The 144179-nt window shown below is 46.6% G+C and overlaps 1 protein-coding gene and 1 long non-coding RNA gene across 3 annotated transcripts in view; both read right to left on the bottom strand.

The window, feature by feature from the left end:
* Window positions 1-540: 540 nt before the first annotated feature.
* Window positions 541-114234, bottom strand: ca10a (carbonic anhydrase Xa). 2 transcript variants are annotated; one of them, XM_069929898.1, is made up of 10 exons: window positions 113824-114234; window positions 106611-106703; window positions 70194-70268; window positions 40346-40488; window positions 15163-15348; window positions 6958-7053; window positions 5767-5839; window positions 3908-4062; window positions 2134-2308; window positions 541-1536 (listed from the first exon to the last, which is right to left on the bottom strand). In XM_069929898.1, the coding sequence occupies exons 1-10, from the start codon at window positions 113882-113884 to the stop codon at window positions 1514-1516; spliced, it is 1080 nt and encodes a 359-aa protein (XP_069785999.1). In that variant the 5' UTR covers window positions 113885-114234; the 3' UTR covers window positions 541-1513. The 2 variants fall into 2 exon arrangements, with proteins under 2 accessions (XP_069785999.1, XP_069786000.1); XM_069929899.1 differs by lacking the exon at window positions 106611-106703.
* Window positions 114235-139091: 24857 nt separating this feature from the next.
* The window catches only part of LOC138756617 (uncharacterized), a 15041-nt gene continuing 9953 nt past the window's right edge, over window positions 139092-144179 (bottom strand). Inside the window, exon 3 of the long non-coding RNA XR_011353194.1 lies at window positions 139092-139308. This is a non-coding gene — a long non-coding RNA (uncharacterized lncRNA). The remainder of the gene's footprint in view (window positions 139309-144179) is intronic.

Here is a 144179-nt window from a genome sequence, read left to right on the forward strand (position 1 = left end):
GTGGGGGCTGACCCTCTCTGGGGGACAGGTCCCACACAATGACCCTCACTAGGGGATGGATCCCACCCATTGAACCTCACTGGGGTGGTCCCTCAGTAAATGCAGAGGCTTTAGAGAATAGGAAAGAACCATTTCCAGGCAGATGGAATATAATACGGAAAAATGCGGGAGCTTTTACTAGGAATGGGAGTGGTCTTATTACATTAACAATGTGAGCAAGGCCAGTATGGGAACAGCTGCTAGGCAGAGGCTCCAATAGCTCAGTGGTAAGAGCACTGGTCTTATAAGCCAGGGGTTGTGAGTTTGTTCCTCACTGGGGCGTCATTTCTGCCAGGGGCACTGGACAAAGTGGTGTCTCTGCCTTCCTTACGGTAGACAAAGTTACATTCTAAATGTAGTATTAGGTGACAATAATGGAACCTTTACTTTTAGTTTGGATAGAATGGTCACCATGACCCTGTAGGGGATTCAGTGTGAGGATTATTAAGGCAAGGGCTCAGTGCCCCAAACCTTGGAACAAACACCCGTGGACAGCCCTGGTTAATTTTCCAAACACATTTATTGACCTCTTTGACATGAAAACCAAACACAGTGTATGAACATTGTAAACAATTAACACAAAAGGCATCAGCTGGGTGGTAGCAGAGTGAGTTGATGGAATCCCACCAGTTCCTTTCCCCCATGGCACTCTCCTCATGCCAACATATTTACAAGGTTCACTGCCTGCGTGTTCTGACCCTTGCTGGGCTGTAGACACCGGTTGGACAACTCGTGGGGTGAGGGGTGGTAACGGTTCCTTCTCCTCCAGCCTCACCCCACCACCCCTCCCCCTCTGAGCTCCCTGGGACCCCCCACCCCCAATCCTTCCTTCCCTCCCCCGGATCAGGGTCAGGAAACCATGCTTGATGAAATAATGGAAATGAAGAGTATTCAGCTAGAACCCAGGTGCACAACTTGGAACATATAGACTGTTAAGATTTTCTCCCCCCTCCCTCCCCCCAGCTGATGTTAACCGTCGAGGTCTTGGGAAGAAGTCCATGTACGTATGTACAAAGGTGGCTAGTATCTCTGCTTGCAGCAGATGTTGCTGCCTTGAAACTTGGAGATGAACATCTCAGGTCTTCGGCCTGAAGTGTTAGCTCTGCCTCTGTCTCTCCATGCTCGCTGTTCGCCTCCGATATTCTCCGACTTGCGTTTCAAATTTATAGATTTTATTCTTCAATCTTCTTTCCCACCCACCCCACTTCAAAACTGTATCAAAACCCACGCTTGCTCATTAAATGATTTATTTTGTTACCCCGACTCTAGAATGAATAATTGTAAGTCTAGTTGTATTTTCCATCCACCTTGGAAGTTGGGTCTCAAGATGTCTGTTCATGTATCAAAAGTGTGTCTCTCCAAGGTCATTGTAAAACTGAACCCCAGTGGAAGGGGACTGTTGTCCCTCATGATGTAGATTCACGGCCAACTCTCTCACAAGGGCTAGGTTCGGGTAAACACTGTGATGGCTATTTTACTTTAGCAGCCATTCGTTAACTATGGGAGAGAAGGGGAGAGGGAGAAGCAGAGATTACACAAGGTATCATTCACTACATACTCCACACTGAACACCGAAGGGTTCTGCAGTTGAAGAAACGCACAGGCAGTGGGCTGTAGGCGACTCGAGGCGAGGAACCCTTGCGGGCTGCTGGCGACTGTGGCTGAGGGATCCACACCAGGCCGTGAATTGCTGGAGACCGGCTGAGGGGATACCACGTATCGGATCTAGGACACGAAAGGGTGCCAAGGGCAGTGAAGGGTTCTTTATCGTGTCAGACGTTTGGATCTGGAGCTCGGGCTGCTGATGGTTTGGACTGTGTGGCTGCAGGCCCAAAAAAGGTGGGGGGTGGGTGTGTGAAGGTTAACTTTTAAAGGGATTGATTATTACACGATTATGTATGGTATCTCACACTAAGCGGGTGATCTCCAAGTGACTAGGAGAACATCTCCTGACCTGCTTGTGGATTGGGAGAGGTGAGTGAGGTTCTGGGAAGGCAGGACCAGTGATGGGGGGATGTGGGAGAGAGCAGGGGTCCGGGGGGTGGGAGTGGCGATGGACTGGGTGGGGGGACGGTGAGGAGGTCAGGTCCTCACCTCGGTATTGCAGTTTCTGTGCTCGGTTGTTTGGACAGTCCTTCCCCTGCAGGCTGAAGTTAATGTTGGTGCGAATGCAGCGATTGTGCAGGGGCTGCACTGGTCTGAAGTTATCACTCATGCTCAGGAAAATCTGCGACGGCTGGTTTTGACTTAACAACCTCAACGAATGCATCTGCAACAGAGAGGGAGAGATCCCCTCACTGGGATGGTCCCAAACACGGACCCTCACTGGGGTACAGGTCTCACACACTGACCCTCACTGGGACAGTCCCCACACACTGATCCTCTCTGGGGAATGGGTCCCACACACTGACCCTCACTGGGACAGTCCCCACACACTGATCCTCTCTGAGGAATGGGTCCCACACACTGACCCTCACTGGGATAGTCCTACACATGGACCCTCACTGGAACAGTCCCACAGACACACCAACCCTCACTGGAGGACAGGTCTGCACAGTGACCCTCACTAGGGGATGGGTCCAGTGCACTGACCCTCATTGGGGGATGGGTCTCTCACACATTGACCCTCACTGGGGGACGGGTCCCACACACACGGACCCTCACTGGGGTACAGGTCTCACACACTGACCCTCACTGGGGTACAGGTCTCACACACTGACCCTCACTGGGACAGTCCCACAGACACACCAACCTTCACTGAAGGACAGGTCTGCACATTGACCCTCACTGGAGGATGGGACCCACACACTGACCCTCACTGGTATGGTCCCACAGACACACCAACTCTCACTGGAGGACAGGTCTGCACAGTGACCCTCACTAGGGGATGGGTCCCGTGCACTGACCCTCATTGGGGGATGGGTCCCTCATACATTGACCCTCACTGGGGGACGGGACCCACACACACGGACCCTCACTGGGGTACAGGTCTCACACACTGACCCTCACTGGGACAGTCCCACAGACACACCAACCCTCACTGGAGGACAGGTCTGCACATTGACCCTCACTGGGGGATGGGTCCCACACACTGACCCTCACTGGGACAGTCCCACAGATACACCAACCCTCACTGGAGGACAGGTCTGCACATTGACCCTCACTGGGGGATGGTGGATGGGTCCCTCACACACTGACCTTCACTGGTATGGTCCCACAGACACACCAACTCTCACTGGAGGGCAGGTCTGCTCATTGACCCTCACTGGGGGATGGGTCCCATGCACTGTCCCTCACTGGTGGATGGGTCTCTCACACATTGACCCTCACTGGGATGGTCCCACACAAAATGACCCTCACTGGGGGACGGGTCCCACACACATGGACCCTCACTGAGGTACAGGTCTCACACACTGACCCTCACTGGGGGATGGGTCCCACACACGGACCCTCACAGGGACGGTCCCACAGACACATCAACCCTCACTGGAGGACAGGTTTGCACATTGACCCTCACTTGGGGATGGGTCCCATGCACTGTCCCTCACTGGTGGACCGGTCCCTCACACACTGACCCTCACTGGGGGACAGGTTCTACTTATACTGACCCTCACTTGGACAGTCCCATACACTGACCCTCACTGGGGAACAGGATTCCACATATTGACACTTACTGGGACAGTTCCACACAGGTTGACTCTCACTGGGGGAAGGGTCAAGAGTTGGGGTCTTCAGTTGGGGCAGGAGTCAGGGTTGGGATCTGAGTGTCTCGTAGTGCTTGAGTGTTGGGGTCAGGTGTCAGGGTCAAAGTCGTGGGCAATATTTGAGTATCTTGCGGTGTCAACACCCCAGGGACAAGGGCTCTTACCTGCATCCGTGTGATGTAGATGGGCTTGTTCATTATTACCCAGGTCACCGTCTCATAACAGGGTGGCACGGTCATCGAGCCCTCGTAGGTTATGAAGCTCGGGGTCTCCGGATAAATCCCCTCGATGCTTAACCCTTGCAGCAAGTAGGCATCGTCTAGAGACAGAATCACAGAAATGTACAGCACAGAACAGACTCTTTGGCCCACCTCTACATTCCCATCCTGAACCCATCTACTACTGCCCACATTGGACCTGTATCCCACTGCTCCCTTCCCTCTCCAAACCTAGGCTCAAACGTAATTGTTTCCACTTCTTCTGCAGCTTCTCCAGGTATTCACCACCCTCTGTATGAAAAATCCCCTCCTCCATATCTTCCTGAAACCTCTCATTTTAAACCAGTGCGCTCTGCTTCTATCTTCTACCGAATGAAAGTTATCAATGTCCCTCATAACGTTCCAAACCTCCACAAGGTCACTTCTCAGCCTCGGACACTCCCATTATCATTGAACCCCTCTCTTCCAGGCAACATCCTGGTGAATCTCTTCTGCACTCTCTCTCTCGCTTCCACATCCTTCCTGCAGTGTGGTACCAGAACACAATGCTCCAAGTGGGGTTGAAGAAGAACAGAAGGTTTTTGGGATGAAAGAGAGAATGGGTCGATTGTTCTGAAGTGTGTTTACAACATTGTGGACTGAAGGATGGGGAGGGGATGATTGGGGGTAGAGGAAGTTTGGGGAGAGGGTGTGAAGAGGGGCTGAGGAGGGAATGGAGGGGAGGGGCTAGAGGAAGGGTCTTGAAGGTGAGAGGGTGGAGGGGAGAAGGAAGCCAGGATGAAGGGGAAGGAGGGAGGGGATGGCCAGAGAGGGGATAGAGAGGGAGGAGGGAGGGCTGGTGAGGAAATGGGTGGAGGGGAGGAGGGATGGAAGAGAGGGGAAGAGGAGGATTTGGTGGGGGAATGGGTGGAGGGAAGGAGGGGCTGGTGGGTGGAGGGGGTTTTAGGAAGGCAGAGCTACCTATGGAATGGGGCAGGACAGTGGGGGCCCCTGTAACTGATGGGCCAAAGGGTCTTGGTATACACAGATACTCTCACAGCTGGAAACTCAGGGTGACCCTCCCTAAACAGGGATGGACTGTGGGGGTGGGGGACTCAATAGGAGCTGGGAGCTGTGTGTGAGGGGGTTATGGGTGAGCTCAGGGCTGGGCCTTGGGCCTGGACCCAGGTTGGAACCTTTAGCTGTTTGTCTGGGGATGAGGCAGGGGCAGTGAGCCTCAGCCTGCTCTTCCATTGACCTCTCACCTCCTGCTCCATTCCAGCCTTTAACATCTCCATCTCTCCATCCCTCCTGTCTCCTCCCATCATTTTTGGCTTCAAAACACCATCTGGCTCTCCCCCAGCTATCTTCTCCCCCTCTTACACTCCCTCCCTCTATCACTCTCTCCCTCCGTCTCTCTCCATTTCTACCTCATTCTCTCTTTTTCCTCCCTCCCTCTTTCTTTCATCCTTCTTTCTCCCTCTCTCTTTCTCTCCCCCAGTATCCCTCTTTTACTTGTCTCATCACCCCCTCTCTCTCTCCGCTTTTTCCTCTGTCCCAATCTATCACTCTCCCTCTCTATCTCACTCCCCCTCTCTCTGGCTCTCTCTCTAATTCTAACTCTCCCTCTCTCTCTCTCGCTTCCTCTCTCCTCCCCCCACTCTCTCTCTCTCCCTCTCCACTTCCCATGATCCATGGATTTGTACGGAGCACACCACATCACATTGAGGACCCATCCCACACCCTGATTAGAAGCCTGTGCAGAGGGAGTGGATGGACTCGGAGGGGTGTTGGGCTGCATTTTCAGCTCATGTTGAGTCACCTACTTTTGTAGGTGATCCGCGTGATGGTGTCCCTGTTCAGCATCCTGTTGAGGAAGGGGTTGGCCGTGTCCGAGACCTGTCAGGCAGAGGGAATATTCACATTGTTACCCCCCTCACAGATATCCCTCACCTTGCCGATCCCCTCACTGACACATCCCCTCCCCTCACCAAACCCTCCCCCACAGACACATTCCCTCACTCTCAATGACCCCTCTCACAGACCTCACTCACCAAACCCCTCCCTCCCCTCACCGAAGCCCTCTCACAGACACCCCTCCAACACCCCACCCCTCCCCCTCACTGACCACTCTCAGACATCCCTCCCCTCCCCCTCGCCAAACCGCCCCACAGACACCCCTCCCTTCCCCTTCCCCAACCCCCCCACAGACATCCCTTGCCCTCACTGACCCCCCCACTGCGTCCCTCGGACTCTCCTCCTCAACTCCCCTCCTTCCCTCGGTCCCTACCCCTTATTGACCACCCCCGCTACATCCCTCGGACCCTCCTCCTCCACCCCCAGTGACCTTTGGTCCCTACCCTTTATTGACCCCCTGCTACGTCCCTAGGGCCCTCCCCCTCAACCTCCCCTCATTGTACCTTGGACCCTCCTCCTTGCCCACCCCCTCTCCATCCCTTGGAGACCCTCCTCACAAAGCCTAGCCCCTGAGACTATCTCCCTCACAGATACCCCTCCTTTCCTTCACAGACAACCCTCAGTCAGAGGAATGGGGGAGCAGGGACATGGGAGGTTGGGGGGGAAGGAGGGAGGCGTGAGACCGAGTGGAGGGACTGGACATCTCAGAGAGGGTGAAGGGACACGGGGGGGGGGGAGATCGGATACCGGGGAGTGACCACCATGCGTTGGGGGAGGGAGATCGGACACTGAGGAGAGTGACCATGGGTTGGGGAGGATGATTGGATACTAGGGAGAGTGACCATGGGTGGGGGGGGGAAGAGATCGAGATCGAACACTGCGGAGAGTGTCCGTGGGTGGGGGGGGGGGGAAGGAAACTAGATACTGAGGGGAGTGATTATGGGTGGGGGGGGAGATTAGACAACAGGGGCTGGAGTGATTGTGGGTGGGGAGGTGAGATCAGACAACGGGGGGAGGGTGAGGGAAGAGGGACTGGACATCCAGGGGTTGGGGTGTGGGGACACACCTGTCCCACAGTCGGACCCAGTGCATCAACGGACCTTTATAAATATGGCAACCACCACCAGACCGTTGGGGCTCTTGGATGCCTCACTGATGTTGGTGTACAGCTCGTGGTTGTAGTGTACCAACTGAACCTGCAGCAAGGGAGATGGCGAGTTAACCGACCGGCATTGATACAGAACATAGAACTTCCCGCACAGTACAGGCCCTTCAGCCTATGATGTTATCCAACTCCACAGCAATCTAACCCTTCCCTCCCTCACGACCATGACCCTCTATTGTTCTTGTACCTATGTGTCTATCTCAGAGATGTTTGAATGTCCCTTCTGTTCCAGGCAATGCATTCCGACTGCCCTCTACACTAAAAGACTTACCTCTGACATCTCCCCTAAACTTTCCTCCCCTCACCTCTGGTATTTGCTATTATTGCCCTGGAGAAAAAGGTGCTGGTTCTCTACCCTATCTAAGCCCCTCGTAATCTCATACACCTCTATTAGGTCAACCTCTCATCATTCGTCACTGTAGAAAGAAGCCCTGGCTGACTCACCTTTTTTCATAAAGCATTTCTCCAATCTCCTCTGTACCCTCTCTAAAGCATCTAAATCCTTCCTGTGATGAGGCATCCAGAAATGAACACAATACTCAGTGTGGTCTAACCACTGTTTAAGAGAGCAGCAACATTACTTCATGGTTCTTGAACTCAATCCCTTGACTAATGAAGGCCAGCACACTATACACCTTCTTAACTACTCCATCAACTTGCATGGCAACCTTGAGAGATCTGTGGACCTGGGGCCCAAGATCTCTCTCTTCCTCCACACAGTTTAGAACCCTGCCATTAACCACATACTCGACCTTCCAAAATGCATCTCCTCACACATATCCAGATTGAACTCCATCTGCCACTTTTCCACCCCACTCTGCATCCTGCCTATATCCTAATGCAATCTACTACAGGCTTCAACACGATCTACAACTCCTCCAATCTTAGTGTCATCTGGAAATGAACGGACAGGTCATTTCTACCGATAACAAAGAGCAGGAGGTCCCAGAACGGATCCCTGTGGAAAGCCACCAGTCTCTGGACTCCAGGCAGAATAGGCTCCACCTAATATCTGCGGGCAGCCCAATTCCAAATCCTGAATTGATCTAGAGCACCGTGCTTCCCTCGACACCCATCCCATTTTCTCCACCAACACGGTGCCATTGGGAACCTCCTTGACTTTTCCAGATACTTCCAGTCCCTTTCTTGTTCTTTAAATTTAAATTTAGACATACAGCACGGTAACATGCCCTTTCGGCCCACGAGTCCGTGCTGCTCAATCTATACCGAACTGACCTACAATCCTGGTGCATTTTGAAGGGTGGGAGGAAACCAGAGCCCCTGGGGAAAACCCATGCAGATACGGGGGGGGAACGTACCAACTCCTGACAAGACAACGCGGGATTTGAACCTGATTCTGATCAGAGTTGCGGTAACCACTACGCTATCCGTGCCACCAGTTTTCTTGGAAAACTAATAATTTCAAGCAGCAAAGGTATCAAAAGCAGCGATGAAGCTCCTCAATAGTGAGAAAAAGGTGAAAAGACTCAGACATTCGCAGAACAGGCTTTTTTCTTCTCTAAAGGTCTTCTTAAACATTAACGAGACACCTATTAAAGAGCAAGGAATGGCCTGGCTCATTAGTCCAGGAGAGAGTGACAGGCTGAACTTTTGAACAGAGGAGGATGAGTGAACGATGTCCAAATGACATTTTTAAGTGAGGCTGTAGGGGAATGGTGGGGTTGGTTTGTTAACCGTGGCTGGTCTAGTATCAGTAAACAGCCACCCCCACCCCCACACCAGGAAGGCACACCAGAGCATGAGAAGGCGGGGGTTGGCAGAGTGTCACGGGAGTGTAGATTGTCCCTGGTTAACACAATGCTCTTACAGCACCAGCGATCGGTGTTCAAATCCGGCACCGTCAGTAAATACATTCTCCCCGCATTCTCCAGTTTCCTCCCACCCTCCAAAACTTACTGGGGGCTGTAAGTTAATTGGGTGTAATTGAATGGCATAGGTTTCATGGGCAGGTATCATGAAAATTACAAAAATAAAACATGAGTAACACCTGATGTCAACACCTCCTGGCCTTTCTTTGACCATTTTAACCCCTCAGGCACTATGTCCATTATTCGATCCAGATCTCAGCCCATTCACACATCTGTCTCCTCTACTAATTTAAAATTTTAACGTTAAATTTTTAAAATTTAAATGTAGACATGCAGCACGGTAACAGTGGTGTTCAGTTGACCATTTCGGCTCACGAGTCCATACCGCCCAATTTACACCCAATTGACCTACACCCCTGGTACGTTTTGAACGGTGGGAGGAAACTGGAGCCCCAGGGGAAAATCCACGCAGACATGGGAAAAATGTACAAACTCCACAGTGGGCACAGTTTTCGAACCCTGATCCCAATTGCTGGCGCTGTAGCAGTGTTGTGCTAACCGCTACATTAACTGTAATCTGTCTCTATACAAGTGAATCAGAAAGAAACTGCAGATGCAAGACATTTGAAATAGTAAGAGAACTTGCTGGAAGCCTTCACTTCTTCAGCGTGAAAGGAATGTTGTTCCTCTCTCCGCAGGCACCGCCTGATCAGCTGAGACTTTACAGCATTCGCTGTCTCCATTTCTCTATCGGAAGGGATGAGAGTGAGTGGGAGGCGTCCGTGGAGGGGAGGGGGTGTGTGGTGGAGGGAGGTGTGTGGGTGTGGGGTTGAGAGGTGCAGAGGTGACTGAGTTAGAAGGGGATGTGTGAGGGGGAGGGGATTGCTGTGGGAGGGGGTGTGTGGGTGGAAGATTTGTGGAGGGGAGAGGGAGGTTGTTGGTGTGTGAGGGACGGGGGGTGTGATGGTTTGAGTGGCATTCAGTTGACCTGGCCAGCCTCCTGTTCTGGTGCACACACCCCCCTCAGTGTGACCCCCCCCTCAGTATGACCCTAGCCCTCTCTTAACCCAGTCCCTCGCTGCTGGAACCCCCCCCCCTGCCCCCACCCCGGTGGTCCCCAGCCTGTCATTGGGAACATCCGACAGATACCTGCTGACTGCCTGATGGAGTGATCCCACACCACCCCCACAAGCATGCTCCATTACAAGATCGCGGCCAACTCCTTTCCTTCTGCCACCATGGACTCTGGTGTCAGCCATTGAATTCCAATCACTGTGTGAAAACACTCAGCTCATCCCTCTGTCTCAGAGCCAATCATGTTCAGCTGCACTTCTGGGACACATCCACCAGCCCTGTGGCTGGGAACTGCTGCTCAAATTTAAAACACCCACATGCTCTGTTTCCCCCTAGGTGCTGAAGTCAGGGAAACACAACGAGAAAGGGGGATGAATGGAGGACAGAAAAATCAATGTTTCCGTTGCACACAGTGGTGCACCCTGACAGGATGCTCTCGTGGCTGCCCCTGTGGAGGTCGGTCAGAGACATTGGGGTTGCTCAGCAGGAATGTTGAATGGCCTGTGACACCTGATGAGGCTCTAGACAGATGACCCCAAAGGAGGAGGTTGGCAGATGCCTTTGCAGGTCTGGAGATTAACTCTCAAATCTGCCTTCATCTTTATTTGGACCTTCGTCATAGTTCAGAACATCTTCAGAAAATATAAGAGCAGGGAGGTGATGTTGAGGCTTTATAAGGCACTGGTGAGACCTCACGGAGTATTGAGAGTAGTTTTAGGTTCCTCAATTAAGAAAGAATGTGCTGACTTTGGAGAGGGTTCAAAGGAGGTTCGCTGGGATGATTCTGGGAATTAAAGGATGATCATATGAGGGGAGTTTGATGGATTTTGACCTGTATGGAACTTAGGAGAATGAGGGGGGTGGGGGAGAGATTCTCATTGAAACATTTCAAATGTTGAAAGGCGTGGACAGAGTAGATGTGGAAAGGTTGTTCCCCATGGTGGGAGAGTCTAGGACAAGAATTTAGGGCGTCTGCTTAGAACAGAAATGTAGGGCAATTTCTTCAGACAGAGGGTGATTAATCTGTGGAATTTGTTGCCACAGTCGGTTGTGGAGGCCAGGTCATTAAGGCAGAGACTGAGAGGTTCTTGATTAACCAGGGCATCAAAGGTTATGGGGAGAAGGCCGGGCAGTTGGGCTGTGTGGGGAAATGGACCAGCTCATGATTAAATGCAGGGCAGACTCGATGGGCTGAATGGCCTATTTTGCTCCAGTGCCTCACGGTCATTTGGAAATGTGAAACACAGCGAGGTCTCAAGCACATACCTCACTGACAGCTTAATTGGTTCCCTGCTGATACTAAGCTCTGGGCCTGCCGTGATGCAAATGGCAATCTATTTTTCTGAACATGTCAGATGTTTAAAGGTTGTCTTGACATCAGTGTTGTGTGTTGCAGTCAACAATGCGTGATAATACTGCATCGCTGATTGCTCGTGAGCTGAGTGAGTGAATGTGTGTGTGAATTGCCGGAGAGGCTGGCAATTCTCCCTGGAGGGTGAGGGCTGACCTTAGAGGTGCATAAATGAGGGGTGTACATAAGATCCTGTAACCGTGCTGTACATCTAATTTAAAATGTTGAATTTAACTGCCCCTGAGAAGATGGGGAGGATGGGGGGTGGGGTCAGCTACCTCTTTGAAGAGCCACAGCCCTGGAGAAGGGGATCGCACTGAGCTGTGCAGGATTTAGAGCCAATGAAGAACCAAGTCAGGATGTTGTGTGGTGCGGAGGGGAACCTGCAGGCATTGGTGCTCCCCTTGTCTTCTGAGGGAGAGATAGCTGGTGTGAAAGGCGCTTGTAGCTTGAGCCCATGGGTGGGGAGGTGTTTTTCGGGAAAGACAGCCAAAGATGTGGGGATGTATCTTAGCCAGAACCAGTGCTTCAGGAAATACCAGTAAGCTGACACCCTCAGTGCCGTACAACCAGCCCTTGGCAGGAGAGGCAAACCAACAGAAGCTCGGCATCACTTGCCGAGTTGCATTTCGACAGATTTTCATAACAAGTGCAACCCAGTTCTTGACATTTCTTGAAGCTATCAGTAACTAATGAAAACACAGCTGAAGTATGCAGATGAATTAGCTCCTGTTCTGTCTACACTTCTCACTACCTAGAGAAAAGCAGCCCTAACAAGGTAAAGGACTCAAAATAAGGGCACCACAGTTAGCACAACACCTTTACAGCACCTGCGACCTGGGCTGGAATCCGACGCTCTCTGATGGAGTGAGGATGGTGACTAATGTTCACGTTCACCAACTCTAAGGATAATTTCTATTGGTTTCAATGAAAATGAAACACTTCTAGAATGAGTGGACACTTCACTGCACAAGACTTATTGTGAAGGCTAAGATTACCCCGCCACCCCCCCCATCACCTCATGATGCGAAAGACTCCATTTCACTAAATAGAGTGGAGGAAATGCACATGATGTTAAGAACTTCAGTTCCAAATATCCAGTGAAACTCTAGACACCAGCGTTCGAATCTGGTGCTGTCTGTCAGGAGTTTGTACGTTCTCCCCATGACTGCGTGTCTTTCCTCCGGTGTCCTCCCACCCTCCAAAACATACTGGATAAGTCGGTTATGTGGGGTATTTGGGTGGCTTGGGATCATGCTGTCTGTCAAAATTAAAATTAAAAAAAACCCATCTCGATGAAGGTTTCTGGCCTGAAACGCCAACCCGTTTGTTGGCTTCCACTGATGCTGGTTGACCTGCTGAGTTCCTCCAGCAGAGTGGGTTAATTTGCCTCAGATCCCAGCAGCTGCAGGCTCTCCTGTGTCTCCTGTTGAAAGACCCATCCCACCCAAGCCATAGTCTCTTCCTCCCCTTTCCTGTTTGTAAGATCGTTCACAGGTGTGAGATCACGCACCACCAGACTCAAAAGCAGGTTCTTTCCTGCTGTTATCAGACTCCTGAACGAACCTTGCATCAGTAAAGTAACACAGCCTTTGCTCCATCCCATCTGATCTCTCTCTGTAATTCTGCACAGCGTTTCATTTGCTGGACTATGCATGGGTTGACTTGCTGAATAGCATGCCAAAGGAACTTTTATTCACTGACCCTTGGTATGCAAGGCATTGAATATGAACTAGATTGTTTTGAGAAAGATGGAGCAGCGGCTGTCAGGGGCAGTGACAGAACATGTCTGCACAGGCACAACTCTCCGGTGCATTGACATACAGCACAGTAACAGGCCCTTCTGGCTCATGAGCTTGTGCTGTCCAAATACCCCAATTAACCTACAACCCCCATACGTTTTGGAGGGTGAGGGGAAACCAGAGCACCCAGGGAAAGCCCATGTAGACATGGAAAGATCGTACAAACTCCTTACAGACAGCGCAGGATTCGAAGTCGAACAGTGTTGTGCCAACCACCAGGCTCACTGTGCCACCCTGAATGCCAAATGTGATGCTCAAATTAAACTGCAAAAGAAGATAGAATGTTTGTAACATAACATGGCTATTATGCATTATTGTAGCCATTCTCAGCCTTTTTTAGAATCTGGCCCCCATGGGACTCTGCTCAAAGTTTATGGGCCCCCTTCCCTGTGAAGCAGTCAAGTTTAGTTGGTTTCTTCCAAAGTCCTCTCCTACCAACTACATAAAAAACATAAAAAATATTTTATGGTTTCAGTCCATGGTCCCCTTAAATGTGCTGTAGCCACCCCGCCCCCCCAAAACCGTACGGCCACTGTTGTGAATGGCTGTGTTATAGTACATTTACACAGAAATATAAGGAATGATAAATGATTATCAGGAATGTTTAATATTGAGTGAGATAAATATTTCAAGTTGATTGTTTGCTGCTTCAAGTGGAATGTTTGGGGCTGGTTAGTGAGCACAGACTTGATGGGCTGAAGAGCCTTTGTCTGTAGTTTAACTGTTGCTAGCAAACACATGGTTCTCCAGGGCCGCCAGGTGTCATCGGAGAGAGGGGATCGTCCTCTGACGAGGAGAGTGAATGAAACCCCTGCCAGTCATGAGAACGATTGCAGGTAACTTTGAGACATCAGGAGCCCAGCTTAAAATCAAATTGGTTCTGTGACTGAACGCTGACTGTGTGATCCAAGGCTCTGCATGCTCTAAATATTTGATTATGACTTGAAATTGTTGTGGTGGATCGTGGAGCTGAGGGACTAAATTGTGGTGTGTGTGTGTGTGTGTGTGTGTGTGTGTGCGTGTGTGTGTGTGTGTGTGTGTGTGTGTGTGTGTGTGTGTGTGTGTGTGTGTGTGTGTGTGTGTGTGTGTGTGTGTGTGCGTGCGCGTGCGCGCGCATACACTACAGTAACTCATTTTGCCCCACGAGCCTGTGGAGGCCATTATACCCAATTAAATTACAGGTATGCAATCCTTCATCTGGGCATCTAAAATCTGGTAAGCTCCAATATCCGGCAAGTGGGGAAAGAACAGCAGTGTGAGTCGGGTGGGCGAGTGGGGGGAGACCGGCAGCGTGAGTCGGGTGAGACCAGCAGCGTGACTCGGATGGGAGAGGGGGAGAGAACAGCAGCGTGAGTCAGGTAGGAGAGAGGGGGTGACTGGCAGGGCGAGTCGGGCGGGCGAGTTGGAGGTGGGGGAGATGGCAGCACAATTCGCGTGGACTTAAATCTGGCTTTCCGAAATCCAGAAAAATCTGAAATTCGGAACACACTGTCCCCTAAGGTTCCAGATAAAGGATTGTGTACCTGTACAACCCCTGTTATGTCTCAAACGGTGGGAGGAAACCAGAGCCCCCAGAGGAAACCCACACAAACATGGGGAGAACGTACAAATTCCTTACAGACAGTGCTGGACTAGAACCCCAGTCCCAACTGGTGCTGTAACAGCGTGGCTAACAAGTACACCAACTGTGCCACGAATAAAGATACTGATGTGGATCGGATTCTAACCCACATGTGCAGAACACAATGGATTAACAGCCCATTCCCTTAACCACTCGGCCACCTGTGCAGGCCAAGTCACCAGAGGAGATGGTGTTAATGGGCAATCTTCCCACAGTGTCCATAGAATTTTGTGATTTACTTCCCAAACCATTGCATCCCATGTCAGCCAGGAGCGGGTTCAAGGGTTGGATCCAGTGACGATGAAATGCCAGTGATATAAAACCAGGAAGGATGGTGTAGGGCATGGAATGGAATCAAACCCACCACCCCTGCTTTCCTCGGTGGGAAAGGTAAGAGCCTGATGTGGGCTGCAGGGCCTGTTCCCCCCATGACCCCCACCACCCCACCCGCTCAGTGACTCACCTCCCCTGAGAAGGCCTGTCCGTTCAGGAGGTGCTCTGAGCCTTGCCGATCTTCACTGCCGAAGTGCAGTCGGATCTCCTCCAGGCGGTAGCTGTAGGTCAAGGGTCCCCCGGAGACGTTGACCAGATGCTCCTTGTCCAGTCTGAGGGAGACATGGCGGCCAGTGTTGTACATAGTCCCACTAATCTAGTGTCAAACACAAAGAAAGCATCAGCACGGGCGAGTTGGTGGTCACTCTGAGGGTTGGCTCGGGGCAGAGGGAGAGAAGCTCCCTCCACACCTTCCCATCACACACTCCCAGGGTAAGACAGAGTGAAGCTCCCTCCAGTCCGTCCCATCGCACAACTCCCAGGGCCAGAGACTCCCTCCACACCTTCCCATCACACAAATCCCGGGGCCAGACACAGAATGAAGCTCCCTCCACACGGTCCCATCACACATTTTTAGGGTCAGACATAGAGTGAAGCTCCCTCCAAACGGCACAGTTACGACTATATTTTTAGTCCAACTATGCACATTACATCATGTCAAATTAAAATATTATCATCTATGTCCACAATACCGTCAAGCCCTCGGGGAGCCCACTGTTCCCGGAAACCCTCCAAGGTACCTGTAAGCACTGAGTGGTCCTTCTCTAAGGATACTTGGGCATGCAGGTACCATCGGAAGAGGGGAAGCAATCAGCCTGAGTTGAACCTTCGACTGCCCGCTGCATGGACCCATGGATGGCCATCTTGGCCAGGCCCAGAACCAGATCGATGAGGACATCCCTCAGCTGACCATCCTCTCTCTGTACTTGGTTCCCAAATATCAGAAGCGTAGGGTTGAAATGCAGCCAAACCTTTAGGAGCAAACGCCCTCAAATATGGGAATAGGAGTTGCAACCTCACGCACTCCATATATATGTGAAACACAGTCTCATCCAAGCCACAGAAAAGTCAGGCAACTGGTGTCTGTGAATCAACTCAAAAACTAATTACAAATTACAGCTTCATGTCACCCGCTCCACCCCCAAGTCCCTGATGTAAAGGGAGAAGACTCCCCTATGTAAGGACCTCCATGGGGACCATACTCATTCACGAGGGGTAGGACAGACCGCCATGGCATATCTGGCCAATAGACAAGGATGAGGAAGGGGATGGTGTGTAGGAGCAGTCAGTATATATCCCGCCTTCCCGCATCCCGGAAAGACACAAAGGGCATCTCCTCGCAACGACTCATGCGGTGTGGGACTGGTTCCTGAAAGATAAATCGGGGCCTGGGCCTGATGAGTAATTCCAGCCTTTTGGGGGTGAGCATGGTCGGGACAACTCCACGCCCTTGAGCCTCTACAACACCCTGAGGAACAGGTTGGGCATTGGTCTCCTCCACCTCCAGAACATTGTCCTCTTCTAACACAGGAGCATCCTGTCTGAAGGCAACCATTCTCCATACTTGGAACAGGTCTCGGTAAAACATGGGGAGCTCACACATGTCAACATGGCCTCCTGGAGGCTGATTGTGCTTCACCAGTACGTGCCATCGCGCAGGCTGCCCAGTGTACAGGAGTCTTTGTAGGGTCTGAAGGCGGAAAGTCGCCACCTTAGTGCACATACACACCAGGAACTGACCACCTTCCTCAATGGGAAGACTCAGGACCACGGCAGAGACCCAATGTTTCTTGTTACCCCAGAAAAAGTCTATCAGCTTCCTCTGGATCCTCATGATAAAGATAGGGTGTGGCATCACAGTGACCAACCGGTACCAGAACATGGACGTGACCAGTTGGTTGATAAACAGGATAGGAAAGTGTTCTGAGCAGACCAGACTAGTGTCCCAGCCAGGTAATGTTTATCAGCTCCAGTTCACTGGCCAGGTCTTCTCAGTAGGACTCAGGTGGACTCCGAGGTAGAGGACATGCGTGGTGGTGCTCCATGTAAAAGATCTCATCTCCTCCGGCAGGGAGTCCACCCTCCATGGACCTACCAAAAGGCCTGAACGTTTCCCTCAGTTGATTTGAGCGGAGGAAGCAGCCAAGAAAACCTTCTGGCAGTGTTGCATCCACCGTAGGTCAACAGCGTCTGTGACTATCAGGAGCACGTCATCGGTGTAGGCCGAGAGAACCACCCGCATGTCCGGCTCACGCAGAACCAAATCCATCGGCCCCCTCCAAAGGAGACAGGAATGGCTTTACGCAGATGAAATACAGCAGGCTGGACATGGGGCAGCCCTGTTGTACCCCTCTCCTGAAACTAAAGGGAGCTGTCAAAGATCCATTGATTTTCTTAGAATATATTATTTAAAAAAATTTCCATACATGTAATTTCTAAACGTTTAAATAAAACAGTGATGATTAAGTTTAAAACATTATAATGGTTACATGATGGTTTGTACCCTCCCTCCCTATATGATCTCTCCTGCACAGAAACTATAAAAAAAATATAAATGAGACATATAGTTAAATGAAGTATCGAAAAGGAAGAGAAAATTGTTTCCTGGTTTGGTCAAAGGATCTGTTCGCACACTGGGATCCCAAAGTATTTGTTTGGTTGTTTTAGGGAAGAAAATAACACAGGTGTCAGGAGGCTGGAAGTAAATTTTTACATATTTACCCCTAAACTTTGAATATACTGGCTCCAAATTTGCAAAATGGGTCACGTATTTATTTCTTAAATTGTATGTAATTTTCTCCAAAGAAGTACAACACTATTTCTGCATGCCATCTCTCCACACCCTAAATGTGCGTCTGATTTCTAAGTCACTGCAAAACCCTTCGTTGCCACTACTAAAGCTATTTTGACAAATTTCGTTTGGCACATTGATAATTTAAACTTAGGTCTTGTTCCTTCAATATTTCCCAATAAAAATAAGTCTGGATTTTGTGGAAATACGGTACCTGTACTTTGCTCTAAAATATGTTCTAAATCCACACAAAAAGGCCTCGCTTTAGAACATGACCACGTAGAGTGTAAAAAAGTTCCCACCCCTTCACCACATCTAAAATATTTATCTGATGTCTGATTTCATTCTATTTAATTTTGTGGCATTAAATATAATTGATGCAGGTAATTTTATTGAACTAATCTATACCTTACATTTATAATGTTTGCATGCAATCTTGACAAAAATCTGACCATCATTTCTCATCATTTGTGATATTTAGATCTACCTCCCAGTTCTGTCTAGATTTACAGACTCTCTGTTTAATAGGACCTGTTTATAATAAAAGGTACATCGCCGAAGTAAATTTCTTAGCATTACCTCTCCCGATAAGGGTTTCCAGCTCATTACAAACCAGTAAAAACTTTTCCGGCAAATATCTTCTCAGTTGAAGAGAACAAAAGAGTATTCCAGGATATTCCATATTTATTCCTTAATTGTTGAAATGACATCAATTGACCTTGTTTATAACAATCTTCAATATTTTTAATGCCTTTGTGAAACAAAATATATAAAAATAGATTATCTTTAGTGAAAGGTTATGAGATTATTTTGAATCAAAGGTGTTTTGGTGATTTACTTCCTTTTGTTCTAATTTCGTTATTTATCTTATTCCAGAAAGTAATCAAATGTTTCAATAAAGGTGCTTCTTTCATGCCCGTTATTAACCTTGAATCCATTAGTATATAAATTCCTCTGCTAATTTCTCTCCTATTTTATCCAACTTTATTTTGACCTATGCCAGATCCATTGATCTTGTTGGTGCACTCTGCAGAAGTGTACAACAATCGAACCTTAGCCACAACATGGTGTTCGGGACTGAAGGCTTAAAAGCTCAAACCGAACCCTGTCAAACATCTTCTCCTGGTCAAAGGGAGAGAAAGGCGGCTGATAGGCCAGTCCTCTGGGTCAGGTGGACAAGGTCCCAGACCAGATGGATGTTGTCCTGGATAGACTGACCTGGGACCATGTTGGACTGGTCGGGGTGGATCTTTTGGGCCAGCACTGAATTTGAGCGGTTGGCTATTGCCCAGGGAAATACTTTGTAATCAGTACAGAGAAAAGAGACCGGTGCCAGTTCTTCAATAGATGGTGATCATCCTTCTTTGGCAGCATGACAACACTGCGTCATGAGAGGGGCATCTCCCCTGTCGCCAAGCTCTCCCCTAAGATCTGTGAATAGTAACTCCCCAAGATGTCCCAAAACTCCCTGAGGAACTCCACCATGAGCCCAATCAGCTTCGGAGACCTGCCTCTTTGGAGTCGGTGAAGGGCCCCCTACTGGTCAGATCCATTGAGAACTGGGCTCCATATAAGGATCAAACCAAGTATTGGATTTTCTCCAGGTCTGTGAGAGATGAACTGTCATCAGTGAACAACTCCTCGAGCTGCTGACGGACACCCTGCCACTTCTCCAGGGAGTAGAAGGGCGAGGCATAGTCCAAATCCTGGAGGATTTGGACCCCTGACCTCACGTATGCACCCCGAGACCTCTCAAGCTGAAGACCCCCCAGTGCTTCCTTCTTCTCCAGATACCAGGACCATAGGAGCTGGTTCTCAGCAGATCTGCTGAGTCGAGCCTCCAGGTCAAGCAACTCCCCCTCAATCTCACAATCTCTGAATTCTGGCTCTTAGTCGTACTTTTGGTGTACCTTTGGCAGAAAGATCAGATGTGGGCCATCCCACCAGAGCCTCAAGGAGTGAAAAATCCTCTGTTTCCTTCTCCAAGTGGCCCAGAACTCCCAGAAAGAGTCCCAGAAGTGATCATCCTCCTTCAGCTGGTTATTAAAATGCCTCCCTCGTGCACAGTGGATTGAGATCCACCCACACCAGGTGGTGGTCCAATCATGACATTGGCTTCAAGGAAGCTGCCATGACACTGGAAAGGTAGGCCTTTGAGATGTATAAGGCAGTTGATGTGTGAGGGACCTCCTGCACACCTCCAGGTGAGGGCATTGGAGTCAGGGTGGAAGGTCCACCAGGCATCTGCTAAGTGAAAGGAACTGATAAGCTCCCTCAACTTGTTCACTGATGCCTGGTCACGCTGTAACCCCGAGTGATCCTCTTTTTCAAGGGTACAGTTAAAATCCCCTCTAAGGATAACACATTCTCTCAAGTCCAATGAATCCAACAGAATTAGCATCTGATGACACAGGTGTGCCTGCTGTACGCCAGTCCTGGAGCTGTACATGTTAATAAAGTGGAACGGCACAACAGGCGCATGGCGAGGAAAATCAGGCATCCAGGAACATGGTTCTGGACCTTCAGAATCTCCGGCTGGAAGTTAGGGGGGAATAAAATGGCCACTCCATTGGAATTGGTGCTGAGGTGACTCACATAAACACCCCTGCGTCTCCTGCCATAGGAACTGGGGGATGGGGAGGGGAATCAGTGCTAGTGATGGAACTCACTTTCTGGAGCTTGGGGCAGATGCCCGCAGACGGTCCACCATCCAGTATATCCGGTACACCTTCCCCTTGTATTGGACCTGGAATCACCCCTCAGACTCATCCTCCTTTGTCAGCAACACAAACGCTTGATGTCGGAAGTAGTAAACCTGCCTTAGTTCAGGTTCCTGAAAGCTGAACAGGAGTGGGGAGATATCTGACTGTACCACCCCCAGAAGACACAAATGGGGTAGAAGGAGATCATTAGGAATAGTGGGCAGGATGTTGGACAGAATCACCCGCTGCTCAGCGTACTCAAAAGGGTCCACCTGCAGAACCATTCCACCCACCTCAACCCCATTACTGATGGCCTGGGCCGACCACCTTCGCAGTTGCCACTATGGCTGAGGGGCCAACAACCCTCACCAGTGCCTTGATGAAGTTTCGGCTTTGATAGTCGGGGGCAAGTCGATCTTCACTGCATGTCCAAGAGGATTCGGGGTCCCAGGGGCCGCCGAAGCTGCTGCTGGAGCGTAATATCTATTTGAAGCAGTGCAAAATCCAAGATGAGACAGAGAATGTTCTGTGTTGAAGGGAAGTCCTCCGACTGCTGTGCGAGCTCGCTCCCTGACAATCTTCCCGAAGGTTAGGCTGAGGCTTTCAGGCCTTTGAAATACCTTCGTTAACCAACCACTAAGGTTAACAAACAAAGGAACAGGCAGGGGAGTTGCTAACTTGGAGATGTTAATGAGCAAGTTAGGCAAAAAGCTGGTAGGCTGCTAGCCAATTACTCGATCAGTCTTGTTGAAAAAGCAGGGTTAAGCTCCCAAAGGAGTAAACTCTTCTTCATGAAAAGTCCATTAGAGCACCCCACAACATTAACACAAATCCTCCTTCAGTCTTCGAGACTTTTGCAACAGGAGTGATTCTTTATCTTCCAAATTCCTTCCCAGTGATGCAGACCATGACTTTGCTCTGTGTCTGATACTGGGAGTGTGTGAGGGGACGGTGTAGAGGGAGGTACCCTCTGTGTTGGACCCCGGAAGTGTGTGATGGGTTGGTGTGAAGGGAGCCTCTCTCTGTGTCTGACCCTGTGAGTGTGTGATGGGTCGGTATGGAGGGAGCTTCATTCTGTGTTGGACCTGGGGAGTGTGTGATGGGTCGGTGTGAAGGGAGCTTCTCTCTGTGTCTGACCCTGTGAGTGTGTGATGGGTCGGTATGGAGGGAGCTTCATTCTGTGTTGGACCTGGGGAGTGTGTGATGGGTCAGTGTGAAGGGAGCTTCTCTCTGTGTCTGACCCTGAGTGTGTGATGGGTCGGTATGGAGGGAGCTTCATTCTGTGTTGGACCTGGGGAGTGTGTGATGGGTCGGTGTGAAGGGAGCTTCTCTCTGTGTCTGACCCTGTGAGTGTGTGATGGGATGGTGTGGATGGAGATCACTCTGTGTCGGATCCTGGGAGTGTGTGATGGGACGATGTAAAAGAAACTTCACTCCTTGTTGGATTCCAGGAGTGTGTGAGGGGTAGGTGTGAAGGGAGCTTCTCTCCATCTGCCCTGAGCCAAGCTGTCATCCTTTGCTGAGATGGATTCAGCCTCTCTCCCAGAGGAATCACTTCTCTACTGAATAAACCCAACGTTTTCATCATTGAAATTCCAAAACAATTCAGCTTGAAAGAGACTAAATCAAATGAGAAGGGAGTCAGATCACTGGGAGACTGATCGCAGCTGCCAGCTTCTGCTGCAATTTAATCATTTAGTGAGTGAAGCTGCTTCGGTGCAGGCTGCTGGTAGATTTTGTGGAATATTATCTGGAAGGAGGTGGGCAGAAACTCCTCCTGCTGCCTCTCATCTGCCCAGCTTAAAATCGAATTGGTTCTGTGACTGAATGCTGACTGTATGATCCAAGGCTCTGCATGCTCTAAATATTTGATTATGACCTGAAATTGCTGTGGCCGATCGTGGCACTGAGGGATGTGTGTTTGTGCATGTGTGCACACATGCGCAATCATGAGTTCGTGTACGTGTGTTTTCATTTGTGTGTGTACGTGTGTGCATGTATATGTGAGTGTGTGTGGGTGTGTGTGTTTATGTTTTTGTGTATGTGGGTGTAGGGGTTTGTGTGTGTGTACATGCATGAATGCATTTGTGTGTGTGCGTGTGTGTGTGTGTGTGTGTGCGAGAGTATGGGTATGCATGCGAGTGTGTGCATATGCAGGTGTTTGCACGTGGATGTAGGGGTGTGTGGTGGAGGAGGTCAGGAGGGAGCTCGTGGGCAGCTGTGCCCTCCTTGCTGCCTGAGAAAGTTCCCAATCCTGAGACCCTGCCACCAGGCTCCTGTCGGAAGCACTGAAGCACCTAATCCCCAGCCCACTCCACCTCAGCTCCTCCACTGCTGAAACTCTCTACCTCTGCTTTCTTGTCTCGCTTCTGCCTTGAGGCAGAAGGTTCAGAAGCATGAGGTCCGCATTGCTTCTATCAGGTTCTTGAATCTCCTTGCACTACCCCAACCTGAATGATAAACTAGTCCGGGGCAACCAACAATCAGTCTGCACCACCAAAACATCACTCTTTTACATGTACTGTGAATATTTATATATCTATACTTTTATATTTAGCATCTGTTTATCTAACGTTGCCTGATGTGGTAATTTAATGTATGTGATTGGTGTATCTTACCTACCCGTGTAGGTGCGAAACGTATGAATGTTGGTGTGTCTGTACATTTGAATATGACAATAAACTCTCACTGACGTGAAGGTTGCTCTTTGCCTCATTCCTTTCAACTGACACCCCAAACCACTATCAAAAAGGATCCTCCCCATGTGTAACCCCTGTGTTCTCCCCATAACGATAACCCGTGTTCTCTACCCATGACTATAACCCCTTGTGTTCTCTCCCCACATAACGATAACCCTGTGTTCTCACCCCATGACTATAACCCCTTGTGTTCTCTCTCCACATAATGATAACCCTGTGTTCTCACCCCAGAAATAGAATCTCCAGAGTATCTCCCCACAACTATACCCCCACTTTGAGGCCTTATAGTAAGACAGTCTAACAGAAGGTGCCTTTCCATGAGATGGGAACGAGATGACCTTCCCTGGGTGGGATCCTTGGCAATCTGACTCCTGTGACAGTGTGCCATTGCCCCCATGCTGCACTGGACCCTGAGCTGGGAGAACTACCTCAGGGTGCAGGCTGGGACCAGGCCTCCATCTACTGGCCTCCTACCAGAGCTCAGAGTGGGGTCTCTGGCCCAGCCCAGTGGTATGACCTTGCTGGGGTGTGGGGACAAGCACCCAGTGACACAGGTTCTGGACGAGAGATGCGAGGGTCTGCAGATGGCAAAGTGGAGATGCTCTGCAGCACCCAGCTGGTGGAGAGTGGTCATCAGGCTGGGCTATGGAGACACAGAAAGAGTGGGGGAACTTAGCAGTTTGCCAGCATCCAGAGAAGGTTAAGATATATTACAGTCGTTTTGGGCCTGAGCCCTTCTTCATGGTATGAGCAGAGAGAAGGAAGGCACCTGAGTTAAAAGTCTGGGGGGGGGGGGTGAGAGAGGGTGGAAGGGAAGAAAGGGCTGTCTCCTTTCCTGTAGCTCTGCATTCACAGAGCTACCTTCTCCTCAGTTCTCACCTTTCCCCTCATGTCCTCTTATCTCTAACCAATGACCACCTTTTATCTGTTGGTCTGTGCTCCTTCCCCGCCATTTCATTCAAGCCCCTGCCTTTTTTTGTTGCGCATACTTTGAAGGAGGGCTCAGGCTCGAAACATTGGTAATATATCTTTACCTCCAATGGACCTGCTGAGTTCCTCCAACATTTCTGTGTTCTGAATACAATCACAGGGTCTGCAGACGTTCGTGTTTCATTGGACTATGGGCAAGTGCAGGGAAGAAGAACTAACTCGATTGCTCTGCTAGGAGCTAGCACATGATCGATGGGCGATGAGCCTGCCCTGTACCATGGTAAAAACAAAAGACTGCCAGCACCAGCAATGCAGAGAAGTAACAAAGTGCATTTCCGACAGAGGACCTTCCAGCTGGAATGTTCGCCCCAGTGCCTCTCTCCTCAGGTGTCGCCTGACTTACTGTGTGTTTCCGGCCTCTCCTCATTTTTAATTTCAGGTTTCCGGTATCTGCGGGCTACAGAGTGTTACACTCCCTCCACACCCCACCATTCCTCCCTCTTTGGGACTGACCGACTCTCTGTGCTTGCTAGAGTGGAGTGGGATCTCGCCAGATTTTCCAACGCACGGTGCCAAAGTGGGAGAGGTGAGTAATATTCGGAAACGATGCCCACTCATGGTCTACAACAGGGGTGGCCAAACTACTGTGGGGCCACTGTGGCCCGTTGCCCTTATTTAAGTGGCCCAGGGTGAATTTAAAAATAAAATGGAATAAGGCCCATTGGAGCATTGTCTCTAACAATAATTGAACTGTATATACCGTGACACTTCTTGGTTTCAACACTTGCTGTTCCTGCCATTTTGAACAACTACTAGACCGACTTACGAAATGTTACTCATCGTTGAAAATGTTTATCTGAGTTAAAAAAAACCAGACATTTACCTCAGTTGATTAAACACAACGGAGCTGAAAAGACGGAAATATCAAAGAAATGCTGAAAATTTCAGACATGGCGGGAAAATGAATACTTTTTAACAGAAGTCAAGGGGAAGTACGTTTGCTTGATTTGCAAGGAATTTGTTAACTTTACTAGCTTATCTACACATTTACACATTACATCATAATTATTAAGTGGACACTTGGGCCATGACCTGTATTCACTGAGAGTTATGGAGGAATGTTGGAGATGGCTTTGTCCCTTTCTTGATCTTTTCTCCTGTTATTTTCTACCTAGCTTTTTGACTGAAAGTTTTATTGTATTCATTTAAAATAAATTTGAGAGCAGCAGCTACAGAAATGTCCACTGTAATATGTGAGCACATCAATAAACTACTGTAACATCTGCAGTTAAACTGATTGGGAGTGCTGTGGAGTTATTTTGAGAGAAAATGAATTTTCGATGACACAATGTTTTTCTGCTCTAAAAACACAGTTTTTCTTGGAGTGTTTCACTTGACTTTGTGAACAAAGATCCACAAAGGATCATTGACTTGGGGAACTTCTTCGAGCCTGCACAATGGATTTTTTTTAGGTGGAGTGCAGTGTGTGCAATACTGGTCGCATCCTTTACACCTGGGGTTTATCTGCCACAGCCTAGCTTGCTGGGATGGTGACAGCCAGGTCCTTGGGTCATTGGTGTTACTTCAGAGTGTCCTTCTCCTATATGGATGGCCTGATGAACCTAATAAGTTTGATCTTCCCGGGTTTGAAATCAGAGTTTTCCTTCTCTTGGGTTGGCTGCCAACCAAGTCTAACAAGCCCAGCCGACCCATCCAGTTGTACCACCAGACACACAGTTGCACCATGACGTAGCAAGCTCAGTGAAAATGGGGGACACCGCAGAAGCTGCAGTAATATAGGAGAGGCCACTTGCAGGGACCTCCTGCCTTGAAAGCCAAATGGCAGCCATGTGGTAATCACAACACCAAGAAAGGAGAGGCAACATTTTACTCGTGCATTTTCACTGGGTGAGTGGGACATCGGGCCCGGAGCTCACCCGCACCCTTCCTGGAGTGTAACTGTTTGAAAATTGCTGGGCTTAATATTGTCTGGCCCGCGACTCCTTGTATTTTTCTGTATGTGGACCACAACCAAAGCAGTTTGGCCATCCCAGACTCAATCTTGCTTAGACTGAGCTGGCCTGCGGACGGACCATTGGGCCCAATTTGTGAGCCGGAGGGCTGTGGGCCAGTGGCTGCATGTTGGGGATGTGCAGTCTATCGAAGTACGCAGGAGGCTTCACTAGAAACTTTCTCAGCAAATGCCTGAATGCAGAAATATCTCAATACACTCCCCTGGCTGATGCATTGTGGAAATTTCTAATAAAGAGACAGGAAAGACATTCATTTTGCTTTCATTCACGATGGTGGCAGGGTAAATATTTAATTAAACATAAAGGTTACAGAGACCAAGCAGAGAGTTAAAAATAGATGAATAGTTCTTGGAGTCGCTTCTCACTTTCAATAGTCTTGGTGACTTTTCCCAGTATCCTTGCCTATTCTTTCACCAAAGAACCACAGAGCACGACAGCGCAGAAACAGGCCCTTTGGCCCATCAAGTCTTTGCTGAACTATGATTCTGTCTGCTCCCATTGACCTATGTCCAGACAATATCACCCCATACCCCTCCCATCCATGTACCCTCTAAATCTTTCTTAAATGTCAAAATGAGGCCTCATTCACCACTTCAGCAGGCAGCTCGTTCCACACTCCCCCCACTCTCTGTGTGAAGAAGGTCTTCCTTAATGTTCCATTTAATCATTTTCCCTTTCACCCTTAAACCATGTCCTCCAGTTCTTGTCTCACCCAGCCTCAGTGGAAAAAGTCTGTTTGCATTTACTCTATCTATTCCCCTCATATTCTGTATCCCTCCATCAAATCTCCCCCCATTCTCCGATGTTCCAGTGAATAATGTCCGAACCTGTTTCACCTTGCTCTGTAAATTAGTTCCTCATCTCACTTCATTAGATCAGAGCAGGGGGCTGATGAGAGATGGGAGGTCACAACCACTTTTCGCCTCTTCCCTTCCTACAATCCAGTGACACAAAGTCCCTGCAGGTGAGGCAGGGGTTCACCTGCACCCCTTCCAAGCTAACGTTTGCAATGTGGTTACCTCAACGCGGGAGAAACCAAACCCAGATGTAAAAAAACAGAAATGCTGGAGGAACTCAGCAGGTCTCACAGCGTCCATAGGAGGTTAAGATATATATAACCGACGTTTTGGGCCTGAGCCCTTCTTCAAGGTATGAGCAGAAAGCAAGCAGGCATCTAAATTAAAATGCTGGGGGAGAAGGGAAGAAAAGGCTGTCCCCTCTCCTGTAGCTCTGCATTCACAGAGGCACCCCCTCCCCCTATAAATTCTCACCTTTCCTGTCCAGTCTTCTTTTTCACGTCCAATCATCCCATTTTGTCTGTTCTCCTCCTTTTGTTCTTTCTTCCCTTCTTCCCCAGCCTTTTAATTCAGGCACCTGTCTGCTTCCTACTCATTCCTCGAAGAAGGGCTCAGGCCTGAAATATCGATCACATACCTTAACCTCCTATGGACACCAGTATCTCTGTGTTTACTAAACCCTGATTGGGTGATTGCTTTGGTGGGCCTTTCCCTCTGCTCAGTCCATAGTTGGGGGGGGGGGGGGGCGGTGGGATGGGGAACAATCAGATATCTGGTGTCTGTAAGACTTTAATTCTCCATCCCATTCCCATGCTGATCTCATCCTCTCATAGATATTGCCTGTGTCATCTCCGGTCCCACTTTTCTGCCACTTCAAATGAATCCTTTCCTTGTTCTGATGCTCCATCACCTGAAACGTTGACGCTGTGTCTCTCCCCACAGATGCTGTCTGTCCTGCTAATTTTTTTCTAACATTTTCTGCTCTTATTACAGATTTGCAGGTTTTTATTTACTTTGATGGTGATGTGCACAGTGAAAAGCCTTGTTTTATATGTCATCCAGGCAAATCAACCCATATTTAAGAAAATGTGTCCTTGAATCTGGACGTCAGTGTTTTTAAAACTCAGGCACCTTCTACAGGCCCCACACGAGCTGTGGATGACTTGTGGTTTGGACCCAACCGAGCTACGGGCTCATGGGAACCAGTCATCGGAGCAGGGATTACAGTGAGCACTGAGGGCACGAAAGAGTCCCAAAGGGCCTTGGGCACTGATGTCTTCCTGATGGTGTCAGAGGTTTGGATTGGGAGCTCGGGTTGCCGATGAATCGAATGGGGGTCTGTGCAGGAGCGCTTGAAGCAAATCCACAGTGACTCTGAGGGGACTCTCTTTTGCTTCCCTTTATCTTGTACCGTAATGGGCACCAGGCAACATGAATGGTGACTCTTTTCCTTATGGCAGGCAGGAGGCAATTTTGTGGTGATGTTATATGTTCTGTACAATTACATGACAATAAAACAATCTTGAATCTTGATGAGAGGAGGAGAAGGGAGTGTGACTGGGGTGTGATGGGTCCTTAATAGGTTAGCAGTTTTTCATTTCCTGTACAATTGTAGCAAGATATTTTTGCTTTGCTCAAAGCCTCTCGCAGTGGAGGCCATTGTCTGCTGTCAGCAGCGATGTACAAGGACACCATTTGTACATCCCTGTTTTCCAATCTATCACCATTTCAATAATACCATCTTTGTGCTTTTTAAAAAAAAACCAGGCAAAGCGTCACTCTTATTCATTTATCCTATGCACTGTGTCTAAATTGAACCCTCTCTGTATTCTTTCTAGAACTGGGAAACAGAGCCTTAAGGTTTGGAGGATTTAAGAATTTAAGAATTTTATGGATTTAATTTTAAATTTAAATTTAGACATACAGCACGGTAACAAGCCCTTTTGGCCCACGAGCCCGTGCTGTCCAAATATCCTAATTAACTCTCAACCCCAGTAAGTTTTGAAGGGTGAGAGGAAACTGGAGCAAACAGAGGAAACCCACGCAGACAGGGGGAGAATGTACAAACTCCTTTCAGACAGCACTGGACTCGAAGCTGGGTTGCTGGAGCTGCAATGGTGTTAAGCTAACCGCTACACTAACCGTGCTGTCTACCCAATAAGGAGTGAAAAGGAATTCAATCCACTGGGATTTGATCCAAAGGAAGTGAATGGGAAGGTGGGATTTTCCCAACAGGAATGAAGGGAAGGGAGATTGGCTGAAATTGGTTCATTACAATGGATGCACAGGATTCTGCCAAATGAGAATTAGGGGGAAGGACCAGGATGGAATAGACAGAGCTGTTGTTGTCTATTTGACTGTGAGTTTCCATCAGAGATAAAGCTGTAATTTCAATAATTCCTGTCAAACCAAATTCGTGAGAGAATAAATCTGTTTGCTGATCCATGGGGAGCCTAGATTGCTATCATTTTCTCCAAAGGAGATTAGTTTGAATTCAGGTCAGGACCCACTTAATGACTGGGTTTGCTTTGCTGAGTTTCCACCACAGGATATCTGAAGGTGTTTTTGGTATGAGTGGACTTCTCTGCGTAGGTCAGCCACTGGTGCACTGAAGCCTGTCTGTGCACAGGAAGATCTCACAAGCTTCCTTTTGATAGAAATGTCCTTCAGGCTGCTGGAGATGAATCGTTTCCCCCCCCCCCCCTTCCTTCTTTTAGAAGGGGTGGGAGTCATGTCCCAGCTGAGGGGAGGTGAGCCACACTGATCTTGTTCTCTCAGCAGCAGGAGGACGAGAACATAGAACACGACAGCACAGTACAGGCCCTTCGGCCCTCGATGTTGTGCTGACCCATTTATTCCTAACAAAAAACACTAAACTTTTCCTACCTCGTAACCCTCTATTTTTCTTTCATCCATGTGCCTGTCTAATAGTTCCTGAAAAGATCCCATTGCCCCTGCCTCCATCACTATTGCCAGAAGCCCAATTCATGCACCCACCACTCTTGGTGTGAAAATGTTCCTCTTACATCCCCCCCATCCTTGTACCTACTCCCCAATCACCTTAAAATTCTGCCCCCTCACATTAATCATTTCAGCCCTGGGAAAAGCCCTCTGGCCATCCACACGATCAACGCCTCTCAATGACTTGTACGCCTCTGTTTAAAAGGCCCCCCAACTCTTCCTCCGCTACGTCAATAAATAATACGTCCCTTATCATGTTTCCTCCTAATTTTTCAGCCTCCACCAAGGCATTCCAGGCTCCAACTCTCGGTGTAAAAAAAACATACCCCTGACATCTCCCCGAAACCTTCCTCCCTCCTCTGCACAGATGAGCTCTGGTGTTTGCTACTTCCGCCCTGAGAAAAAGGCGCTGGCTGTTCATCTTATCTGAGCCTCCCCGAATCTTGTGGACCTCATGTGCAGAGTGTTCACAATTATGAGGTCCATAGATGGAATGGAAAGTGAGGCGTTGTTCCTGATGGCTAAGCTATTTAAGGAGGTGGGTGAAGGGGAGGAGAAAGAGGGTTTGAGGGGGTCAGAGGATGAAATTTTAAGTTGCTTGGGAGTAAGTACGGGAGGATGCAAGAGGTAAGTTTTCTCAGAGAGGTGGGTGCATGGGAGGCGCTAACAGCAACGGGGCTGGAGGTACAGACAACGAGATCTTTTAATAGTTTATTAGATAGGTACATGGAACTGAGAAAAACGGAGGGCTATGCGATAAGGAAATTCTAGGCAGCTGTTAGAGTAGGTCATTACTTCGGTACAAAACTGTGGGCCTGTACAGTGCTGTAGATGTTCCACGTTATTGTTATCTGCAGGATTGTGCTGTGTTCCCTACGCTATGCTGGAGACTGCTCCACAGAATGTCCCGCATTGGCCGTGAGATGATGGGACAAATGGAGTTGATGCTGGGCCGTGTGTCAGTCTGTCTGGAGGCAGTGAATGGGTGACAGACTCAGAAACTGCACTGGGCTTGATGGAAGATTATGGAGGCTGAGTTGACACATCTCCATTACCATAGCACCAGCTAATTGCACACGTTGAATGTCCCTATCTGTCTGTGACACCCAGGCAATTTATTGGCTGTGTGCACAGAATTGCATCTCTCATTTTAACAGGTTGGCTAACAAAAGATGCAAGGCTTGGCTTCTCACACAACTCGCACTCTGATTCATCTCTCACAACTGATCGGATGGTTATAACCACCTTACATTACCTGCTGAAGTTCTCATTGCCGAGACAAAGGCCAGAGTGATATTCAGGTGGTGACTGAAGTGCACACACACACACAAACATACACACACACATACATGCACAAACACACATAGATGCATACACACACATAAACACACACATGTTCACATGCAGATACATACTCACACAGACACACACACATACATGTATGCACACATGCTCACACACATCACTCACACACATACAGATGTACACACACATCTAATGGACATTCTCCCCCATCACCCACTCTCCTTACAGACTCTCTTCTCCATCACTCACTTTCCACACAGACATTGTCTCCCATCACTGACTCTATGGATACAGTTTACAAATACACCACAGACTGTATAGATCATATACACTTCACAAATTATATAGAAATCATATATACCCAATACACCATACTGGCCATGTACTCTTCCCATAATCAAAAAATATACTATGTAAACAGACCACATTGTATGAACCTCATAAACCACACAAGGTGTTGTGGCATAAAACAGTGGCTAGACTATCGAAAGCACTTGTTTAAACCATCCTACACTGTACAGTGTGAATGAAATGTGTACAGTAAATACATTGTGGCACTGTGTGTACTATTTATTCCACGCAGAGCATGTGCACCATGTATATGAGATCTGCCATGAATATATCTACACAGGACATACTTCTCACCAAAACAATTGGTATGCTGGAGTCAGCACCTTGAGGCACCCCTCAGTTCTCCCCCTCCCTCAGTACTGGCCCTCCCACAGTGACCCCTCAGCACTGTCCCTCTCTCAGTACTGCCCCTCCCACAGTGACCCCCCTCAGTACTGTCCCTCCCAGTCACCCCCCTCAGTTCTGCCCCTCACACAGTGCCCCCAGTACTGCCACAGTGACTCCTCCCCTCAATACTGCCCCTCCCACAGATCCCTCAGTTCTGCCCCTCCCACAATAATCCCCTCAGTATTTCCCCTCACAGTGATCCCCCTCAGTACTGCCCGTATCACAATGACCCTCCCCTCAGTAATGTCTCTCCCAGTTACCCCCTCAGAACTGCCCCTCCCACAGTGACCTCTCCCTCTCAATATTCCCCTCCCACAGTGACCCTCCCCTCAGTACTGTCCCTCCCACAGTTCCACTCAGTACTGTCCCTCCCAGTTACCCCCTCAGTACTGTCCCTCCCACAGTGACCTCTCCCCTCGATATTTCCCCTCCCAGTGACCCCCCCTCAGTACTTCTCCTCCCCCCTCAGTGACCCTCCCCTCAGTATTGACCCTCCCACAGTGACCCTCCCCTCAGTACTGCCCCTCCCACAGTGATCCCCCTCAGTACAGTCATGTAACCATGTTGCACTGTTGGTGTGTGAACAGATCAATATGGTGAAAATGCTTTGACTTTCATAATAATTTCTCTTCAGAGCTCTGCTTTCTATCCATTTTTCCCTGGGGTCTGCCTCTGGACGCTGTCTGAAACAATCTCATTTACGGATCCCCACCCACCAAGATGTGCAGGTTGGTGGGTCAATTGCTGCTGTCATCTGCCTCCAGTGTGTGAGTGGATTCTGGGGGCTGAGTTGATGGGAATGTGGGGGTGGGGGAGGATGGTTATGGGAATAATTAGTGTGCCGGCACAGACTCGATAGGCCAAATGGCCTCCTTTAAAAAATATATTTATTTTAATTTACATTTTTAAATTTTACACATATAGCACATAACAGGCTATTTCGGCTCACAAGCCAGTGCTGTCCACTTACACCCAATTAACCTATAACCCCCGTTACATTTCGAACGGTGGGAGGAAACCGGAGCCCCTGGGGAAAACCCACCCTCAAGGGGAAGAAAGTACAAACTCCTTACAGATGGTGTGGGATTTGAACCCAGTCACTGGTGCTGTGACAGCGTTGTGCTAAGCTAACCGAGCCGTCTGAAAAATACCTGGAAAGGGGCTGATGGCTCCTTGATTTGTAGGGACCTTTGTCTAGTGAATGATCGAGAAGAAGGAATTGTGTGGAGTGAGGTTTGATTTATATCTTTCAATGATCGTTTTCCCCCTCCACCCTCTGTCACAATAGATCAGTTGTGAGTAAAGAGCTCTAGCCCAGCCATTCTTAACCATTTGTTTTGGCTGTGGCTTCCTTTAGGACTCTGCTCAAAGTTTATGGGCCCCCTCCTCTGTGATTTGCCAGGTTGGTTTCTCGGGCCCTCCTGGAATGAGCTTCCAGAGGAGGCAGGAACAGAGAGAAGTCTGGTCAGGTATGAGCAGGGTATCACGGGAGAGGGAATTAATGCAGACAGGTGGGGTTAGTGCAGACAGGCACGATGGTCAGTCAAGACACGATGGCCTGTATCGATGCTGCACAGCAAGATGACTTTATGATCCCTGGTTCTCCTGTAAGAGGCAACAAACCTCTCCAAACCCAACCTGGAAGGACAAGAACAACCAGTGTTACAGGAGCCGAGGCTCTGTTTGGGTGAGGTGCCGATGGCTGGGGCAGCTCCTCGGAACGCTGGCCAGAGTGGAGCTGATGCAGACCATTTGCTTTGGGTGGGGGGGGGGTGGTGGGGGTGGGTGGTGTGGGGCGGGAGCAGGGAACTGGTGAGCTGGGATGTATAAGGATACCACCCACGTCCTGCTGGATGTGTGGCAGGCAGACTCTGTCCATGGTGGTCTGGCCAGCTGGGGAGAGATCCACTGGCAAGGCTGACAGAAGGTGGTACAATGCACAAGAAGCTTCATCAATTATTTAGCTTATAAATAATAAATAAGAATGATAAAGCCTTCTTGTGTTCAACACTTCAATCTGTGTTACAGCTGTACATGATGCCTGCCCTTGAAATCATGGGTCAGGCCAGAGACAGTGAAGAACAGTCACAGATTTAAGAGGCCCTTCTGCCCAACTTCTCAATGCCAGCCAAGAGGGCTACCTTATGCCTGCATTTTGCCCAAGTTCTTCAAAACCTTCACTATCCAGCTGCCTTTGGAGTTAAACAGGAATGTCTGCAGATGCTAGGGTTGAGTGGAGTACACCAATGTGCTGGAGAAACTCAGCAGGTCATGCAGCATCCATAGGAACTTGTACCTGATGAAGGGCCCAGGCCTGAAACACTGGTAACCCTTTACTTCCTGTGGATGCTGTGGCAACAAATTCCATAGATTTGCCACCTTCTGGCATATGCATCTCTGTTCTAAGCAGATGCCCTTCAATCTTGTCCTGGACATTAGTTCTCAACCTTTCTTTTTCCACTTACATACCCTCTTAATCTTATGCCATAGGTGCTCTGTGGTTAGTAAAGGATTACTTAAGGGGTTGTGAGTGGAAAGAAAGATGTTAAGAACCATTGTCCTAGACTCTCCCACCACAGGAAACAACCTTTCTACATCTACTCTGTCCATGCCTTTCAACATTCAAACGTTTCAATGAGATACCCCCATTATTCTCTTAAATTCCAACGAATATAAGCCAAGATCTGTCAAAACGCTCCTCATCTGATAACCTCTTCACTCCCGGAATCATCTTAGTGAACCTCCTCCAAACCCTCTCCAATGTCAGCACATCTTTTCCTAAACGAGGAGCCCAAAAACTGCTCACATTTGATATCCATGTCCCTGCCCTATGTTTTTACAACACTGTAATTACCCCTGCCTCGACCACTCCCCCGGCAGCTTGTTCCACACATCCTGTGTGGAAAAAAAAAGTCTCCTTTAAATTTTCCCTCCTCACCTTAAACCTGTGCCCTCTAATTTTAGACTCCCTGACCCTGGGAAACAGGCTGTGACCCATCTACCTTATCCACACCCCTCATGATTTTATACGCCTCGAAAAGGTTCCCCCCCCCCTCAGCTTCCTACTCTCCAGGGAGAAAAGCTCCAGCCTATCCAGTCATTCCTTATCACTAAAGCCTGCCAGGCCTGGGAATGTTCTTGTGACACTCCTCTGTATCCTTACCAGTGTATTATTTCATAATCTGTCAAAAAATCAACAAATAACAAGCGGTAAATGATGGCCTGTGAGTGAAAAATCAGTAAGAAAAAATGACCGGAAATTCAATTGAATTTCAAGACTCAAAAGGCAATGTGCTCTCAGTCTGAGAACAGTGGAGCCATTGCTCAACAACATTATTATTTTTACTTGGTTTGTAATGTACTTACTCCCATGCCTCCCTCTCCTACCTGTCAGGCTGTGAAGAGGGAAGAGGCAGACCCTGGTACCAGGTGCCAGGAAGTGCACAGAAATGATGGAGGAACTCAGCAAGTCCACAGGAGGCAAAGATATATAACCGATGTTTCGGGCCTGAGCTCAAACACCATGGGATGCCAACCCTGAGGAGGTTCTCCTCTCTTTGAAGGGAGTTGTGTGAAAACCTCTCTCATTCCTCTCAGTCTGCACTCAAGGACTATGACCAGGCACTTGCTCAGACTTGCTTCCACAGCCACGTCCCTCTCTCTCCTTTTTCCTGTCTCTTTTCCCCCCCAGCTCTATTCATCCCCCTCCCCTCCTCCGATCAATTCTCACCTTTCCTCTCCTGTCCTCCTATCCATGTTCAATCATAACTTTTTGTCTCCCCCTGTCCTTTCTTCTCTTCTCCCCAGTCTTTTAATTCAGGCGCCTGCCTGCTTTTTCCTCATCCCTTGAAGAAGGGCTCATGCCCAAAGTGTCAGTAATATATCTTTATCTCTTATTGTCGCTGTGACACCAGCTGAGTTCCTCCAGAATTTCTGTGATTTTACTACAATCTCAGTGTCTGCAGATTTCCATGTTTCACATCAAACACCATGGGTGCAAGGTTGGGGCTGGAGTTCCTCCAGCAAGAGACTCAGCTCCTGAAACCCTTGGTCTTCTCCTCAGCTATCTCCAAGCCCCAAGCTGGGGAGAGTGCTTTCCAGCAAGTCTCATGATGCTTAACACTGTCCAGAACTGAGCAGCCCATTCACCTTCCCTTCCCCCCACCCCTCACCAAACATAGATCCCTCCAGGTAACTGGCTCGGTTAGCATTGGCGTCCAGCTGAAAGGCCAGATTCTGTACCTGAAGGGGCTGCTCCTCAAGTTCTGGCTGCACGCTCCTGATTTATGGTTACCTGGCATTTGGGGGGGTGTGGGGAGTGGCGTCCTTGTGAGTTGCTGCTGGGCCTAGTCAAACTGCCCATTTATGGGTCGAGGCAATGGGCAGTTGAGGATTCAGGGCAAGGCAACTGCCTGCCCCTCTTTCAAGGCCCATGTATCATTAGAGAGTTGGAGCTCACGGTGTCCGAAGGGTCGGTGTCTGGGTTCTGGGAATGGTGGGCCTCCCAGGGGATCAAGCGCTTTGTAGATAGTAACAAAGGGATTTTAAATTGAAAATGTAAATTGTACATACAGAGGGACGGTACTGATTTACTGCTTATTGAAAATTGTTTTTCTCTTTTAATGTATTTAGTTTATAGTTGTGCGTAGAGTTGTGTGTTTTGTTTAAAAAAGGGCCAGTTTCTGTGCTGACAATCTCAAATTCCTCTCTTAATTCTCTCACTCTTCATCTCTGAACGTCTGTTGGAACCTTCCTTTATCCAATCAATGTTTTCCTGCATGCCCATCATCCAAGGAGCCCAGGATTTGGGATCTTTCTTTCTATCTCCCAGTAAGGTCAGTGCAGGTACGATCTGCCTGTCAAGGTAACCCCGAGGACCAGTCCCTGCCTTGCAGAGCTCCCAATGTTCAGCCCAGAAAATTGCATTGGAAATGTGGACCCAGACACTGGCAGGGTACATGTCAACTGCATCCTTACACAAATAGATTTTCATTAATCAAACAGAAATATCACTTTGGAGCTGATTGTTCTGTTATGACAGAAAGCCCCAATGTCACGTGCTGAGTGCTAAACAGTGTGTCTAAAAAATGCCAAGATAAGACAGATTTGATTATGACTACAGAGCACTTTACAGTGAGACATGTTTATCGCTGTAAAGCGGCATTGGAAAAATGTATCTGAAGAAATGAATTATTGGCCAGCTGTCTTCATACAGTTCCTCCTTGTTGGCACAATCTTCTAGCTGCAGGGTAATTAATGTACCTCTGTCCTAGAAAAGATGTTTTTGGGAACGTGTGAACAAAAGTTAAAGAACTATGCGATCGTGGAGAGCAGGAACTGGACAACTCAGCTGCACTGACATTGAACCGAGCAGTTTCAAAGCATCTTTGCAACAAATCTCTGCAATGCATCACTGCACTGCTCAGTCTCACCACTTCATTGTACTGCAGAATTGCACCAAATTGTTATGTTACACAGTTGGAATGCATTACTGAACTGCTGTGGTTACACTGCATCATTCCAATGCATCAATGCAGACAGCTGCAATACCGCATCAACGCATTGCACCCACCGCAACACTGCCACCAACTCAAATTTAGAAGGGATCCGAGGGGGAAGTATTTTACATGGGGAGCAGCTCCAATCTGGAACAAGCTGCCAGAAGAGGTGGTGGGATCACAACAGCACAGTGGTTAAGGAACATTTAGCTAGGCAGTTCAATGGGAAAATGTGTAGAAGGGCAAAAAGAACAGCATGAGGAGGTGGGCCCTGTTTCTGTGCTGTCCCAATGCACAAATGTCCCTCTCCTCCTTAACCTTTCCTTGCTTCCACCTGTCTATTACCTCCAACTAGACCAACCATTCTCAAAAGGGGCCGGGACACATTTATGTACCCAAAGGAAATGTTGAGAATGGCTGCTTTCGGCTGTAATTCAGGGGCCTGTAATTTATCAGCATGCTCCCTTCATTTCCCAGCACGTTTCCAGCCAGGTTTGCTTCTCAAAAGATGCTTTCTGAAATCCAAGGTGACCACAGCTCAACAATTAATCACACTATAAACAGCACTGAATGACTGTCCTCATATACACTGCTGAACAGGTGCAAGATTCCATCATCTGCCATACACATATTTACACCCGTGAGTTGTGAATTTGTTGGAATAACAAAGCACGGTGCCAGAAAATGGAGAGAACATTCCCCCATTTGAGAAGGAGAAGCAGAGATGACCCACGGGATGGTGACCATGATGGAGGACCAGCGAGGGGGTTCTGGGGAAGAAGAACACACACAGGTGGTGGGGCTGTAGGTGACTCGAGGCGAGGAATCCACACAGGCTGCAGCGGTCAAAGGACTCACACCAGGCTGCGGACTGCTGGAGACTAGCTCGAGACTGGGTGAAGGGGGTACAGTATTAGAACCGGGATGTGAGAGAGTTCCAAGGGTGCTGAAAGCTTCCTGATCGTGTCAGAGGTTGGATCTGGAGTTCAGGTTGCCGATAGTTTGGACTGAAGTTTGTGTGGCTGCAGAGGCCGTTGGAACATTGAGGTGAATCCACGGACACTCAGTGACGATGTGGGAACTCTCTTCTGCCTCACTTTCTCTGACTGTAAGGGGCACTGGCAATCTCCTTATGTCAGACTAAAGCCAATATTACAATCTTGATTCTTAATGTTAGCATTAAATTTAATCTACAATTAAATTGGTTAATTCCCAGACCTTGCACCTCAATGACGACCCTCTCTTTACGGGTAGGAGGGGAGCTGGAGAGAGGTTCATTGGAATTCAGAGTCTGGGCAGAGGGAATTCAGGTCTTTAGCAACTGAAGTCATTTGTTTTCGGATCGTGAGCCACATTGAGTCGGGGGCGCCATTTGCCTTGATTTGATCAGTCATGTTACCTTCTCAAAAAACTCAAATTATCAGGCAGGATTTCGCCACCAGACTTTCCCTGATTAGCTGTTGCCTTTCCAAATCTACCTCAATCCTATCCCTTCGTGTTTTCTTCAGTAGTTTCCCCACCACTGATGCAAGGCCCACTGGCCTACAGTTCCCCGGCTTTATACCTGCTTAAAAAATGGATCAGCATAAACTCTCCTGTTGGTCTTCCTGCACTTCACCTGTGGCTAACAGAGATGTAGAGTTCTCCATCAGGACCCCAGCTGACTTCTCCCTTGCTTCCTGTAATAACCTAGGTTAGGGGGCAAAACTTTAGAAGTAACATAAGAGGAAGCTTCTTCACTTAGAGAGTGGTGGCTGAGTGGAATGACCTTCTGGAAGAAGTGATTGCAGCAGGGCCAATTTTGTCATTTAAGAGGAGATTGGATTAGTACATGGATGTAGTGTGTTGGAGGGTTATGGGCAGGGAGCAGGTAGGTGGAACTAGTGGGGTTCACTTAAATCGGTGCAGACTAGAAGGGTCGATATGGCCTGTTTCCGTATTGTAATTGTTATATGGTTATTATATAATTCATCTGGTCCTGGGGATTTGTCCATCTTTCAGCATCCCATGAAATCTAATGCCTTCTCCTTCTTCAAACTGTTTGGACAGATAAAGGGATAGACCAATTAAAGGGTGGCGTGGTTAGCAAAACTGTATTACAGCAACAGCGACCCGAGTTTGAATCCGGTGCTGTCTGTAAGGAGTTTGTATATTCTCCCTGAAACCACGTGAGTCTCCTTTGGGAGCTCCGATTTCCTCCCACCCTCCAAAGTTTACAGGGGTTGAAGATTAATTGGGCGGCACAGGCTCATGGGGCGAAAGGGTCTGTTACTGTGCTGTATGTCTAAATTAAAAAAAAAGAATGGGACCAGCCCAAAAGCCCTCCTAGTCGGCCTTTCCCCTGCTGTTTGGTTCCCTGACTGATCTGCTCTAGATTGTCCACCTTCCTGAACTCGCCGCTCTTTACCACGAGGAATGCAGATAAAAACGAGTCATTTCAGATTCAATGCTCTGCTGTTTATGTGGAAACCCTCTTTGACTTCTCCTTGTCCAAGCTACTCAGAAATTAAAAGCCCTCATTTTGTCCACCCCTCTTGCTTGGCCCCATCCCTTCACCTTGATCTGCTCTGTGCTGCCATTCTGAAGGGATATTGAAGAGAATGGAACCAAGTTTGGAAGAGGAATGCACAAGCGGTTAATTTGTGTTGGAGCAGTTTTTCTCCAGGTGGGGCCCCACTGGACAGGTGGGGGGGTTATTTCTCTGCAGATGATCAATAGTTAGCTTGGGGGGGGTGGTGGGGGGCTTTGAATGTGGGAGGTGTGAGCTCACTCTCCCTTTGCAAGGTGTGAAGCAGGACTTTGCCCACCACAAGAGACTCAAACTGAGAGCGCAGGAGGGTGGGACCTACAAGCACCTACCTTCCGTCCTGCCGAGTTAATGTGCAGCGGAGTGAGAAAGGGGTCGAAGATCATATGGGTGGTCTCGACGTTGATGGGAGACTGTCTCTTCCCAACTGAACACAGGTTCCAGGCTGAGTTCACCAAACCCCAGAATGAAGGAACTGTTCAAACAGAAACAAGAGGAACAGCAGTCACAACCCATTCACCCAAGGCCAAACCCTGCACAGCACCAGTCAGTCAGAAGGAGGACACTCGGCCTTTCAGCTATGTGCCAGCTCCCACAACCAGAGCCCAGTTTGTCCCACAGCCCCGTCAAGGTCAGCACTCCAGAACAGCCCAAGGCTCGGAACACAAGAGAAGGCAGGTTGTGTGGATGTCTGGTGCCATCTGGCTACATCTGCTGTCTCAATACTGAAAGCCACAGCTTCAGGTTGCCTGATGTGTATCTCTATCAGTTGACCAGCTGTGATATTAGCTCAATGTTCTTCTGTCTCTCCCTTACTGCCAGGCCTGCCCTCCTCTTCTGCATTTTGCAACTACTCCATTCTTTTGTCCACCTTCTCCCTCTCTCCCTGCTCCCATTCACCCATTGATCAGATACTGTTGGAATAAGTTCAAGAAGTTTGATCGAGGTGATTCAGCATGTCATTGAACACTCTATCGAATTTCCACTGGTGTGAAAAGTGTACTGACTTTGACGACTCGAGTATCCAGGATCGCTGAAGTCTGCAGAAGGTGACCAACCCTGGCCACATCTATCATGGGCATTGACCTCCCTTCCTCCAAGTAGTCGCTGCAAGGCACTGCCTCAGGAAGGCAGCCAACATCATCAAGGACCCTCATCACCCTGGTCAAAAGCTCTTCTCACTGCTACCTTTGGGCAGAATCTCAAATAATAACCTCTAATTATTCACACACTAATGGGATTTGTCTTTTTTAATTATGATTACAGTTTAAGGACAGCCTTGATAAAGGGACATAGCTGTAAGTTAAGGGACTATTCATTTGGAATGTCCATGCTGACCAAGCTCTTGACCCAAACTAGTCCCATTAGCCTAAGTTTGATCCACATTCCTCTAAATCAGTGGTTTTCAAATTGTTTCTTTCCACTCACATCCCACTTTAAGTAATCCCTATGTCATAGGTACTCTGATTAGTAAGGGACCACTGCTCTAGACCCAATTGTTACTGAAATATTTTGCTTGAGAAAAATTGCCATGGGCTCATTCCTTTGGAGGTATGTGCATATAATGAGTCAATTAGGTACAATTAAAACAGTGGTTTTCAAATGTTTTTCTTTCCACTCACATACCACCTTCAGTAATCCCTTACTAATCACAGAGCATCTAAGGCAGGGGTGTCAACCTCAAATTCACGGAGGGCCAAAATTAAAAACTTGGACTAAGTCGAGGGCCGAACTAAATGTTTATTGAAATTTTTCAACAACATCTGCATGTTTTCTCTTCTTTCAACATATGTAATGTTAAACTTTAGGATATAACTTTAGGAGGATAATGTTACAGGTCAGGAGTAGGTAGCTCAAGTTCACCCTTTGCTTGACCTGAGGGAAACCTATTTGGTCCCTGTGGAGATGTAGTCAGCATTCACAGGCTGTGTCCATTTTGGCCTGCATCAGGACTCAGCATTTCCTGCTCACTCCTCAGGCTCTAGGCCTCTATTCACCCTCGACCCACTATCCCTCTACCTGACCAGTCCTTTACCCAACCTCTACTCACCCCTCACTCCACTCGCTCTGCCTCTACCCACCCCATCCTATACACGCCCCTCTACTGCCTCTCCCCTCAACCTGTTCCTCCCTCTACCCGTCTCTCACCCTCTAATCACCCTGCCCCTCCCCTTTTACCTCTTCCCTATCCACCCCTCCTTCTACTCATCCCTCCCCCTAACTGCCCCTCGCACCACCATAACTTCCCCTGCCCATTACTCCTCACCTACACCCTCTGCCCACCCCTGCTTACCCACCCTCTCAGGCCCAGCGCGCTGCCGATCAGCGTTTGCAGACAGCCACCATCTCTCTCTTCACGTGCAGGGCCGAACCAGCCGTCCCTGGGGTCCGCGCGGGTGCAAGCGCTGAAGGCCGTGGCGACCGGGAGAAGTGCGCTTGCGCTGTGGAAGGGCCGTCTGGTGCCAGTCGCGCGGGGCTCATGCTGCCCGGGGGCCGTGCGCAGCCTGCCATGCCCGTTGTGCCAACAGGAAATCACAGGCGCTCGCCCATCCGCCACACCGCTCGACAGGTGGGAGAAGTGACTGGTTGTGCGGGGAGCCTTCCAACTGGCTTGCCGGCTGATGACATCGACAGACTTCTCGTGTTAGAATTTCTCGTGTTACAATGGGGAAGGATGTGCAATGAAGGGGGAGGATGGTGGGGGTGACATTACCAAAAAACAGCATCGGCTCTCGCTGCAGGGCGGGCCACCTCTAATACATTTTTGAAATGATCTTGTGGGCCAAATATAATTATATGGCCCGCGGGCCAGAGTTTGACATGTGTGATCTAAGGCATAGGGAAAGAAAATCTTTGAAAACCAAGTTTCAAAGTAGAATGGAAAACTGGCCAGCATAGGAACAGTCCCTTCGCCCCTCTACGTCTGCTGTGAACATGATGCCTAAATTAAACTAAATCACCTCTCCCTGCATGTGATCTGCATCCCTCTTTTTACTGAATATCCACGAGTCTAACCAGGTCTCCCTTACACACAACCATTGTATGGGGTGAACTACTCCAGATATAGTCTGTGAACACACGTTTGGGATGAACTACTCCAGATATAGTCTGTGAACTCACGTTTGGGGTGAACTAATCAAGATATAGTCTGTGAACACATGTTTGGGGTGAACTACTCCAGATACCATCTGTGAACACAAGTTGGAGTGAAGTACTCCAGATACAGTTTGTGAACACACGCTGGAGGTGAACTACTCCAGATATAGTCTGTGAACACATGTTTGGGGTGAACTACTCCAGATATAGTCTGTGAACACAAGTTGGGGTGAAGTACTCCAGATACAGTTTGTGAACATACGCTGGAGGTGAACTACTCCAGATATAGTCTGTGAACACACGTTTGGGGTGAACTACTCCAGATATAGTCTGTGAACACACGTTTGGGGTGAACTACTCCAGATATAGTCTGTGAACACACGTTTGGGGTGAACTACTCCAGATATAATCTGTGAACACACGCTGGGGGTGAACTACTCCAGATATAGTTTGTGAACACACGTTTGGGGTGAACTACTCCAGATACCATCTGTGAACACAAGTTGGAGTGAAGTACTCCAGATACAGATTGTGAACACACGCTGGGGGTGAACTACACCAGATATAGTCTGTGAACACACGTTTGGGGTGAACTACTCCAAATATAGTCTGTGAACACACGTTTGGGGTGAACTACTCCAGATATAGTCTGTGAACACACGTTTGGGGTGAACTACTCCAAATATAGTCTGTGAACACACGTTTGGGGTGAACTACTCCAAATATAGTCTGTGAACACACGTTTGGGGTGAACTACTCCAAATATAGTCTGTGAACACACGTTTGGGGTGAACTACTCCAAATATAGTCTGTGAACACACGTTTGGGGTGAACTACTCCAAATATAGTCTGTGAACACACGTTTGGGGTGAACTACTCCAGATATAGTCTGTGAACACACGTTTGGGGTGAACTACTCCAGATATAGTCTGTGAACACACGTTTGGGGTGAACTACTCCAAATATAGTCTGTGAACACACGTTTGGGGTGAACTACTCCAAATATAGTCTGTGAACACACGTTTGGGGTGAACTACTCCAGATATAATCTGTGAACACACGCTGGGGGTGAACTACTCCAGATATAGTCTGTGAACACACGTTTGGGGTGAACTACTCCAGATATAGTCTGTGAACACACGTTTGGGGTGAACTACTCCAAATATAGTCTGTGAACACACGTTTGGGGTGAACTACTCCAAATATAGTCTGTGAACACACGTTTGGGGTGAACTACTCCAAATATAGTCTGTGAACACACGTTTGGGGTGAACTACTCCAGATATAATCTGTGAACACACGCTGGGGGTGAACTACTCCAGATATAGTCTGTGAACACACGTTTGGGGTGAACTACTCCAGATATAGTCTGTGAACACACGTTTGGGGTGAACTACTCCAAATATAGTCTGTGAACACACGTTTGGGGTGAACTACTCCAAATATAGTCTGTGAACACACGTTTGGGGTGAACTACTCCAAATATAGTCTGTGAACACACGTTTGGGGTGAACTACTCCAGATATAATCTGTGAACACACGCTGGGGGTGAACTACTCCAGATATAGTCTGTGAACACATGTTTGGGGTGAACTTCTCCAGATACAGTCTGTGAACACAAGTTGGAGTGAAATACTCCAGATACAGTCTGTGAATACACGTTGGGGGTGAACTACTCCAGGCATACAGAAACATTGGAAGAACAGAGTAGATTTTGGGGACGGGTGTGAAGGTTACCATGAAAATAAAGGCTGTGGGAGCAATGAGGGATGCAGTCTCAGAAAATATGCTTGATCGGTCCCCATCCCCCTCCCACCCCACCAATGCACAATGGGTGTAGTCTGCACCGTTGACAGCCCAGCTCTAAGGGCACTTCTTGATCCCACCCCCTTCCAGTGAGGACCCAACCCCACTGCCCCTCCCAGCAAGGACAGAGTCAACTGGCACAGGGACACCACCAGGGGGAGGGTTATCAAAAATGGGAAGACAGAGGTTTAAATCAGTAGTTTTCAACTTTGTTTCCACTAAAACCATCTTAAGTAATTCTTTACTAACCAGTGAGCTCCTATGGCACCTTACTTAAGGTGGCAGATAAGTGAGAGGCAGGAGTTTTAAAGGGGATCTTAGAGGTAAGTTTTTTAAACCTAGATATAAGACCTCATGCCAGAGGAGGTGATGGAATCAGACACAACACTCTGTTTAAGAGACAGATACATTAAAACAGACAAGGTAGGTGGTGGATCTGGTCCATGGGATTTGTGTAAAAAGTTCAGCATGGGCATGAAGGGCTGAAGGTGCCATGATCACCATAGGAAGGTTTGATTTAGATATACGGCTGCCCACAATCCTCCAGGCTTAGACCGTGAACACACGGTAGGGGCGAAGTTCTCTAGATACAATCTGTGAACTATTGATGAAGCTAACAGATCCTTCCGGCCCACGAGCCGGTGATGCTCAATTGGACCCAACTGACTTATAACCCCCGGTACGTTTTGAAGGTTGGGAGGAAACCCATGCAGACACGGGGAGAACGTATAAATTCCTTACGGACAGTGTGGGATTCGAACCTGGGATGCTGGGACTGTAACATTGTTGCACTAACCGCTACGCTGGGTTCTACTCGAGACACACACCATCATTGTAGTCGGCTCGCAAGATTGTCAGTGGTTGGACAAAGCTGCTCACCACCGCCTCCTCGTGGTCACATCGGCAATTGCTGGCCTCTGCCTGGCACCAGAGCTGGGTCCAGGGACTCCCTGCACTGTTGAGCAGGGGACTGATCAAACGGACCACTGACTGCTTACAAAGGGAACGAGCACTTTAATGTTTGTGAAGTTAGAGTGTATGTTTAAGAAAGATGGTCTGGAAGATTTCACACGATGCACTTGTGGAGCCAAGCAGGGAACCGGTTGGTGGAGACATTATCCAGAGTCATGCCATGTGATTAATTAGTAATCTGAGGTATATCTGGAGAAGTGTGACTGTAACATGAGGGTTTCATGTGTAGTTTGATGGCGACACTCTGAACTTGAAACTAGAATCCTGAGTTCAAACACATGAGTGAGAGCTGGGAATTCAAGGAGAAACACTGGGTAATTAGTTAAAAGGTTTAGTGTGGTATCAGCAATAGAATACACTCAAAATCCCCATCAAAGGTATATTCCATTTAGAAATAAGAGCTGAACAGGCAAAGAAATCCACCGCGACTCACGCAGGATGGATTAAAAGGAGATTTATGACTTTGTAGAGGAATAAGCCTGAGGATTAGAGAATTAAAACCAAAGAGGATGATGACAAATATTGAAGACAAAAGCACAACAGCAAGAAATGTAAAGAGCGGTTTGGTTCTTTGACAAGGGAAAGATTACGAAAGTGAGCTATGGCTCGATGGAATTTAGGAGAATGAGGGGGGGATCTCATTGAAATATTTTGAATGTTGAAAGGTATGGACAGAGGAGATGCAGAAAGGTTGTTCCCCATGGTGGGAGAGATTAGGACAAGGGGCACAACTTCAGGATTGAAGGAACATCGGCTTAGAACAGAGATGCAGAGAGATTTCTTCAGCCAGAGGATGGTGAATCTGTGGAACTTGCTGCCACGTGGTTGTGGAGGCCAAGTCATTGGGTATATTTAACCCTTTGGACTCCATGTCTCCTGTTTTAAGGGACTACCAACAAGTGCATACTCCATGTCCCCATTTTCCGGGACTGTTTTTAAACCCAATCACTAGCTAGTTCGTACTGGTATTCGAACTGTAGTTTACCCATGGACCCAGTCCGGAGCATATATTATGAAAGGTTAAAAACGGCTGGAGGACAAAGAGTTACGGTAGAGTTTGATAGGTTCTTGATTAGCCAGGGCATCAAAGGTTCTGGGGAGAAGGGAGAAGCATATATTATGAAAGGTTAAAAATGGCTGGAGGACAAAGAGTTATGGCAGAGGTTGATAGGTTCTTGATTAGCCAGGGCATCAAAGGTTCTGGGGAGAAGGGAGGACAGTGGGATTGAGTGGGAATGAATGGCAGGGCAGACTCAATGGGCTGAATAGCCTAGTTCTGTTCCTGTGCCATAGCAAAGTATCAGAGGCAAAAAAACCCCAATATTTTGCCCCTATTTTCACACAAAACTCTTCTGGAAAGAGGGTCTATAGAAGTGATATCAGTGAAAGAATGACCTGAGATGCCTGCAGATCCCTGGATCCGATGGTCTATCCCTGGCATTCAAGTGTGGAGGCTGCAGAGGATGGAAACATTGGCTGGATTCTCCCCAAACTTCCTGGAACTTAGAGCAGTCCCTCTATTCAAGAAAGGAGGGGGAGAGAGAAAAATCAGAGAACTATATGCAAATTAGCTCGACATCAATGGCAAAGGGAATGCTTGAGTCCACTGTCAAGGACGATATACGGGTGCACTTGGAAAGGCATGACTGGACAGAGTAAATATGGGGTGAAAAACAGAAGCCCGCAGATGCTGAATGAAGTAAAAACAATCCCAGTGGCCACCCATTTCAATTCCCCATCCCATTCCCTTGCTGATATGTTTGCCCATGACACCATGCACTGCCAATGGGAGGAACAACACTCATCTGGGCACCCTCCAACTGGATGGCAATAATATCGACTTCTCCGGTTTCTATTTAACACCCCCCCACCACCATTTCTTCCCCCTGTCTACTTTCTCCCAGCTCTATCTCTCTTCCCTTTTCCCTCTGTCTCCTTCCACAGAGCTAAAATCAATTTTCACCTCTCCTCTTATCATATCCAATTAACACCTTTTGTTCTCTGGATTCCTCCCCCTCCCATTCTTCAGTCTTTATTCCAATGACTTCCTGTTTTTTGCTTAAGCTTTGAGGAAGAGCTCAGGTCTGAAACGTTGGCTATATATGGACGCAGTTCTGTGTGTTTTTATTAGAGTAAATATGGAAAATTGTATCTGACTAATTTATTGGAGGTTTTTGAAGAAATGGCAAGGTAGATAAAGGTTGTAAAACCACAGAACTGGAGAAACTCAGCAGGTCAAACAGTGTACTTTATATAGATAGCAAAGATAAAAATACATAACCAACATTTTGGACAAGCCCTTCATCAAGTTATGAGAAAATGTCAGGGATCTCCCAGTGGCCAACATTTCAATTCTATGCTCCTCTGCATGTCTTTCCATGGCCTCATGTAAGGCCACCTGTAATTTGGAGTGCCACACCTAATATTCCATCTGGGCACTCTCCAATTGGATGGCATTAACATCGACCTGTGGTTTCCCCGTTCTCCTTCTCTTCCCCATCCCTCTGTCTTCTTTCCTCCAGCTCTCCACCCCCTCCCCTCTCCATTCACAGAGCCACCCCCTCCCTCCTGTTTGCTGCTGTGCCCTCCCTCCCTTATCCACCTATTTCCTCCTGCCTTTGAGACAGTGCTCCTCTCCTCTGCCCCTCCCTGACACCATTTTGTTTGGGCGCCTGCTGACATTTTGCTCATCCCTTGATGAAGGGCTCAATCCAAAACATTGGTTGTGTATCTAGTGTGAGGGCTAGTGTGAAACCTGACCACTAGGGCGAGTTGGGAGACGAGCTGTTGTATCTTGGGTAGATTCAAAATGGATGCCTCCACGAGGCCTTGTCTTGCTAATAAATATAGTTGTTTTAAAAGAACCCGTTTCTTTATTACAATAACAGAAATATCACAGAAAGTACTTCAATAAAGGCATCTGTAGACTTTCATGTTTTACTCCTAGATGAAGGATGTAGTATCAACAGGATACTTCAACAGGATTCGATATGGTGGCAAATAAAAGATTATTACTGAAGATGAGAGTTCATGGGGTTGGAGGCCATATACGCAGAGACCCTTAGTTCACGAAGAGAGAACGAGGAATAGGATGAGCGAGGACTGAAATTTCTCCCACCACAGATGCTGCCTGGCCTGCTGACTGATAAGAGAGGAAAAGACAGAAAGATGGAGCTGAGAAAAAAGCCACATGTCTCTGGGACTGGGAGGGAAACTGGAGCACCCGAAGAGAATGTGCAAGCTCCACACGGGCCATGGCCAGGATTTTGCCAGGTCTGTGCAGCTGTGAGGCAGCATCCCCATGTGGCTCCGGATGGAGCACTTTGTTGTGGGGGGACAGTGGGGGTCAGCAGTGAACCCTGGTTACTGATACACCCTGTATAACTCTGGGATCAGGGAGGTGTGCATGCACTAGACTGACATTCCAACAACTGGGAACAGGCTGTTGATATTCTATTGACAGCAGGAACTGGTCCATCAATAGTCAATGTTCAATTTTAGTTTATTGTATATACAACGACAATTACACTGAAGAACACTGACCTTCAAATTAAACTTGACATTGGCGCATACCAGACCAATTACAATGGTGAATTAATTTTATCTGAACAATTACAATGGTTGATGGACAATATTTGTCCAGTTACAATGGTTGATGGACATTATCTGTCCAATTTCAATGGTAGATGGACATTAATGTTCAGCTCAACATGTTTACACAGCTGACAAAATGCTGCTGTCGTGTATATGGGGAGCCCTTTCCTGGGACTGTGTACATGGAGAGTCCATCCCATTGGCAGTTTGTCATTGGGACTCTGTACATGGAGAGTCCCTGGGACTGTGCACATAGAGGGGGGTGGGGGGGGGGGGGAAGGGGGAGAGAGGGAGAGAGAGAGAGAGAGAACACCACAGTGGGGTTTGGAAATAGAAACCAAACACCCACAAGGACTGACTCTCACTAATTTGGTACAACAATAGCAGTTTGGTGCCAAAGACAGGGGAGGGGGCTTTCAGTTTCACAGAGAGGGATAGCTTTGCTCAGAATGAGCAGTCTGTACTAATGATTCATTACCAACACACACACACACACACACACTCACACATTGGAGTTCAGCAACATTAATCCTCATTAATGGCCGTGATGCGTTTGTTTTGATGAGCCCTCGTCTATCTGGTTTTGCCCCTGGACACAGACATGGAGTCTGCTCTGAGCCGAAATCCATCTCCTTCTCATTTCCTCCCACTCTCCAATTTCATTTTATTTTGATTTAAATAAATCTTGCAATCCTTGTGTTCGCCTCCCTGCACTCCCCACTTCCAAGCCACCCCCCACACACACAAACACACACTCCCACCTCCAGCATTACCCTGCATTTGCCTTTTAAGGCCACTGCTGTAATTAAACACACTAAGTCCTGGTATCGGCTTGATTATTGAATTTACAAAGTTACTGTGAGCGCAGATGGGAACTTGAGGTATTGGCATGTCAACGAATTAGCTCAGTTAATATGACTGGCAGTAGTTTATTAGGTTTCAGAGAAGCTGGTGCAGTCAAGGAGCTCACTTCTAAGGCTGCATTAGATTAATACGAGCTCAACTGTTCATTAATACTGATGAGTGAAGGCAGTTAATTGAATTATGTATGAAGCATTGCTGATTAAGTAATATTTCACTCCTCTCTACAAGATTAGCTGCACTCAATCAGCACACATGGGTATCTGGAGCATAGACTGGAGGCTGGACCTTCCCCCTGGCTACACACAAGCGTTCCTTCCCACCCAAACCCCGCAACATGCCTGGGTCTGGTCAACTACCTTGCTGCGACCAACAGTTTGGAGGATGTGTTGCACTTTGACCTTCCACAGCATCAGCTGAATTCTGGAAACACCTTGCCATCTGCTCAAAGGTAGCAGGGCTCCCCTTCCACCTCCCCCTTTCCCCATCATCCCTTCCCCTCCTCTTCCCATCATGCTCCCCCTCCTCCTGCCCCCTCCCCTCCCACTCCCCTGCCCCATTGCCCCTATCCCTTCCTCTTACCCCTTCACCCCTCCTCCTGCTTCCTCTCCCCTGCCCCCATCGCCCCTTCCCCTTCCTCTCCTCCTGCCCCCCTCCAGTCCTCCTTCACCTCCTCCCCTCTAGAGCCCCATCGCTCCTTCCTCCCTCCTCCCCTCACCACCACCTCCCCATCTCCCCTTCACCCTCCTCCTGACACCTCCCCTCCTGCTCCTCTCCCCAGCCCCCATTGCCCCTCCCCCTCCCTTCACCTCACAGCCTGACACGCCTCCTCCTCCTCCCCCCCCATCCCTCATTAATGGATGTGATGCACTTGTTTTAATGAGCTCTCATCGATCTGGGTTTTCCCCCTGGATACAGACACGGAGTCTGCTCTGAGCCGAAATCCATCTCCTTCTCATTTCCTCCTACTCTCCAATTATGATTTAAATAAATCTTCCAATCCTTGCACTCGCCTCCCTGAACTCCCCACTTCCTCCTCCCCCCTTCACCCCTCCTCCTGCTTCCCTCCCCACCCACCTCCTCTCCCCTGGAGGAGGGCTGACATGCAGGAGTTTAAATCCAGGTCTCTAGATCTGAGGCAGAGGGTCTGTCTTCTGTGACTTTGTACCTCCTGAGCTGGCCAACCTGTCAGCACAAAGGTGTTACTGGCACTTATTCCTGAGGGTAGGGTGGGCAAAGGTTGAGGGGTCCCGGTGGGGTGGGGGGGGGGGGGAACGTCACCTCAAGAGCAGGCATTACCTCGGCAAGATCACTATTAGCGCACAGGCCTCTAGGCGAGTTTTCTCTGAGTGTTCTACACATTAATTGCAATTGGAGACCATTTGTCACTGCCTGGAGATAGGAAAGAGTTCAGACAGCTTAATTTGATCTTGGCTAAATGTATCGCTCTAGACCTTACTTCCCTTCATAAATAAGTGCTTGTGACATTTTAATTTTCAAGTTTCAAGCAGCTTACTAGATGATTATGTTCAAACACAAGAGGGTGAACGAAGGAGACACATCGCTGTGTTAGAAAGCTCCTCGTTGTCAAACAATTAACGATCAACACTCCACTGGGACCAGAGCTCACACCCTTTCTGTGTCCCGGTCATCAGTGGTGGCTGATGTGTACAAACCAGGGCATCACAGTAAAGGTCAACCATGGGCAGAGGGCACACAGCGAAGTAGATCACCAGAAGCATAGCAACTGGTGATCTCAGTGACACCGGGTTACATAACACTCTCTTTCAATCACTCGTCCCTACACATCACCTCACTCTTTCTCTCACACACTTGCATGCACACAGACAAATCCACACAAACATATGCTCTCTCACACACACACGCATGTGCAGACACACACAAACCCAGACACATGCACTCGCACTCCTACACACACCCATTCACAGACACACGAACCCACAAACACCCGCAGACACAAACACACTCTCACAGACACTCATACACTCACACACACACTTATCCTCTTCCCACACCCCCCCCCACTAGGTGCAACACCCTCTGAGAACCATCCTGTCAATCCCCCTTGGAACCCTGTTGCAATAACATTGGCCTTTGTTCTCATTCTGTGCACTCTCAACCAGATCTCCACAAATTCTCTCACTAAGGACTCATCAGACATTTAAAAACGTTTGTAACAATTTTAAGTTCATGGCTCCACAGATTTATTGGAAACTGCTCCATAACTGTCAAATTGTGATTTTGTGCCATTGATTCAGACTTTAAATTGGGTTGGGGAGGGAGTGGAGGAGAGGTCACCCCTCACTCTTGCTCCCCCGACACTTCACTCTTTCCAGAACAGTCCCATGAAATTATTGAGTAGATATTGCTCTGGGTCGCCCGTGAAGGCCACTCCTGTTATCCTGGATAATTTTTCTGTGATGTCTTGCCAAAATGGCCTCAATTTCACGCTCAGCCATGATCCATATAGAATAGTTCCTGTCTGAATCCCACATCTGAAACACATCTTTGAAATTTCGGCTTTTATTCTGCTTAACTTTTGTGGGGTAAGATATAATTGGTGTAAAAAAATTATATTGAACCAGTCCACATCTTGCATTTCTAATTGATGTCATGCTGTCCTTACACCAATCTGACCAGCTTTTTTCTGAAATCACCACACCCAAGTCCAACTCCCATCTTTCCCTTGACCTTTGCAACCCTGGTTTTGCATTTTCACTCTGAAGAGCCTAGTACATTTCTGTTATCAATTTGGGTGTATTCCCCATTCTTTCAGTTTCACTAATTTCAGGTGGGGTCAACTTCGGTCCCCAGATGGTCCAACTATCTCAAGAAACTGGTCTGTCGACTGGCTTTCTCACTCTCAACCAGGAGAAGGATGGATCACAATGACCTCCTCAGGACCCTCACGGGCGTTCAGACTTAGGCTGTATTTCACTGCCCACGTCCAACAGTTGGATACCGTCTCATCAAAGTTAACAGGTCCTGATGGCACCTTTTCACTTCAGCAGGGATGCCCCATGCCGGAGAAGCTGTACTCCATCTGGATGGAGCCATTCCTGTGTGTGCTCTGGAAGAAGTTGATGGGTCTGGTACTGAGAGAGCTGGAGATGGAAGTCATCCTGTCGGCTTATGCTGACGACGTCCTCCTCATGGGTACTGACCCCACAATGATCTGCAGAGGATGAGTGAGTACCTGGAGGTCTTCTTGGCCACATCCTCTGTCAGGGTCAACTGGGCAAAGTGCTCTGGTGGGCCAGTGGAAGCCTGAGGAGATGCATCCCTTTGAGTGGAGTGCTACCCATCTCCTCTACCTGTGTTCTACCTGGGTGCCACTGAGGAGTCATGGCTGGCCAACTGACAGGACCTGCAGGCAAAGGTCTCTGCTCGGCTAGGGCACTTGCTGGGTCTCCTCTGTGCCATCTCGTAATGGGGCAGGGTGCTGGTCATTAACCAGCTGGTGTCCTCATTGCTGTAGTTCTGGCTGGTCACCCTGGTCCCGCCCACTGTTTATATCACCATGTCCAAGAGGAAGTTGGGATTTCTACTGGGGCAACAGGATACACTGGGTCTAGACAGCAATCCTGAATCTGTTGATTGCAGAGGGTGGTCAGGGGCTGGTGTGTATCCGTACTGAGCTGGCAGCCCTCCACCTCAGGGCCTGCAGAAATACGTGTACACCAATTGACCTCAGCGATTGCTGCTGGGCCTGGGCAAGCTGGCTATTCACAGTTGAGGCAGCAGGCAGTTAAGGATTCTGGGTGAGCCAATTGCCTGCTCCCCTTGTGGGGTTATGCTTGGGGCTGTGCGTCATTAGAGCGGGAGCACGCAGTGTTCGAGAGATGGTAGGCGAGTTCTTGGATCAGTGGGACCCCCACGGGTTTGTGTGCATTGTAGATAGCAATGGGATTTTAATTTGAAAATGTAAACTATATGTAACAAAGGGGTGATATTGATTTACCACTTCTAGCAAATCTCCAACAATGTAAATAGAGTTTAGATGTAGTTCTGTGTATAGTTTTGTGTTTTGACATGTTGTTGTAATTTGAACAAACTTTTTAAAAAAACAGGGCAGTACCTGAGTGTGTGTCACTCTCCAATGAAGTGCAGCAACGACTGAAGGTAGATCTTGTTATGATTCTGAATCCAGGAGTGGATTAACCATCTACTAATGAGGTCAGAGAGGTTCAAGCCTGAACACTAATAGTTCCCTACCCATGCCTAATTATCTCTCCTTCACCTGGCAACTTGGCGCCTCCCATGGAGCTCCCTGTGTGCACGGCGACTCTCATCCATGCTGCCTGCAAAGCATTTTAAAGATATTGACCATGGGTTGAAATCACTTTTGCAAATTATTTTAGCAGCATGTTTAACACCTGGTAAGACTCAGAAAGTTTGTTGGGTGGGAATACAAAACAATGCATCATAATCTCTCAGTTTCCTCCAACTCTTTATCTCCATTTCTAACTAGTCTCACCATCTCACACTCTGTCTCTTTCCCTCCATATCTATTTCTTGCTCTGTTTTTCCTTCATCTAGCTACTTGTTTCCTCTTCTCTAACTTTCTTCTTGGTTCCTCCTTCTCTCCCTTTTTTCCCCTGCTCGTTCCTTCTCCATCTTCTCTCTCTCTCGTTCATTCTGCCACTCTTCCTTCCCTTTCTGCCTTGACCTCACTTCTCTCTCTCTCTCCCCTTCCTTCTCTCTTTGTCTCTTACTCTCTTTTCCTCTTTCTCTTCCCATCCTCTTTCAATGTACCTATCTCTCGAGGACAAAGGCATAAGTCAAAGCTTCGAAAATCCTGGTGTTAGTGAAGTACTTGATGAAGAGGTTTGATCTTTGTGGCTCTGTGAGAGAGTGATAGAAAACCCAATGCCTGCTTAACCACGTTCAATGGTCAAGGGTCTCCGAAATCCCTGTTCACGTGACAATCCTCCCAGCTTGGTGGAATATTAACAGGCATCCTTCTGGGATTTTTTTTCATTAAAAAGCATTTCATCTAATTATTTAAAATCAGTTACTGTTCATAGATATACAGTTCAGAAGTGCTGGGATTTCCAGAAAGCTTTTTCTACATGGTTTTTTCTGTGGGTTGGAAGACAGAGAGGTTGTGTCCTTGTCTCAGGCCAGGATGTGATAACACTTGGGCACAGTCAAAGGTGCTGGCTCCACATGGCCAGGTCTTCTTGCTGCAGGCACACAGGTATGCAAAACACACCAATTACAAGAGGATAGCTTAAAATGCCAAGACAAAAAAAGAGTTCATAAATAGAAAATAGATACATTTTCACAGTTGTAGTCAGTTCTAGAAAATAAGTGAAGTTTCAGTAGAGCAGACATAGCCTTTTGTAGTTCTGGAGTAGTTTAAGGTCTGGGGTGAGGTGGTACAGGTAGGTTCAAGAGCCTGATATCCATTGGGGAAAAACAACTGTTCTTGGACATAGAGGTGCTGGTTTTCAGGCTTCTATACCTTCTATCTGAAGGTAGCAGTGAGAAGAGGGTGTGACTACGGTAATGGGGGTCCTTTATGATGTTGGCTGCCTTCTTGAGGCAGCGACTCACAGGAAGTCAATGCCCGTGATGGACTTAGCCAGGTGAGTCGCTCTCTGCAGCCTCCTATGTTCCTCCTGTGGCTCTGACGGGAGAAGTCACTTTGCTTTGTTTCTTCCACTGAGACATATTCATTGCCACGTGGTTCTTGCGATGATTTCCTGTACAACTCTTGCAGGAACCTTTGGTTTATGGGAACACTCAGGAGTTCAGTTCCTATTGATATGACATATGTCTTTATCTCCAGCCCTCAACTTTCTGAATGTCCAATTGCTCACTGCTATTGATACAACGATTCCATCATTTAGCTGGAATTGCCTCTCTCCACAACTTGAATCATAATTTTGTTGCGGCCTCAACTAAATCCCTCCCATTCCCCTCTTGGGATCAACCTCTCAAAGCCACGTAAGTATTAGTAATACAGTAGGTGGGGTGCTTGTCCATGTCCCATTGATTCCTGTTCTTATCCAGAGATCCTTTGATATTCTCACTAATCTTGTTGCCACTTAATTTGGAGCTGGATGAAACATTGAACTAAACTAGATGATATTTTACAATATGCTTCACACTGTATTGATTCAAGAAACATTGTTCAAGTTGATTGTCACAGGTGCCAAAATGCCATGATAATCTCTACAGGTGAACTGTGGAGAGCATTCTGACTGGTATGGAAGTGGCAATACACAAAGCAGGAAAAGGCTATCGAGGGTTGTGAACTCAGCCAGCACCATGACAAGCACCAAACTTTATTCCCTCGAGGACATCTACAAGTGACAGCAGCTCAAGAAATAATCTTCTATCCTCATCAACCCCCACCACCCAGGCCATGCCCTCTTTACATTGCTACCATTGGGAAGGAGGTACAGAAGCCTGAAGGCAAATGTCCAGAGGTACAAGAACAGCTACTTCCCCTCCGCCATCAGATTTCTGAATGGACAACGAACCACAGACGCTACCTCACTTTTTGTGCTAATTTATTTATTTTTTAAGAATGTAATTCATTGCAAAATTTGCACCTATAACGCTGCCTCAAAACAACAAATTCCATGACATGTTCATGATAATAATTTCTGATGAAAGTTTGTTTTGCGACCAGTTCAGCTAGACATCTTGTCATTGAGAAATCAGTTGGGGCAGAGTAATGCAAACACTGTTTTACTGGTATGGGATTCATTCAGGAAGAAACGCAGCAGGCAGAACGCGGTCCTTGAATCTCACACTCACAAATATTCTTCCAGACAGGAGTTGGACAAAGAGAATATGGCCGGGGTGGGATGGAACTTTCAATACGTTGGCGGATCTTCCAAGGCAGTGGGAGTTGATGGAGGGGAGTGGTGTGTTTGTGAGAGTATGGGCATGCTCACAACCCTCTGAGGTTTCTTGCAGCCTTGGGCGGAGCAGTACCCTTCCCATGCAGTGATGCACCCTGACAGGATGGTTTCAATGGTGCACTTGTAGATTTTGTTGAGGGTCACAGTTGACAAGTCAAATTTCCTCAGGCCTCTGGTGAACTTTTTTTGGCCATAACGTCAACAGGAACAAGTCACTGGAACTTAACACTGTTGATGCGGTTTAGGGAATAAGTTCTATCCCTCTCCTGCAAATCTATGACCAGCACCTCCATGCAAAATTGAACAAAATTGCAGCCTGATACTTGAGTCAATTTCTTCTGACAAATGGTGACACGATAATCAGTCCTCCAGTCTTACATCCTGTTGTTCAGGACCCCATTATATGAAACTATCCACAAGCACTAGGATGTTATCATTTGTCTCACGGTCACAAAACCAGAATGTGAAGTCAAGCTCTTTCAAAATCTGATTTTTCAACACACTCCATGTTCTGCAGAGTTTTGTTCCATCGACAACTCTCATTGTTGATGATATTGTTTGTGTCAAAGGATGTACTTTGGACTTTTCCTTGTTCTTGGTTATAATGTAGTCTCAGATTTATTAGTTGTTATGTAGTCTCATATCAGATTTATTGTCAAGAGTACATATATGTCATCATATACAACCCTAAGATTTTTTTTTCTGCGGACAAGGCAGAATTACCACTTATTGGTAGTGGAAAAAAACCGCACACAGCATATATATGAAAACAAATAAATTGTAAACAGATAGCAAATGTAAGCAAACAGACTGTGCAATACAGAATTTTAAAAAATCAATAAAGTGCACAAGAAAGAGTCCCTGATTGAATTTTGTTGTTGATGAATCTGAAACCAGAATGTAAAGCCAAGCTGTTCCTGAACCTGGCGGTGCGAGTCTTGTGGCACCTATACCCCTTTCCTGATGGTAGCAGCGAGAACAGAGAGGGTGTTGGGTGGTGTGGATCCTTGATGATTGCTGCTGCTCTCCGACCACAGCGATCCCTGTAAATTTTCTCGATGGTGGAGAGGGTTTTGTCTGCGATATCCTGGGCTGTGTCCTTTATCTTTTGCAGGGCTTTTCTCTCAGGGGTGCTGGTGTTCCCATGCCAGATCATGATGCAGATGTCAGCAAACTTTCTACCACACATCTGTAGAAATTTCTGGTGTCATACCAAACCTCTGCAAACTCCTAAGGAAGTAGAGATGCTGATTGTTGTGTGGTCTCATGTCATTGATTGTTGTGTTGGCTCATGCCATTGGCTATTGTGTGCTCACATCATTGGTTGTTGTATGGTCTCATGTCATTGGTTATCGTGTTGTCTCATGTCTTAAAACAGAGAACACTACAGCAACCCATGTATTCCTACCAATAAAAAACTATGCCCATTCTTCCTCGTAATCCTACATTTTTCTTTTATCCATGTGCCTGTCTAAGAGTCTCTTAAGTGACCCTAATGTTTCAGCCTCCACCACCATCCCTGGCAAGGCATTGCAGGTACCCACAACTCTCTGTGTAAAAAATATTTACTCCTGATGTCTTCCCTAAACTTCCCTCCCTTCACTTTGTACATATGTCCTCTGGTGTTTGCTATTCCTGTCCTGGGAAAAAGGCGCTGGGTCTCTACCTTATCTATACCTCTCAGAATCTTGTAGACCTCTATTAAGTCTCCCCTCATCCTTCTTTACTCCAAAGAGAAAAGTCCCAGCTCTGCTAACCTTGCCTCATAAGACTTATTTCCAATCCAGGCAACATCCTGGTAAATCTCCTCTGCACCCTCTCCATAGTTTCCAAATCCTTCCAATAATGAGGTTACTAGAACTGAACACAATATTCTAAGTGTTGTCTCACCAGAGATTTGTAGAGTTGCAACATGGCCTCTTGACTCTTGAACAATGGTTCTTGTGTGGTCTTGAGCCATAGAGTCATAGATTGATCACAGACTCGGGTCCTTTAGCTTACCACGTACATGAGAACTGTGAGTGACGCCTAACTGTGATAATCCAAATGTCCTGCATTAAGCTCATATCCCTCCATTCCTTTCCCTTCTAACATCATGTCCAAATGCCTTTTAAATGTTGTCATTTTTCCCATTGCCTCTAGTAGTTTTCCACATTCCCTATGCCCTCTGTGAATCACTTGCCCCTCTAATCAATTTCTCCCCTTTCACCTCAAGCCTGTTCCTTCTAGTTCTGGACTCCACTATCCTGGTGTGGGGGTGCAGGGGGGAAACAACTACCCATAGAACACTACATTACAGCTTAGAAACAGGTCTCTTCGGCCCTTCTAGTCTGTGTCTGATCTATGTCCTTCATAATTTTATAAGCCTCTACAAGGTCATCTCTTACCCTCCAATGGAATGTCCAGCCAATCCAATCCCTCCTTCTAACCGCAGCCCTCCATTTCTGGCAATATCCTGGTCAATCCCTCCTACACTCTCTCTATCGATACCACATCCTTCATCTTATACGGTGACCAGAACTGTCACAATTGTGTTTAATCAATATTTTATACAAGTACATCCTGATTCTTGCACTCAATACCTTAGTCTTTGAAATTCCATTCACTCGATCTTACAAACCTGTGACATCACTTTCAAGGAGCAATGCCCTTGCTCCCCAAGGTCCCTCTGCACACAATGTTTCCGAGGCCTGTGCCATTTCTCTCCATGACCTGCCAATACCCGATTCCCCAAAGTGTATTACTTTTCATTTGTCTGGATGAAATTCCATCTGCTACAACATTCCAGCTGACCTCTGTCCCCCTTTATCTTTGGACGACCATCTCCCCAACCTTCCACTTCACTATAAGTGTCATTTGCAAACTTATTAATCAGAACATCCTCATTCTTTTCCAAGTCACATGCAATAGAGGTTCCAGCACTGATCCCTACGTACACCACCTGCCACAACCTTCCAGTCAGAGGTTGTGACCAGGGTTATGAGGGTCCTTCATAATGTTCTTGAGGCAGCATCTCACACAGGTCTGTAGTGGATGGGAGGTTGGAGCCTGTGATGGACTTGGCTATGTTTGCTACCTTTTGCAGCTTTCTACATTCCTGGGCACATGATTTCCTTCCGAATTTCTTTAGTAAGTTCTCTCCCAAATCCCCTATAAAAAGGACCTGCTTGATACGTATATCCAGAGACAGAAAGAGGTGCATCATCGGAACAGACTCTTCAGTCCACTCATCATTAGCCACCCACTTACTCAAACCCCAATTATTCTCTGCACATTCAAAGCAACTTCCCCCACCCCCACCCTGATCTTCTCATCCACCTGCACAAGGCTCATTCTATAGTTGCCAATTAACCTACCTACTTGCCCGTCTTTGGGATAAGGGAAGAAACCTGGGAGCATCCAGGGTAACCCCTCCTTTTTCTTTGGCTTGGCTTCGCGGACGAAGATTTATGGAGGGGGTAAAAAAGTCCACGTCAGCTGCAGGCTCGTTTGTGGCTGACCAGTCCGATGCGGGACAGGCAGACACGATTGCAGCGGTTGCAAGGGAAAATTGGTTGGTTGGGGTTGGGTGTTGGGTTTTTCCTCCTTTGCCTTTTGTCAGTGAGGTGGGCTCTGCGGTCTTCTTCAAGGGAGGCTGCTGCCCGCCAAACTGTGAGGCGCCAAGATGCACGGTTTGAGGCGTTATCAGCCCACTGGCGGTGGTCAATGTGGCAGGCACCAAGAGATTTCTTTAGGCAGTCCTTGTACCTTTTCTTTGGTGCACCTCTGTCACGGTGGCCAGTGGAGAGCTCGCCATATAATACGATCTTGGGAAGGCGATGGTCCTCCATTCTGGAGACGTGACCCATCCAGCGCAGCTGGATCTTCAGCAGCGTGGACTCGATGCTGTCGACCTCTGCCATCTCGAGTACCTCGACGTTAGGGGTGTGAGCGCTCCAATGGATGTTGAGGATGGAGCGGAGACAACGCTGGTGGAAGCGTTCTAGGAGCCGTAGGTGGTGCCGGTAGAGGACCCATGATTCGGAGCCGAACAGGAGTGTGGGTATGACAACGGCTCTGTATACGCTTATCTTTGTGAGGTTTTTCAGTTGGTTGTTTTTCCAGACTCTTTTGTGTAGTCTTCCAAAGGCGCTATTTGCCTTGGCGAGTCTGTTGTCTATCTCATTGTCGATCCTTGCATCTGATGAAATGGTGCAGCCGAGATAGGTAAACTGGTTGACCGTTTTGAGTTTTGTGTGCCCGATGGAGATGTGGGGGGGCTGGTAGTCATGGTGGGGAGCTGGCTGATGGAGGACCTCAGTTTTCTTCAGGCTGACTTCCAGGCCAAACATTTTGGCAGTTTCCGCAAAGCAGGACGTCAAGCGCTGAAGAGCTGGCTCTGAATGGGCAACTAAAGCGGCATCGTCTGCAAAGAGTAGTTCACGGACAAGTTTCTCTTGTGTCTTGGTGTGAGCTTGCAGGCGCCTCAGATTGAAGAGACTGCCATCCGTGCGGTACCGGATGTAAACAGCGTCTTCATTGTTGGGGTCTTTCATGGCTTGGTTCAGCATCATGCTGAAGAAGATTGAAAAGAGGGTTGGTGCGAGAACACAGCCTTGCTTCACGCCATTGTTAATGGAGAAGGGTTCAGAGAGCTCATTGCTGTATCTGACCCGACCTTGTTGGTTTTCGTGCAGTTGGATAATCATGTTGAGGAACTTTGGGGGACATCCGATGCGCTCTAGTATTTGCCAAAGCCCTTTCCTGCTCACGGTGTCGAAGGCTTTGGTGAGGTCAACAAAGGTGATGTAGAGTCCTTTGTTTTGTTCTCTGCACTTTTATTGGAGCTCATCTACCTGCACAAGGCTCATTCTATAGTTGCCAATTAACCTACCTACTTGCCCGTCTTTGGGATAAGGGAAGAAACCTGGGAGCATCCAGGGTAACCCCTCCAGTCACAGGGATAACGTGCAAACTGCACACCAACGGCACTGGGTGGGGGAGAAGGTTCAGGATTGAACCCAGGTTTCTGGTGGTCCCTAATTTTCTTATTTTTCCAAATCATACCTTTGATAAGCCCCAGATTCAATGGCTACAATGGTAGTTACAGCATGTTCTTGCAATACCGATTACAATTTGTTCTTGCCAAAACATTTGATGATTGTCTACTTTCTTTAAAGTCTCTTCATAAACTTGTAATTGAAGAACATCTTTTTGTCACTTTGTTTCAGTAACAGGAAAGTTGGCACCTACTGTTTATCGCCATAATTGTGCTCTCATTCCCTCTTTCTCAATTCTTATGTGGTAACCTTGACAACACTTTTTCAATGCCATTTTGTTCTAAGGTTCTATTCTCATATTGAGATAAAGGAATGGTCCTGTGTTGTGTTCCTGCTGCAGTCTTTATCAATCTTCCCAGCCTTGGAATTTAGCTTCGGGAACAAAGCCTGGTGGATTGTGACTTTGCTCAAGATGAATCATCAGCTCCCTCACTCCAAAGGCAGGCCCCCAGGCCTCTCCCTCAGTTTGAACACCTTCTCCCCTCTTGAAGCTTTGGCTGTTCCCAGACCATGAACTGGCTGAGAGCCAGAATTCAGAACATCACATACCACAAGACATTAGAGAGGAATTAGACCATTGAGCCCATCGGGTCTGTCCAGCCATCCCATCATGGCTGATTTACTATCCTTTTCAACCCCAGTCTCCTGCTTTCTCCGTGTAACCCTTGATTCCCTTCCTGATCAAGAACATCTACCTCCACTTTAAATATCCCCGATGGCTTGGCCTCCACAGCTGTCTATGACAATGCATCCATAGATTCACCACCTTCTGGGTAAAGAAATTCTTCCTCATCTCTGTTCCAAAGGGATATTTTGTATTCTGTGTCTTCTGGTAATGAACTAACTTCTTTTTTCTTTCTTTGGCTTGGCTTCGAGGACGAAGATTTATGGAGGGGGTAAATGTCCACGTCAGCTGCAGGCTAACTACACAGGAATTAAATTAAATTAAATTCATCAGGTGATGGAAGTTGCTGTGGAAGTATTTCTCCTTACTTTATCAGGGATGTTAGGTGAGAGCAGCATATATCCATTTTCAAATTTTATTATGACATAAAGAGGGGCCATTCAACCCATCTAGTCTATGTCAGGTCACAGGGCAATCCCATTTCCCCAGTAAAGTAATCTCCTCAGATTCCCAATTATTTGTTGACCACCTACACCAAGGGACAACCTGACATCTACTTGCCCTTGGGAGGAGACCCCTGTACCATCCATTGCAGTGACTGTAGAACGTGAAAACTCTACACAGACAGCAGCAGAGGTCAGAATTGAACTTGGGGACCCTGGAGCGATGACGCATTTGCAGCACCGACTGGTCATCTTCTTGGCTGTGAGATTCTGATAGGTCCATCGCTGAAGGACCTCAGTCAATGTAACCGATGAGTGAGGAGGCAAACACAGAGATCGAACCAATGAAGAAGTTTCGCAGGTGATTTACAACACAACTGATTTAATGATTAAAGTCAATATAATGGAAATCAGGATGATTTGCTTCCAAAACAAATTACTTCATTAATTTATCACTCTTCCTTCTATCAATGTGACAAAATGGATAATCACATTAAACTATAGAAGGCTGTTCTGCCCATTGAAACTTTTCCTCAGTCTCGTTCTTCCCTATACCTATTGCAAATGGCCTCTTTCCCTGCCCTAGTTCATCACCCACCACAGTGAGACCCACACCCTTGCCACTCTGCACCTAGACTTGTTTCCCCTCAAATCCTCCTGCTGGTTCTGACCAAAGTTTTACATTTGTGACCCCCCCCCCTCTTAGCTGACTAATCTCATAAATGGGTGCCTGGAATGCAATGCCAGGGATGGTGGTGGAGGATGAACATTAGAGACATTTAAAAGCTTCTTAGGGAGGCACATGGATGGAAGAAGAATAGAGGGTTATGGGGTAGGGAGGGTTTAGTATATTTTTAATGAATACAAGGGTTGGCACAACATTAAGGGCTGAAGGGCCTATGTTAAGTTTGCTATTACCCACTCCTTCTACAGTTCCACAACGCACTCCCTCCCACTATTCCATCCTCACCTACTGACCCTCTTCTAACTCCTGTTCCCAACACTGACCTACCACAACACCCACCCCCCTCACTGAACCACACCTACCCCTTCTCACTGACCCACAACACCCTCACCCATTGACCCACAACACCCACCCCCTCTCATTGACCCATCACAACACCTTCACCCACTGACCCACACCTACCCCCTCTCACTGACCCACCACAACAACCCATCTCACTGACCCACCACACTCACCCACTGACCCACTACATCCACCCCCTCTCAGTGACCCACACACTCTCATCCACTGAATCCCAACACCCACCCCCTCCCACCACAACATCCTCACCCACTGACCCACAACACCTACCTCCTCTCACTGACCCATTGCAACACCTTCACTCACTGACCTACCACAACACTGTCACTCACTGACCCACAACACCCACCCCCTCTCACTGACCCACCACAACACCCTCACCCACTGACCCACAACATTCACCCCCTCTCACTGACCCACCTCAACACCCTCACCTACCGACCCACCACATCCACCCTCTCAGTGACCCACCACAACACTCTCATCCACTGAATCCCAACACCCAGCCCCTCCCACCACAACACCTTCACCTACCGACCCACCTTAACTCCTGATCCTTGCCCATTGTTTCACCCCACTCACATTTCCTACCCTAACGCCCACACACCCACTTAAATCCCGACTCCCGCTTGAGACACCACTCCCAATGATCTTGCCCAAAGCGCCTTGTCATAGTTCATTCCCAGTGGCACAGTGACAGAGGACTTTCTAATCTACAAGCTCTTTCTGGGGGCACACACACATCCTGAACTGATGGACGACATCATCTTGGTGAAAGACGCACTTTGGTCTGCCCGAAATTTGTTGGTCTTCCAGCACATGAAAATATTGGCATGGGAATGTTGCCAGTTGGCACATTTCACACTGCAGGAGTATATCCTGAAGAATGCACCAAGGCTGGACCCTATGGCGAAGGTCCACAGTCTAGAGCAGTGTCTTTCAAACTTTTTCTTTTCATTCACATACCATCTTAAGTAATTCCTTATTAATCACAAAGCACCAATGGCATAGGGATTACTTAAGGAGGTATGTGAGTGTAAAGAAAATGTTTGAAAACCATAAATCTGGAGTCTTACTATGGAGAAGTGTGGACCCAGTGTAACATCGTCTCACATTGAAAGAGACATTGAGGAATTTATGTATAATGTATGCATTGAAAGATGTGCCGCAAATGTACTTAGTGTAAATACTATGAATAAAATATATTTATGATAAACAAAGCAGGAAGGACAGTGATGACACCTTCTGCAGATTAAAACATGAGCCTGCTGTAAGTTAAGAAACATAGTACTGGTTATCTGTCAGACAAAATGTCCCTGACTCCAGTTAAGGTGTCACTGACCCCCCAGTCAGAGTGTCACCAATCTAGTTAGGGTGTCATCGACCTCAGTCAGGGTGTCTCCATCCCCAATCAGGGTGCCACTGACACCAGTCAGGGTCAACGGCAGACCAAGGGTGACAGAAGGACTACTGGTCACGGTCGAACCACTGGTGACGGCAGGACCTCCGGTTACAGTAGGAACAGGCAATGAGTCCCAGGCTGGTTCTTTGCAAGCCCTGCTCTCCTCTTCTCCACCCACAGCCCAGCCCCTGACAGAACTTAGCACCCACTCTGCCCCCACCCACTCTGATCCCAACCACATGCTGGCGAAATTACCCCTGAGCTGGCTTCGGTTCACTTCCCAGTCTCTTCTCTCCATGTTCCCTGGCTCCCGACTTCAGTCGGCTAGGATTTCTCTTTGTCTGTCCGGACCTTCTTTATGTTTAAACACCTCCATCAGCCCCTTTACAACCTCCTGTTTGCCAAGAAGCCTAGGGCATTCTCCAAAATTAGGTCCCAACCACTGGGATATCTTTAATAAACCTCTTCCAACCAGCACCCTTTACTCGATACACAGTCAAGTCATCAAGTTTATTGACATCCGATTGTACAATGAAACAGCATTCTCTGGTCTTTGGTGCAAAACATGCAGACACACAACCAGACATAACACACCTACAGACAAACAATAGATATGCAGGATAACTTTTCATCTATAAAATAAATATGGCTTCATGAATATGAGAGTCTCAGATGGTTAGTGTGACCAGTTCCTTTGGTCGTTCAGCATTTTCACTGCCTGTGGAAAGAAGCTGTTCCTCAGCCTGGTGGGGCTGGCTCTGATACTCCTGTATCTCTAAGGGGTGTAGCTGAAAGATGCTGTGCACTGAGTGGAAGGGGTCCTCAATGATTTTGCGCCCCCTCTTCAGACTACAATCCTGGTAGATCACGTAGATGGGGGATGGGGGGGGAGGGAGACTCCAGTGATCCTCTGCCTTTCCTATGGTCCTGTGAATCGACCTCTGATCCATTCCTTAGTAGAACAATACGACTCTACAGCATAGAAACAGGTCCTTTAGCCCACCTAGCCCGTGCCAACTCTTTATTCTACCATGTCCCTGTTCTTCAGTTGATGGCATCCATGCTCTTGCTACCTCTGCTCAGTGGCTCTTGGAACCAGGTTGTGGAGACAGAAATGAGGTAATGTATGAACTGCCCGTGACACAGATCAATGGTAGACAGATGTGGAGGATGGACTGAGCTCTATGCTCATAGCCTGCCCACTGGGACCTGTCTGAAGTTTCACCGGCTGCTGCACTCTGATAGAGCAGCTCAGGAAACTGCAATACAGACAGGATATCGGAGACAGGCTGAAGCATCTGGGCTGCCTATGGGCCATTCAACAGCTCCTCAGGGGAAGCGACGGAGCAGGGGCTGAAGAGAACCAGAGGAGCAGAATGGCCTCAATCTGTAAACCACACAGCTCATTATGTGTGTCTTTAATTCATATGATTTTTTTTGAAAAGAATGTGTCATAATTTTTAACCATTAAAAATTGATTGCCATCATTTTTGAATATCTCCGGATGTCACTGATTTTGCCTCAGTTCACGCCCAGCTCCCCTGATACATCTGGTCCCCCACCGGCCTCAGTTCATGCCCAGCTCCTCTGACAGCACCTCTCTCAGGCTTTCTGAATCAGGGCATAAATGCTTTCCCTCCTCCACCAACCCATAATTAATAAAAACAACGGACTATTATGACCACAAGCAGTCACACCCTGAAATATCACCATCATCTGTCGATTGAAACCAACATTTGAACCCACAGGTTAAATCCATTCTGTTCAGCAAGAACCTGAACAAAATCAAATCCTCGCCTCAATTCCGCAGCACCCAGGCTAAAAATATTAATTGCTGAGAAAAAGGGACAACTCTATCTCATCAATTTTTAATTTTTACATTGGCCCTTTTGCATTTGAAAGCACAATTCTCATTAAAAAGTCTGGTTACTGATCTTCCACTGTACCAGCGCTTTGAGAGATTATCCTGAACATAATGGTGCACGCAATGATTATTTTATCAGGGAAGATTTGTCCTCCTGTTACTCAGCCAGTTGCACAGTGCACTGAAGCTTCGGTGTAAAATAGAAGAGGAATGATTTGCATTTCTATAGTGCCTCGCACAATCTCAGCACATCCGAGAGTTTCTCGCACCTCTTGAGGCATTGCAGGAAAGCCAAAGTAATTATCTTGTCACCGAACAGTGGGCAGCCACAGCTATTCGTCTTAATAAAGAATTATATTTGGGTAGCGCATTGCTTTGCTTTTGTAACAGAGATACAGGAAATGAAGCAATGTCCAACCAAACACAGTGAGCAATCTGTGCACAGAGAGCTCCCATGGACAGCAATGTTCTATAGGGTGCACCACGGGCAGTACCCGCTGTAGGCATCATAGCGTAGGATGGGAGCTGCTCTGCTCAAGATTGGAGGCTGCAGAAGGTGACGAACACAGCTCAAAAGATTCCCCAATCTTCCCTCCCCTCCACGGACTCCATCTGCACCTCCCACTGCCAGGAAAGGAAAGACTGAAGGACCCAACCACCCCCTCCCTTCCCCGGGCACACTCCCTTCCCCCCTCCCCACCCACATCGGGGAGAAGGCCCATGAGTGTGAAACAGGATTAGAGATGGGTTCTTCCCTGTAGCCATCAGGCTCCTGAAAGATCCCCGCAACAGTGCTAATGCACTGCCCTTGCTTGCACTAATTGAGAGCCAGAACCCCTTGTCTCTGCTCGGACAGATTCAAAGAAACCAACATTACTCTGGAAATCTGAAAGAGGAACAGAAGATGTTAAAATACTCAGCAGGCTGGGCAGCAGCTTTGGAGAGAGAAATGATTTGGTGTTGATGAGAAGACATTGACCTCTTTTTCTCTCCACTGGAGCTGCTCACCTGGTGAGTAACTTTGATTTTGTAGTATTTAAAGGAATCATACCACACCCTGAAGCATCTCGTCCAGCTCAGGGGACACTCAAGATGCTCATTACCAGAAGTGGACGTCTTTGTAGATGATTCACAAAAGATCCCACTTCTCAAATGGGACTTAACCCAATGCCCACTCTTGCCCAGAGCATGATGGGCTAACTGGCCTCCTTCAGTGCCTTGTGTTTTGTGACTCATCTGCTGCCCCTGATATCCCTCCAGCCCTGTGGGATGTCTGTACTCCTCCAATTCTGCCCCCACCAGTCCAGCCTCGGTATTGCAGTGCTATCCTGATCTGTCGGGCAGCGGTCCATAAAGGTCTCCTATCCCAGGGACTTGACACTCTGAGATGAGTCATGGATGCCACCGCAGAGGCCTCCACTGCTATTTCACATCCTCACCACACGAACCCCCTGGTTAAACAGAGGTTTCCCCAAACTCCATGTCATACCACCGCAAACACAGCTAATATGTGCACAAGATGCTCTCAGGACTGTTGTGGGGGAATCTCTTCAATTGAGGGCTAAATATTGGCCTTAGTACATAGGATATTACAGCACAGTACAGAGTCTTTGTCCCACTATGTTGCGCTGGCCTATAAACACCTACTCAACCATCTAATCCTTTCCTACCGCATACCCATAACCCTCTATGTTTCTTACATCCTTGTGTCTGTCGAAGAGTCTTTTGAAGAGTCTATTGTCCCACCGTCCATCACCACCCCGGCATTCCAGGCACCCACTACTCTGTGTAAAAAAAACATATTTAGGACTGGGGAGAACTATATTAAGTAGTTGTGCAATCAGTGACAGGGATCTCCCAGTGGCTAGCCACTTCATTTCCATGCCCCACTCCTTTTCCCCAGTGTCTGTCCATGGCCTCATGTACTATCCCACCAAGACCACCTGTAAATTGGAGGAGCAACACCTGATTTTCCACCTGGGCATTATCCAACTGGGTGGCATCAACATCGATTTCTCCGGTTTCTGCCAACCTACCCTTCATTCTCCCTCCCTTCCCTTTCCATTTGTCTTCTTTCCTCCAGCTCTCCACCCCCTTCCCTCTCCATTCAGAGCCATCTCTCCTCCCCCTTCTTGTTGGTGTGTCCTCCCTCTCTTATCCATCTGTTTTCTCCTGCCTTTGAGATCCTTCTCCTCCCCCTGCCTGAAACATCTTTATCTCTGTGATATAATGTACCCTGATTGACCAGCTGAGCTTCTCCAGCACTGGGTTTTTACTGGGGAGAACTAATGGCTCTTCCACAAAAGAAGGACGGTGGGGTTGTTGTGACTGCAGACGTCAGATTAAAATTACAACGTGGACCAGACCTGTACTTCCTCTGTACTCCCGCAAGAGGGCTGAGCCCAACAGTTGTGCTTGAGGCTCTGTCAGAGGACAGGAAACCATACTGAGCCATGAGACAAATGGCGGACAATGTCACCAAGGCTATGCAGGGTCATCCAGGGACATACCCACCCTGCTGAGACCGTACTCACCAGGAACGAAGCTTCCCTGCACCACCTCTTTGTAGGCCCACCATCCTTCATTGATTTTGTGCGAGTTTTGTTGAGCTGGAAAACAAAACAAAAACTAGATTGGAGTTGGTTTTTAAACAATGAACACATCAGCACATTCTGAGCCGCAGGGATTGTGGAGGACTTTACAGTGCAGACGTGACATGGATCACGGAACAGACCAGCACAGGAATAGGCCCTTCTGGCCCATGTGTCTTTGGTGTGCACAATGCCCGTTAAACTAAAACATGATCCATATCCCTCCATTACCTCCATATCCATGTGCCTAGCAAGCCTCATATTTGTATCTGCTTCCACCACTACCCCAGGTAGTCCATTCCAGAATGTTGCCTGGGTTTAAACATCTGGAGTATGGGGAGAGATTGAACAGATTGGGTCTTTATTCTTTGGAGCGTAGAAGGTTGAGAGGGGATTTGATAGAAGTATTTAAGATTATGAAAGGGATAGACAGAGTGGATGTGGATAGACTATTTCCGTTAAGAGGAGGAAAGATTAAAACAAGAGGACATGAGTTAAGAGTTAAGGCGCAGAGGTTTAGAGGTAACATGAGGGGGAACTTCTTTACTCAGAGAGTGGTAGCCGTGTGGAATGATCTTCCGGGAGAAATAGTGGCGGCGGAGTCAATTGTATTATTTAAGAAAAGGTTGGACAGGTATATGGATGAGAAGAAGATGGAGGGTTATGGGCATTGTGCAGGGAGGTGGGACTAGAAAGGGGTGTTTGGTTCGGTGCAGACTAGAAGGGCCTAATGGCCTGTTTCCGTGCTGTAATTGTTATATATGTTATATATGTTTATATATATGACCCACCAATCTGTGTAAAAAAAATTTGCCACGCACCTCTCCTTTAAACTTTATTGCCCCTCACACACGCCTACCCCGCCCCATCTTTAATGCATGTCCTCTCATGGGGAAAATCTTCTGACTGCCTCTCAGGATTTTATTCATATCAATCAGGTCTCCCCTCAGAGAAAACAATGCCAGTCTGTCCATCTCATACTCATACCCTTTAAACTCATACCCTTTAAACCAGGCCAACATCCCAGTAAATCTCCTCTGTACTCTTTCCAAACCCTCCACACCTTCCTATAATGGGGTGACACAGCAAGAGCAGTACAATAAAGTTTTATATTGCTATTTTCAAAGCCCTGCCCAATTAAACCAAGCATGCCACATGCCTTTTTTAGAAAACCAACTGATCTTTGTGTGACCACTTTCAAGGAGCTGTGGATCTGGATCCCTAGATCCCTCGGCACACCCATGCCTTGAAGAATCCCACCATTAACAGCGCATGTTCCCTCTAATTTTGAGGCAAGAGGTGTCAGAACCTCTCAGGTTTTACGTGCTAACCCCCAGTTCACTGCACTGGAGTGTGCAACAGAGCATTGCAGGCACATTGTGATGAACAGTAAAACTATTGAAAGTAAGAAATAGTTGCATTTCTATCGACCTTCTCACACTCTTGGATGCTCAAAACCCATCACCTAGTCAACAACATTTTGGATGGTAAGTTTGCACACAGCAAAGCTGCCACAAAGAGCAATGTGATTGTCTATTAAGTGTTCTGATTGAAGGATAAATATTCATGGATAAAGGAGAAAGTGTTCCTTCCCTCTCTAGACCATCGACCTGGAAGAGCAGTTTCATCCATAATGCGGGCCTGCGTTGGTAGAGCACATCAGCGGTACAATGGAGGCTGTACGTCCGGCCACCATTCTACCAACTTTGTACAGGATCTCTATCGAGAGCGTCCTGGCCGGCTACATCACAGTTTGGTATGGTTGCTATAGGATCACTGAGGTCTTCCTCCCTCTATCATTGGATCCTCCAGGATTGTTGTTTAAAGAGGGCTCATAAAATCAGTGAGGACCCATTCTACCCCGCACACATCATTTTCCAGCTGCTCTCATTGGGAAAGAGATATAGAAGTAATAGAGCCAGAAGCACCAGACTGAGGAACAGCTTCTTTCCGTGGGCAGTGAGACTGCTGAACGAACGTTGAACTGCTAAAACAACTCACAAAGACTCCACTATTTATTAATAATATCTATTTTAAATATATGCATTTATATATATGTAAAAAAACACACACAAATGCTGGAGAAACTCAGCATGTCAACCAGTGCTTTTATGTAACAAAGGTAAAGATACATCACCAAAGTTTCAGGCTTGAGGCCTTCAAAATGTTGATGAAAGGCTCAAGCCTGAAACATTGATGATCTCTGATTTCTGCATATATATGTATGTACAATATATATATATATACATACACACACACACACACACACACACACACACACACACACACACACACACGTAAAGGTAAAAATAAAAGTTAAGGTTCCATTATTGTCACATAACATACACAAAATTCTTTAACCTTTGTCTACGTAAGGAAGACAGAGAATCACTTGTCCAGCGCCCCTCACAGAAACCCACAGTATCTTGTGTTCCTAGGCGGTCAGCCCTCCAAGTATTGACCAGGCCTGAGCCTGCTTAGCTTCTGAGATCAGACAATCTCAGGCGTATTCAGGCTATTAGGCTTATTATCCCCTGCTTGCCACTTCGCTTTTACAAAAGACCCCAAGTAATACCTGTTTTCACTAACCGAAAAAAAATTCGAAGAGGATTTTCGCATTTTAGAAAAAAAGGTGAAGAGTGAAAATAGTTTTCAGCATTTGTTTTGCAGCGAGCCCGTTCTAGAGGCAGCGCGCACCACGAGCAGCAAGAATGGCGCCGTCAAGCTCCTTTCCGAGGATCTACACTCAGCATCCAGCTGCCATAGCTGTGTCTGTGAGCATCTGTAGATGACACTCTTCCTCTCTCACCTACACCCCAATCTCTGAAAACTCAGCCTAATATACCATCACCACCACCTCTCAGCCTTCCAGTGTGCTTGCAGTCTTCCCGATTCTGGTAAGTGAAACTACACTGTACATACATTATTTCTACTTTATATAGGCTGTGTATTTGTATCATTCCTGCTTTTATTAAATGTTAGTGTTATTTTAGGTTTTATCGGTTATTGGTATGATTTGGTGGGTTATTTTGGGTCTGGGAATGCTAAAAAATGTTTCCCATATAAAATAATGGTAATTGCTTCTTCGCTTTACACTATTTCAGCTTACAAAAGGTTTCATAGCAACGCTTTACTTTCGGATAGCGGAGGCTGTGTGTGTGTGTGTGTGTGTGTGTGTGTGTGTGTGTGTGTGTGTGTGTGTGTGTGTGTGTGTGTGTGTGTGTGTATACATACATTACTTGTCTGTATGTGTGTTTGCACTGTTCTGCACTGAGGACTGGAGGATGCTATTTCGACATGTTGTACTGGTACAATCAGGTGATAATATAATTTGAACTTGAGATTGAACATCAACTATGTGGCAACTGGTGTTAGTGAAGTGCACAGTGCATCAGAGTGTGCAGCTTACAAGCACACATGTACAGCAGGGAGCTGCTTGTAAATTAATCAGGACATTATCAACAGATCAGCCAAGGCCCTGCATGGAATCTCAGGGAATGTTCCTTCGCCTGGAACGTCTGCCTCCCTAACGTGATCTCAGTTGAAGCAACCCCAGTGTCCTTCAGACTGGGTTAAGATGCAGCTGAGACTGTCATAAACACCAGGACAAAGAGCCATCTTTGGCATTGGGACAAGAATCAGAGGGAATTACTGAGCAAGATGTACATACTGGTTGGTGCATAGAACAGTGCAGAGATGGGAGGAAATGGCACAGATCGGATTTAGTCTGGATAATTGGATGACTCTGTGGAGGACAGAGAGCGATGTCAATGCGGAGATTTTCCATTACTTTCATTCAATGTAACAACCATTTTTAATAATCTCTGATGCTCCAAATAAATGAAGCTGCATTAATATTAATATTATTCAGCACAGCACCAGGAGAATGGAAAAACAATCAGTGAAACACTGCTGGTTTGCAAAGGCAGAGGTGACTGGCAAAAGGACAAGATAGGCTTAAATGAGAAGACTGCAGATCTGGGCAAAGTAGGAAAGACAGCATGTTTTAATGGCAGCAGAGGGGGTGTGAACAAAGGGTTTATTGTCATAGCATTGGTACAATGTACAGATCCACTGAAATTCTTACTGCAGCCTCTCACTAACTTCAACAGTGTAAATTCTTTGGCTTGGTTTCGCGGACGAAGATTTATGGAGGGGGTAAAAAGTCCACGACAGCTGCAGGCTCGTTTGTGGCTGACAAGTCCGATGCGGGACAGGCAGACACGATTGCAGCGGTTGCAAGGGAAAATTGGTTGGTTGGGGTTGGGTGTTGGGTTTTTCCTCCTTTGCCTTTTGTCAGTGAGGTGGGCTCTGCGGTCTTCTTCAAAGGAGGTTGCTGCCCGCCAAACTGTGAGGCGCCAAGATGCACGGTTTGAGGCGTTATCAGCCCACTGGCGGTGGTCAATGTGGCAGGCACCAAGAGATTTCTTTAGGCAGTCCTTGTACCTTTTCTTTGGTGCACCTCTGTCACGGTGGCCAGTGGAGAGCTCGCCATATAATACGATCTTGGGAAGGCGATGGTCCTCCATTCTGGAGACGTGACCCATCCAGCGCAGCTGGATCTTCAGCAGCGTGGACTCGATGCTGTCGACCTCTGCCATCTCGAGTACTTCGACGTTAGGGGTGTAAGCGCTCCAATGGATGCTGAGGATGGAGCGGAGACAACGCTGGTGGAAGCGTTCTAGGAGCCGTAGGTGGTGCCGGTAGAGGACCCATGATTCGGAGCCGAACAGGAGTGTGGGTATGACAACGGCTCTGTATACGCTTATCTTTGTGAGTAAATTATATTACCATAATATGCCAAAACACAGAAATCTAAAAGAATAGAAAAATAAATAGTCACTTTTGCCAAAAGGAATGATGTTTAAATAGGTGGTCCTATTGTTCAGGTGAGGTGAGTACGGGGAGGTTCAACAACCCGATGTCTGTTGGGAAAAATCTTCGAGGTGGAGGTCTTCAGGTTTCTGCCCGAAGGTAGCAGCGAGAAGTCAAGTTCATTGTCATCTGATTGCACACCCAATGAAACAGCGTTCTCTGGTCCTCGGAGCAAAACATACAGACACACAACCAGACATAACACACATACAGACAAACAATACATATACAGGACAAGTATTTCATCTATACACATAAATAAATAATGTTGCTTCGTGAATATGAGAGTCTCGGATGGTTGTGCGAGCAGTTCCTTTGGTCGTGCAGCACTCTCTCTGCCACAAGAGGAGAAGAGGACGCCGTGACCAGGGTGATGGTCACGACGTGGGGTGCATCACAATGATGTCTGCAGAGGGGAGATCGGACCCTGTGATGGACCTGGCTAGGTTTGCCGTTTCCTGCAGCTTTCAGGGCACTCGAGTTTCCAAACTTGACGCAATCATTCGATGTTCTTTCCACAGCGCACCTGCAGAGGCTCGGTAGATTATTCGACGGCATGCCAAATCTCTTCAGACTTGTTGGTGCTGCTGCTTCACAGTCATCTCGATGTGCTGGCTCCAGGAGAGATCCTCCCAGGAACCCCAAGGTCCCAACTTCTCTCCACCACTATCCTGCCAGCGAAGGCAAGTGTGTGGTCCCTTGGCCTCCCCTTCCTAGGAGGGGAACCTCAGAAGGGAACATCGGCTGGACCAAGAGAGACTACTGAAAGCGGTGAAAGCTTGTCAATTGCAGTTGATCTACCCATAGTGAATGAGGATGGTGGAACGAGGGGAGAACGAGGGGTGAAACATGAGGTTGCCAATGCTGTGGGCAGTGCTGGCACGACAATGACCTTCCATCAGATCTGGCCCAATTATGACACAAACTGGAAAGGCTATTTATCTGAAGTTTACACGTATCAGGTCCTCAGGACTGTACAGAAACAACTGTCAACCTCTCAACCACGTCCCAGCCTTTAAGTCAGTCCCTAGAAAACCATTTTTTAATTATACGAATCCCACAGTCTTGTCAATTAGATTCCAGCCAGTAACCCACACCCAAGCATCCATCTTTCAGTATGTAATGACCTCACATACTAACCATCCAAGACTCTTCATTTCACAAAATAATATTTATTTATTTGACACTCAACCTGCATATGTATAGTTTGTCTGCATGTGTGTTATGTCTGCATGTTTTGCACCGAGGACCAGAGAATGCTGTTTCATCAGGTTCTACTTGTGCAATCGGATGACAATAAACTTGATTTGACTTGACTATAAAAGTCACAGACTCTTCAATTAGATTCCAACCTGTCATGCACTCCTGGGTGTCTGTCCTTCAATATATAATTCAACAAACTCCTTGATTAGATTGCAGGCTGTAACTCACTCCTAGTGATCTGTTCTTTTCTGCATAAGCCCTTGATTTCTCTGATTATATTCCAGCCTGTAACTCACCACTGGGGATCTGTAGTTCCAACTTTGAGTCTCTAGAACCCTTAATATGATGTTTAATAGGATCATTCCCCAGAGGCTGGTGGAGAAGCTGGCCTCGCTGGGACTCACATCCCTCTCTGTAACTGGATCCTGGACTTCCAAGTGGAAAGACCACAGTCTCTCCGGGTCTGTAGCAGAACGTTGAACACTGTCACGCTGCACACTGGCCCACCTCAGGGCTGCGTGCTCAGCCCACTCCTGTTCATGCATTGCCAAATCCAGCTCCAACAGTGTCATCAAGTTTGCAGGTGACTCAAGAGTAGTTGTCCTCATTAACAATAATGATGAGTCGCACTGCAAGGTGGAAAATCTCGTGAAATGATGCAAGATTAGCAACCAATGTGGACAAGACAAAGGAGATGATTGAGGACTTAAAGAGGTCTAGGAACAACCACCCTCCTCTACACATCAATAACTCTGTAGTAAAGAGAGTAGAGAGCACCAAGTTCCTTGGAGTTCACTTAACTAGTGACCTATGGTGGACACTGAACATTTCCTCACTTATGAGGAAGGCATAACAGTGACTACACTTCTTTGGAAGACTATAGCAGGCAAGGCTACTGGCCACCATTATGTCAACCTTCTAAAGGTGCTCTATCCAGAGTGCCTTGTCCGGCTGCATCACAGTGTGGTATGGCTGCTGCAGAGAATGGATAGGAGGTCAATCCACAGGACCATATTAACACCAGAGATGATCACTGAAGTCCCCCCCATTGATGTACTCTATCGGGATCATTGTCTGAAGAGGATGCGCAAAATCATTGAGGACTCCTTCCACTCTGCACACACCATCTTTCAGCTGCTCCCTTCAGGAGTATTAGAGCCAGTACCACCAGGCTGAGAATCAGCTTCTTCCCACAGACAGTGAGAATGCTGAACGACCAAAGGAACTGCTCACACGAACCACCCAAGACTTTCATATTCATGAAACAATATTTATTTGTTTGTATATATGTACACTTGACCTGCATATGTATTATTTGTCTGTATGTTGGTTATGTCTGGTTGTGTGTCTGTGAGTTTTGCACGGAGGACCGGAGAATGTTGTTTCATCGGGTTGTACTTGTACAATCAGATGACAATAAACTTCACTTAAGTACATTTTAGCTTATAATTTTCTCCCATAAATCTGATAAGAGAACTCCATTATTCAAAAGGCAGAAGAAAATGACAGATTAATCAACATTTATTATAGGGAAGATGTTGGAAGCTGTTATTTTATATGTTTAGGAAAATTCAAAGAAATTGGACAAGGCCAACATGGATTTGTGAAATGTAGCTCATATATTTGATCGGTTTATTGAAGATTTTAAAAAAATATTTAGACATTCGGCACTGTAACAGGCCAATTCGGTCCTCGGAGTCTGTACTGCCCAATTTACACTCTATTAACCTACATCTCTGATACGTTTTGAATGGTGGGAGGAAACTGGAGCTGACGGAGAAAACCTACGCAGACATGGGGAGAACACACAAACTCCTTACAAACAGCGCAGGATTTGAACCCAGGTCCAGCCCCAATCGCTGGTGCTATAAAGGCATTGCGCTAACCGCTACACAACTGTGCCACAAATAACAAATGCCGTGGATGGAGGGGTCCTGTGCTTAGATTTCCAGAAGGCACCAAAGGAAACTGGAAATTCACAGCTCATGGAGAGGGAGCTCATGGTCTTGGGTAGGAGGTTAGCAGCAGGCATTGGAATAGTCAGCAGAATTTTGTCTTTTTCTGGTTCGCAAAAGCACTGTGTCTCTGGAAAATGGAAAAGACAACTTTTCAGCAGAAATCTCAGGATAGATGATTCTAGAACAGGAGGGCCCAGGTTTAAGGTGAGAGAGGAAAGAGACCCAAGGAATAACTTTTTTCGCTCGGAGGGGGATCTGGATTTGGAACGAACAGCCAGAGGAAACATTAGAAGTGACGTCAACATTCAAAGGACTTCTGGACAGATATATAGATAGGAAGAGTTCAGAAGGATATTCAGGCAGATGGGTCTCGTCCAGAATGCCAACTTGGATCAGCATGGATGAGATGGGCCGAAGTGCCTGCTCTGTACTACATGCCTCCATAACCCCTTGAAACTCCTGATTAGAATTCAGGCTGTAATTTTCTCCTGTGTTGGTTGAAGTAGGGTTTGCATTTCATAGACATACATATCCTGTTATCCAGTAATTAATTGTTGTGTGGGATAATCTCTGTGCATGATGCGTTCATTAGGATGGGTTCATTGCTCCGGCACCTCTGCATTAAGTATGCCTTGCCCATACATGTACACGTAGCACAATTGTCATGTTATGTTGTTCGTTCCAGAAAACATTATTAACTGAGCAATTTGCTGGCATCTCTGAAGCGATAACAAGCCTGACAGATTACTTTAAAGCCAACCATTAAACTATAAGACAGGAGCAGAAATTGGCTATTCAGCCCATCGCGTCTGTCCCATCATTTAATCATGAGCTGATTCCATTTTCCATTCAGCCCCACTGCCCGGCCTTCTCCCCATAACCTTGGATGCCCTGGCTAATCAAGAACCTATCAATCAATCTCTGCATTATATACACCCAATGACCTGGCCTCCACAATCTGGCAAAAAGAAAATCTCCGCATCTCTGTTCTAAGTGGATGCCCTTCAATCCTGAAGTTGTGCCCTATTGTCCTAGACTCTCCCTTCATGGGAAACCATTTTTCTACATCTACTCTGTTCACACCTTTCAACATTTTATGTTTCCATGAGATCTTCCCTCATTTTCCTAAATTCCAATGAGTACAGGCCAAGAGCTGTCAAACCTTCTTCATATGATAAACTTTTCATTCCCAGAATCATCTTTGTGAACCTCCTTTGAACTCTCTCCAATGTCAGCAAATCCTTTCTTAAATGAGGAGCCCAAAACTGTTCACAATTAAATCGATGTGCCTCAGGACACACTCCCAGGTTGCTTCTAAATGGTCACTCTGCTTTGGAGAAACAAAACAGTCCTCAGGGCTGGGCACTTTCTGGTGGTGAGTGAGTGAAGGTGTGAGAGGGTCAGGAGACTCAAAACAGAATAAACTTACAGAATCACAGAAATGCTGGAATTATGAGGTATCGACAAGACACCAGTGGGGGGGGGGGGGGGTGACTGAAAAAGTTGGGAGAGCATCTGTTGAAGTGCCTTTGATGGTGGGTGTCAAAGCCACTGGCTGCTGGTCATTGAGGCTTGCCTTGACATTCTTCAGCGTTGGGATATTGGTAACCTTCCTGAAGCAGCTGGGAACCAGTCTTGGAGAGGGAGACTGAAGCGCTGTGGATACACTCTCCAACTCTCTACACGGGATCAAAGAAAACGTTCTGGGATCTGTCTGAGCCTGTACGGGTCACAGGGTTGGGCGGGGGATGTGCTTGAGGTATGAAAGCTGAGGTCCACTGGCTCACTGACCTCCTGATCACATTGAATATGGTACACATTGTCCTACAGAACTCTGCCCTCTTCATGTTCTCTGCTTTCCCTTCGTTCTCCCTCTGTTCCCTCTTTCTTCCTATGTTCCCTCTCCATTCTCTCTGTTCTCTCTATTCTTCCTGTTCCCCCTCTGTTTTTGTTCTCTGTTCTCTCTGCTCTTAGTTTTCTCTCTGATTCCCCATTATCCCTCTGTTCTCCCTGTTCCCTCTCTGTTCTCCATTCTCACCCTGTTGGCCCCTGTTCTTGTTCTCTCTGCTCTCCCTGCTCTTCGCTTTCTCTCTGTTTCCCCGTTCTCTCTGTTCCCCCTCTGTTCTCCCCGTTCCCCCCTCTGTTCTCTCCATTTCCCTTCTTTTTTCCCTGTACACTCTCTCTGTTCTTCCTCTCTTTTCCATCTGTTCTCCCCCTGTTAGAACCATAGAAACATCAAACATTACAGCACAGAAACAGGCCATTTTGGCCCCTCTATTCTGTGCTGAACCACCTTTTCTTGCCCAGTTCAACTGACTCAATGCATAGCCTTCCATAACTCTCCCATCAATTTACCTGTCCAAATTTCCCTTATACTTTAAAATCGAGTCCGCACCTACCACTTCAGCTGGAAGTTTGTTCCACACTCCCACCACTCTCAACGTGAAGAAGTTCCCCCTCATGTTCCCTCAACTTTTCCCCTTTAACCCATATCCTCTTGCTTAAATCTCACCCACTCTCAATGGAAAAAGCCTACCTCCATTTACTCTGTCTATCCCCATAATTTTAATTAGCTCTATAAAATCACCCCTCCATCTTCTACACTCCCTCTGCTCCCCCTTTGTTCTCACACCTTCTTTGGGGCCTCTCATTTATGCCTGTTTTCATTCTTGCCCCTTGTAACCCCTCACATATCTCAGCAGTGAATTAATTCCATCTGTCACCGATCTCTTGGTCTCCTCAAATTCTCTTCTTGTCTGCATAGTATGCCACTCCAAGTTTTTCCACGGTTGTAGATTGGACCCTCTCGTCAAGGACCTCGCAGTTTATTGATGAACACAATCGTTCCAGTTCGGCGCTCACATTATGCCACTCTCCAGGAATCAGCCTGTCACCTCCTCTCCATCCCTTGTCACTGGCCAATTCCCCAGTCTGCTGCCCCACCTCTTGCCTCATTTCCATCCCCTCCACTGCATAACCTCATTGCCATTCCCAGCTACTTCATCAACCAAACTCCTGGCACAAGGAAACAACCCAGGGTGCTGTCTTTTCATCTATCCACACATCTGTAAGCCTCTGTAAATTCAGTCTCTCTCTCTCTATTATTTTCCCAGTGCTGATGTTATACTGGCTGGCCTGTGGTTTTGAACAAGAGTGGGATATTTGGCATTTTCCACCCTAAACTTACAGATCTCAATTCTATGTCACTGCCGGAGTTTTGTTATCAGTACAACAGCTGAAGATAAACAGGTTGGCATTTCACAGTGTCCCAAAGCACTTCTCAATGAAGTACATTTTGAATGAAAGTTACAATTCATGTCGGAAACACACACAGCATCTTTCAGCTGCTCCCATTGGAAAAGAGACACAGGAGTATTAGAGCCAGCACCACCAGGCTGAGTAACAGCTTCTTCCCACGGGCAGTGAGAATGCTGAACGACCAAAGCAACTGCTCACATGAACCACCTGAGACCCTCATATTCATGAAACAGTATTTATTTGTATTTCTGAACATTTATCCTGCATATGTATTATTTGTCTGTATGTGTGTTATGTCTGGTCGTGTGTCTGCATGTTTTGCACCGAGGACCTGAGATCACTGTTTCGTTGGGCTGTACCTGTGCAATCAGATGATAATAGACTTGACAAGAAACACATTGAACCATGGATACCCAGCAGTACACTGGATGCTCTGGTAAAGCAGAAGCTGAATATTGCCCAAGGATGGGGGAAAATTCCCCCCCCCCCCCCCCAGTGGGAGTACAACAGGATTATTTGTAGTCGTATTTCTTTTTAAATAATCAGGATGTGTGTGCTTGCATTTCTGTTTGAACCCTGACTTCCCCCTCCCCAACTCAGGGATCAGGGATGGGTCATATACAGTCTAGGGTTGGTCTATCAGAGAAGATACGGACCCCACACCCTATCATCGAAACATTTTACAACCACCTTGAAGCTACCATTCCGATACCAATTTCTTTCAAAGCCTAAGTTTTACTGAATTACTTGAATTAAATTCCACAGCCACCATGTTAGGTTTCAAACTCCTGTTACTGGATTGATAATTCAGTAATTTAACCTCCGTTGACAACAGAAGAAAGACAGCATCTCCTCAATGCATTAGTCACAAGATAATGCCCACAGCAGCACCGCATTGATTCTGTACTAAACCCACCACCCTCTCACTCTGAAGCAAGACTGTTCCCCACAGCCACACTGGGTTGTGTCTCTGCATCTCCTCCAGTTAGATTTCAGATTGTTAGAGCATATACATGACATCATGTACAACCTTGAGATTCTTTTTCTTGCAGGTGAGGCAGAATTGCCACTTACTGTCAGTGCAAAAAAAAGACTGACTCAACGTACACATGTAAACAAATAAAGAAATGTAAACAAACTGACTGCAATACAGAGAGAAAAAAAATCAATGCAGTGGAAAAGTCAGAGTCCTTAAATGAGTCCCTGAATGAATTTGTTGTTGAGGAGTCTGATGGTGGAGGGGGAGCAGCTGTTCCTGAACCTGATGGTGCGAGTCTTGTGGCACCTAAACCTCTTTCCTGATGGCAGCAGCAAGAACGGACCATGTGCTGGGTGGTGTGGATCCCTGATGATTACTGCTTCTCTCCAACAGCAGCGTTCGCGGTAGATATTCTCAGTGGTGGGGAGGGCTTTGCCTGTGATATCCTGGGCTGCATCCATGACCTTTTGCAGGGCTTTCCTCTCAGGGGTATTGGTGTCCCCATACCAGACCGTGATAAAACCAGTCAGCACACTTTCCACCACACATCTGAAGAAATTTGACAGGGCTTCCGATGCCATACCAAACCTCTGCAAATTTCTGAGGATGCCATTAGTGTGTTGTGTCCAGGAAATCGCCTCAGAGACAGTGACTCACAAGAACTTAATTTTGCTCACCCTCTCTACCTCACTAGATCTCTGGATCAAATGATCACCAGTTATAGCTTTCAACCTATCCCTTTGAACATCAACTTTTAAAGTCTAGAAGTCAGTTTTATGGTGAAAAATCTTGGCAAGCTCTTGACCAATCAACTGAAGGAAATTGCTGCTAAGAGACAAATTACTAAGGTCCAGATGGATGACGGCAATGTTACTACAGACCATTCTAAAATAAATGATACATTCAGGGAATTCTATTCTAGGCTGTATTCCTCTGAGTCTATTAATGACAACAGTTTAATGATGGGCTTTTTAGACCATTTAAAAATTCCCACGCTTTCTCAGAATAATTGTTTAAGTTTGGAAGAACATATTTCACAAGATGAAATTATTTTTGCTATCTCTTCATTACAGTCAGGTAAAACCCCAGGACTGGATGGGTATCCCTGCAGAGTTTTTCAAATCCTTTTCTAAATTGCTTGTACCCTAATTAAGTTCTGTGTTAACAAATTAATTTAAACAGGGCAAACTTCCACTCTCTTTTAGCAAAGCTTATGGATTCCTGTTGTTCGGGTTCGTGTGGGTCCCACAGGTTAAGAACCAGACCAAAGTTGAGGTACAAAGCACACGTTTATTTCGGGGATGCAAACAGGACAACAGGGTCAATATGCTACGCAGACCTCTGCACACATAATATGCAAGGGGTAAATGCACTCTTCGGATAACGAGGGAGGAACTGACAGAAGACTGGGGAAAATTACATGAACATACACATTCAACAGTCAGGATCAAGGTGATTCTACGTGCCCCCACCCCTTGACCAGTACGGACATGGCTCTTGCTACCTAACCTAGGGACTCACCCCAACCCAGTGAGAAAGATGCTACTTACATGCCATGAGGAGTCCAAAGTGGCAGAACAAAGGGGCACACAGTCCTTTATAGTTCTGCAAGCCATACTGGAGGGGGGGGGGGGGCGGGGGCAATCACTTGGGGCAGTCTGGGCCCCATTGGCTGTTGTGGCCAATGGCTTGAAGCCAAGTGCAGGGGCTCAGCTGAGGTGATTCACTTGGGTCCATTGGGTGAAGGTCAGGGCTGAGTCTGGGTGGGCTGCATGGACTGCAGCACCTGGTGATATAGGTAGGCCAATCGCAAGGATCATCTTGATGGCTTGGGGTGAGTCTTTGACTTTGATTGGCAGGTAGTGTGGTGGATGCTGCCTGTCCATTACAATCCCTCATAGTGAAAAAGGGAAAAGATCCAATTGAATGTTCCTCTTACAGGCCAATCTCTTTATTGAATGTTGATATGAAGATCTTGGCTAAAGTTGTGGCTAACAGTTAGAGAACATTTTACCCTAAATTATTTTAGACTGGTTTCATTAAAAGTCATTATTTTTATTTTAATATATGTCGTTTATTGGATATTTTGAATTCACTTCCAACTACAGTCCCGGAATGTGTTCTTTCATTAGATGCAGAAAAGGCATTTGACCGGGTGGAGTGGGATTATCTATTTACGATCTCGGAAAAAATTAATTTTAGTCCATGTTTTATTACATGGATTAAATTATCATATTTATATCCTACTGCTTCAATTTTTACTAACTTACAACAATCAAGACCTTTCACTCTCCAATGGGGTATCCGTTGAGGCAGTCCTTTAAGTTCATTACTTTTTGATTTGGCCAGAGCCTCTAGCAATTGCATTTTGCAACTACAGAGATGTATCAGGGATCAATAGGAAGGGAACTGAATTCATGACCTTCTGCTTTTCGTATCAAACCCTGATACCTCTTTACTTTCCATATTATCCTTACTTTCTCAATTTAGTCAGTTTTCAGAGTATATCTGCATAAAGTGAACTTTTCCCTTTAAATTCTCCTGTACTAACATATTCTAATTTTACTTTTAAGATTGTGAAAGATCAATGTACTTACCTTTGCATTACAATTAGAAAGAATTATAAGCATCTTTATAGGGAAAATTTCTTGCTTTACTTAAGCACATGGAACTGTCTATAACAGAATGGTCTCCTTTATCTATCTCTTTGATTGGTAGCATTAATTCTATTAAAATGAACATTTTACCTACATTTTTGTATCCTTTCCAGTCTCTATCAATTTTTATTTCTAAACTGTTCTTTGACTCACTCGATTTGCTTATATTGTCTTACATATGGAAAGGAAAGCACCCCCAATTTAAATAAAGCTTATCTTCAAAAGACTAAAAGGAATGGTGCATTGCACTTCCTAATTTCAGATTTTATTATCAATATGTGGAATCTTAAATGCTTGTTACAATTTCATAATCGAGTTGACCTTCCTGCTTGGGTAGGAAGGGAATTAAATTCCACCAAAAATGTTTCTATCTCGGCATTTCTTGGGTCCTCACTTTCCTTTGTTTCATATGTTAATTGACAATCTGGTTGTTAAATACAGTTTGAGAATATGGATGCAGTTCAGAAGGTGTTTTGGATTTCAGAGTTTTTCTCTTGCAAGTCCCATTATGTCCAATCATCTTTTCAGGGTTCTTCTTTTCATGATTGGTAATAGACTGGGTATTAAATGCTTTAAAGATCTTTTTATTGATAATAGTTTTGCATCTTTTGAACAATTGGCTGGAAAATTTAAGTTACCAAATATTCATTTTTTCAGGTATTTACAAATCAGGCATTTTATTCAATCTCAGATCCCCGGTGTTCCCTAGAGCTCCTGAGGTGAATATTCTTGATACATTTTTTGGATTACAACATTTCGATCAAAGGTTAATATCTGTTATTTATGACAAATTGATTGGTCTAAGGCACAACCCTTTAGTTCAAATTAATGAGGTTTGGGACTCTATTTTCAAACTTGATTGACACTACATCTATGCATGCTTGCCACTGTCTGCTGCAATTCAGTAGTTCATATGTCTAAACTTAAATAATCTCGTTTTTACTCAGATATAAATCCTCATTATGATAAATGCAAAATAGGCAATGCTTCTGTAATTCATATGCTCTGGACGTGTCCCAATTTGGAAAAATATTGGAGAAAGATTTTTCAAACATTATCGGTGATTCTCAATTTAAAATTAGAACTAAATCCCTTAGTTGCTCTGTTTGGAATTCTTGGAGAAGACAATGTTTTACTTACTCCAATTAAATGTTGCATTTTATCTTTTACTTCGTTGCTGGCCAGATGTGCTGTTTTGATTAAGTGGAAAGATAATACTCCCACCTAGTCATCCACAATGGCTAAGGGACATAATGTCCTGATTAAATTTGGAAAAAATTAGATATGCAATGAATGATTCAAATATTAGATTCCAAATGTTATGGGGTCCATAATTCAGAATTTTGGCACTGTGTTGTCCCACTTCAGAGTGAGCTACTTTGTTTAGGGTCAGGGGGTTTGGAAAATTTAAATTTATTATGTCCATTTTTTATTATATGCTGTGATTTGGGAATTCATATGCACGATTATTCTTGCAATGCTTTCCTTTCTCTTTATTTCTGTTGCACATCCCATAATTTTATTGTACAAAGTTATTATTACTGAAAAATCAATAAAATTATTTTAAAAAGAAAAATAACTTAAATTTGCTCATCCTCTCCACCTCTGATCCCCCTATGATCACTAGATTGTTGAATCAAATGATCAAATAGCTTGTGTTGTTTACCGTCCAGTGTGGCTTCTGAAAGCCACAGAGTGTCAGGGCAGCATCGTGCGATTAGAATTAATGGTTCACATCTTGTACCTGTGCTGACAGCTCCACTACAAACAATATTATTGGAATTGATTGCATTACTCTCTAAAAGTTGAATTGTGCATGGGGGAAATAATGACATTATTTGCAGTTTTGCACTGATAGACTCTCTTTGGATCACAACATTGATTTCAACTTTGCAGGTATCTTACCTTGATCATTATCAGCCTGCTTTCTGACTGATCACACTCAGCCTGACTGGCCAGTTTGGTGAGAGCACTGTGGTGGTGGGAGGGGGGAAAAAGAGAAACTTTTTGGCAACCTGGGAATTCTCGGATGACCATGATGTTCAACATGGAGAGAAATTATAATGGAGAAGATGGAAGGCTTTCACCAAGTGGACTGTAAGGGTTCAAGGACAACCCCACAGCGGCTAAAATTATCAACCAGAGGACCTCAGTGGCCAGTCCAACACCCTACAAGTTCAGCTGCTAAACCATGACCCTCCTTGGTGCCTGTACCTCGGAGCTGTTCATGGGCTTCCCATGAACTGACATGCCAGTCAGCAATGGCGATTTCCAACATGAGGTGTTCCACCAGCTGCCATGATCATCTCCAGCATTCTCCACTACCATAGACCAAACCTCAAATGAACCAGCCACATAAATACTGTGGCTGCAAGAGCAGGTCAGAGGTCATGGATCCTGCAGTGAATGACTCTCCTCCTGACCCCCCTGCCGAGATCTTCCACAATCAATAGACCACAAGTCAGGAGTGCAATGGATTGCACTCATCCCAGTGAAAACAAAGTAGGCCCCTCCCCAATCACAGACCCCTCCCACCCACTGAACCCCCTCCCATAAAATCTCCCCAATCACAAAATCTCCCATGCACTAAATCCCTCCCACAGACCCTCCCCATAATAGACTCCTCCTGCATCCACTGAATCTCCTCTCAATCACAGAACTTCCCCCCAACCACTGAACCCCTCCCATGATCCACAGACCCACCCCATTCATAGGATACTCCCAGCCTCTGAATCCCCTTCCACGGTCACTCTCCCTATCACAGAGCCCCTTCCATCCACTTAAACCCCCTCCCACAGACACTCCTCCCAATCACAGACTCCTCCCTCCCTCTGAACCCCCTCCCACAGACATTCCCCCAATCAGAACTCTCTACCAGACCATGGACTCTTCCCCAATAACAGATTTCCCCCAATCTACTGAAGCCCTCTAACAGACCCTCCCCCAGTCACAGACTGCCCCCACCCATAACCTCTTCCAACGGACCACTTACTCTCTTCCCACTCACAGACCCCCCTCCACCAACTAAACTCCCTTCAACAGACTCAGACCCTCTCTTCAATCACAGATTCCCCCCACTCTCACCTCCAGTTTGACTTTCCTCCACTTGCCTATTGAATGTTTGGGTCAGCATCCTGCACCACCACTCCGACCCCATCAGGACCCACCGCACCTGGGTCACTGCAGGTAGAAACCTGCCAAATGTGGATTACACAGAGGAATTTCCCTCCAATCGCTACTGCTTGAAGCATCACTTCCATGTTCGGAAGCTGCGAATGCTCGATCTGACTTGTCATGACCCTTTCAATATTCTTCTGCCAGTGTGTCTCATCTACTCCTAAATGCTGTGAATAACTTGAATTTAGCTTCTCTTCTGGGGAAATCTATTCCAAGCTCCAATTATTTCTTGAGTGAAAGTATATCCCTCTACTCTCTCTAAAGTACAGCTGGAGCTCATCCAATATCTTTGCGCTCTTTCTCAGAAACCAATAACCTGCCCATTAACTTTGAGAAACCCTGTATAGATTGAGTTTTTCAGTTAAATGGTCCTCTCATCTAAACATACCAGGTCCCTTGTCGAATCTCCTTTCTTCTCCCATGAATTTGCATTCCCTTCTCCTGTTACTCTGCCTAGAGCCAAACTCCAGGATCTCCTAACGTGTTGGGGAGGGTTTAAACCAGTTTGGCAGGGGGGTGGAAACCAGAACGTGGAGTGCAGAGAATGGGACAGATGGTCAAAAGTATGATGCAATGTGTTCGGAGTTTGTGAGGAAAGGACAGACAGGGGACGAATCATAAATGTAATCAGTTAGAGGGTCTGAAATGCATCCATTTCAAAGCGAGGAAGAGGAATACAGGGGATGAACTTAGAGCATGGATCAGTATGTGGAACTACGATAGCTATGGCTGTTACAGAGACCTGCCTGGAGAAAGGGCAAGTTGGGTTGATCAGTTACTGGGGTCTAGGTGTTTTGAAAGGAATATGATTGGAGGTAAGAGAAAGGGAGGTCACTGCGGGGGAAGTCGACTTAATCAGTGCGTTTGGAAGCAATCAGTGTGCTGGGAATCGTCTATTGGCCCCTGAATAACCATCAGGACATCGAGGAACAGATAACCAGGCAAATTTTGAAATGGTGCAGGAATTACAGGGCTGTTTTTAGGGGAGACTTCAACTTCCCTAATATTGACTGGCACTTCCTGACTGCAAGAGGGATAGATGGGGCTGAATTTGTCAGGTGTGTTCAAGAAGGATTCCTGACACAGTATTGGACCCACAGACTAGAGGAGAGGCCATAATGGATCTAGAATTGGGGTATGAACCTGGTCAGGTGATGGACCTCTCGGTAGGGGAGCATTTTGGTGAAAGTGACAACAACTCCCTGAGCTTTAGCATAGCTGTGGACAAGGATAAAAGCAGACAAAAAGGGGAAGTGTTTAATTGGGGAAGGGAAAATTGCCAACCCGGCAATATAAGGGGGATCCTGCCCTTGCAATGATGCGGTGAGTGACGTGCCATGCACTCACCAGATGAAATGAAGCAAAAGATTTTAACCTTTTTCTTCCTGGGAAGCACGTTTAAACCACATTATAATATCCCCTTTCCTGACCTGCACTGCTGAGTTCCTCCTCTACATTTGAATTTGGCGCCAACATGCTGCCCGGTCAGTGATGCACTCATGCAAGCACTGACGTCATCGGAATAATCGGGTCAGCCATTTTCATTTTCAAGCCGGCAGTGGATGAGACCTAGGTAAGTTTAACTGGGTTCCCCGACTCCCTCCGAGATAGGGCAGGGACCCGGTTGATTTAGGAGCACACTGACTGGGTCGAATCCTTTCAAGCTGCCTTGTGAGTGGGGTACTAACCAGGCAAATTGAAAGTGCCTACTGGCACACTGGCACACTGAACTCTGAATCAATGTAGCACTGCACCTTGCCCTCTATGACACTGTAAGACTGTACCCTGAACTCTTAATTTAATATTTCACTTCCTGCTGTACAAGTTTACTTACCCGGACAGCTCACAAACAAATCTTTTCACTGTTTCTCGTTACACATGACAGTGCTAACAATAAACATAATTGAAAACTCTTAAGGATCCCTCTGGACACCAATATGATCCTGAGATGTCTGGGTTTAAGACCCCAAACACAAGCTGCTGGACCTGGGAACAAACATTTTGACACACCAATGAGGAGAGCTCCTGACAGACCCACAACCCCCCATGGAGAGCCCCCACATCAGGAAGATGGCTGTAGAGTGAACAGAACTGGCAAAAAGCCCCTCCAGATTCTCTGATGTTGCAAACTCTTCAGGAAAAGTGGAAAACAGGCAATACCTCTCTGCACGTTGTGTGGTTGGAGTCTTAAGGAGGAAGCATTGTTCAGCACTTGGTCTTAAGGCAGATGAGTTGGGTGGGTTTGGGTCCCAAGGAGAATGTGTTATGCAGGACCAGATTGGCTGCAGCATGGAGTAACAGCAACAATCTAATGTTCCTGTTCTTCCATCTACTCAGTTCTTTATTCTACACCTAAAGTTCTCCACATTATTAGCCTTTTCTTTCTTCTACTTATACTCTCATTGAAATCACTACAAGAAGAAAGAAGTGCCAACGAATCTGACTATGGAGACTATTGCTGAGGTACCGAATCACCATAGTCAGACATTAACCGATGATCTTAGAGAAGTCTTGGGTCAGATTAATACTAAACTTGACAAAGTCCAAAAACCAACTGAAGAATACAATGAATGTTTGACATCTTTGTTGAGCAGGAATTGAGCAAGTTAATTAACCATGTCGATGAAGTGGAAAATGTATGCTTCAGATGAAGTGACGGTAATTTGAAACTAACGGCAAAAGTTGTTGATCTTGAAGGCAGAAGCAGGTGACAGAACTTGCGTATTCTGGGGTTTGGCTGAATCTACAGAAAGTGGACAATTCACAAAATTCTTTTCCGAGTTGCTCTACGAGGTCTTTGGGAAGGGACTCCCCCAGTGATTGATAGAGCTCACCATTCTTTAATAGCGAAGCCAAACCCCGACCAGAAACCGTGTTCTGATAGTATTTGGCTACATCATTATCAAATAAAGGACTCTTTGATTCATGAATCCCATTGAAGAGGGACACTTGAACATCATAACCAGCACATTAGATTTGTAGAAGATTACTGTCCCGAAATCAGGAAGCAGCGAGGTGTGTATTGAGAAGTTATGTCGGAGCTGTACAAACGTGGTTTAAAGCCTTCCCTGCAGTATCCTGTATGTCTCCGCTTTACACTTTCTAATGGTCAGAAGAGGCTTAGAGGCTTGGAGCTACCTAAAAGATCTCACTACTACCTCGTGCCCAGCGGGAACTTCTACTTGAGGATCACGATGAATGATTATTATTACTTCTAGGGTTTTCAACATTTATTACAAAACATTTCTTGGTCAAAGACTAGTTGTATTTTTTTAAACCAGGCAATTTTTCTCTTTTTATTTTTTTTTCTAGGTTAATAAACTTACTAGGGTTGTATTTATGCAAGTATTTTTTTCTTTCTCTCTTTATTAAATGCATTAAATTATTAAATTCTTATGAGAAGAATATTAAGAAATACATATTCATTTATTTTTCAGTAATATTGGTTCAAAATTGACTTTGGTATTTTTCTTTACATTACTTTCAATTGAATTATTTAATCTTTATGAGAAGAAATTCATGAGAAATTTTAAAAGTAATCATTGTTTGATTGTGGTCATAATAGAATTAATCCTAGTTTGGAAGAGCTGCAGCAATGGAGGTAATGTTAATAGATCCAGCGAGGAGAATTAAAAGGTTGTGAAATGGATTGTTTTGGTAAACTTGCTGCCTTATCTTTAGCAGCTGTCGGGTTTGGGGAGGGAGGGGGTGGGGGGGGGGAAGGGTATGGGATTTTCTTTTTCTTCAAGTTTGTTATAGCTTTAGGAATTTGTTTAAACTCTAACTGGGTAACAATTTTTTACAATTTATCACCAATTTCATATTTCTGCCTCAACTACCACCTGGTGGCTAGATATTAGTTATACTAATCAATCTATTAGTGATGGAAAATTGTGGATAATTATTTAATTTCCTTAGTTGGAATGTAAAAGGTTTGAATCGTTTGGTTAAGAGGAACAAAGTATTTTCACATATTAAACAACTTAAAGCTACTACTGTATTTTTACAAGAAACACATATCTGTAGTTCTGATAATTCCCACCTTATGACAAAGTGGAGGGGGCAGCATTTTCATTCCTCCTTCCAGGCTAAAGCTGGGGGTGGGGGTTGATTTGATTCTTATTAATCAAAATATTCCTTTTGTCCATCACATGGTCAGAATATCATTGTTTCTGGGAAATTGAATAATAAAATGGTACTTTTTGCTAATATTTATGCCCCTAATGCAGATGATGTGGGTTTTTTAAAAACTTTTTTTCTTCCTTAGCAGACTGGAGTTTAAACTCTCTGGTACTTGGTGGGGATTTTAATTGTTAGTTAAGCCCTGCTTTGGATCGGTCTCTTGAACCTGCCATAATGAGTAAATCTGACTCAGTAATTCATTCTCTTTTTAAATCAGATTATGGTATTTCTGATGTTTGGCATTATCCAAATAGTAAAAAGTATTCTTTCTTTTCACACATTCATTGAACTTATTCACGAATTGATTATTTTCTTATTGATAATCAAGTGATCCCACGGACTCTTTCCTGCACATCACCTGATAGTAATATCAGATTATACCTCTGTTGCATTATCTGTGACTCTTGCTAGCCTTCCTCAAATAAAAAAGGATTGGCATTTCAATTCAAGTTTATTATCAGACAATGACTTTGTTAAATTTATGGAGAAGCAGATATCTTTCTTTGATACAAACAATTCATCAGAAATTTCTAGTTTGATTGTTTGGGATACCATGAAAGCTTTTTTGAGGGGCCAATTATTTATTACACTGTGAATATAAAAAAGGAAGACCATTAAAGAAAGATTGGAATTAATTAATCAAATTAAACAAATAGATCAACAATATGTTCAAACTAAACTTGATCTTCTTTCAATGTACCCAATTGAAAGCAAATTGTTGAAGAGTAAGAATCAGTTTTATATCCATGGTGATAAATCAGGCAAGCTTTTAGCTAACCAGCTGAGAAGTTTTGAAGCTAAGAGGCGAATAACAAAGATTCAAAAGGAGGATAGTAACATTACTACAGACCACTTTGAGATAAATGATACATTCAGGAAACTTTTCTCCCGACTTTACTCTTCCGAATTCACAAATTATAGTAATTCGATGGAAAATTTTCTGGATTGTTTAAACATTCCCCATGCTTTCTTTGGATGGCTAAATGAGATTAGATGAGCCTATAATCACATGAGGAAATAGTTGCTGCTATTTCTTCACTTTCAATTGTTTTATAGAACAAGAACACATTGTATAGAGAACACAAAGTTACTAAATATGAACAATATTTGCACATTTCCAAAAATAAAACAATAGCAATATACCCCTTCCCTATACAATGTTGTCCGAATGACAAAAAAGAAGAAAAAAAAAGAAACCAAAGAAAAGAACTCTAACCCCCCTTACTGTAAAAACCTGGGATGTTTTGACATAAAATTAAAGGTCATATAGTTCTGCTGAATCTATAAAATATTACTAACTGAAGGAAAAACCATGTCCATAAATACATTCAATGATCAAGACAAACAGATTTAATGAGCTTGAAAATAGTCCATAAAAGGACTCCGAATTTTATGAAAATTAGTGTTAGTATAAAACGCAGAACACCTGATCTTTTCTAAATTAACAGAAGACACGACATAACCACGGAGTACTAGTGGGTGGAACAGATTCTTTCCATCTCAGTAGAATAGCTCTTTGAGCCATAAGAGTTGTAAATAGTATGACTTGATGAATAGCTTGTTAATATCATCTAACACTCCAAACAAAGCCAATAAAGGATTAGGTTCAAGATTAACACATAACATTATAGATAAAACATGAAAAATCTCCCCCCAATAAAGTTCAAGAACTCACCAAGCCCAGAACATGCGTATCAAGGTTGCTTCCCCATCATTACATCTCTCACATCAGGGATTTAGATTAGGAAATATACTGTATAATTTGTCTTTAGACATGCAAGTCTGATGTACAAACCTTGAACTGAGTAAGAGAACGTTGAGCACATAGTGAAGTGTTAACGAATTTAAGAATTAAATCCCAATTTTTGTCTGAGCAGGAAAACTGTATATCATGTTCCCATGCTCTTTTCATCTTATCGGGGAAACCTGATGATATTTTGAAAGCAAATCCTATGTAAAGGTTACTAACCCCTCTGGGAGGGTTGTAATTTGAAAATTACATTGCTATTTCTCCACTACAGTCTAGAGGAGCTCCGGGACCTGACAGGTTTCCCATGGAGTTTTTCAAATCTTTTTCTCAACTACTTTCACCTCAATTAACTTCAATGTTATCAGACTCATTTAGGAAGGTAATCTTCCGGCAACATTTAACAAAGCGTGTGTGTCTCTCATAGCAAAGAAACTGAGTGCTCTTCCTACAGGCCAATTTCTTTATTAAATGTTGAAGTAATAAAAGTCTTGGCCCATAGATTGGAGAATATTTTACCATCTATTATCTCTGGTTTTATTAAAAACCATTACTCTTATTTTAATATATGTAATTTATGGATATCTTGTACTTACCTTCAAGTGTGGTTCCTGAATGTATTCTCTCCCTTGATGCAGAGAGAGCGTTTGATCAAAGTGAATGGACATATTTATTTATGATTTTAGAAAATTTTAATTTTGGATTTTGTTTTATTTCATGGATTAAATTGTTGTACTCGTGACCAATGGCTTCAATTCTCACTAATTTTCAACAGTCACAAACTTTCAATCTTCAATGGGGAACCCGTCAAGGCTGTCCTCTAGGTCCATCACTTTTCGATTGGGTTTTACAGCCATTAGCAATTGGATTTTGAGAGCGTGAAGACATTTCAAGGATTTGTAGAAAGGGAAAGGAACATAAAATTTCCCTTTATACAGATGATCTTCTGCTTTACATCAAATCCTGACACTTCTTTACCATCCACCCTGTCGATACTTTTTCAATTTAGTAAGTTTTCAGGATACAGATTAAATCTGTATAAAAGTGAACTTTTCCCTTGAGTACACCTACATCAGTGGACACCAATTACCCTTTAAAGATTGGGGAAAAAAATCTTAAACATCTCAGTATCAGAGTTACAAAGAATCATAAGTACCTTTTTAAAGAAAGTGAAGCAATCTCTAACACAATGGTCACCTCTTTCTATATCTCTGGTTGGTTATATTAATTCTATTAAAATGAATATCTTATGTAAATTTTTATACCTTTTTCAGTCTATACCAATTTTCATTCCCAAATCATTTTTTGATTCACTTGATTCGATTATATCATCTTATATATGGACGGGTAAACGCCCTCATCTAAACAAAATTCATCTTCAAAAACCTAAAAGGGATGGAAGCATGCCTCTACCCAATTTAGGATTTTACTATTGGGCGGACAATATATGCAACCTTATGTTTTTGTTACATTTTCATAATTGAGCGTAGCAATGGATTTGAACTCTACTTAAAACATTTCCATTCTAGCACTTCTTGGATCCTCACTTCCCTTCTCTTTAAATAAATCAGTTGATCATCCTATTGTCAGGCACACTGTGAGAGTTTGGGTGCAACTTTGGACTTCATGGTTTTTCTCTTTCAAGCCCTATTTAACCAATCAACTTTTTCAAACTTCTTTACATGATCTTGTTTCTCATGAATGGTTTTGATTAGGAATTGAACATTTCAAAGATCTTTCAAAGATGCATTATGCAGTACGGGGTCCCAACGATACTGCATCCTGCAGAACTAGATTTCAAAGAGGAGGTGTTATGCGGTTCCCAAGGAAGATGCGTTGTGTGGAACCAGGTCCCAAGGTGGATGCATTATTCAGGACCAGGTCCCAAGCAGGACACCTTGTGCAAGACTGGGTACCCAGGTGGATGCACTGTTCAGAATCAGATCATAAATAAGACACCTTGTGCAGGACTGGTTCCAAACAACGACGCAATCCCAAGGTGAATGCGTTGTGTGGGACTGATGATGCATGGTACAGGACCACATCCCTAGAATATGTTATGAGGGACTGGATCCCAAGGAGGATGCGTTATCCAGGGCCAGATCCCAAGGAGGATGTGTTGTGCGGGACTGTGTCTGACCTGGAAGTGTGTGACTGGAGCAGGGTTGGGGGTCTCTGAGCTGCGATGTGTGGATAGGGAGGTTAATTCCTGCCTCAGTAACTTTCTTGTCTCCTTGCATTGAACCCAACTCCTGAGAGAAGTGAGAATCTTCTTTATTGTGACTGCTTCCTGCATAATTTTCAGTAGCAGCTATTGTGAGCCAATATTGTGAGGACAAGGCAGTGAAGCAGCAGTGTGCAATCTCCCCAGAATAATTGGTGACTCAGGGGGAGAATGCTAGTCTCTTCACTGCTGCTGCACTGGGTTTGCTGGCCCTGTGTTCTATGACCACAACTCCCATCTATCACAAGGGTCCACAGCACCTGGGTACCGGCCCATTGTGACAATCCCGGTGGTCAAGGTCAGGGACAGAGCCACAGGCTCAGGACAGGGGTCCTGAACTACTCCGGGGCTGAGTCAGGATCATGGTCAGGGGTCTGCACCAGCTGGGCAAATGGCCCACAGTGACAACCCCAGTGGTCAGGGACAAGGGTCCAGAGAAGATGGACAGCCCCAGTAGTCAGGTTAGGAGTCTGGAGCACCTGGACAGCCCTAGTGGTCAGTAGCAATGTTACAGTTAGTGTCGGAGTTAGGGGCCTGGAGGACCTGGACAGTCCCAGTGGTCAGGGAAAGGGGTCCCAAGCGGTTGGACACCCCCAATAGTAGGGTCAAGGTCAGGAGACTGGAGCACCTGGGCAGCCTCAGTAGTCAAGGTCAGGGTGAGGGACATACGCCTGGAGCATCTGGACAGCTCCAGTGATCAGTCAGGCGTAGTGTCAGGAGCAAAGCCAGAGTCAGGGATCTGGAGCACAACTAACCATGGGTCAGGACCAGTGTCAATGTCAGGGGTCAGGAGCAACTGGACAGATCTGGTAATCAGGGCCAGGATCAGGATGAGGGTTACAGGGTCCAGGCGACCAGAAGACGTGCGAGCAGAATTAAACCATTTGGCCCATCGAATCTGCTCCACCTTTGGAATATGGCTGGTGTCTTTTTCCTCAGCTCTATTCTCCTCCCATTTCCTCATGACCTTTGACACCCTGACGGCTCACAAACCTGTCAACCTCTGCTTTAAATATCCCCACAGGCACAGGATGTCTTTGACCCTCGACTTCCCCAAGAGCACCAAACCCTAAAGATAACACACCGAGGGACAGTGTCCCTTCAATTTATTATTACGTTAAGTTGAGGCAGTGGAATACGTTAATATTTCACTGGAATACATTACTATATTAACGTCAAGTACTAATTTACTTAAATATGTTACTCTATTAAAATCAGTAGTGTTACTGGGATAAATCCTTGCATTAACATCGAGCAGTGGAAACTTACTGAAATACATCAATATAAACTAGTGGGTGTGAGAATATATTACTGCATTAATACAATAAAATGCTTGTTCTTAAATCTTTATAATATCACAGTGTGGGGTGTTATTATGATAACATTAGGCTGTGAAATGTTACTGGAATACTTTATGGTGTTACTATCAGGCAGTGGGGTGAGACCAGGCTTTATGTTATATTACTGAGATTGGGCAGAAAGAGTTAAGGAAATATGACCATATTAATATCAGGATATGAACACTTTATTATGTTAAACAAGTAAGAGCATTACTGAAATATATTATTGTAGCAATATCCAGGTAATGCTTGTTCTTGAATAAATTATTATAAATTTTATTTGGTGGGTGACAAGGGAATATAATAATATTAATATCAGATATTGGGGAGTTAAAGATTATTGCATTAACATCAGGCCGTGTGAAGACACTGAAATACGTTATTATATTAATATTGGGCAGTGAGATATATTATTACATTTATATCAGGCATTGTCATTTTTTTTTGGAAATAGCATATTAACATTGGGTATTGTCAAATTCCTAGAATATACTAATCTATTAAAATCAGCTGGTATCACTGAAATATATCATTAATTCATTATCAGATCAGTGAAGGGCTCTGCAGCTGATGGACACACACAGGCGGCGAGCTGTTGCCGGCTTGCAGGCGAGGAATCCACAAATACTACGGGCTGCTGTCGAAGGACTCACACCAGGCCGTGGGCTGCTGGAGACTGCCTCGTGAGAACCAGGTATCAGAACCAGGATTCGAGGTGGAGCTGAGGGCAAGGGCCCTGAAGGCTTCCACATCATGGCGGAGGTTTGGATCTGGGCTCGATGGCTTGAACCGAACTGGAGACTTGTGCAGTTACAGAGCCCACGGGAGCTCTGAAGGTGAATCCACAGACACTTGTTGACTCTGGGGGGACTCTCTTTTGCTTCTCTGAATGTAAGGGGCATTGGGAAATGCTGATGGCAAATCTTTGTCTGCCTAATGCAGGCTGAAAGCAATATTGTGAAATATTACACTTCTGTTTTATAGCCAGAGAGAAGTGGAGGAGCAAATCTGTAAAGAGATAGCAGAGCGATTTAAGAAACAAAAAGTTGTAAAAGTGGAAGATTTCAATTTTCCATGTATTGACTGGGACTCCCATACTGTAAAAGGGTGGGATGGCTTGGAGTTTGTCAAATGTGTTCAAGAAAGTTTTCTAAATCAATATATAGAGGTACCAGTGACCATAATGTCATTAGTTTCAAATTAATTATGGATAAGGATAGGTCTGGTCCTTTGTGGAAATGAGAAAGGATCTTGGAAGAGTCGATTGAGATGAGTTGTTTTCTGGCAAGGATGTGTCCAGTAAGTAGAAGGCCTCCAAAAAAGGCAAAATTTTGAGAGTGCAGTGTTTTCATATTCCTGTCAGGATTAAAGCCAAAGTTAACAGGCAATAGGGAACCTTGGTTTTCAAGGGATATTAGCAATTTGGTTAAGGGGAAGAGAGAGGTGTAGAGCAGGTATAGACAACAAAGAGCAAATGAGTTGCTAGAAGATCATAGAAAGTACTTAAGAAGGAAATCAGGAAGACAAAAAGAAGATATGAGGTCGCTTTAGTAGATAATGTGAAAATAAACCCGATGGATTTCTACATGTATGTTAAGAGTAAAAGGATAGTAAGAGACAAAATTGGTCCCTTAGAAGATCACAGTGGTTGTCTATATGTGGAGCCTTACGAGATGGGGGAGACCTTAGACAATTTTTTTTGCATCAATATTTAGTCAAGAATTTGGCATAGAGTATAAGAAAGGAAGGAAAACAATCAGTAGTGACATGGAACATATAGAGATTAAGGAGGAGGAAGTCCTTGCTGCCTTACAGCAAATAAAGGTAAATAAATCCCCCAAGCCTGACATGATATTCTCTCGGACCTTGAAGGAGATGAGTATAGAAATTGCAGGGGCCCAGGTAGAAATAACTTTAACATCCTTATCTACGGATGAGATGCTGGAGGATTGGAGGGTAGCTCATGTTGTTCCATTGTTTAAAAAATGCTCCAAAAGTAAGCAAGGAAATTATAGGCCAGTGAGCCTGATGACAGTAGTAGGTAAATTATTGGAGGGTATTCTGAGAGATCGGATATACAACTATTTGGACAGCCAAGAGCTGATTAATGATTTTCAGCATGGCTTTGTGTGTGGTAGGTTGTGTTTAACAAATCTTATAGAGTTTTTCAAAGAGGTTACTAAGAAAATAGATGAAGGAAAGGCTGTGGATGTTGTCCTCATGGACTTTATTAAGGCCTTTGACAAGGTCCCACATGGGATGCCAGTTCAAACTAGGCATCCATGGAAAGGTTGTAAACTCGATTCAAAATTGGTTGAATGGGAGAAGACAGAGTGGTATTGGAAAATTGCTTCTCAGACTGGAGGTCTGTGATTAGTAGTGTGCCTCAGGGATCCGTGTTGGGACTATTGCTACCTGTTGTCTATATTAATGATCTGAATTATAATGTAGAAAATTGGATCGCAGGTTTGCAGATGACACTAAGATTGGAGGCGTTGTGGAGAGCGAGGAAGGCTTTCAAAGCTTACAAAGGGATCTGGACCAACTGGAAAAATGGGCCAGAAGGTGGCAGATGGAATTTAATGCAGAGAAGTGTGAGGTGTTGCATTTTGGAAAGACAAACCAAGGTGGGGCATGCATAGTAAATGGTAGGGCAATGATTAGATACATAATTCCCTGTAAGTGGCATCACAGGTAGACAGGGTTGTGAAGAAAATTTTTTGCATCTTGGCCTTCATAAATCAAAGTGTTGAGTACAGGAGTTGTGATGTTATGGTGAGGTTGCACAAGACATTGGTGAGGTCAAATTTGGAGTATTGTATGTAGTTCTGGTTGCCAAACTACAGGAAGGATATCAGTGAGATCAAAAGAGTGCAGAGAAGATTTACTAGGATGTTGCCGGTCTTCAGGAATTAAGTTACAGGGAAAAATTAAACAGGTTAAGAATCTATTCCTTGGAGTGTAGAAGAATGACGGGAGATTTGATAGAGGTTTACAAAATTATGAAAGGTATAGACAGAGTAAATGTGAGTAGGCTCTTTCCACTTAGATTATGAGAGATAAATACAAGAGGACATGGCTTTAGGGTGAAAGGTTTAGGGGGAACATTAAAGGGAAACTTTTTCACTTAGAGAGTGGTGGCGAGTTTGGAATTAGTTGCCATCTGACTTGGGAATTGCAGGCTCACTCTTAAGTTTTAAAAATAAACTGGATAGGTACATGGATGGGAGATGTCTGGAGGGTTACGGAATTGGTCCAGGTTAGTGGGACTAGCAGAATGATGATTTTGGCACAGACTAGAAGGGCCAAATGGCCTGTTTTCTGTGCTGTCGTGTTCTATGGTTCTATGACAACAAATAGCATTTAATCTAATCATTATTATACTACTAGCAGACAGTATGAAATTATAGTAATACATTACTACAGCAAAAGTAGCCATTGGGCGATACTGCAATATATTTGGAACACATAATATTAATATCGGACTGTGACTGTTATGAGAATACATTATGATAATATCACACAGTAGGATGTTATTGATATGTATTATTATAATATTCATACCAAGCAATCAGCATTATTAGAATGCATTAAAATCAAGCTTTGAGGATACTGACGTACATAATTATACTATCGGGTAGTGACATAATGGAGTACATCATACACATCATGTGTGTTACTGCCATATATTTTTACATTAAAATCATATTAAAGGTGTTATATGAATGCATCTTTATATTAGTATCAGGCAGTACTAATTGTTCTATTAATATCTGACAAATTGTTACTCCTAGTGCTTTTTAATATTAAAATCATGATTACATTATGGCCAGACAGTGGAGTGACACAGGATTGCATTGTTACATTAATACAAGTCAGTGGTGGTGCTGGAACAGATAATAATTTGTATCAGGCAGTGGGGATTCACTGGAATACCTTATAATAGTGAAAGGTATGGATAGGATAGATGTAGGAAGGTTTTTTGAGCTGGCCGGGGAAACTAAAACGAGAGGACACAGTCTCAAGATTCGGGGGAGTAGATTTAGGACAGAGATGAGGAAAAATAGTTTTTCCCAGAGAGTAGTGAATGTTTGGAATTCTCTAACCAGGGAAGTGGTTGAGGCTGCCTCATTAAACATATTTAAAATTCGGTTAGATAAATTTTTACATGATAGAGGAATTAGGGGATATGGGGAGAAGGCAGGTAGGTGGAGCTAGGTCATAAATTAGATCAGCCATGATCGTATTGAATGGCGGAGAAGGCTCGATGGGCCATTTTTGCCCTACTCCTGTTCCTACTTCCTATGTTCCTATGTCAGATAGTGGGCAGTACCAGAATATATTACTAAATTATTAGGCATTAGATTGTTACTAGAGCAACTATTATAATGTTAAATCAGACAGTGCAGGGTTACTCTAAACCATGAGATAGTTGGCATGAATATTGTACATTATTACATAAGAACAGGAGCCATCTGGCCCGTCGAACCTGCTCCACCATTTAGCGAGATCACAGCTAATCTGGCCATGGACTCAGCTCCACCTACCTGTCTTTCCCCCAGAACCCTTCATTCCTCTACTCTTCAATAATCTATCTAACTCTATCAAAAATATATATACTGTTGTGTAAATGCATAACAATATCTGAAACTGGAATACATTATTAAGTGAATGTCAGACAGTGTAACGGTATATGCTAGTGTATATTATATTGTTTTAATACCAAGCAGCGGTGGGGGGGGGGGGGTGGGGGGTTACTGGAATGCATTTTGATACTAATATTAGTTTGCATTACTGGTGTTAGTTATTATATATTAATATCGTACTGCAAATGTGTCTGGAATACATTGTTTTATTAATAGTAAGGGGTTTCTGGAATACACTTTAATATTAATATTCAACAGTGGGATGTTACAAGAATGTATCTGGCAGAGTAGTTACTGGAATGCATTAATAAATTAATCTCAGAGTGAGAGTTTACTGGAATATATTAATACGTAATAACATAGTTGATATTGCTGGAATATAATATACTATCAGTGCACGGGAATTACTGGAATACATTATTACACGAAAACAAGGCGTGTGCCGCTTCACATTACTGTATTAGTTTCAGTCAGAAGGTCCTAATGCAATGTTATATCAATATCAGCCTGTTGTTACTGTAGAATATTAGTATCAGGCATAGGATGTTATTGTATTAATGTCATGGAGAGAGGAGTTGGTGGAATACATACATTAATATATTAAAATATCAGACAGTTGATTTTACTAGAGTACTTTATGAGTTTAATATCAACGTGGGAGTTGCTGAAAAGCATTATTGTGTTAACACAGGCAATGGGCGGTATTGGAATGCATTGTTATATGAATGGCAGGCAGTGAGATATTACTGTCTTCTTTCACAGAGCTAAAATCATTTCTCACCTTTCCTCATTTCATATCCAATTAATACTCTTTGACTGTTGGTCGGGATTCCTCCTCCTCCCAAACTTCCCCCTTTCTCTCCCCAGTCTTTATTCAGGCACCTGCCTACTTTTTGCTCACACCTTGAAGAAGGGCTCAGGCCCAAAACATTGGTAATATATATCTTTACCTCCTATGGATGCTGTGCGGCTGGCTGAGTTCCTCCAGCATTTACTGTGAGATTTTTTTGATATTATTTTAATGTTAGGTAGTGGGTTTAACTGGAATGCTATTATATTATGCAGCAATGTGAAATTACTGATGTATATTATTATCAAATCCTACTTACTGAAAGATATGATATAACCTTAATAACAAAGAGTGTTGCTGGAGTACATTGTAATATTATCATTAGGAAGTGAAAAGCTGTTGGAATACACCATGCTATTAAAATCAGGCAGTGATACTGGGATGTGACAAATTACAATAGTGTACATCAAGCAGTCAATATGTACTGAAATATATTATTAAATGAATATCAACCTTTGAGGGTTTACTGGAATACATTATATTAATATTGAGCTGTGTGTTCATGGGATACACAATCATATTAATTTCAGGCCTTCAGCTACTGGATTACATTAATAAATTGTGTGTTCCTGGATTAAATTTATATGTGAATGTCACGCGGTCTTGTGTCATTGAATATATGGCAGTATTGATATTGAATATTATTAGAATACATTATTAGTATTAGAAGTGACTGGAGTGAATTTTGAAATTAATATCAGGGAGTGAGAATTATATGAATACATGATCACATTAGGCAATCGGGATGACTGGAATACATTGGCATATTCACACCAGGCAGTGAGAGATATTGTAATATCTTATATTAATATCAGTTACTGGTTATTACTGGAGTATTCTATTCACATTGGACAGTGGAAAGTTTACTGGAAAATATAATTCTATTAATATCAGGAAATGCAATGTAACTGGAATAATGAGTGACATTGGAACATATTGAAATAACATTATTCAGTCTGAAGTTGGTGAAATGTGTTATTATATTATCATCAAGAAGTGAGTTGTTATTGGAACACATTACTATATTAATTGGGAATTCCTGGAGTATATAACATTAATATCAGACAGTGATACATTCTTATTTCAGTATTAGGTAATGGGTTACAGTAATATATCACATTAACATCGGTGAATTGTGAAACAGGAATAAATTCTTCTATTAATATCACAATGTAAGGAGTTAGTGGAATCCGTTACTACAGTAGTATCAGGTATTGTTACTGGGATATGTTCCATTCACACAAGGCAGTGAATGGGAGACATTACGGTATTCGTGTTAGACAGTGGAATGTTACTGGAATGAAACATCGTACTAATGTCAGGCCATGCGAAGTTACAGGAATACATTACTAGGTGAGTATCTGGCAGTGGGTGCCGGTTACATTATTAGTGAAGTGGTACTGGAACAAATCATAATCTTGAGATCAGGCAATGAGTTCTTACTGGAATACTCATGTTAATATCAAACAATGATGTTACCGGATATATTAATATATTGTTATCATGTGGTAGGTGCCACTGGACATTATTAAATTAACAGAGGCAGGGGGTAGTTACTGAAACCACTGGCCACCGTGACAGAGGTGCACCAAAGAAAAGGTACAAGGACTGCCTAAAGAAATCTCTTGGTGCCTGCCACATTGACCACCGCCAGTGGGCTGATAACGCCTCAAACCGTGCATCTTGGCGCCTCACAGTTTGGCGGGCAGCAGCCTCCTTTGAAGAAGACCGCAGAGCCCACCTCACTGACAAAAGGCAAAGGAGGAAAAACCCAACACCCAACCCCAACCAACCAATTTTCCCTTGCAACCGCTGCAATCGTGTCTGCCTGTCCCGCATCGGACTGGTCAGCCACAAACGAGCCTGCAGCTGACGTGGACTTTTTACCCCCTCCATAAATCTTCGTCCGCGAAGCCAAGCCAAAGAAAGATTAGGTAATGCTGGTTACTAGATTTCTAATGTCAAACAGCCATGTTATTGGAAAACATTACTATATTACCATTAGTCCTTGTTACTGGATTACATTAATAAATTAATATTCGACATTGTGTGTCCCTGGAATAATTTATCATATTAATATTAAACATTCAAGTTGGTTAATACAGTATAAGATTGATTAGAAGTTACAGAAATATATTTTGATATTAATACCAGGCAGCCTGCAGGACTGTAACTCTGTGGGGTGAAACACAGACGCTGTGATTGTAGTATAAACACAGATGCTGGAGGAACTCAGCCTTGTCAAAGGGCTCAGGCCCGAAACTTCCATCCTCTGCACGCTGCGAGACCTGCTGAGTTCCTCCAGCATTTCTCTGTTTTGACTAACTCTTTACTGTTAATATTAGGTAGCGAGCTGTCACTGGAATACATTATTGCATTAATATCAGTGAAAAGCTACTGGACACATTATTACATTGGTACAACTACAAGGCAGCGGGATTTACTGGAAGACTTAGAATTTGAAAATCAATTGGTGCAGCGTTACTGGATAAATTATTTGAATATTTGGCAGTGTGTTCGTAGTGAAATAGGATTCACTAGAAGTGTGCTGTACTGACGACTGGTCCCACCTCCCAGCTCCAGCCCTGAGGGTTTCCCACCTAAACCCAGAACCCCTCTGAAGCCTGTTCATGAACCCTACCTGGGATGTAAGCTAATAAAAGTGTTAGTTCTCCCTCCAGTCCAGTGAGAGCTTTTATCTACACTACAATTTTATTAGCTTACAAACAAGGATGGAGGCACTGCTCAAGCCCAGTAGGCTGTTAATAAACCCCCAGTCCCCCGACGCGGCTGAGGAGTTCGCATATTGGCTGGACTGTTTCCAGGCCTAACTGAACATGACCAGGGATGTCTTCCATACAGATGAGCTCCGGAGGTCGGCGCTCATCTCAAGGGTAGGGACTAGACTGCCCAACGTACAAGGCTGCCATCGAGGCTCTGAAGGCCAGCTACATGAAGGCCCTGAACGAGATCCTAGCGAGGCACCGGCTCACCCTACACTGCCAATGGCCTGGTGAGTCGATTGATGACTACCTGCTGGATCTGCGGACGCTGGCTAAGAAGTGCAGGTATGAGGCCACTTTGGGCTGCGTCTTGGAAGATGAACAGATCACAGACACTCTGGTTGCAGGGGTCCGCTCGAGGTACATGAGGCAGCGACTGCTTGAGTTGGGAAGAAAGGACGTCACTAGCCACATCGAGGAGGGCCACATCATTGGAACAGGCCAATCTCGAGAACAACGACCTTGAGGACAGCGAACTCACGCTCTCGTGGACTGGTATCCCCCGCTCTAATGGCTGCCACTTCCCAAGCCCGGGAGTGCTTTTCCTGCTGCCCAAAGACTTGGCGTGCTCCAGCTGTGGGAAAAAGGAACATTGGGCGAGGGTCTGCCACATGAAGGGTGGTCTGTGGAAGTCCATGGCCTGTACCCCTCCTGGATCCGATTCCACTCCCAAGCCATCTGCATTGGACTCACCCAATCACCTGCTGTGCAATCCACCGCCTTTGGAAACGGCGTGAAAAGGCTTGGCAGGCCATCTTGCCGCGCCACAAGGTTGGCACCATCTTACCTACACAGGTCAACTCAGGACAGAGGGGGCCTACCCAAGGGAAGAAAACGGCATATCCGCAACCTGTCATCGCTGGTCCTCAACCAGAATAGACCTCGCCAGCTCAGCAACTCAATGGTGACAGTGAAGATAAACGGACATTCGACCAAATGCCTGATTGACACGGGCTCCACGGAAAGTTTCATAGATTCATGGACTGTGCAAAAATATAACTTAAAAATGTACCCGTCTAATTACCGAATCTTCCTAGTGTCCCATTCGGCACATGTACAGAAATATTGTAGAGTTCATCTGTCATTTCGGGGGGGGGGGGGGGATTTTATAAATTTCGCATGTACATTTTAGATGAATTGTGTGCTCTAGTATTGTTGGGTCTGGACTTCCTGTGTCACCTTAAAAGCGTGACCTTGGAGTTTTCTGGTCCCCTTACCCCGGTAACGGTTCAGAATGGAGGGCTCTCAAAACCAGGACCCACTTGCAGCCTCCCCACTCTGAACATCAACGCCCCCCCCCCCCCCCTGTTCCAAAACCTGTCTACCAACTGTAAGCCGATCGCCACCAAAAGCAGGTGGCAAACAGTGAGTTTATAAAGATGGAGATCCAGTGCCTGCTGGAGGAGGGGATCATCGGACCAGCACCAGCCCGTGGAGAGGACAAGTGGTGGTAGTAAAGGGGGAAAACAAGTCCAGGTTATTGATTGATTATCACCAAACAATTAACAGATACACACTCCTGGACACATACCCCTTCCCTTGCATTTCAGATATGGTGAATGATATCGCGCAGTATCAAGTCTATTCGACCATTGACCTGAAAGCTGCCATTCACCAGCTGCCAATCTGTTCCGAGGACCACCCGTTCACAGCATTTGAGGCCAACAGTCAACTCTTATCAGTTCTGGAGGGTCCCTTTCAGTATTACCAATGGGGTGTCTATTTTCCAGTGGCAGATGGACAGGATGGTGGATGAGAATAGGTTGAAGGCTACCTTCTCCTACCTTGACAATGTCACCATCTGTGGCTACACCATGGAAGACCATGACGCCAATCTCCAGAGCTTTCTCCTTGCGGCGAGAGCCCTGAATATCACCTACAATTCTGACAAATGTGTATTCAGGACTACACGACTGGCTATCCTTGGCTACATGGTGGAGAAAGGTGTTAATGGCCCCGACCCTGATAGGATGCACCCCCTGTCAGAAGCTGTAAGGAACTGGAAGCACTACTGGCTGGTAGAAGATTTACGCTCCTCACAGACCAGCGCTCTGTCACATTCATGTTCAGCAACCTCAAAATCAAGAATGACAAAATTGCTAGGTGGAGGATCAAACTCTCCATCTACAATTTCGACATCGCTTACTGGCCAGGGGCCCTTAATGATCCTCCAGATTCCTTGTCCGGGGGATACTGTGCCTCCGCACATACTGGTCGACTACGGACCATACATAATGAGCCCTGCCATCCAGGATCACCCACAAGGCTCATTTTGTCAAGTCCCGCAAGTCAGGGAAATGACAAGGTCATGCCAGGTCTGCGCTGAGTGCAAGCTGCACTTTTTTCTCCCCACGAAAGTGCACCTGATTAAATCATCCAGGCCCCTTTGAATGGCTCAGCGCCGATTTTAAGGGACCTCTCCCCTCCACAAACGGGAACACCAACTTTCTCTCGGTCATCGAAGAGTACTCCTGCTTCCCGTGCCCAGACACGTCCACCTCATCCGTCATGAAGGCCCTGGACTCTATTTTCACCCTGTTTGGGTATCCCGGCTATATTCATAGCAACCAGGGCTCAGCCTTCCTGAGCGACGAGCTGGGCCAATACCTGGTGAGGGGCATGGCATCCAGCAGTAAGCTAATAAAAGTGTTAGTTCTCCCTCCAGGTGAGAATGTGAGCTTTTATCTATGCCATAGTGTTCTTACTGGATATTTTCTATTAATATCAAGTAGTGTGTTGAATTGGTTGAATACATTAGCATGTGATTGTGGGAAATACCAGAATATATCAACAGCAAGATTGGTGTTACTCAGGAACTTCTGATGGTAATACTTGGCGGAAACTGATTGGAAGGCACACAGACCGTGATACCAGGAGGTGGGCGGTATGACCAGCGGATCTCCGTGGGGTTGCGAGGTCAGGTTTGTGGAGGGGTTAACGGAGTCCCTGGATGCTGGACATGAATGGTTGAATAACCATGGTTAGAATAACCTTTCCCCGTGGCCGAGCCTCCGCACTCTTCCCTTGAATGGGCGCCGTGATCGAGGAGCACAACGTGTCGAGTCGGGAGACTGGCCGCGGACGGGGACAGAAGCCCCTGGAACCCCTAATCGCTGCTGCAGAGCCCGCCTACCGTGTAACCCGCACCTCTCTGCCGGCTGCGAATCTGGCTCTGAATTTCGGAGCACGAAGGGCTGAGGAGCCTTTAAATGAGCGGCAGCCGCGAATACAACCGCCCCGTTAAAACCTGGAACTGTTGGGCAAGACGTGGTGGGAAGGGGGACACGAGGCTGGAATTCATTACCACCAGGAGGGTTGTTGCTTCACCGCTTCACTGAACGTGCATTCGACCTGGGAACCACATGAGGGGGTGCACCCACAGCACGAGTGTGTCGACACGCCCGGCAGGCAGCCTGAGTGTGGGTCACTCACGAACTTGAGAACGTGTACACAGACACCCACCCACCCCGCCTGTTCAAAAGCGCAGGAGAACAGCCTCCTTCCACAAACTCACAGAAATGCACGGGCCCAAGTCGCTGCACATCAGACACGCGGAGGGCGCCCAGCAGACTGGGGCCTGCCCGGTACCGTGGTCCCGGGACCTGACTCTCGCCGCTCTGCGGACCCTACAGTTCCTGCGGCCCGGTAACCTTCCCCGGCCGGGACGGAATGCTGGCTGAACACTGAGGGAAGACGAGAGAGCGACATGGGGATGGGGAGAGAGGGCGAAGGAGAGAGGAGAAGAAGAGAGGGTGGAGGGGGGTGGGAAGGAGATGGGGAGGGGGGGAGGGCGAAGGGTAAGATGAGGGAAGAGAGGGAAGGAGATAAAGGAGAAAAGGGGAGGGGAGAAAAGAAATGGGAGGCGGAAAGAGAGGAGGGGAGAGGAGAAGGGGACAAGGGGAGAGGAGGAGGAGAGGGAGGGGAGAAAAAAGGGAAGGAGGAGGGGAGAAGAAAAGGGGAGGAGGGGAGAAGAAAAGGGGGAGGAGGGGGAGAAGAAAAGGGGGAGGAGGGGGAGAAGAAAAGGGGAGGAGGGGGAGAAGAAAAGGGGGAGGAGGGGGAGAAGAAAAGGGGAGGAGGGGGAGAAGAAAAGGGGGAGGAGGGGGAGAAGAAAAGGGGGAGGAGGGGGAGAAGAAAAGGGGGAGGAGGGGGAGAAGAAAAGGGGGAGGAGGGGGAGAAGAAAAGGGGGAGGAGGGGAGAAGAAAAGGGGAGGAGGGGGAGAAGAAAAGGGGGAGGAGGGGGAGAAGAAAAGGGGAGGAGGGGGAGAAGAAAAGGGGAGGAGGGGGAGAAGAAAAGGGGGAGGAGGGGGAGAAGAAAAGGGGGAGGAGGGGGAGAAGAAAAGGGGGAGGAGGGGGAGAAGAAAAGGGGGAGGAGGGGGAGAAGAAAAGGGGGAGGAGGGGGAGAAGAAAAGGGGGAGGAGGGGGAGAAGAAAAGGGGGAGGAGGGGGAGAAGAAAAGGGAGGAGGGGGAGGGGAGAAAAGGGGAGGGGAGAAAAGAAGGGGAGGAGGAGGAGGAGGGGAAGGGAGAGAGGGAGGGGAGGAAGGGATGGTGAGGAGGGGGGAGGGGGAAAAAGGGAGGGGGCGAGTGGTGGTGGTGGTGGGGAGGAGGGGGAAGGGAGAATAGAGGGGAGGGGGGAAGCAGAGGAGGGGGAAGCAGAGGAGGGGGGAAGCAGAGGAGGGGGGGAAGCAGAGGAGGGGGGAAGCAGAGGAGGAGGGGGAAGCAGAGGAGGGGGGGAAGCAGAGGAGGGGGGGGAAGCGGAGGAGGGGGGGGAAGCGGAGGAGGGGGGGGAAGCGGAGGAGGGGGGGGAAGCGGAGGAGGGGGGGGAAGCGGAGGAGGGGGGGGAAGCGGAGGAGGGGGGGGAAGCGGAGGAGGGGGGGGAAGCGGAGGAGGGGGGGGAAGCGGAGGAGGGGGGGGAAGCGGAGGAGGGGGGGGAAGCGGAGGAGGGGGGGGAAGCGGAGGAGGGGGGGAAGCGGAGGAGGGGGGGGAAGCGGAGGAGGGGGGGGGAAGCGGAGGAGGGGGGGGAAGCGGAGGAGGGGGGGGAAGCGGAGGAGGGGGGGGAAGCGGAGGAGGGGGGGGAAGCGGAGGAGGGGGGGGAAGCGGAGGAGGGGGGGGAAGCGGAGGAGGGGGGGGAAGCGGAGGAGGGGGGGGAAGCGGAGGAGGGGGGAAGCGGAGGAGGGGGGGGAAGCGGAGGAGGGGAGAAGAGGAGGAGGGGAGAAGAGGAGGAGGGGAGAAGAGGAGGAGGGGAGAAGAGGAGGAGGGGAGAAGAGGAGGAGGGGAGAAGAGGAGGGGAGAAGAGGAGGGGAGAAGAGGAGGGGAGAAGAGGAGGGGAGAAGAGGAGGGGAGAAGAGGAGGGGAGAAGAGGAGGGGAGAAGAGGAGGGGAGAAGAGGAGGGGAGAAGAGGAGGGGAGAAGAGGAGGGGAGAAGAGGAGGGGAGAAGAGGAGGGGAGAAGAGGAGGGGAGAAGAGGAGGGGAGAAGAGGAGGGGAGAAGAGGAGGGGAGAAGAGGAGGGGAAGGGAGAAAAGGAAGGGGAGGAGGATAAAAGGAGGAGGAGGGAGAGAAGGGGAGGAGGAGGGAGAGAAGGGGAGGAGGAGGGAGAGAAGGGGAGGGAAGGAGTTTGAGAAAAGGAGAGGGAGGGGAGAAGCAGGGGGAGGGGAGAAGCAGGGGGAGGGGAGAAGCAGGGGGAGGGGAGAAGCAGGGGGAGGGGAGAAGCAGGGGGAGGGGAGAAGCAGGGGGAGGGGAGAAGCAGGGGGAGGGGAGAAGCAGGGGGAGGGGAGAAGCAGGGGGAGGGGAGAAGCAGGGGGAGGGGAGAAGCAGGGGGAGGGGAGAAGCAGGGGGAGGGGAGAAGCAGGGGGAGGGGAGAAGCAGGGGGAGGGGAGAAGCAGGGGGAGGGGAGAAGGAGGAGGAGGGGAGAGATGGAGTTTGAGAAAAGGAGAGGGGAAGGGGGAAGTGGAGGAGAAAAGAAGGAGGGGAGAGGAGAAAAGAAGGAGAGGGGGAAGGGGAGGAGAAAAGAAGGAGGGTGAGGGGAGAAAAGGGGAGGGGAGAAAAGAAGGGGAGGAGGAGGAGGAGGGGAAGGGAGAGAGGGAGGGGAGGAAGGGATGGTGAGGAGGGGGGAGGGGGAAAAAGGGAGGGGGCGAGTGGTGGTGGTGGTGGGGAGGAGGGGGAAGGGAGAATAGAGGGGAGGGGGAAGCAGAGGAGGGGGGAAGCAGAGGAGGGGGGAAGCAGAGGAGGGGGGAAGCAGAGGAGGGGGGGGAAGCAGAGGGGGGGGGAAGCAGAGGAGGAGGGGGAAGCAGAGGAGGGGGGGGAAGCAGAGGAGGGGGGGGAAGCAGAGGAGGGGGGGGAAGCAGAGGGGGGGGGAAGCAGAGGGGGGGGAAGCAGAGGGGGGGGAAGCAGAGGAGGGGGGGGAAGCAGAGGAGGGGGGGGAAGCAGAGGAGGGGGGGGAAGCAGAGGAGGGGGGGGAAGCAGAGGAGGGGGGAAGCAGAGGAGGGGAGGAGAAAAAGGAGGGGAGGAGAGTAGGAAGGGAGAGAAAATAAGGGGGTAGGAGGGAGGGGGTAGGAGGGAGGGGGTAGGAGGGAGGGGGTAGGAGGGAGGGGGTAGGAGGGAGGGGGTAGGAGGGAGGGGGTAGGAGGGAGGGGGTAGGAGGGAGGGGGTAGGAGGTAGGAGGGAGGGGGGAGGAGGGAGGGGGGAGGAGGGAGGGGGGAGGAGGGAGGGGGGAGGAGGGAGGGGGGAGGAGGGAGGGGGAGGAGGGAGGGGGGAGGAGGGAGGGGGAGGAGGGAGGGGGGAGGAGGGAGGGGGGAGGAGGGAGGGGGGAGGGAGGGGAAGGAAGTAGGGAGAGGAGGGGAAGGAGGGAGGGGAAGGAAGTAGGGAGAGGAGGGGAAGGAGGGAGGGGAAGGAAGTAGGGAGAGGAGGGGAAGGAGGGAGGGAGAAGGGAGGGGGAGGGGAGGGAGGGGGAAGGAGGGAGGATGGAGGGAGGGGAGGGGGAAGGAGGGAGGATGGAGGGAGGGGAGGGGGAAGGAGGGAGGATGGAGGGAGGGGAGGGAGGAAGGAGGGAGGGGAGGGGGAAGGAGGGAGGGGAGGGGGAAGGAGGGAGGGGAGGGGGAAGGAGGGAGGGGAGGGGGAAGGAGGGAGGGGAGGGGGAAGGAGGGAGGGGAGGGGGAAGGAGGGAGGGGAGGGGGAAGGAGGGAGGGGAGGGGGGAAGGAGGGAGGGGAGGGGGGAAGGAGGGAGGGGAGGGGGGAAGGGGGAGGGGGAGGGGGAGGGGAAGGAGGGAGGGGAAGGGGAAGGAGGGAGGGGAAGGGGAAGGAGGGAGGGGAGAGGGGAAGGAGGGAGGGGAGAGGGGAAGGAGGGAGGGGAGAGGGGAAGGAGGGAGGGGAGAGGGGAAGGAGGGAGGGGAGAGGGGAAAGGGAGATAGAAGACGGGAGGGAGGAAGGGAGAGGCGGGCGGACGAGGACGTAGAGGATGAGCAGAGCAGGTCTCTACCCCCTCTCCTGAGCCCAGGACGCTGCCGCAAAGTACGGAACGGAGACTCCTCTCTCCATCCCGGCCCAGACAAGTCTTCCCCAACCCCTCGGGCTGTCCTCGCGTGAACAGACGGCTCCCCTTCCCCCTCCCCCCTTCACCTCACCCCAGAAAGGAAGCGCGTCTCCGGCGAAGAGCGGGTACCCCGCCGAAGTTTGCGCCGAAGCCCAGCGCCGAGCTCCTACCTGAGATGGAGAGAAGCAGGTTGGCGTGAAGCATGAACAGTAATTCCCAAACGATCTCCATGCTCCGTGGGCTGGCTCCGCGCCGAGACCCTGTCCTGTCTCCGAGAGCTCGCACGGTTTAATCCGAATACATCCCGGGCGGCGGCGCCGTGCTCAGAGCGCCGGCTGCTTCAGGCGGGCGCCGGAATCAGCACCCGAGCGCGGGGGGACTGGCCAGCATCGCAGCGGCGCCGCGGGCACCGGAGCCGCCCTCTGGTCGGGGCACCGCCGCAGCCCGGTGCCCCTCTGCATCTGCCCACGAACTTTTGCCGCCTCCCCGACCGCACCGGCCACCCTTCCCGCCGCTGGAGCAGCGCCGGCTTCCGGACTCCGTCCGTCCGTCCGCCCGCCCGTCCCGACTGCACGCGGATCCTGCAGAGGGAGGGCTGGGGGAGGGATTGAGAGGAGGGAGGGAAGGGGGGGGGGGGGTTGGTAAAAGGTGAGAGAGGGCGGAAAAGAGAGGCAAGACGGGGGGGGGGGGTGGGAAAGGTGAGGAGGGAGAATGTGAGAGGGAGATGAAGGGAAGGGGGTGGTAAAGGTGAGGGGAGTGAAGGAGATGGAGGAAGAGAGAGGAGGAAGGGCGGAGGGTGAGAATGTGCGAGGGGATGGAGGGAAGGGTGAGAGGGGAAGGGTGAGAGGGGATGGAGACGGAGGGAGAGAAGGGAGATAGAGGGGAGTGAGGAGAGAGGGAAGGGGTGGTAAAAGCGAGAGGGCAGATGGGGAGGGGAGAGGGGATGAAAGGAGATGTCGGGAAGGTGAGGATGAAAGGTGGAGGGAGAGAATTTGAGAGGGGAAGGGGAAATTGAAGGGGGTGGTAAAGAGGAGAGAGGGAAGATAGAGAGGGGAGGGAAGGAGGCAGAGGGAGAGAGAGTGAGGAGGACAAATGGTAGAGGGAGAGAATGTGAGAGGGGAGGGAGAGCGAGAAGGAGGGGAGATGAGAACGAAAGGTAAAGGTGAGAGGGGCAAGGGGAGAGAATTAAGGAAATTTAGGGGGTGAGATGGGAGGAGAAGGGGAATACGAAGGGTAACAAAAACATAGAGGAGAAAAGGTGGGAGGTGGGTGGATGGGAGAGAAGGAGCCTTATTTTTCATGGTGCAGCTGAACCCAATTCATTCAGGAAGCTTGCCATTCGGCGTGGACGATCGTGTCTCTCCATCTGTCACGATCTCTGACCCTTTGAAATGTAGTTGTTGCCTCTCCTGTTCTCCTTTGGCGAAGGCTCCATCCTTGAGCTGAGACTGTAGTCAATGTTGAGTTCATGATTATACAAGGGAAAAATACTGAAGTGGTTTCCTGTTGGCCTCTTCAGTTCCAGTGTCCATACTGGACGGCAAACCTTGGCCATTGATCTGCCCAGCGTTTTTAATTTTACAACCAAGAATTCCAATTTGAAGAATCTGGTTGTAAAAGCCATCCACCATCTATAATCCAAGGCTTCACATGACCCTGATTGGGATGCTAAACAGGTACTACACCTTGCCCAAGGGTGGGCTATCAGACAGAAGGAGAACCTTACACCTTTTCCTGAGCAATTACACAGCACAGAAACTGAAACAGCTGAACTTGGGCCCCATAAAAAGGGAGTCCCCATAATAAATGAAACAAAAATCTATATACAGGTTATATTTAATATGGTGTAGGGTCTGCCCTGGAAGAAAACTGAATTTTTAATCTATAATTTCATATTCAGCACTTATTGAGTCTTAATGTCAATTAGACAATGGAAGGGAGACTCATTGTTTGGCATTAGTTGGCCTTAATCTGGCCTGGGGGTGAAGGAGGGAAAGAGGGATGGAGAGAGAGAGAGGGGAGGGAGGGAGGAGAAGGAGGGAGGGATGGGGAGAGGGAGGAGATAGGTGGGAGGGAAGGATGGGGAGAGACATATGGAAGTGGTGGGATGGAGAAAGGGGAGGAGAGGGGGATGGATGGAATGAGGGAAGGGGAATGGAGAGAAGGGAAGGAGGGGGGATGGAGTGAAGGGAAAGATAGATGGGGAGAGGTGATATGGAGAAGGGGATTGGGAGAGAGGGGAGTGTGAAGCGAGATACACAGAAAGATGTGGGAAGGAAGAGAAAAGAGGAAGGGCAGGATGGAGAGGAAGAAAACGGAAGAGAGGAGATGGTGAAGGTAGGAGCTCATTCAGAAGGGGAGATGCAAGGGGGATAGGAAGGAGAGAGAGGTGGATGAGGAGGGTGGGAGGGAGGAGTAGGGATAGAGTACAGTTATGGAGGGAGGAATGAAAAGCTATCATCAGCTCTAGGAAGCCCAGACCTGTTCTGTCCAAATCTGAACCTTTACACTAACTCTCACACACACCAGCTCACATTCACACTCACCCATCCATACCTGAACACACCTGTGCTTACATACACTCACCTACCCACATCCATAACTTTGTATCTCCCACTCAACCTCTCACACCCAATCACTTCAAATTCAGGACACAGGCCACACACACACTTGCACAACCTGACAACATCCCACACATTGAACTCACACCAAACCCCATCCTAATAACATAACAACAGGAGCAGAAGGAGACAGTTGGGTCTAGGCTGATCTTCTTACTCAAAGACACTTTCCTGCACTTATCCCTGTGTCATTGATTTCCTGAAATCCACTGATCTCTGTTTTGAGATGCCCAGGGGAGAGAATTCTCGCAGTTCTCCACCCTCTTTGTGAAGAAATGTTTCTTCTTTTCAATCCTGAGTAGCCAGCCCTTTACTCCGTGGCTCTGGCCTTACATCACACCCATCGGGAGTTTGCAAGTTCTGACCAGACCCCCTCTCATTCTTCCAAACTCTGGAATATCCCAGTTTACTCCATCATTGCAGATTGTGGCAACCCCATTATCCCCAAAATCCCTCTCCTGTCAGGAAAAAAAATTACAAATGTGGGGTCAAGCACAACTAGATTCAAAGACAGTTTCCCACTGTAATCAGACTCCTGAATGAGCCTCATCCTAGTTACAACACACCAAAATGCTGGAGGAACTCAGCCGGTCTTTTCCGTGTCTATAGGAGTCAATGATATATTGCTGACGTTTCGGACCTGAGCCTTTCTTCAAGGAATAAGCTCAGAATTCAAACAATGGTGGAGGAATCCAGATCAACAAAAGATGTTAATTGGACATGATAAGGGAGGAGGTAAGAATTTATCACGTTTGTGCGAAAGGAGATAGAACGGAGAGACAGAGATAGGGAAAGGTGGAGGATTTACAAAAGCCAGAGAAGTCGATATTAATGCCTGTGTGAAGATGAGGTTGTTCGTCCAATTTACGGGTGATCTCAGTCTGGCAGTGTATGAGACCGTGGACAGACACGACAGGCAAGGCTATGGGATGGAGAATTGAAATGGGCAGCCACTGGGGGATCTACACTATTGTGGCAGACAGAGCCACGGTGTTGAACAAAGCGATCTCCCAATCTGCATCCAGTCTCTCTGAGAACACAACAGGAGCACCGGATGCAGTAGGTGACCCCTGCAGATTCACAAATGAAGTGTTGCTTCACTTGGAAGGACTGTTTGTGGCCTTGAAAGGTGGTGAGGAAGGAGGCATGTCCCCAAATCAACTACTGCATAGGAGGAAAGTTTAAAGGGAACTTTTTCAGGCAGAGAGTGGCGGGAGTATGAAACGAGCTGCCAGGTGAATTGGTGAATGCGGGCTCTATTCTGACATCTAAGAAGAATTGGGACAGGTAGATTGAGAGGAGTTGTATGGAGTGATATTGGTGCAGGCCAGGGGGGCTAGGCAGAATAATAGTTCAGCACAGTCTAGAAGGACCAAATGGCGCGTTTCTGTGCTGTGGTGTACTATGATTCAATGGAAGTCAGAGGTTTTGATTTTAAAAAGGGCATACCATTGTTCCTCGGAAGCTCTCTTACATTAGGCTTCTCCTATCTGGTCATTTTGCTGTACGGAGTAAGGAGAAATCTGAATGCCCCTCAACTATTAATCTTCGGCCACCTTAGTCAAAAGCTGTCAAATCCAAAATCTGAAATAAAAGTGGGCTAGAAGTAAAGAGTTAAATAATAAAATCTGTGATTGTAGTTAACTCAAAAAATGCTGGAGAAACTCAGCAAGACATGCAGTGTTCTATATGTAACAAAGATAAAGATACATAACCAAAGTTTCAGGTTTGAACCCCTTCATCAAGATATGAGCAAAAATCAGACAGACGTCTGAATAAAATTGTGGGAGCTGGGATAGGGTCATGGGCAAGAGGTTCAAATTTTCTGATAAAGGGCCTAATGACAAATGACTGGGAAACAAGCTAGAGTAAACCTACTCAGCTGAAGTGAGTGCTTCATGATATTGGGAAAGGCTGTAAACACACATTAGGCCACTCAGCATCTGTGGAGAGAGAAACAGAATCAACACTTTGGGTAATTAAACCTCATCAGACCTGGGGAAAGTGAGAGCTGCAACAGGGTAAATGCAAATGACCAGCCTTTGATCATTGAATCTCTCTGACTTTCCAACTAACACTCCCCTTCCCCTCTGTTCCTTCCTGCCCCTCTCTCCTTGACTCTACACATACATTCCATGCTACATATGCTTCAGACTGAAGGGGATATACTTCAGACTAGGAAGGGAAAACCAGAGGTGTATGGTCCAGTGATTATTGGGGGATCAGAGGTAGAGAGGATGAGCAAATTTAAATTCCTGGAAGTCACTATCTCGGAGGCCCTTTCCTGGACCCAACACCCTCATGTCATCATGAAGAAAGCACCTCGACTTCCTCAGGTTCGCTTTGACATTGAAAACTGTGGCAAACTTCTACAGATGTGTAGTGGAAAGTGTGCTGTTTGGCTGCATCACAGTCTGATATGGGGACACCAATACCTCTGAGTGGAAAGCCCTGCAAAAGGTAGTGGACACAGTCCAAAACATCACAGACAAAACTCTCCCCACTGTAAAGAAAATATATATGGCATGCTCCCATCAGAGAAAAGCAGCAATCATCAAGGATCTACACCATCCAGGACATGCTCTATTATCGCTGCAGCCAGCAAGAAGGAGGTATAGGTACCACAAGACTACACCACCAGGTTCAGGAACAGCTGCTACCCCTCCACCATCAGACTTCTCAACAACAAACTCAATCAGGGACTCATTTAAGGACTCTGCTCTTTATTTATTACTGAAGATTTTTTTCTGTATTGCACAGTTTGTTTACATTTCTCACTTTTGTACATGTATTTTTTTTCTTGAGTACATTGTTTCTGCGCTATGGATAAATAGAAATTCTGCCTGCCCCGCAGGGATAAAAGAATCTCAGGTTTGAATGTGATGACGTATGTACTCCGACAATAAATCTGAACATTGAACTTTGGCTGAAACAAAAGCGGAGGCTGTTGGAACAACCAACAGGACAGGCAGCATCTGTGCAGATGGAATCGGAGCCAGTGGTTGACGGTGCTTCATTCAGATTATTGTTACTCCAGAGTTTTCAATATGCACAGTATTGCTCCTGCATTTACTCTTTCCACACAATGCATTGGCACTGTGTCTAAAAAGTGATTGGAAGTGGATGCTCTTTTTTTAAAATGAGAGATTGCCAGCATTAATTTGCATAAAACCTATTGCAGCTGACAACTTTAACAATCTTCTTTGAAATAGTACGGGGACAGAATATGATTTCAGAAGTGGCATGTGAGGTTTGTTGGTAAAATGAGAATTAATTAGCAATTACAACCCAAAGTCAGGCCATTCAGCTTTGGAGATCCCCACAGGACAAAGATGCTCATTCCTGCTCTGATTTGAGTTATGGAACAAGGAAATTCAGACAGCTGTTACAGTAGATTATCACAACACAGGGCCGAAGGGCCTGCATCATGCTGTAGATTTCTATTACAGAACAGTTAGGCCCTTCAGCCCATAATGCTGTGCTGACCTTTGCAAACCTACTCCACAACAATTTAACCCTTCCCTCCCTCACACATATAACTTTCTATTTTACTTACATCCACGTGGCTATCTAAGAGTCTTTTGAGTGTCCCTCTTGTACCAGCCTCCAACACTACCCCTATCAATACATTCCAAGCACCCACCTACTTACCTCTGATGTCGCTCCTAAAAGTTCTTCCATTCATCTTAAACAGATTTACTCTGGTAGTGGCAAATTTGCCTTGGAACAAAGGCACTGGCCGTGCACCCTATCTAAGATAATCTCAATCTCATGTACCCCTATTAAGTCTGATCATCACTCCAAAGAGAATAGCCCTAGCTCACTTGTTCCCATTTCCCCATACCCCTTCAACATCCTCCCTCAAACATACCCATCAGCTCCCCTTTCTGCTCATTAAGGGGCAATTCATTGAATCTGCCAACCTGCACATCTTTGGGATGTGAGGGTAGAGCACCCGGGGGAGGATCTGCAGTGCCCACACAAACACAACAGCAGCATTGCCCTGGATTGAGCCGGGGTCAGTGGAGCAATAACTGCAACATTGAAGGATCTCATCGACTCTGGCAACTCAGCCCTATATTCCCACAGCCCTTCAAATGTATCAAATCAATTCCCTTCCCAAAAGAGGAGGAGAAATTTCTTCTTGCAGAGGGTGGTGAACGGGAACCTGCGGAATTGGCTGCCTGATAAATCATTAAATATATTGAAGAAGGAATTGTTCTTTGGGTTGGAAGGATGAAGAGATACAAGGAAAGATCTGAAAAAGGGAGCCAAGATCATACTGAAGGTGGAACAGACTCAAAGGATTGAATGGCATCCTTCTGCACCCATCACCCCCTCTGAGGTGATAGGATGTGAAAAGATCCATTTATTTTACTCTGCAGGATTGCAGTATTTTTCATCAACTTTGGAGGTCTGTTTTTATTCAATTTCATTACGCTTAATTAATTTAAAAATTCCAGCAAACATGCAGGTTGGCAGATTCAATGAATTGCCCCTTAATGAGCAGAAAGGGGAGCTGATGGGTATGTTTGATTTCATTTGGGGCCAATGTCTTGCTAATTAATTATTAGTTAATTAACTAATGCTTTTTTCATTTTGCTTGTTTGAGACAGTTGAAGTGTCCCTTGGGACTTGCCCCATATACTGATGATATCTTCAGACCATCCCCAGTGGCCTGGGGTGCATATCTACTGCCCCAATCTTGTCTCTGGTCCAAGCCATGCTTCAGAGACTTAACAATTTGGGGCGACAATCAAGTGGGTGCTGAGGGAATGCAATACTTTCGTGCCCGCCCTCCACCACCCAGGATATACATAGATCTGAAGTAGCCTGAGAACATGTCCTGAATCTCCGTGCCCTCTCAACACGTTCTGATCCAGGGGCTTCAACTTGATACATGAAATCCATCGTCCGCTCGCTATCTGACCCTATTTCTAGCATTTTCTGTGTAAAGTGAAACACGAAAATCTGAAAATGCTGTGATTTTAGTAAAAGCACAGAAAGGCTGGAGAAACTCAACTGGTCAAGCAGTGTACTCTATAAAGATAAAAATACATAACCAACATTTGGTCTTGAACCTTTCATTAAGGTATGAGCAAAATGTTAGCAGTTGCCTGTTATGTATTTTTATATTTGCTATATAAAGTACCTGTTTGATCAGCTGAGTTTCTCCAGCATTGTGTTTTTACACCTACCACATTATCTGCAGACTTTTGTATTTTACTAAATGCTTGAGGAACTCAGCCAGTCTCGCAGCATCCATAAGAGGTAAAGATATATTACTGATGCTTGGGGCCTGAACCCTTCTTCAAGGTGTAAGCAAGAAACAGGCAGGTGGAATCAAAAACTCAAGGACACAGGTTTAAGATGAGTGGGGAAAGATTTAAAAGGGAGTCGAGGGATTAGTTGTATGTAACTTGGTGCTGGAGGCAGGGACAGTTACAACCTTTGAAAGACACTCAGTCAGGTGTACGGATAGGTGGAGAGCAAATGTGGATGGAGCACATGTAAGTGGGAATTTGGTTGGCATGGGACATGTTGGGTGAAGGAACAATCGGCCAAGAATGATCACCACCTGCAGGCTCCCTCCAAGGCACACACTTTCCCCTGATTTAAGGTCCTTTATCGGCATTGGTCTAAATCCTGGGCCTCCCTTCCCAATAGCACTGTAGGAGCTCCTTCACTGTGACCTAAGGCTGTGTGCTCGGCCCGTTCCTGTTCACCTTGCGGACCCATGACTGCATCGACAGATGCAACAGAATTCCAAAAAAGTCATCAAGTTTGCAGATGACACAACAGTAGTTGGCCTCATCAGCAACAATGATGAGTTGCACTGCAGAGAAGAGGTGATAAATCTCATGAAGTGGCGTGAGAGTAATAACCTGAGTCTCATTGTGAAGGAGATGATCGTGGACTTAAGGAGGTCCAGGAAGTCCACCCTCCACTACACATCAACAATTCTGTAGTAAAGAGAGCTCCAAGTTCCTTGGAGTTCACTTAACTAGTGATCTATTATGGACTCTGAACATCTCCTCACTTGTCAGGAAAGCACAACTGTGACTGGACTTCCTGAGAAGACTGATGTGGGCAAGGCTACCGGTCAACCTCTATAGGAGCTCTATTGAGAGCATCATCGGCTGCATTACAGTGTGGTATGGTTGCTGCAGAGCAATGGATTGGAGGTCAATCCACAGGACCATAAGAGTGGCAGAGAAGATCACTGGAATCTCCTTCCACACCCCCCCCCCCCCCCACATCAATGTGATCTATCAGGATTATTGTCTGAAGAGGGCACGCAATATCATTGAGGACTCCTTCCACTCTGCACACAGCATCTTTTAGCTGCTCCCATCAGGGAAGAGGTACACGAGTATCAGAGCCAGTACCACCAGGCTGAGGAACATCTTCTTCCCTCGGGCAGTGAGATTGCTGAACGACCAAAGGAATTGCTCACACTGACCATCCAAGTCAATCTGACTCTGAATGGCTCACCACCGCGCTTTTATTTCCTGAACAAAAATATGCAATAGGGTCAAAAATGGGCAAGGAGGAAAAGCTTCCCAGTTAGTCAATCAAACATTTATTACCTGAGAACAAACATGTGCTTGAGTCGAGCATGACAAAGCCAGCTCAACTAAGGTGCAGTACGAACACTCGGCAGGTCAGTTAGCATCTGTGGAAAGAGAAAAACATGAGTATATGATTCTGGTCGATGATTCTCCATCAAAGCCAGGGAGAATGAGGTAAAACAAGGTCCTGGACCAGAATTAAACCTCTCTTGTGTTCCATCTATCACACACCTCTGTTCCCTCCTGTCTCACTCTCTGACATTCCATACTAGATGTGCCCTGGAGTGAAACAAAAGTGGAGGCTGCTGGAACACTCAGCCAGGCAGAATGAGACACAGAAACTGCAGATGCTGGGATCCTGGGCAGACAAAGAATTGCTGCGTGGTGACCTTTCTTCAGATGGAGAGTAATGGTTCGTGCTGGCTGGGACACCAGGTTGAATGTAAGACTGTAATAAATTACATGCCCTAGCTGAAGTTAAGCAGGAGAGTGGCTGGTGTCCCCGTGACTGGCATCAGAGAGAATTATCTTCTCATTCAACACAAATTTAAACTGTTAGTGATGCTAAATGCCAGTGTATTAGAAGGCACTTCACTCTCTGTTCATCAAACATACCCAAATACAAAAGGCATTAATTCCCTTTGTGTACACTTGCTAATGTGTTCACACTCAATCTCCCTCTCTCTGTGTACTTGAATGGGCATTAATTATTGTGTTCAAGTGGAACCGCCAGGGAGTGAAAGTGAATGTAATATAGCTACATCAAAGTTAAAGTCTGCAAGTTTACAGGAGACCTGCTCTCACTGAAAATGTGGAATCGAGGCAAGTAATTGTGGAGATCCAGAATCTGGCTCCCGTCTGAAACGTGGCCGAGGAACACAGTGAGCAGAGCTGGTGCTTCAGTTCCAGAGTCAAGGTTTCAATCCCTCTCTCAGGTAACACCAATCCGTGGCATCCACTTTCCTTTACCTCACCCTATCATGGGCATTCCCTCTCTGGTTCTCTGCAACTTGAACCAAACTTGCCTCATTCTGACAAAAGGTCACCTTTCAGAAATATTAACTCTTCCCACAGATGCTGTATGGCCTGCTTTCTGAATTAACATAAATTTCTCTGGCTTCTGTTAACCCTTCCCCCCCCAACCTCCCCCCCAGGATCTTCATCCTCTTGTCTCCTTTCCTCTTGTTCTCTGTCTCTCTCTCTCTCTCTCTCTCTCCCCTTTCCCCCCTCACCCCCCCGTCTCCTTTCACAGAGCCAAAATCAATTATCACCTTTCCTCCTATCATATCCAATTAACACCTTTTGTTAGTCTGGACTCCTCCCCTTCCCATTCTCCCCTCTTCTTCCCCCTTTCTCTTTGTCTTTATTCAGACGTTTGCCTGTTTTTTCCTTATACCTTGAAGAAAGGTTCAGGCCTGAAATGTTGGTTATACATCTTTACCTCCTATGGATGCTGCAAGACCTGCTGAGTTCCTCCAGCATTGCTGTGTTTTTACTACAATACCAGTAGGCCTTTACAGACCGCCGTGTAAAATGGAGATTCTCGGGAACCCTCCCATGAACTGGCAGAGTGAAAATGTCGGCCCGGGAAAATCACCCGGGTCTGTGGCCCTTCAGGGTTGAGTACCTGGGTAATTCCCCGGTTCTCCTTCTCCCTGTGGTGTGAATTGGCAAATGGCGGAGCAGGGGAAGCGTTGTGACATCAGCACTTGCGTGCTGTCTCACATAGGCGATTAAAATAAAGAATCATACCACAGAAATCCTGACAACAGTGGGGCATTCAGGGCGGCACTGGCACCTCATGGTGGTGGCTCAATGCGGGATCAATGGCTGTCCTCGTTACCCATAATCCCCCATGCAGCTGGAACCGCTCTGCATTTCCCAGAGGGATTATGGGTAATAAAGTTGGCCATTGATCCTGCATTGCGCAGCTGTGGTAATGTATCAAAGCAGCTCTGAAGTGGATGTCTAGGAACTTGGGGGGTGGAGACAGCCGGCTGGGGGCACGGGGGCATTGTCTCATTAAATGTTTGGACCACATCACCAAATCTGAATATCATTCAATGTTGATTGGAGAACTGGGTAAAGAAATGCTTTAATTTGATGAAATAAACATCCCGTATCCAGTTCACATTATCAGTGAAGGTCAGTTTGAATGAACAATGGTGAGCAACATAAAGGATGAATTCTGAGATCCTGAGAACTCTGGTTGGAGCAGCCTCTTACTCCTGAAAGTATGTAACGTTTCATTGCTGGGGGAAGGAATCCCCCCCCTAAATTACCGGGGAGGGAATTTTGACTGCGGTGTGAAAGGCCCAGATGGGCCTGCCTTCCTGGGAGTTTCACCTGGGTTCCAGTAGGGTAACTGCTCGCCCATGGTGTGAAAAAGCCTAGTGTCTGCAGACTTCTGTGCTTTACTTCAGTCTATTGACACACACGTCTTTGGGGAATGGGAGGAAACTGGAGCATTCTCGCGGTAAGAGCAAGAAGTTTCAAACTCCACACAGACGGCTGTTCTTAACGGTTAGCACAATGCCTCTATAATGCCAGTGATTGGGACCAGGGTTTGAATCCCGGACTGTCTGCAGGGAGTTGGTGTGTGTCTCCCCATGTCTGCATGGGTTTTCTCTGGGGGCTCCGGTTTCTTCCCATTGTTTGAAACGTACTGGGGGTGTAGGTTAATTGGGCATAAATTGGGGGGCCACAGACTCATGGGCCAAATTAGCCTGTTACCATGCTGTGTCTAAATTTAAAAAAAAATTAAAAATCAAGCTCATGTGATAGGAGTCATGGAGTCACAGAACACAGCTGTGGGACTGCCTTGACCATTCAGACCAAAGCATTCTGAGCTAGTCCCATTTGTCAACATCCTTCTGTCCATTCTATCCACACATCTATCCACTTGCCTTTAGAACATGGTAATTGTGCAGTTTCCTCCAGTAGCTCGATCCAGATATGGACCACCCTCTAAGTGAAAAAGTGCCCCTCATCCCTCTTAAATCTCTCCCCTCTCACCTTCTAAGTTCTATGATCATCTAATCTGCATGGTTAGCATAGAGGTTGGCACAGCAGTTCCAGTGCTGTGTAAGGAGTTTGTACGTTCTCCCCATATCTGTGCAGGTTTCCTTTGGGGACTCCGGTTTCCTCTCACCCTTCAAAACATACAGGGGTTGTAGGTCATTTGGGTGTAATTGGGCAGCATGGGCTTGTGGGCTGAAAGGGCCAGTGGTATACATCTTTTTAAAAAAAGTGATTTAATAAGCCTGTATTTCATAATCCCTCAGCCACTTACATTAATGGTTGGTTACTTAGGAGTGTGGCTGAACAGAGGGACCTTTAGGTTCAAATCCATACATCCCTCAAGGTCACTGCGCAAGTTGATAGGACAGTTAAGAAGGCCTATAGGATGCTGGGCTTCATTAATAGCTCATGAGTTGAGAGGTCATGTTGCAACTCTACAAATTGCTGGTGAGGCTGCATTTTGAGTATTGTGTTCAGTTCTGGTCACCTCATTACAGGAAAGATAACATAACATAACATAACAATTTACAGCACGGAAACAGGCCATTAGGCCCTTCTAGTCTGCACCGAACCAAACACCCCTCTCTAGTCCCACCTCCCTGCACAATGCCCATAACCCTCCATCTTCTTCTCATCCATAGACCTGTCCAACCTTTCCTTAAATAATACAATTGACTCCGCCGCCACTATTTCTCCCGGAAGCTCATTCCACACGGCTACCACTCTCTGAGTAAAGAAGTTCCCCCTCATGTTACCTCTAAACCTCTGCCCCTTAATTCTTAACTCATGTCCTCTTGTTTTAATCTTTCCTCCTCTTAACGGAAATAGTCTATCCACATCCACTCTGTCTATCCCTTTCATAATCTTAAACACTTCTATTAAATCCCCTCTCAACCTTCTATGCTCCAAAGAATAAAGACCTAATCTGTCCAATCTCTCCCTATACTCTAGATGCTTAAACCCAGGTAACATTCTGGTAAACCTTCTCTGCACTCTCTCCACTCTGTTTATATCCTTCCTATAATTAGGCGACCAGAACTGCACACAGAACTCCAAATTAGGCCGCACTAACGTCTTATACAATCTCAACATCACCTCCCAACTCCTATATTCCATGCAATGATTGATAAAGGCCAGCATACTAAAAGCCTTCTTCACCACCCTATTCATGTGAGTTTCTACCTTCAGGGAATGATGTACCGTTACTCCTAAATCTTTCTGCTCTTCTGTATTCATCAATGCTCTCCCATTTACCACGTATGTCCTGTTCTGATTCTTCTTACCAAAATGAAGCACCTCACACTTATCAGCATTAAATTCCATCTGCCATTTTTCAGCCCACTTTTCTAAGCAGCCCAAATCCCTCTGCAATCCTTGAAAACCTTCTTCATTATCCACTATTCCACCTATCTTAGTATCGTCTGCATATTTACAAATCCAATTTACCACTCCATCATATATAACGAACAACAATGGGCCCAATACAGATCCTTGAGGCACACTACTGGTCACCGGCCTCCAACCTGACAGACAATTATCCACTACCACACTCTGGCCTCTCCCTTTCAGCCAATGTTCAATCCATTTGACTATCTCAAAATTTATACCTAAAGACTGCACCTTCTTAACTAACCTTCCATGTGGTACCTTATCGAAGGCCTTACTGAAGTCCATATAGACAACATCCACTGCACTACCCTCATCCACATTCCTAGTCACCTCTTCAAAAAATTCAATCAGATTGGTCAAACATGACCTTCCTCCCACAAATCCATGTTGAGTGCTCCTGATCAGACCCTGTCTATCCAGATGTTTATAAGTACTATCTCTAAGAATTTTCTCCATTAATTTACCTACCACAGATGTCAAACTTACAGGCCGATAGTTGCCAGGCTTCCTCCTTGAACCCTTTTTAAATAACGGAGCCAGATGAGGAAGTGATGGAGAGGGTTCAGAGGAGATTTACAAGGATGTTGCCTAGAGTGGAAAATAAGTCTTATGAGGCAAGGTTAGCAAGCTGAGATTTTATTCTTTGCAGTGAAGAAGGATGAGGGGAGACTTTATAGAGATTATGAGAGGCATAGATAGGGGGGGACAGCCAGTGCCTGTTACCCAGGGTAGGAATAGCAAATACCAGAGGACATATGCACAAAGTGAAGTTTAAGGGAGTCATTAGGGATAGGTTTTTTTACACAGTGAGTTGTGGGTGCCTGGAATGCCTTGCCAGGGATGGTGCTGGAGGCTGAAACATTAGGGCCATTTAAAGAGGCTCTTAAACATCACATTGCTGAAGGAAAAATAAGAGGTTTATGGGCAGGGTTGGCAGCAAGGGGCGGGGGGGGGGTGTATTTGCAGGCATTGTTCCCCCCAAACGTGATATTGTAACCCCACCCAGCCCCACCCGCAGCACTAGCATGAGTCAAGCGTCACTAGTATCTAGTGTCACTATCCAGACAATATAAGCAGCATGCTTCTCTGCTACGTCAGAGCGACGGTGGCAGTGATGCCGCCATATGGAGGAGATTCATGGAAGGCAGGTAGTCTCCACACCCCCCCCCCCGCTGAGTGAGTTTTCGAGAGTCAGATCGTGCCCCCCGCAGTTACCCTAATGCCCCCCCCCTGCTAAGACTTGTTCTGGCGCCGATCTTGGTTAGTGTAGGGCGGGTTTAATACTAGGGCTTGTACTGTGCTGTATGTTCTATGAGATTGAGATGAGTGTGAATTGTTTTTTTATCATAGTTTTAAATAATGTACCACACAATTATCAGGGAGATATCTAAGGGAATCTTATGCCCTGGGCAATGAGCTGGATGATTATATTTACATGTAGAACTTTGCTGCATTAATCTTCATCAACAGAACAGTGAGGAAGGTCAGGAAGTAGAGGCCAGATGGTATCAAGTTCAGCCACAACACCATATAATGTACATTGCTGCACCTTTAGAGTGGGCTCATGAGAGCTATTTAAATCCATCTGGGATTGATAAAGCAACTGCAACAACATTGGATTGTCATTGGTAACCCACCTGGTTCACTGAAGTTCTTCAGTGAAAGGGATCTGCCTTCCTTGAACTGTCTGGTCTGTAGGTGACTTCAGACCTACCAAAGGGGTTGACTTTGAACTGTTCCCTGGGCGAGGACAATTATTGTAGGAGGCATCCGCGTGTTGTGGACAAATAGGAAGGCAAAGTTATGGGCAGTAATAAATGAGAAAGATCGGGAGGAAGAATCATTTATCCAGCCTTCCTGAATAACCTCACCCACTCCCTGCTTTTTCCCCACGTTCCCAAAAGCTGTTTTTTCTGGAGTGTGTTCCGCTATTTCAAAAAATTATTAATGATCCCCACTATCTATCACATACTACCATCAGGAAGGAGGTACAGGGGCATCAAAATCAGGACTGCCAGGCTGGGAAATGGCGATTTACCATGATCCAGGGAGCTGTATGTGATTCCTCATTCCCGGACTTTGGTCATGGATTTAGAATTTTATTTTCACTTGCATTACCATGTGCTATTTCAACCAACAATACACGAGTCAGCGACCAGAGGAAGTGACTATTAATTTTGGTTTATAGATGTGAGGTAGGGAAGGACTAGTTTGTTGAGTAGGTTTGTATAGGTTGGCACAACATCGTGGGCCAAAGGACCTGTAATGTTCTATGATAACTAGTGGTCAGCAACACATGAAGCTGCATGAAGGTGTCCAAACATCAATATGTTTTACACGTGCCTAGCAGTTAAAAGTCAGGAAAGAGAGGTGGAGAGATTTGGGGAAGGAATTCTAGCCTCAGTTTGATCCATGAAAATTTGGAATTGGAGGAGTGGAGAGATTGTCAGGAGGGTATTAAACAATAGGTCACTGAGATGGAGAAGGATCAAGCCATGGAGGATTGAAGCACATGGCTTAGCTTAGGGGATTATCCTTAGGGATCCAAGGTAACAATAGTCTTCTGTATAACTCCAGTACCAATGCCATTGACCATGCACGATGCAGTACAGGCACCTTAAGTAAAGGCCAAGGACTGGAAATCATCATCTTGGTGTTCAGACCCATCCATGTCCATATGTCTCCTCATCTCTGAGACCATCAACCTCTGCAGTCTCTGAGCACCTCCACTTCAGGACATTGATTTTGCCCACTCCATCTGGTTGTCATGCATTCAGCTGTTGAGGCCTCTAGCCCTGAACCTCCTGCCTTCAGCTCCCCTGCCTTGGTAAGGAGACAGTACCAACCTGCACTCCCAGGTCTGGATCCTTCATCAGTTAGGATCTTTTTCCTTGAGTAAAAATGTCATTGAGTAGAAGTGAGGGGGAAGGTGGAGGAGGGAGTTTAAAGGAGGTATTGCGGACAAGTTATTTTACAGAGAGTGGTAGCTGCCTGGAAAGGGCTACCAAGGGTAATGGTGGAAGCAGATATGATGGCAGCGTTTAAGGGACTTCGAGGTAGACACATGGGCATGCCAGTGCTAGGGATCAGGTGCAAGCAGTGGAGTTTTATTTAACGGGCATCATGCTCGATACAGACCTCTGCTGTACTGTTCAATGTTATATGTTCTATTGGACGGTTATTTTTTTTCTATTGCTGATTTTGGGGACTCTGAGGCTGAAGAACACATAGGAGGTGGGCTGTTGGTGACCAGAAGCAAGGAGCCCACACAGGCTGTTGGCTGCTGGCAGCTGCGGTCGAGGGACTCGCACCAGGCTGCAGACTGCTGGAGAATGGGTCAAGACTTGCTGATGGGGTACCAGGTATGGGATGCAAGATGGTGCTGGAGGCTTCCTGATCATGTCAGATGAGTGCACCTGGAGCCCAGGTTGCTGGTGGTTCGGACTGAAGGCTGTGGGACTGCTGGAGGTGAAGCCATGGACATTCAATGACACTTGGGGGACTTCTCTTTTTGTTTCTCCTTCTCTGGTTGTAAGGAGCACTGGGCAATTTTTGATGATAATGAATCTTTGCCTTACGATAGACTAAAGGAAATTTCATGTCTTATTACGTGACAAAATAATCTTGATTTCCTGACTTTTGGACTTTTTTTTGATGGCTGTGGAAGACAAACAAAACGATTTTAGGATGTGCTCAAAGTTTCCTCGATAAAACTGACACATTCCCACCAATTCTATGGAATCTCAGGTGCAAGATCACTGAATGTGGAGGGGTGGTTGCAAAGCCTTGGGGCTATGGACTGGCAACACAGGGGAGCCCTGGTTACATGGTGGAAGGAGAGGCCACCTCATGAACATCTGCTTGGCCATTCTGACCTAGTCCCACTTGCCTGCATTTGGTCTACATCTTGTCCATCCTGCCCCATCTGTAGAAAGGTCTGTGGGTCTCTCACATGGCTTTCATGAAACTCAGAAGTCGATGGGCTGATTGGCCTACTTCTGCTCTTACATCTCATGAGAGCACAAAACTGGAGTGAATTTAATTGCTTGTGGTTACTTGTACATAGATACAGCATAAAGCTTCTTATTGTTCACTATCCAGGCAAGTCAACTCAGACAGAAGGCAGTGCAACAATAATAAAAATAAATCTATAAATGTGAGAGAAACATGATAAGCTGCAGACGCTGTGATTGTAGTAAAAACACCAAAATGCTGGAGGAACTCAGCTGGCTTATTCAGCATCTAGGATCTTTTTGACAAAAATATATTGCCAACTTTTCGGGCCTGAGCCCTTCTTCAAGGAAAAATCAGAAAAGGCCGAAGTAGGATATATCTGAAAGGCTCAGAATTTCAACAACAGGGGAGGAATCCAGACCAACAAAAGGCATTAATTGGATGTGATAAGGGACAAGGAAGAATTTATCATGTCTGTGCAAAATGACACAGCAATGGAGAGACAATGGGGAGGGGGGGGGGAGAGGAGGGGGTGGAAGAAAACAAAGCCAGAAAAGTCGCTATTGATGCCATCCAGTTGGAGGTTGCTTAATCAGATGATGTGCTGCCACTCCAATTTATGGTGGTCTCAGTTTGGGCAGTACATGAGACCATGGACAGACATGTTGGCAAGGGAGTGGGATGGAGAATTGAAATGGGTGACCACTGGGAGAACCATCTTATTGTGATGAACAGAGCGGAGATGCTCAATGAAGTATCTCCCAGTCTGCGCCTAGTCTCTCCAATGTAGAGGAGACCACAGTAGAGCACCAGAAGCAGTTGAGTAACCCTGAAGATTCACAAGTGAAGTGTTGCTTCACTTGGAAGGACTGTTTGGGGCCCTGAATGGTGCTGAGGGAGGACGTACGGGTGCAAGTGAACATCTCCTGCAGTCACAGGGGTAGGTCCCAAGGGGACGATTGGTGGGGAGGGAGAAATGGACAAGGGAGTCAGGGAGGGATTGGTCCCTATAGAAGATGGAGAGGGGAGGAGATGGGTATATGTATCTAGTGGTGGGATCATGTGGAAATGGCAGAGTAGGATGGGTTGGATGTGGTGGCTGATGGAGTGGTAGGTGAGCTCAAGAGGAATCCTGTCCTTGTTGTGTGTGGGGGTGGAGGGGGCCAGGGTAAATGTGTGGGTAAAGGAGGATATGCAGGTGAGCGCTGAGTTGATGGTGGTAGAAAGGAAAGCCAGATTGTTTAAAGAAGGAGGACATCTCTAATGATCTGGTAGTGTTGGGAATAATGTTACAATAAGTCATATAAATGGTGCAGGGTACAGAGAAGAAGTACAGCTAAGAACAGCGAGAGGTTTATTTGGGACTTTGATAACAGTTGATGTTCCTGTCTGACAGAAGAGGGGGAGAAGAGTGTGTGATTGGGGAGTAGGATGGGTTCTTATACATTATACATAGCTTTCGTGAGACATGCCCCAACCTGAGGCACTGCCTGAGAAGAAAAGGGAGGAACTTCAGCAAAATGACTGAGGCATGGGTCCAGACATTACCTCTGTAGAACATGGTGCTGTGGAGGATGCCACGCGACCTCTCTCTGCCTTGGGAAGGAAAGTGGGGGCAAATTAGACCCTGATCCAATTTCAGATTTATTGCCAGAGTAATACATGACATCACATATAAGCCCGAGATTCTTTTTCCTGTGGGTGAGGCAGAATGACCACTTATTGGTTGTGCAAAAAACCCTGTACTCAACATACATATGTAAACAAATAAAAACATGTAAGCAAACTGATTGTACAATACAGAGGAAAAAAAAATCAATAACATGAAAAAGTAAGAGTCCTTTAAATGAGTCCCTGATTGAGTTTGTCATTGAAGAATCTGATGGTGGAGAGGTAGCAGCTGTTCCTGAACCTGATGGAATGAGTCTTGTGGCACCTAGACCTCTTTCCTGATGGTAGCAGCGAGAACAGAGTGTGTGCTGGGCGGTGTGGATCCTTGATGATTGCTGCTGCTTTCCGATGGCAGCGTCCCTGTAGATGTTCTCGATGGTGGGGAGGGTTTGGCCTGTGATGTCCGGGGCAGTGTCCATGACCTTTTGCAGGGCTTTCTGCTTGGGGTTACCTGCTCCTCCAGTTAACTGTGCATATATGCTCTTTCGCATATATTTGCTTGTTTGTTCATGGAATTAAATCTGAATGATGGTGGGCCTGATGCAGCAAAGCACCCAATTTGATAATTTTCTTCGTGAGAAATGTTCAAGAAAAGCAACACTGCACATTAGTGATTAACTCTGCAAGGATAAATATCCCTCAAAGGGTGGACTGGTCCAGAGCTTGGCAATTAGTGCTTGCATATATTTCACCTGTTCAATAACTTGTTATTTTCTCCCAGCTTCATACCTCTCCTAACCCCTGACCTAGACCATTGGTTCTTAACCTCTTTTTTTTCCCAATCACATACCACCTTAAGTAATTGCTTACTAACCACAGAGCACCTATTGCATTCCTATGGCATTAGTGCTCTGTGGTTAGCAAGGGATTACTTAAGGTGGTAAGTGAGTAAAAAAAAAGGTTGAGAATCACTGGCCTAGACTGACAACCAGAGAATTGTACAGACCCTCCAGCCCACATCAAAGAAACATTTGCCCTCACCAGATATACTAGACTTGCTCCGTACCCTTCCATGCCTTGGTGGATCAAGTGTTCATCTAGATGCGTCATAAATGTTGTGAAGGTAACTTCCTCCACTATCCTCTGAGGCAGAGCACTCCAGACAGCAACTAATGAAAGGAATTCATCTTCAGTACTCCTCCAAGCTTCTTATATTTATCCTCTTTGGTTTTAGGCACCTTTGTTGTTGCAAAATGTTTCCTGCTGTCTACCTTGTCCATGCCCCTCAATATGAACATTCCATCATGCTCCTTCACTTACTCTCCTTCATGAAAAACAAACCAAATATAATCCATATCCAGTCTCTCCTCAAAATTGAAACACTCCATGCAAGCCAACATCTTGCTGAATCTCCTCTGCACCCTCTCCAGTGCAATCACAATCCTCGCTGAAGTCTATCTCATTTGCCAGTTCAGAGGACAGGATCGAAAGGCAAACATGCACCTTCAAGACCTGAGACAAAACCTCAGCCAATGAGGCACTTTGGAAGTGTGGTCATGTAACTTCTGATGAGTTGCTTCCATGATAATCCTGTATGTTCTGAGGAAAGGCATGAGACTAGCATAGGGCGCATTAGACCAGTGGTTCTAACCTTTTTTTCCCTCACTCACATACCATCTTACTAACCACAGAGCACCTATGGCAGTGGTTCTCAACTTCATCCTATGTCATAGGTGCTCTGTATTACTGCTGGTATCTCTCCAGTGATTTGAGAGGCCTGCCCTCGGTGATCCAGGTCTCGGTAGCACACTGGATTCATTAGAACAGAAGTCTGTGCTAGCTCTGAGATCTTGATCATCAGATGCCTTTTCATTTGTTGGTGCATTGAGGACATTGGCAAATTGCATCCTTGAGATGTCGCTCCTGAGAGATTTGAAGAGGACATTAAGGTTTCCAGGATCTTAAAGTGAGCTTTTATTTTCTGGATGATACCTGTTTGGTCACTGCTTCAGGGAACACAGCTGCCAAAACAGGCACTGCAAAGTCTCACATATATCAATGAGCAGGTACCTGCTTCAGTCAGCGTCGTTGTCCTTTTAGAATCAGAATCAAACTTAGACTTTATTATCATGAACATGTCACAAAAATTATTGTTCTGCAGCATCACCACTGTGCAAAACATTTCTAAAAACCACATTTCAAACTAAATAAAACAGAGCAAGGAAATAAACAAAGTGAGGCAGTGTCTATGGCTCATTGATCATTCAGGAATCTGATGGTGGAGGGGAAGAAGCTGTCTTTGTGCCGTATTCAGGCTCCTGTACTTCCTGATGATAGCAGAGTGAAGATGGCATGGCCTGGGTGGCGAGGGGGTCACTGAGAATAGAGGCTACTTTCTTAAGACACCACCTCTTGTAGATGTTTTTGATTGAGTAAAACTGGTGCCTGCGATGTCTCCTCTGGAGTATTTCTCTGTCCAGAGAGTAATGCAAGTTGACAGAATGCTCTCTATAGTGCACCTGTACAAGTTTTTGAGAGTTTTATTATTCTTGCCCTGCAGTTGAACTTCTCCCGTTTTTTAAAATATTTATGAAGAATTACCTACTTCAGAGATATCTGTACCATGCTGATCCAGCAGTTTATCACCAGACAGGCTGTTGGGAATGCCGTCTGTCCCAAATTTCCCCACCCATGGTAACATCGTATTGTACGATGCGTGATTCTGAGGAATCTCTGCGCTGTAGAGGGGAAAGGGCAAAGGGAGCTCTGCATTATCGGAGGGATATTACTGAGAAAGAACTCCAACAAAGGAGAGGTAGCATTGAGAGCACAGTGCACTGTGGGAACACCACTGGATGATGGAGAAAGATAAATGATTTAAATGGCAGAAATGGGATTTGAATGGAACTGAAGTTTTGTGTGTGTGGTGTGGGAGTACTCGGGCAGACTTCCTGTTCAGAAGGAGCCTGCAGCCTGTGAGTAAAGCTCTGCAGTCTCCAACCATGTAGTTCAATTAGCTGGCAGTTTGCCAGAGTGGATTTACTCCACCGCAGAACTACTACCTTTCATTGAATTTGCTTGTTAAAATTTAACATCAGTGACTTAACCACCAGTTCATCTCCGATTTACTCAGCAGCCAGTTGTTGCTGGGGTTTGGGGAGGCTTTGGCGGGTTGCCAAGGAATCAGTTCATGAAGCATTTAGGGATTTCTGTTCATTGTTCTGCTATCTCATTATCCGGATAAAGGACTCACATCTTGGACTCTTGTTTCCACATGGGGATGTCGAGATGTGTCCTGAGGAGGACCTAGTTAGCATTATTTCAATCACTCATCCCATTTCCACTGGGCCACCCTTAGCTGGGACACTAATTGCTTTTCCATTGAACACACTCATTCCCGGGGATCAAGATTGTTCTACCTTCAACTGGAAATGGGTGACTTTCTCTCCCTTTTCCACTGGTTCTATCAGCATTCCGGCCACAGCAAACTCCGGAGACATGAGAAGGGGTAGAGGCGTGAAATGACGTCATTTGATGCTGATGTTCAGACAGTATTCCTTTTCCACTGGACCCTGTCCCAGTTAATTCCTGGGAAAGGGTGCCAATGGAAAAGGGGCTAATGTGAGACCTGTTATGGACTATCATTTTCCACAGTGGTCTAGTTTGTTTCTCATAAATATCTCCTAGGCCCTACAGAAGTCGTGCTGGGCCAGCAACTTTGACAACCCCTGTGGCCAGGAATTCTTTTGCATCACTGGAAGATGTGAATGCGGTGAAGATACTTGTCTCCTGGTCACTCAGTTGGAAAATACACAAAGGCAATGTGGGCATCCCAGCCATTACAGTGAGTGTGAAAATAGAGCAAAATCCGTGATTTGCTTACGAAATGCAAAGGCAGTGGGCCTAGTCATGAGTTGGGTCGATACACGGACTCATCACCCATCTGTCTCTTCAGTGGCTTGGTTGAGACAGTGTTTTAACAGAGATATGGACTGTGCAAGAGTGCAGCCCCTGCTCGTGTGTTTAAAGCGATTGATCCTCAAGTTCTGGCTGCATTTCAGCCCCACGCTCCTGATCTTTAAGGAGGGAAGGTCAGTTGAAGATCGTCTTCATTGATCTGGTACAGGGCAAGGCAAGGCATCTGTGGGTCCAGCACATGCTGACTGCCTGACCCTCTTCTAAGGACACGTGTGCCCGTGCATTCCTGGAGAAGGAACACTCAGGGCTCATGGGAAGTTTGGAGGGTCTCCAGGAAAGGTTGGCTTCGCAAGGGGTTCACGGGTATGTACAAAGATAATTATGTTTCAATTCGTCACCTATGTTTTGAGTGAATTGTAGACTAATGTAGGTCTTCTAATGCTTGAACACTGAATAATTAATAAATAAATAGTAAGTTGATTTCCTGCCAAAAATGCAAATAAAAGGGGCAGTACTGAGGGGGTGTCAAGTTGTGGGAGGGGGTCACTGAGGGAGGGGCATCTTACCCAGGATCCTGCCCCGTACAACCTGAGCCGTTTCTCCTCGACACCCACTGTGCCATTCTGGGAGGTGGGGAGGAAGTTCTTGTACAGGTTGCTGCTCCACCTTCCACTTCCTCGCCCTGGTCCACCATTCAGACACGTCATGGCCCTTGGCATTACCATCTGCCAGTCAGCAGTGTCCCCAGTGGTGGTTGCTCTATGCAGGGATTCGCCCCTCGTACATCGGAGACCTGGCGTGGAGGCTATTACATCAGGCGGTGCCCTGCAACAAGCTTTTGAATCGGTACACGGATCTCCCAGCTGCGTGCTACTTTTGGGGGCAGGAGGAGACTGAGTATCACATGTACATTGGATGTGCGAGGCTGCAGCCCCTCTTTGCCTTTCTGAAGAGGCGACTCCTCGCATTCTGGTTGCATTTTAGCTCTATCCTCTTTACTTTTGGCCACCCAGTGAGGAAGGGGGCAGGAAGGAAGGGAGATGTCTTGATCGCCTGGCTCCTGGGCCTGGCCAAACTGTCTATCTGTGGCTCATGGAAGCGAGTGGCTCAGAGCTCACCCAGCAATGAAGCGCTGGACATCCTCCGGGGGTACGTTCGTGCCCGGGTTTCTTTGGAAAAAGAGCACGCGCTGTCCACGGGAGCCATGGAGGTGGTTTTGGGAGCACTGAGCACGGTGTGATGTGTACGTCATCCTTGACAGGGATGGCAATATTTTAACGTAATTAGATAGTTGTCATGTGGGTTTTTTTGTGTAGTAATTGTTTGGTGACTCCAGTATATTTGTGCAATGATGTACATGTGAAATAAAATCTATTTTTACAAAAATAAAAGGAGGGGCAGAGCTGAGGGGGGGGGCAGAGCTGAGGGGGGGGGCAGAGCTGAGGGGGGGGCAGAGCTGAGGGGGGGGCAGAGCTGAGGGGGGGGCAGAGCTGAGGGGGGGGCAGAGCTGAGGGGGGGGCAGAGCTGGGGGGGGGCAGAGCTGAGGGGGGGGGCAGAGCTGAGGGGGGGGCAGAGCTGAGGGGGGGGCAGAGCTGAGGGGGGGGCAGAGCTGAGGGGGGGGCAGAGCTGAGGGGGGGGCAGAGCTGAGGGGGGGGCAGAACTGGGAGGGGCAGAACTGAGGGAGCGCCGCACCGGCTGTGGGACATTGTTCTGCGAGACTTCCCTGTTGCTGAGGCTACATTTCGAACGACCCACGGGTTTGCTCAAGATTGCAGCGCCTGTGTTTCTCTCCTCACAGGGTGTGACCCCGGGGGATATGATAAAGGGGTCTTGGGCGTGGCGAGGGGGGGGGGCGGTTCCTGAACGAGGGGCATAGACACCGGACAGCGGTGTCCTGCCGCGATGGAGTCGGAGCTGACCCCAGGGCTGGAAGTCGGGAGGTGAGGAGGGGAAAGGAATCCCTCTCTGCCCGCCGGGGGTCTGGACCCTGCAGGAGGACGGAGAGGGTGGCCGTGTCTCTCCTTCCCCCATTCTCCCCACCCCCCGCCAACTGCTCCGCAAGACCGCCGGAGCTGTCGCCAATAGACTGGAGTGGAACAGGAAAGAACGCAGACGCGGTGATTGAAACAATGTTGCAGGAGTTCGGCCGGGCTCCCAGCGCCCGATGGACCCGCTGGGTTCTCCCAGCATTTTTGTGCGGTTCTTCCTGCAGCCTGTGCTGATTTTCTGACGGGCTGGAGTGAAGTATCTGCCAGCTGGTTCTGTGACAGGGAATGAGTGTGATTGAAGGCTGGCTCTGCCTGATATCACCCCGCAGGTGCGTACTTACAGGAACGAAGAGAGGGAGGCGTCCTCCAATCTGGCGAAATTCGCTTCACACCATCTGCCGCCGCACAAATAGCATGAATTTATCCATTGAATCCACGTTTGGCCGACTTCAGTGACGCATAATTTACCCAGCTCTGATGTCCATTCTTTTAATACTGCGAAAGCTTGATCATTCAACTCGTTCGTCTGACATAAATTTGCCTTTTGGAAAACCTTTGCCGTTCCTTTCACTCCTGGGTATCTGCAACGAGATAAAGAAATCCCCCAGATCCGGGGATGAAATCCCCACCAATCCCAGATTTCCCATGTATTGTCTGAGTACATACATAACATCACATACAACCCTGAGATTCCTTTTCTTGCAGGTGACGCAGAATCACCACTTATTGGTAGTGCAAAACAAAAACTCTGCTCAATGTACACAAGTAGTCAACTAAAATGTACATACTGACTGTTATATATGTATAGAGAGATAGAAAAAACAATAAAGTGCAAAAGCAAGAGTCCTTAAATGAGTCCCTGATTGAGGAGTCTGATGATGGAGGAGCAGCAGCTGTTCCTGAACCTGGTGGTGCGAGCCTTGTGGTCCCTCAACCTCTTTCCTGATGGCAGCAGCGAGAACAGAGCATGTGCTGGGTGGTGAGGGTCTTTGATGATTGCTGCTGCTCTCCGATGGCAGTGTCCCTGTAGATGTTCTCAATGGTGGGGAGGGTTTTGCCGATGATGTCCTAGGCTGTGTCCACTACGCTTTGGAGGGCTTTCCTCTCAGGGGTGTTGGTGACCCCATATCAGACCGTAATGCAGTCGATCAGCATATTTTCCATCACACATCTGTAGAAACTTGCCAGGGTTTTGGATGTCACATCAAATCTCCACAAACTCTTGAGGAAGTCGAGGCGCTGCTATGTTTTCTGCACGAAGCCATTGGTGTGAGGAAAGATCCCCCGAGATAGTGATAGTGTTGTTGCCATCTCTGTAACGTAGTTGGAGGATGGGCAGAACTTGTTCCTCAGTGCTGACCTTGTCTGTGTGGAGTTTGCACACTCTCTAAAAGGTTTAAGTTGTTAATTCATATTCATTTGTCACATTATAGCTGGTACAGGGAAGCGTTCTTCTGCGAACAGGTTATCTCTAACATTCATAGAGCCATGTAAAGTAGAATAAGAAGAGCACAATTACAGAGTATAGTTACAATGTGAAGGATTAATTTGAACCAAGCAACAACAGCAAGAAATCATTATTGAGGAGCTTGATTGCTTAAGGAACAAATGGTCTTTGATTTAAAAACTCAGAAATGCTGGAGGAACTCAGCCAGTCTCGCAGCGTTCCATTGGAGGTATATTACTGACACTTCAAGCCTGATCCCTTCCTCAAGTAAAGTCAAACTGTCCAAGTCTGCTGATGCACATTTTCACACTCCGACAGGAGGAGGGAGAAGAAAATGCATCTGGAGTGTGATGAGTCCTTTAGAGGCAGCAGAAAACATAGATGGAGCCCATGGAGGGGCAGGGAAGTTTGAGCAATATTTTGAGCCGCATTCACCACTTTCTGCAGCTCCTTCTGATCTTGAGTAGAGCAGCTCCCGTAGCATGCTGGTAGGTTAATGACCCAGGGAAATTTGGCCCTAGTGTGTGTCCGAGAGATAGAATTTGATAGATGGAGATGTGGGAAGAACAAAATGAGATCAGTGCAGAACGACTGTAGATTGATGATTGATGACTGGTATGGACTCATTGCTGAAGAACCTGTATCCATGTTGTATGTATCCATGTTGATTCAAGCATTAGTGACATACATTATTGTTCAATAAAGCAGAGTTCCATCTTCCTGCTACTTTATAATGCTGTGTTACATATCCGTATGCAGTACCCTTTCCATGAAAATGTGTATACTACTTTTTATTTTAGACGTATAGCACCGTAAGATACCCTTTTGGCCAATTTATATCCATCGACTTACAACCCTAGCACGTTTTGAATGGTGGGAGGAAACCAAACCCCCAAGGTAGATCCACGCAGACATGGGGAAAATGTACAAACTCGTTATAGACAGTGTAGGATTCAAACCCTGGTCCCAATTGCTGGCGCTGTAAAGGCAGTCCACTAACTGTTACGCCAACCAGGCTTTCAGTACCAGGGTCATGGGATCAAGTAATGCTGTTAAGAAGGTGCAGGTACTCCACACTAGTGGTGGGGGAAGGTGGTGTTAGGTACACATTCAAATAGACTTCAACATTAAATCAGATGACACTGGCTTTTGATGATATGGGAGTGTACTCTTCTTCAACACCTTGACTCACCCAGGGATCCTGTACAGTTTTCTTAGTAACAGAGGAGTGGCAGCTTCACATCAGTTCCATCTCAGATCAGAGAATTCATTGGGTTCTACAGCACAGAAACAACCCCATTGGCCCAACCTGTCCACTCTGATCAAGTTAGTCTCATTTGTCCACAACTGGCCCTTATCCCTCTAAACCAGCCATTCTCAATAGAGATCACAACACATTTAAGCAAAAGCCTTGTTTTTTTTTTCACTTCCCGTAACATAATTTTCATGTAGTTGGCATTGGTGTCAGTCCTGCACAAACGCTCAGCCTTGGGCAAGGTGTAGTACCCGTTTAGCCTCCCACTCAGGGTCAGTTGAAGCCGTGGATTGCAGATGGTGGATGGTTTTCACAAGCAGATTCTACATATTGGAATTTATGCTTGTAAAATTAAAAATGCTGTTGATCTGTTGATCAATGGCCAAGGTCACCCATCCAGTACAGACACCGCAACTGAAGGCAATGCAAAACCATTTCAGTATTTTTCTTATGTATAATCATGAACTCAACATCGACTATGGCCTCAGCTCAAAGTTGGAGCCTTCACCAAAGGAGAATAGTGAGGCAACAATTATAATTTGGATGGTCAGAAATTGTGACAGACGGAGAGACATGATTGCTGATGCCTAAGGGCAAGGCACTTGAATGATGATGTAGTTGGCAGGAGAGAAGTACAGAAGAAACCAAAACTTGACTGCTTCACAGGGAAGGAGGCCCATAAACTTTGAGCAGAGTCTTGGGGGGGGGGTTACAGCCTAAAAAAAAGTTTAGAATGGTGCTTTAAACCCTTTCCTAACCATATACCTGTCTAAATGTCTTTTGAACATCACAGTTGTCCCCACTTCTCCCAGTTCCTCTGGCAGCTGCTTCTGTTCACCCAACACTTCTCTTGGATAAATTAACACTCTTTGTGGGAACTGCTGCTGTTTTCCCTAAGCTGAACCTATGACAGAGTAACAATTAGATTGTGAGCTATCCTGAACTCAGAATGCACCTGAAAAAGTACAGTAATTTTCCTTGCTTTCTGATGCCTGTTTTCACGCTGAAGTGTGAAGCAATGTTGCTTCTTATCCTGCTTTCAAACAGGAAGGCATTCCCTTGACCAAGTGGAGAGTAAAGAATGCTTTGGAATTGAAAGCATGCCTTAATTTACTGTGACACCCAGGTCATAGCTCCAGAGATAGAACCTTGGTTTGCTAATGGATGCCACCTCATCCACTAAGACATTTCAAAGTGGAACAAACTCAATGCTGATTAGTTTATTTTATGATTATGAAAGCTTGAGTTAGACTAGAAAGCTCATAAGAACAGGAGGTGGTCCTGCAACAGACTCTGAGGAGGTGGAAATCTTGATAATCCTAGACAGCCCTTCAGAGAAACCAGTATCAGGAGTCAAGTAGTCTGCATAAAGAGATGGGAATAACATACACTAAATAGGCAGCTGCATTAATGCAGGAGGGAGGTTCTGAGGAGACAACACAGCAATTTGCAAAAATAGCATACTTTCTCAAAAGGTTTGCTTTCTGGAAGAAAAATGGAGAATACAATGGCCAACCTCAAGCTGAACACAAAGATAATTTCAGGTTTGCTGCATCATGTCAGAAGATGGAGAAACATTAAATTAACTTTTCTTGAATTTATCCTGTTTAACCACATAATGACGCTGACACATGGTGTTCATTCCACTGACCAAAAAATATTTTGCTGCTGATTTTCATTTGTACTCAGCATCTGATGCCTCTTGTGTCAGTGTCCAACAATAGACAGCCAACATTAATGGATTCCAGTTGCCCTGATACCACATTTCCATGGTTGCAATGTCCTGGTGAAACCTTTCATCATGTTCATCAATGACTGTACCAAGATCAGCAGGGAAGTCATCCAAGTGCAATACAGAAAGTGAATTTTCAATGACATGTTGCATTTCATGCTTTTATATGCTTGAAGTAGACAAAATTTGACAAGAACAACTTATTTAAAGCCTCCAGGAAGTCCATGTATACCACTTTTACTGCCTCATCAACTCAATCCATTACCTCAACAAAAAAAAACCAGATTTTTCCTTAACAAATCTGGATTAACTTTCCTTAATTAATCGCTTTTCCATAAGGTGACTATTAATCTGATCCCTGATCAATGTTTCTAAAAACTTTCCCACCTCTGAAGTTAAAGTAAAAACACAATGTTGGAGAAACTCAGCAGGTCAAACTGTGTATATAGCAAAGGTAGATACATAATCAAACATGCGGGCTTTTTTCATCAAGATATGAGCAAAATGTAGACAGGCGCCTGAATGAAATGGTGAGGGTGGGGGTGGCAAGACGGGGGAGGAGCACAGTCCCACAGGCAGGAGGTTATAAACCTAGAGAGCAGCAGGGATTACAGATGGGGAGCAGTGAGAAAATCCCACAGAATTCCTTCGGACAGCAGAGGAGAACTCCTTCAGGGTACTCAAAGAGATTTTGCAGAGTCTTGCAGTAGACAGGAATAAAACAAAATGTCTTCAGACACCGTGATTGAAGTAAAAACACAACGCTGGAGAAACTCAGCAGGTTGAACAGTGTCCTTTATATTACAAAGATAAAGAATCACAATCAATGTTTCAGGTTTGAGCCCTTCATCAAGGTTTAAGCAAAATGTCAAGCAGCTTCCAGAACCTTATACTTTTTAATGTAAATTTTATTTAAAATTTTTCACACATGTAAATAATATCCAAGTACAAAATATAACAATCAAATATTAATATCCAATCTATTACATGATGATATAAACCCCAACGCCCTGTCCCA

This window comes from Narcine bancroftii, chromosome 3, assembly GCF_036971445.1.
Source record: "Narcine bancroftii isolate sNarBan1 chromosome 3, sNarBan1.hap1, whole genome shotgun sequence".
NCBI classification, from domain to species: domain Eukaryota; kingdom Metazoa; phylum Chordata; class Chondrichthyes; order Torpediniformes; family Narcinidae; genus Narcine; species Narcine bancroftii.

Bases quoted from the DNA above. Each gene is read 5' to 3' on its own strand.
- ca10a (XM_069929898.1), bottom strand. From the start codon at position 113,884: ATGGAGATCGTTTGGGAATTACTGTTCATGCTTCACGCCAACCTGCTT. The intron at 15,349-40,345 runs GTAGGTGCTTGT...GTTTGACACTAG, and splicing joins TTAACTCGGCAGGACGGAAG to ATTAGTGGGACTATGTACAA. The intron at 5,840-6,957 runs GTCCGTTGATGC...TCTGCCTGACAG, and splicing joins TGGTTGCCATATTTATAAAG to GTCTCGGACACGGCCAACCC.